General features: G+C 38.9%; 2 long non-coding RNA genes across 2 annotated transcripts; both read right to left on the bottom strand.

Moving 5' to 3' along the window:
• Positions 1–49,823: 49,823 nt before the first annotated feature.
• Positions 49,824–70,002, bottom strand: LOC113963350. The gene is made up of 3 exons (XR_003532772.1): positions 69,891–70,002; positions 53,621–53,626; positions 49,824–49,835 (listed from the first exon to the last, which is right to left on the bottom strand). It is a non-coding gene; the product is annotated as an uncharacterized LOC113963350 (long non-coding RNA).
• A 1,991-nt stretch (positions 70,003–71,993) lies between these two features.
• LOC113963754 lies at positions 71,994–77,082 on the bottom strand. Its single transcript, XR_003532931.1, has 3 exons — positions 76,959–77,082; positions 72,750–72,881; positions 71,994–72,050 (listed from the first exon to the last, which is right to left on the bottom strand). It is a non-coding gene; the product is annotated as an uncharacterized LOC113963754 (long non-coding RNA).
• Between the last annotated feature and the right edge of the window lie 67,097 nt (positions 77,083–144,179).

Below are 144,179 nucleotides of genomic sequence, written 5' to 3'. Positions count from 1 at the left end.
TACAGAGGAAGCCTCAAATGGAAAATAGAAGGTCAGAAGATCGAGAAAGGAAATGCCTCATATAAACATCCATCAATTTGGAGAATGATGTTGTTACTAGTCACTACATCTCTATCTATTAGATGAAGGATTTTGCTACTGTTTTTGTGTAACTCTATGTCTCTGATACTTGGCTAAACCCTGACAGTTATTTTCCAGAATCCCTATTTCTGGAAAATGGTCCTCCCCAGAGAAGGACTTAGAGTCTTTCTCTTGAGATTGTTTGCCTGAAAGTCAGGTGGCTTATTACTGATCCTTGTAGACAGATTCTCTCTGCTTCCACAGGTATAGGAGAGTTGTCCTTCTTGGCTATTCTCCATGTCTGCCTGCTTGACATTATAATGAATATTCACAACATCTCACTCTATGCCCTTAATATAAGTGTCTTAAATTAGTAGCATAGACTCATTTTTCCTTCTGTAGCCTTCTCTAGATGGCAAAACAGAATATAAGCCCAAATTAGATGTGAATGGTCCTCTGAAGCAGTGTCTCTCTCCCTCTCTGTTGTATACAAGTTGGCTCTAGAAAAGTCACACCCTAATTTATGTGCTGAGTTTTGGTGCCTCATGTTTGCAGGCCAGTGTGAGTAAATGTCCTCTACATGTTGTACGCTATCAACACCATCTCATCAGTGATCTGGTCTGTGAAAAGGTGTTGTTGGTAAAGCACTGTTTGGAGAAAAACAGCACTAAAACTCTTTGTCTTGAATAATTTATTTCATACAGTGCCTCTCTTCTGGTGTGTGAATTGTGTGTTAATAGCTTGCAGTTTTGTCACATTTGTTGGTTATTTGAAACTATTGTTGGAATAATTACTATGAATAATTCTTGATCTGTAGGTCTTTCACACTTATTTCACTGGGATTATTTGAAAACTGAAATTCATCTTTCAAACTGAGTTGGCTTTTATTGGTCTCATAGATCATAAAATATATTTCTTTTCACAAAATTGACTGTTGAAAAATAGCATGTATTGTCTTATGAAGAAAGACATTTGGGTCCATGATGAGCAAATCTCATCTGTTTGTAGGATCTATTTGGTTTGTTTAAACTATCATTCATAGAAACAACCACAGTATTAGACAAACTCACCAGTTCACCTAGCCCAGTTCCCTGCAACCTCAGGTAATCATATAGTAATTCAAACATTTGAGTCTTGATTCAAATACTTACGGTTTTTTAGCCTATAAATTAGCTAAGAAGTAACTTCCCTTATGCTTTTGATCAACTTGCAAGTCCTGAAAACATTAACCCTTTTCTTGTGGACATTTTATTTCTCCTATATCTCATTGACGTTGCACATAGAAAAGTCAGTGAGAAGGAGAAACACGGAATATAAGAAAGGTAAGATGTAAGATTGGAAAGAATCTCAGGTCCCTGCCATCACCAAGTCTAGGCAATATTTTAAAGAGGAAAAGTTAAATATTTATAAGCCTTAGAGAACAGTTTATTTTGGATTAGTTTTGCATATGAAAGTTTGGGTTGGTTTCTTTTTATCTCAGGAGGCTCTGTTGTGCCTGTTAGTCACTTCTCTGCAGGAGTACCTCAAGGAACTTCCTATTGCTTTTGTGAATAAACTGCAAACATTCATATTGGCTGTCTGTTTCTTGTCCAAAAGTGAGACCACGTGTGGAAGTCCATTTTAATATTTAAGGGATTTTTTTCATAACAGCAGTACCATGCTCTGCGGCATATTCTTCTCATTTGCACCGGAGAACTGTTTTGTTTTTATGTACATCCCACAGTGTAAAAGCAGACAGATGGAAACTAGGGAGTTAGTTCTTGAGATACTTCTCTGCTAAATTATCTTCTCAGTATCAGCCAAAAATAGTTGGAATAGTAATGGTGAGTGGCACAAATGGTAATGCTAGTGAATACCAATATGACAGAAAGCTTTTTATTCCCACCCCCCAAAATGCTTATCTTTTAGTAACAAGCAAAAACCAATTCAGTATCATCTACACCTCATCCAATTTAAATCCCATAAATCAGTTTCTGTGAATCCTTATTTAAACAACCAATTCAGACTCTCGTTTCTGTGTTAAAAGTAGCCAGGTCTCAAAGGTTCAGTGCCTGTCTTTCAAATGTTTTGAAACCTCCACCATGGTAACATGAATGCTTCCACTGTGTACCATGGTGTCATGGTTTGAGATTGGCCCCCCCTCGAGAAGAGGGGGACTCAGAGGTGATTGGGTGCCAGGGCAGTGTTCCCTGAAGAGCCAATCACCACTCATGTTGTTTGCTTCTGCTCAAAATCATATATACACAGCCCACTGGAAGCTGTTGGCAAGAGTTCTGTGTTGGCACTTGGGCTGTTGGTGTCTGCTGCGTGTAGGTGTGGAAGGCCGGGGGGTGGCTGGGCTCCCTCTCTCCCCTCTGGGGGGGGGGAGGGGAGCCCTGCGGCCCCCCCAGCTCTGCCTAGCCCACAGCAGAGTTAGAGGCAGCATTTTGAGTGTGTGCAGTGAGGGAAGAGACTCACAGCCACCTGAACCTGACTTGAGGTAAGAGAAGAGAGCCAGTCTTTTGCAGCCAAGCCTCTTCCCCCTCCTTTTCTACAGCTAAGCTGTGGAGGGGGGCTTTCCTTTCCCTCCACTGAAAAGTGGAGGAGAGGCTCAGCATTGAAGCTGAGCCAAGTGGACGGGCCGTGGAGGTAGGCCCGGCGCTCGGGAGAAAGAGTCCCAAGCGAAATTGGAGACGGACCCCGCCCAGAGAGAGGGAGAAGGGGCCCGGAGGATGTCTCTGCCACGCAGGACAACCGAAAACCTGAGGAGAAATCCACATGCCAGGACGTGGACACTTGATAAGCAGAACCACACTGCAGCAGCCTACGAACCAAGGTATGAGAGAGAGAGAGAGAGATCACATAGCGGCAGGAGAGCAAGGACTCAGAGCTATCTTCCTGGACTTCATGAGGAGGAGAGACTGCAACAAACAACTGGAACTTGGTGAGGGGGGAGCGTTCGGGCCCAGAACACTCCCACAGAGGGACTGATTACTTTCCAGCCTTGAAAAGGCTCTTTCCTGGACTAAACTTAAAGGAGGGGCTTGAAAGGACTGATTGATAGAGATGTAATATATATATATATAGTTGTCTTTAGTTTGTATAGTATTTATTTGTGTAAATAAATGTATATACTTCCCCTTCCCCTATAGAAGCCTCTGGCCTGAAAGTTTCTCTTCAGTGTCGGCATAAATTGTGGGAGGGGATGGAGAAGCCTGAAAATTGGATTTTTAGATTTCTAACGTGGCTCAAACTGCCACACATGGATATAACACTTCTGTGCACACTGTTTATCTTGTCTAGGTCCTTTGAAAAATATTTCCCCTAAATGCAATGTTACAGTACAACAAAAAGACTTTGGGATGTGAGTTTTAGTTGTCTTTGTATTCACTGAACCCCAGCAGATGGCTGGCTGCCCAGCACAGTCAGAAACAGGAGGTTATGGCAGTTCTGTTCCAGAAATATATTTGAGCAACAACATGGCATGTGGTTTGCTGAATTAGGTGAATAATACTGGGGGCATACATTACCTGCTGTAGGATGCCAGGAGATCATAGGGCTGAAAGGGATCTTGGGAACTTGTCTGGTCCAGGCTCCTTTCCCAGGGTGGGTCCCTGGTGTCTGTCGCACTGTGGCGAATGTTTATCTAGCTTGCAGTGATGCTAACTAACACCACAGCTTTGCCAAGCAGTCTGTTCTGGTGTTCCATGATCCCTGCTGTTAGAAAGTGTCTCCTAGATATAGGTTGAATCATTCCATCTATTATTTCAGGCCACAATTTTGCAAGTTACCAAACAGGTATGAGGAAGATATCCTCTTTTTGCAGGAGAACTTTTACAGACTTACTAAGAAGACTCTTACTAAGTTTCTTCTCATATTTATTACTTAAATACTTAAAGTTCCTTCAGTATTTCCTTCATTTCAGTTTGTGTCCTCTGGATACTCAGTTTTGTTCTTCTCTCAATTATACCTTTTTGCAGTGCCTGAATAATGGACTCTTGTGGGGACTTGATTAGGAATGTGAAAGGAACTGGAAAACTTCATATGTCTTTTGAACAGTGGTTTTTTTATATATACAGTCTGGTACATTGCTTACTTCCTTCAGAATGGCATGATATTGCTACCCTGATGCTAATTTAAGGATAATTCCTGATAATATTAATAATACACTTCTAAATTAAACCATTGCCAGTTTCTAGCTGAGTGTACTTGAGTAGCTTAGCTGATACATGGCCATTTCATTTTATCGTGCTGTACCTATCTTCTACAATACATTACCAAAAATTTCACAATTTCCTTTAACTGTGTGAGCACAGCTAGGCAGAATATTCAGTATAGGTAAGGATATGAGCTTAACTTGAACAAGTACAACATATATTTATTACCTGAAAAGAACCTAAAACAAATAGCTTTCCTCTGTCCCACAGTGAGGAAAAAGATGCTTTTCAATATTTTAGTTGTCAGTTTGCTTTCATCATGAGGTTCTCATAAGCTCTGTCCTGGTCATACATGAGGAAACCCCATACTGTATACAGTATGGGGTTTCCTCATGTAGTACCACAAGAGTGCTATAGTATTTCATGATAAGTGAGGCCCACACACAGTGTTTGCAAATGGAGGTTGTGAGCTGGAGGAATAGGGAGTGCTGTTTTGCTGTTTGTGGCCACAACTCCATCAGGGCTGGAACCAGACAAGGTGGTGGGGTGGACTAATCAGCTGTCTGTATTATGGCAAATATTTGAACACCTGCAGGGAACAGAGAAAGGGAGATTGTCTTTTTCAAGACTTTCTGTTCACATCCAACTTGCAGCTTTTCTAGGTGTTACACTAATCACAGACTAATAAAGAGTCAAACAGAACAAGAGGTTCCAGCACAAAGAACACTCAGTGCTGTGGGTGAGCTTCAGGAGGGAGGATGTTGAGGAGGTGTCAGGAGCTGTTGGGCCCTTACTTGCCTCTGCCACTGACCAATCTCCTGACCTGCATTCCTCTAACCATTGGATCCCCATTCAGTACCTCAGTAGTGCAAAGTCTCATCTCTGCCAGTAGAGGAGCACTTCAGTTTAGAGAGGTGACAGAAGCTCCTGTAGACAGACTCACATCAGCTTTTTCGCCACTTAGTGTATGCACCAATAACTGCAGAGGAGCAGGTAACTCAGAACCGGCTTTAACAACAATCACTTGTTATATATAAATAATGGGGTATATACTTCATGAGCTACCCAGCTTTGAACTTTTTGTTGTCACTGCCAGATGGCTGTCTTGCCACCTCATTTACCTGATTTAAAGATATGACTATGCCTTCTGTGAATGATGTGTGCACTGTCATCCATAAGCAGGTGGAGGTGAGCCTTCTCCCAGTTGCATCTACCCTGTGTGGGGAAGAGAGGGAAGTAGTGAAACCCCTGACAAATTGGATTCCTTGTGCCCTGCTGGTGCTGCTCAGTGCGAGATGACTTGGGCTCAGGCTGTTGCTGCAGCACAGAGGGAGGTTTAACCCTTTATTTTGTGCTGCTGAGGGCAAGAAACCTAATTATGGTTTTCTGTGACTCGAAGTTCTTGGTAGCTAAATGTGTGTTGGACCTCTATCCCTCTGCAGGGCAGACAGAGCCAAACTGTTTATTTCCTATATGGGAAGCAGGTGCATAGTGAAGAGCATAAATCCTGTAGAGCTAGGGGGAGAAAAAAAAAAGCATTCAGTAAAAGAGATGCTAGGGAAAAAAAAATACAAATCAGTAATTCTGCCACCAGGCACCTGCTGGCATTGTCAGCAAAATTTAGTAAGAGAGGTGTACTCAGCCACATGTTTTGCAAGTGCTTTTTTCGAAGCTTGTTATAGGTCTCTCTGCATGTTTATCTATTACTGTCATCACAGCACTTCATTCAGGCTTTTAAAATGATTCTGAAAGGCATGAGGTTTAACATCCACAGGTCTGATGTCATGCTTTAACCTCCAGGAGATGACTAGCAAGGTTAGCAGCTGGGTGACATTTCCCATACTGTTCCAGCACTGTGGCTCTGAGTCTGCCTGGAAAACTAAATGCTTGGGGTGACATGAAGAGGTCATCTGCACACTCACACCATCTGTCCTTGACCTTTCTGTTGACGATATCCACAAGATGTCCTTTCTGACAGCTGCAGTAACAGAGTAATTTTGTGATAGGGACACATGTTCAAGCTGAAATTATCCACTCATTTCACCTAAGCTGCAGAGCAGCCACCAGAATGTTAGCACCTTTTGGCTGCTCAAACAACTCTGGTTTTGAACTAGTGGCCTTTTGGTGACAGGCTCTGATATCCTATTACCAATTCCCAAGCCATCCAGCTCCTCTGAACACACGCACACTCAAAAAACAATTACATATAAATGTAAATGACTCTGAAGTGCCAAGTGATAGAGATGTGACCTTCACCTGGATCGCGTAGCTTATGTGAGACAGCATGAACTAAAGGTAAGCTGACACCTTCAGTGCTGTTGTCTTGGCAGTTTCAGAAACAGACTCTAGCCCTATGCCCTTGCTGCTCTTTGCTTCCTTTCACCTGCGCCCTCTTCATGGACAATAAAAATGAGATGCAATACATCACTTTTGTCATGGCTCTATTTTCAATTGAAATGAGAGACTGGGATCTTGCAACGACTTGTGAGATTTACATTCATCTGTTGTATCAGGTTGTTAGGAAGCTGTAGCTCCGGTCACTTCAAAGTACTTGTTATTTTGAAAATTGGCCAGAACTTCAGCTGTTGTACATCAACACAACTCTGTTGCTTCAGTAGAACTGATTTACTCCAGCTGAGGATGTGGCCTCATATCACATGGCTGTTTTTTAACTTAAAAGTATATATATAGTACTGTCAAGTACAGGACAGGCAGAGTTCAGTATGAGAGTAAAGGAGAATTCTTTGTAAGAGGATCTTGTTCCTGTCTAAAGACATTTATAATAAATGATTAAGAAATTATGTGTTCCTACACTTTCTAAGCATGCCACGTTTAGATATAATTGTGTTACTTTGAATATTATTACTTCCATTTACAAAGTGAAATTCCGGGCCTGCTCTTTGAAAATTTGTCCCTTCATACTTAGTAAATCATAATTATACTGTCACAGTCGTTACCAGTGGACCCCGAGGGTCAATGGACTGCTTCTAAGAGAATCAGAGAAGGTAACTAAGAAAATCAAACCTATTGCTAATAATGTTGAATTCATCATGCAAGGATGAGCAGCACCACTGAAAAATGTTTCAAGGATGGTAACTTGTAAACGGCTGGAGAACGTTTTTGATAAGGTTATGTTTCTTTCCACCTCTCTCATTGTTTTTCTTCATGTTCTGTTCCCATTTAATTTTCAGTCTCTTTCTAATGGTATGTTTATGTTTTCTTTCCTTTGACAAGAGAGGATCTTGAGTCTTTAAAATGTGTTTGCCTGACCTATATCAAGGCATTGGTGAACGTTAAGATACTGTCCTCATTCTCAGAGCTTCAGAAGTGGCCATCGGTGCCAGCACCTGAAGAAGGGTTTTAGGACAGAGCCATCTGTCTAGATGTGATATTCCCATCCTAACAAATCAAGTGCTTCGTGAGTTAGCTATGTTGTGCTTGGACTTCTTAGATCTTTGCCTTTCTTCTCTTCCTACCATAAAAGGTCATATTTCTAAGTCTTTCAGGTGAATATGGGCCTTATATGACAGTGGTGATCCTGGTGAAATCCCTGACAGAAACCCATGGCAAAGAGCTGAACAGATATTTACAGTAAAAAGGTAATTTCTTCATCGAACAACACACAGTGTAGACAAAGTGCCTTTAACAGCTCCCTGACAAAATGCTGATCTGTATAAATGGAAACTCTCTGTCCCTGAGCCCTTTCTTTGTGCTATGTTAAAATTCTGCCATCACCAAAGCATGCAGATCTTTGAAGGAGTTTGCTCGCTTGCTTTTTCATCCCATACTTCTCCCTGGATGCTGATGGCTTAGGCGGGACATAGGGAATGAATTTTCTTCAGACACCTCATCAAACAAGGACTTGAAAAAAAAAGCTCACTTCTTGCTGGTTATTTTGAAATTGGAGTCAGTTTAGAATTTCCAGGACAGAATCTCACAGAGGCTGACATATACACAGTTGAATTGAAAATCCATATAATGAACACCAGGATGGGAAGGATTAAAGGCACATATCATTGTAACTTATTCTAACATTGATTGTAAGGGACAAACTTTGCTGCTAGGTACTCTTCAGTCTGAAGCAAGAATTTGTGTGAGTATTGGGTAGAAGGCAAAGACAAGAAAATACATCTGAGGTTACATCCACAGCTTCTGTGAGTTACAGTTATTCACAGGGTAGTAACCCTCTAGGGGGTATGAAAGTGCTCTGCAACTAAGGTGTCAGGAATAACTGAAAAAATAGAGTCATTTTTTTCAATTACTTGTTTACCAAGACATAAGAATAGCTAAAATTTGCCAATTTTTAGCACGAAAATGGCAACATGATCATTAGAAGTAATATCCCACACAACCTTTTTTTTTCTAAAAAAGGGAGGTACTTTTTCTTTTCCATTCTCTCACCCCTGCTGTTAAAAGAGTAAAAAAAGACATAAAGGAGGAAGAAGGGAGTAACATGAAAAAAACATAAATGTCGAAAGGCAGAAATAGTAATATTAAAAAATAAGTGTTCCTGTTTTCACCCCAAGAGAAAAAAATTTTGAAGGAAATTAAAATATTCTTAATGTTTTTATCCAGAAACATTTTTTGATAGAAAACTATCTCCCTTACCAGACTCACTGTGGTATTTATCAACAAGGGGCTCAGCAACATCACATAATTAAAAAGGTGGAGTCTTACAAGTTAGATGTGAAATAGCAGTGGAAGAAACCTCTCTGAACATATTTAATTATCCACCTATAATTCTGTTTAAGGTCGTAACAGAGCAAGTTATTACAATACCATATAAAACCATTTCCAGTTTCCTTCCCAATAATGTATTCTTGTCTTCTCTACTTGGGGCTGGCCAGAGCAGTTGTGCTGTTGCATAGCAAGATTGACCGAGGAACTTATCTGGTTTAAAAATAAACCAGGAAAATAAAAAGAGATTTCCAGATTTTTCACCAAATTATTGGGAAGCCATCAGTGTGAGTCCTGGCACAAGAGAACAAGAGAACAATCAGATATTCTGCCTGGAAACACCTTGGCTTTGTGTGTAGGTCTTGTCCCATGTTTCAGTCAAGGTCTCTGGGGTGCTGACTTGCCCTGGGGAAATTTTGGAAATGGGATCTTCTGTACTGTACATGATGGGAGTTGACATGAGACTGACACAGGACCTTTTCATATGAAACAGGCAATGCAGTTTGTTAAGCCAGAGCTCTGCTTCTGCCCTGACTTTGAATGCTTTGACTTCACTAGAGCTACCTTTCATTCACATCACAGCAGTTGGGGAGATATTTAGTGTTGAGTCTCATAACACTTTAAAAAAGGAAAACTGAAAAAAAATACATTGGTCTTCAAATTCTGTAACTTCTTAATGTTTGCTTACAGGGATCTAAATGCATCATATGTATCAACACAGCACCTGCCTTCCAGGCACATATTAACAGTTCTGTTTCCTCCAAATAGGCCGAGAAACTGAAGTACTGAAAAATTAAACCCAAAACCACAGAGGAAATTTGTGCAACAGCTTGGACTAGAACTCAGGTCTCCTTCAGGAGTATTTAACAAAGTAAGCTATGCACATATATGTGTCCTTATAAGTAGTGTAGCAGGATCCACATGAGGACTGAGTAGACAGAAATGTTTGATACCTTTTAAAGTGGCGTAGGAACGCAAAGTAAGCATCATGCAGTAAGTGCCTTTTGATCTGATTTTTAACCATCTTACACTTCCATATGCTATTTGCCCAGGCTGGGGTGAACATCTGGCCTAAACAACTTGTCCCTGATATATACAGAAGAGTTTTTTGTTTACTTGAATTTGCTTTCCAATAATTTTTCACCATATCTCTCTGGACCTTTTTTAATGTATTCCTTCAGTACCATTAGTGAGGCAGTGCAATGTCATTTTTCTAAGGCCCTGAATGTTTGCTTCTCCAGGTAGGGTGATTATGGGCATGATGGAATGAAGTCTTTAGTCAAGTGTAGATCTTATCTTCCCATGTAACAAGGTAGCCTAATGAAATGAGTTTTATTCAAAGATCTTGTCTCATAACGCTTCAGGAAAACATGATAAATTGAATGATTCTTTTAGCAAATGCATCACACGAAGCACTGGCATATTGCTTATGAAGTTTAATTTTGTAATAGTTCATGGGATATAATGTACCTGTAGCTATTTCAGTGGAATGAATTTTACAGGCTCATTACAAAAGCAGAACTGTTGTCCCAAAATATTGCTGTTCTTGTTGAAGTGTTGCTCAGGTTCAGGGCAATTTGCATGTATAACCTCCAAGGAATTTCTGCATCTCACTTTTTAATTTTTTTATTTTATCGTTCTATTCATATGAACTGTGGCGAAACTCTTATTTAAGTAGTGAGAGCCTAGCTGTTACTAGCAGTGGTTTTACTGACTAAATGTGGCAGACCAAATCTAAATTCAAAAATAGACATTTTTTTTAAACTAAGAAAATTTAGATCATTTACCAGATGAAATGTAAAACTAGACAAAAATGAAAATATTATGATTTGGACATAATTTTTTTCTCTTGGATCTCAAATGTGGTGGTTTTTAACATTTCTTAAAACATGTATTACATTTAATGGGAAGATGACTGACCCAAATAATTTAGGAAAGGAGAAGTTGCTCTCCAAGTACAGCTGTTTCCAATAGCAATTCTGCATTCTCATTACTGTGGAATAGTGCATAATGTACTGAAACTTGAGAGGAACCTTGAGTGTACACTGCTTGTCCTTCATTGCCCATTCGGACCTTCCTGAGCTAGAGCTGTGGTGAGTCTGAAGGAAAGCACTTGTCACTCCTCTGCATGCAAGACTTTCCGGGATTTCCAAGTGTGCTCCCAGGAGCAGTGGGATGAATCTGAACAGTAACTTAGTGTCCCACCTCTTCCTTGCATGAGAATTACCCTCCTGCTTCAACAGAATTGCCACTTCTGTGCTGTTCAGCTGCTGAGGAAAATGTGGGGGTTGACAGTATAGTTTGCTTTAGTGGAAATGGGAGTGGGGATGACATAGCAATCTGCATAGGTATCAAAAAATAACAGGATATGCTGAGTTGGAAGGAACCCACAAGGATCATCGAATCCAACAATCCCTGCACAGGACCATCCATAAAAGTCATACCATGTGTGTGAGAGTATTGTCCAAACACTTCTTGAAGTCTGTAAGGCTTGGTGCTTGCTTCCCTGGAGAGCCTGTTCCAGTGCCCAACCACCCTCCAGATGAAGAACCTTTTTCTAATATCCAGCCTAAACCTCCCCTGACACAACTTCAGGCCATTCTCCCAGGTTCTGTCACTGGTCACCATAGAGAAGAGATCAGTGCCTGCCCCTCCTCTTCCCCTTACAAGAAAGTTGTAGACTGCAACGAGGTCTCCCCTCAGTCTCCTCTTCTCCAGGCTGAACAGACCAAATGACCTCAGACGCTCCTCATACGGCTTCCCCTCAAGGCCCTTCACCATCTCCATTGCCCTCCTTTGGACACCCTCTAACACCTTAATATCCCTCTTGTATTGTGGTGCCCAAACTGCACACAATATTCAAGGTGAGGCCGCACCAGAGCAGAGCAGACCAGGACAATCACCTCCCTTGACTAGCTGGTGATGCTTTGCCTGATGCCCCCCAGGACACGGTTGGCCCTCCTGACTGCCAGGGCACTGCTGACTCATATCCAACTTGCCATCGATCAGGACGTCCGGGTCCCTGTCTGTGGCACTGCTTTCCAGCATCTTGTTACCCAGTCTGTATGTACATCCAGGGTTGCCCCATCCCAGGTGCAGAATCCATCACTTTCCCATGTTGAACTTCATATGGTTGGTGATTGCCAATGACACAAAACTGTGAAGAGCTGTTGACTCCCTCAAAGGCAGGTAGGCCCTGCAGAGAGACCTTGAGGAATTAGAGGTCTGGGCAAACTTGCTTCATATCCCTTCCAGTCCTGCATCCCAGTCATTTATGAAGATGTTGAAGAGCACAGGGCCCAAGATGGAGCCTGTGGAACCCCACTAGTGACAGATTGCCAGTCTGGTGTCACCCCATTCACCATTACCCTCTGTGCTTGACCCATGAGCCAATTGCTCACCCACCACATGATGTGTTTATCCAGCTGTGTGCTGGACATTTTGTCCAGAAGGATCCTGTGAGAGACTGTATTGAAAGCTTTACTGAAATCCGAAAAGATGACATCACTGGTTTCCCTTGATCAACCCACTTTGATCAACTAGGTGGGTTACCTTGTCATAAAAGGGAATCAGGTTTGATAAGCAGGATTTTCCTCTAATGAAGCCGTGCTGGCTGTGACCAATGAGTGTGTTGTCTTTCAGGTGTTTTTCAAAGTGACTTAAGTTTTTGGCGAAGCATTCACTTGGTGTTTCCTGGTCCCTGAAGGCTGGTGCCATAGCCATTTCACCGTCTATAATTTGTTAAACAAGGGAGTGTATTTTTAAGTGCATGGTGCTGCTGTGCATGCAATGGTGGTTCCTGAAGGAGGCTAAACTCACCTTCCAGTGTGTGCTGTGGTTATAATCGATATGTATACCGACCACCTATTCCAACTTGAAAACAGTGTGAGAACAAGAGCTGATATAAATCCGGGTCTTGCCCATGTATTTTTTTGAGGTATAAGAGGCATGAGCTCTTAGACTAGGGATCTCTAAAGCAATCCCAGGCAGAACTCTTTTGACACAGGCTATAAAAACTCTGAGACTGTCAAAACAGATTGGGCTCCTTACTTTTCTCTAGTTTTTTCTCAGCTCCATTATTTCTCCCTGCCTTTTTCTTTCCTACAATATCCTTAGAATTAGAATGCTCAAAAGTAACAAGGATAAGTTTGCAGAAGCAGGATCAAAGAACAGAGCTGAAGTCCATTGAAATCAATGTGAATTTTTCAAAAGGTTAGAATACCACAGGCTTTTTTCATTCTGTCCTTCTACGTTGTTTGTGTTACAGTAATCTTCAGAGGAGCCTACTGAAACTGAAACCCCACTCTGTAGGCCATTGCCTACCAACTACTGGCTAGATCCCCAGCTTCCTTGGATTCACTGGAGTCATGCCAAACCTGAGTAGCGAGGCCCTGAATCCATCTCTACTGCAAACATCTCATTGGATAGGAAACACCTGGGCTTAGAAAGCTCAGATTTGGAGCCTTAACATGTTTCTAGCGTAGCAGAAACACTCATTACTGCCAACATTAACGCTGCAGCGGGGAAGTCGAGTGATTTGCCCTAAGTCATGCAGTAGGCTGTGGCAGGATTGGGTCTCCTGAGACGGACTCAGACTCTCAGTCCTTTTCTGTATGTCTGAGGATATGCTGTCTGAGCATTGTGCCACTCAGTGAACCAGTTTTAACAGCAGTTTCCATGTTTTTGGGGGTGAATGGGAGAAGTCCACGGGCACATTAACTAGGAAGAGCAAGTGTGGAGCCTTTGTTGGAGTCTAAACGCACACTTGAAATGTTCTGGCTTCTGAAGGGTAACAGACTGGAAAGCAGTGAGCTGTAATGTTATCTCAGTTCATGTTATTTGGTCTAGTTGTAATGAAATGCTCCTTTTATTGATTAATACAAACCTCTAATTTTTGTATCTTGTGTGAATAAAATGAACTTTCAGTAACTTGTCTTTGAACACTGCAAACTGTTGAATATATATTTAAATTAATGTTTTATATTAATCTACAAATCATATTCAGTTTGAGAACCTGGACTCTTGAGACTGTTGATTCTCTTTATTCATTGTTTATTTCATTTCAAAGCACTGAACGATGTTTCAGGGGCTGCATCTTGTACAGTTTGGAGTCTACTTTCCAAAGATCTTTCCAAAGATTATTGGTTAGGATGTTCATGCCATTTAGCTTACAACTCCTTATTAATGAAACTTTTAGAGCACTGAACATGGTAGAATCTATCATGGGATTAAAGATTTAAAAATCTCTATGGAATTGAGTTTGAAATCTATATAATGTGTGTACTGTATTGCACATATATACCAGTCAGTATCTTTAATCACATTTGGTGTTTCTGTCTGTCTGGATATACTTCACAATTTTTTCTTCTGTAGCTTCAATTAGTGTTTAATGAACTTAGCGAGAGTTAATTATTAAAAAGTGACTTCAGGGGTCAAGCCTGTTTTACTTAGATCCACGAAGACATAGCATGAATGTGGTTTTGCCGCTATGAAAATTGTAGCATAAAGACCATTATTGTTTCTAATCAAGGAATAAAAAGCTGACCAGTCTAAGTATTCCTTCCACAGCACATTCTCCAGTACACATTTAGAAAGAAGCAATCTGCCCTGCGTTCAGGTGTACCACTCTTACAAATCTAACAGCAAGTATCCATTTAAGTCTGACAGCATCATTCAGTTCTTTTTATGTTCCTCCTCCTTGCTGATTTAAAAATGTTATGAAATTGAAGGAGACTGCTGTAAGTACAGTGACAATATGTTATTTTCCCATTAAATACTATGGGATGTGGTGTTATGTGCCTTGCTTCAACGCTTGTGATAATTAAAGACTGGGGAGGGGTGCTGAATGCAATTCTTTTAAATGACACCAGAATCACAATGTTAATGCAGAGTCAACATGCCTACAACATTTTGGATTTAAATCTGTAATTTTTTACAGGAAACGTTTGTGTTTTGATTAATGTCTTGCTCTGTCTTTTTAGCATTTGAGCTGAATCTCAAGCTGGTGTAGGATATATCTATATTGCTCTTCCATCAGACCTTGCTAATATCTGAGCTGTCAGGCCTTGTGCTGGCCTCTCCCGACCAGATGGGGAGCAGTGGGTTCTCCGTTATGCTGCCTGTAGTAAGGACAGAGAGGCAGCAGAAAGCTCCTGTACACCTCAGAACCTCCTGTGCCCTACAAGTGCCAGTACAGGCAGGATTAAGGGCAGCCTTGTCAGGCTAACCCATGCTACATTTGTGCCTTTGAGTCACCCTTCTGGCTGGCTATTCCAGGGCATGGATAGATTTGACTTATATGTGGCTTTTCTGCGCAGCACTATGCCCAAGTCATAACCTAGCTTTCTCTAACTAATATTATTAGGCTGATTAATGTTGCATAGCTGGTAATAATGCTGAAGATATTCAGAATTACCCTACAGATCACTAATACTCTGTTCTAAATAATATCAGGAAAGCACTGCATGTTTATATTTGACAAGAGAGTCCAATGACAATTAACTCTTTGTGCCTTACATTCAGAGAGGTCAAGCTCTCATTAATCTTCTGCTGTCTTCAAGGATCATTGTTGATCGCTCCTTGGAAGATTCAGAATTGTCACTGCAGTGGCTGATGAAAGTCAAAGTCAATCTCCTTTGCACATAAGCATTTGGTAGTGCTCAGAACCAAGGTTCAATAATCTAACCTTTAGGTTTTCACCCTATCCTTATGCTACAGTCACGTAGGATACATCTCACCTGAAGTGCCAAGGCAATTTAGACAAAAATCACAGACAAAAACACATATGGTGTTTGTTATTGTCTTATCATCTGAGCTTGCACAGCTGATCTGAGGAGGGATGGTGCATGTTTTGTAATGATGGAGCCTCGGTAATTTGAGATGAATTATTAAGTGCTGACAATAAAGGAGCATCAATATGCAAAAAAATAAGTAATGACAAGGAAAGACGGGAGAGCGGGGTAAGAAAAATGGCAAGGTTTCCTGAGGATCGGACAAAGATGTTTCTCTGGGAGTGTTTTGATTGGTGTCAACTCTTCCTTTTATTTTGGAGCAATTTCTTTCAAAGCAATAAATATTTGAAAACTTCATATTTATTAAGTGTTAATTTTACCCCTAGGCCTTTTGAGCTAAAAGTTCAAAACATAACACTGGAAATACACACAGGCTCCATCTGTTCATCTCCTGCTGCATGCTTTGAAAAGTGTCACCCAAAGCCTTCATTAGTTTTAGTGATGCTATTTTTTTCAGGTTTTGTATCCTTGCTTTAACCTTCTGGATCTGTACCTACCTCCGTCTGTAAGTGATGTCGTCAGCAGCCGGTACAACGATGCCCAGTCATTCACTGCAGCTCAGAGAGGTCAGGCCATCATCAGAGGGTGGCCAATTTCCATTTCTAATTATGGTCTGTGGGCGGGGATCTGTATTCAGGACTTTGACCCACTTCCATTCAAAGAGGATTTCCTACCAGTGTCACCAGAAAATTACTTACCAAGATGAAACATAGCAAATGCCTTCTTACCGGAACCAAATAAAGAGACAATCACAATTATTTAGGCACCTTGTTTTGGAATTTAGCATGTGCTCACAATTTAGATTTGTGTTTCACTATTTATTGTCCGTGTTGCTCTCCTGTCCACCTCTCAACACTTTTCCTCGGTGTTTCACTTTCTCCAACAGTTCCCCAAACCTTCCCTGTCTCATAGGCTGAGATGATCAGAATTTGAATAATCAATGTTGACACTCCTGAGTGACATCATTAGGTGTTAGGCTTAATCCCTTGGGAGGAACAGGGCCCTGGGAACTTACATCTTTCAGGGCATTATCTTTAGTTTTCTGCATGTTCAGCACAAAAAGGTTTACAATTTGCTCAGTTTTTGAAGGTTCTTTCTATAATTTTGTGGGTCATTAAAGAGAACAACAGTTTAGGTTCTGCAGAACATCTATTGTGAAAACACTAAGCCAGTCAAATCCCATGAATAAGACACAGGCATGACCTCCTTTGAAAGGTTTTTAATTTTTCTTTTTTTTTTTCCTTGGGAATTAGGTTCCTGATTGTAGTAAACAGAAGCACTATAAGTCTGGTATTTCAATGCTTCTGTAATGCAGGCTATTTATTTATATGAAATATGGATTTAAATGCAACACTTAGAGCTCCAGATCTCTGTGTTTGTTCTTGCTGGGAGTAGGCAAGAATTCCTCCTCCTGTGTTATACTGAAGATTGCAGGTTCTTGCATTTTGGGTGATAGCTCTTTCCCAGTTTTAAAGAAGGCATCATTGAGGTTTAACTTCACTGCCATCCCTGAACTTCCTAAACATTATCAAAATGACTCTAGGAACCCTAGTCCACTGAGAGACCTGACCTACTAGTACTGTACTCCATAATGCATAAAAAAATGTTTGTCTTAGATAACAAAGAGACATATTAGTACTCAGTGCAAAGTCAGGGTATGAATTAAACTACATATAAAGGTAAAACCTCTTGGAGAATACAATCATCTTTTATAGGTGGACATAAAGGGAAGCTGCTCTTGACGAAAGATTTGAACAGACAAAGTGTTCTCCTAGGAGGTGAAATTATTCTCGTTAGCTGGCAAATAAAAAAGTCTGAAAGAGAATGTTCTGCTCTGGGTTTTTCTGACCAAGTAGCCATTCCCGACGACAACATAGTCTGCCCCAGTATCTGACTCCTCTCTGTCCCAGGTGCTCCTCTCCCCCAGAGCTATAAGAGCCTTAAACGGTTACTTACATTTGTAACCCCTTAAGAATGGGTTGCCTCTCACAAAGACCTTTCTCCTCCCCTTAAAGGGAATGGACATCTTTTTACCGTTGTTACTGTCTAGTTATAATGTATTTGCACTCAGGAATCTAAGTTTCTTTAACAGCTTTTTAAATTCCAGACATAGGGGTTCGGGTGGAAAGAGTTGGGAAAAGAACAAGAACTCTTTTAATCAAGTGTGTATATTCCACTTTATACCCTGAGCTGGTCATAAACCTGGGAACAGGATTCAACTGTTCAGATTCTAACTCCAGTTATTCAAATGTACAGAATATTCTTTTTGCCATTAGAAATATTAATAACAATGATTTATCATAATTTCACTTTCAGAGGGAACAGTGAAAAAAGACAGGTGAAAACGTTAATGCAAGGGAAAATTGATAGCTCCAGATTTGACTTAAAGATTAGTAAATGTGAACCAATTTTTCTTTCATGAGACAATGTGTCATTTTAACAGCATAATTCTAGTGGCATATACTTTTTCTTTGTGTTAGTGTTTCCTTTTGTCTCTTGTGTTTTTAGACGCGAGAAACCTGTTCTCAGTACACAGCCCTCAGTGTTAGGCATCGTATATCCAAGAGCCTGACTTCTTTCCGCACTTCCAGTTTATACCTCTGTGTGATATGGTAACATATTGAGGTATCCGTCAAGCTATTAGGCTGGCTGTAACTATTTTTAATAAAATACTACAAAATAATAGAAAAAATATTTGAAACATGAGGATTTGACCTCTTTACATGTGTTATAGATTCTGAACATGATGTGCAAATGGTAAATTCTGAAAAGTTATCTTCCATATAATGTCATTTCTGCAGAACTCTCTTGCCTCAGGGTTGTGAATTATTGTGCTGTGAACATTATAGGAGAGATTATTTACAATAAATCGTGTAAAACCCCAAATGTTTTGCAATCAGAATATGTCAAATGCTGAGGAATGAGGAATACACTTTGGTTTATAACTTCCTTCAAATATGAGCCCAAAACCTGTACAGTACTGTATCTAATGGAAAAATATCCAGGCCAATCTCTATAAATACTTATCACAGTCCCATAAACTAACCTATTAGAAGCACTTGGCATTTTCACTTATACCTGTAAAACTGTTAAAAAAAGGTCACATAGGCTGACCTCTCTAATGCTTTCTCCACAATTTTATGCACAAAATAACTATAAAAAATTGTTCATACCATCTTTTGGTGACCATCTGTTATCTAAAATATGGTTTATCTGAATAATATGAGTTACGCTTCCTCCAGTTCCCAATCTATGGTGCTAGAGTAATTATTTTTTATTTCTCTAGTGTAATTGGCATGCTGTAAAAATCTACTGGAATATTGTCAGGTAATAATATAATAGGAGCTTTAATAGTAGTTGTGAAATAATATAGGATCTTACATTTGTAAAATGTTAAAGGTTTTTACCACAAACTCAGGAAATTATTTCTGCCACATTACCCATCTGCAATATTTGATATATATTTAAGATTGCTTTTTATGCTGTGTATCAACATTTGAATTTAAAAAGAGAAACAGAAAACACTCTGCTGGAAAGGAAGTGGGCAGGTAGGTCAGCCCACAGATTCTCTTGGACTGCCCCGATTTGAGTATTTTGGGGCTAAAGAAAACTTCTGGGAGAGTTGTTGAGAGAGTCTTAATATGCTCAGGACTGAGTCATAAGTCTATTGAAAACAGAAATGGCAAGACAGGATTTTAGCATTAATGATAGGAAGTATATGCCAACATTTTTGAACTGTGCAATTATGAAAGCAAACAAAATATAAGATGTATAACAGATAATGGGATAGATTATTTTGCCCTTGAAACCATTTGAAGAAATGTTGTACCTGAATCCAGAGAGTAAGAAATACAAATGAGGTACAGAACGTAATGCTAAAACCATATGACAAAGTTTCTTGCACTGCTGGTACCACACGTCTCGTTACCACAAACTTGTGTCTCTCCTGCTTTACAAATAATTTACAACCTGTTTTGCTGAATGTGAGTGTGGAGATGCTTAAAGCATAAAATAAGGGCCATGAGAGGGACAATTCCTACACCTGACTATCATAGACCCAAACACTCAAACCAGCTCTCTGCTGCTCACTTCAAAGCAGTTTTTTTGTAAGGGAAGAAAGAATGCAAGGTACTCCAAGAAATTTATTTTTATCAATCACCTGTGTCTATTTGTCATGTAGATATAGCATTTCAGTGCAAAGTCTTGTAAACTAGTATTGACTATAATGCCTCATGGCTGCAGCACCACTTTGTTTCCAGAGAGTCGAGCCTGTGATTGCAGCCTGGCTCACTGCAGTTGCTATCAGAGAAGCCTGGTCGGTTGCATGCTTGATGCATGTCACCTTTTGCTCTTATTTCATACCAAAGACAGCTCTATGTACAGTGTACATGGCTGCATCTGCTGTACTGTCTCAGTGTCTTTTTGTTCGCAAAAACGGCAATGTTTTTAAGGTCAGGCTTTTAGGATTAAAAAGCCATGCGTTTCCGTATGGTCTCTTTTTACAGCTTGATTACAGTTCTGTGTTTTTCAGTGAAAGCTAGGAGCTCAAACTTTCAGCAAGTGTGCTTACATACTACCAATCAAGTTAAGAAATTGTCTTGGAAGCCCACCATATGTATTATTATGCTGCAGTATACAGTAGAGTGTGTACTTTAAAAGAAATGATGCAGAAACAAATATACAAATGTTATTTTAATTCTACATGCCCAATCTGACATTTAATGGTTAAGACTAGCTGCTAAATCCCCCACTTCCCTAAAATATCAGGTAAAATACCAATATGTAAAAGTAAGACTTACGATATCCATGTAGGCTAACAAGTACTAAAGTTTCATTTTTTTTAGTTTTGCAGGAAATTTGATGAAAAATGTAGCTTGTAAAATTTACAGTAGTATATTTTAGTTTGACATGAATAGAACAGAAGTGTATTTCTGGTCAGCTTGTAGAATACATTGTTGGCTAATAGCATTTTACTATCCAACTTACTTTTATGTTATTTGGGAACTCCTATACCAATTTTTTTTGCCAAAGCTGTTGAAATGCATTGACTAGAGAGTATTTTTTTTTTACCTTAACCAAAAATTGGTGTTCAGTGACAAGCAAACAAGCGGTTATGTGCAATTCTCTGGTATTTCAAGCAGAAATTTGTCTAGAAAGAAAGTCCAAGTTATCACACAGAAAAATGATCCTCAGTGCATAGGAAACCAGCAAAAGAATGGCAAGTTACAGGTTACCAGGAACAATGCAGTACTACATAAAATGCATAGCACATTATATGAGGTAAGCTAGATTAGCAGAAGACATATTCTGTATTTTGTAGTTGTTCTCCAGATAAGACATTTCTCTCTTTCTGTTGATGGTTGCCCTATGAGTTGTTTGGAAAATGTTGATTTTGGCTGGTGTATGGCCTGAGGGAAGCAGCAACTAACTTTCCCTGTCAAAGATATATAAAGACTGCGGTATTTACTCTGGTATTTCTTCTGACCTGGAGGGAATAGTATGCCAGTGCTACTGCCGAAGGTACAGGGATATCCGGATGCCGTTCATCGGCACTTATGTGACACTGGCAGTGATTTTCTGTGCTTTCTCAAGGACAGTTTCTTGCTTTGGTTGCCTCTACTTGCAAACTACTTATCTGGTGACTACTAGGACTGTCCTTACCGCAAGCACCCTCTGTGATGAGTGAAAGGCCTTCAAAGGGAATCCAAGTCCTTTCTCCTGCTAGGACTACTCTCTAATATGTTTTCAGCCCTTAAATCTTTTTTACACAGTTGAGAAAAGACAGAGCTGTGGTGTCAGAGTCATGTACGCTGTTCCCCCCTCTATATTCTATGTTCTCTTATTAAAAGGAAACAAAATGGTTTGGAAATTTATTCCAGACACAAGGTTTTTTTCCTTAATGTATATTTCTGATGCAGCCACATGCTGGGTTCTTTACATTAAACACATTTGGCGATTCAAGTTTACTTTTGGAAACAGCCTGCTTTGTTTTCTGGTCTTAGTTGTTCGGTGGTTTTTTTTTCCTTTCTTTTTTAAAACTATGAGTTTACTTTTTGTACTTCTTGTCCTTTTAAGGAATGCAGGCCTCTTCTTCCATCTCCTCTTGTTTATTTAGTGCTTCAAGGAAACACACTGATCTTCGTAGCCAGCAGCCCATTGTCAGCCTCCTTGGGTTGCTTCTGGCATTATGACTTTTAAAATTATGACTTCCATCCATTAAGATGGTTTGGTTTAATCTCATTCAGCTTTAACTGTCTGAAGTTAAAGCATCTATGCCAAGATAGTTATATGGGCTTCTTCTAAACTTAATGGGGGAAAAAGGGACCTCCAGGGGTTACTCACCTCACTGCTGTCACCCTGTGTGATTCTCTCCATTGGCAGAGTGCCTGGATGATGAGTTTTGTCTCTGAGTGGACCCTCCATGCTCATGTGTGTTTTGTATGTCCAGGTTGACCTTCACAAGGAAAGGGTGTTTTGTCATAATGTCCCCAACACACATAGTGCACTGTGTGGATGGTACTTCAACCTAAATTCTGTTTGTTTCAGTTTAGTTTAAATCTCTCCCCTTCCTGCCATCCACTAAACATAGAATTTCAACATTTTTGGGGGGTATAAAGTTGTTCATATGCACCTTTGCAGCTGGTTAATAAAAAGAATGATAAAAACTGGATTGTGTTGAGCTGATGCAACTCTAAATACAAACAGCTCTAATTGCTCCTCTGATTCTCCTGCATCTAATTTTCCTGTAAAAGGCTGCTCAGGGCCATAGATTTTGTATTGGCCAAAAGCTAAACACTTCTAATGCTGTTTTTCATTCTCAAGACCACAAGTACAGTATATTTCTTTTGCAGTTTCAGTCTTCCTGATTCCCTTTGTATTATTACAGATTCCCTCTCGGGATCAGCAAAATAATATGTGAAGAATATTAGTGATACAGAACCTTGCTTCAGGGTTATCTTTAGATATCTGAGTTGAACTCGACAAGTGAGGTACTAAATCTACCTTGAGATTATCAATATGTGAATGAGTGAAAATGTAGGCTTTAAAAATAGCTTGTACTCCTTTTGTTCTAGGATAGGAGAAACTGAACCAAGTGTTGCAGTTGTTGCCACGCATCTGGCTTCACTGAGCTCATAGTGATGTAAGTGCTAACAGAGCAAGGCTACATATGTCTTATTTAAAACCCTCAAATATCACAAGGTGTGCAGATAGTAGGGTAAGGCACAACAGGAGATGCAAATGACTGCCCATTTTGCATATGATCATCCTGAGTGATGATAATGATAGTCATGCTATTAGATTCTTTGACTGGAGTAGGTATAATGATTTTACAACAGCTTAAAGAAATGACAATATAGCAACATTGTATATGCAAGACTTACAGAAGTCAAACCTCTGATATTCATTATGTATTATATAATATCTTTTTCATGACTGGTGTTTCATCAATGGGTTAATAAAACTTCAGTTTTATAATTATGTCTCCCTACTGAGCTCCACAAGGAACCCAGTTGTTTTCAGGGAGTAAAGACAACCTTTGCAAGGATTTAGGTATTGCCCTCCTCTTAAGGCTGGCTGAGTCTAAAAGTTTTACAAGAGCTGGCTGAGATTTATACCAATAAAATTTGTGGTTTTTTCTCTTTTTTTCCTTTTTCTTTTAAATAGTAAAAATCCATACAGAAAACAACATTTAGCCTTTGAAAGTGTAAAGCTTATGTTATAGGGCCATCTGTAATTTTTTTTGAAAAGTTGAAGTATTGCATGTTTTTCAAGGAAACTTTATACTCTATTTCGGGATTTGTATATATGGAAATGTCTAATAATACCTTTTGTCTTCAAGGCCCTCCTACAACAAAAGTATTTTAAAAATTTCATTCTGTTTCAAAAATAAAATGCAAACAACCCTTTGGTGTAGTTTGTACACAAACGAATATGCTGGGGTTTTTTTGATATTTGTTCCTTCAATTGGCTATTCTTGCCCAATAAATTTTAGTGTTTTGTTACTAATAACTAATGAAGAACAGGTAACAAAAGCCACAACAACATCTTACACTCATTAAGAATTGGATTGATCTAGCTTGCACATCACATGAAGCATGCCATCACAGATAGAAAGCAAGAAGTGTCTGGGGCAGCATACACTATTAATTAGAGCTGAAGCTGGACTTCTGTTGTGGCAATCATGACTTTCATGTTCTATTACTTTCATGTTCTAAAAATATTATGCCTGACTTAATGTTTTATGATTTATGTATGTGGACATTAGACACATTTCACAAGGGCTGCAAGCTTAAATTCTCCTCACCAAAGGAAGGGAGGTGTTCAGCAAGGGCATGATAGCAACAAAAAGCCCTTCTGCTTGAGAGCGAGTGTCCATGGAGGGCAGCAGTCAGTTATGGGAACTTGAATTCAGTAGGATGAAGCTGGCATCTTCCATGCCCCAAATATCCAAAAATTCCTGGATACTTTTTAGCCTCTTTGTTTTGTGTTTCCCAAGAATAATGGCACCTCTGGTGTAGGAGGACCAACATCCCATGCCCATCCTCATATCCGTACTTTGGCTGGTACGGCAATCTATCCCTTTTAAGATTTTCTACCAGCTCCTGGTGTTCACAATGGAAATTCTCTTCAGCCATTTCATGCTTGCACTTTTTGAGAATGGTTGGAGTACAGTAATAAGATTGATCTGGTTTGGGGAACTAATTAACTCTGTCTTGTAGCTGTAATGAATTTAAGTATGATCAAGCTGATCTTGTTCTTTTGGAGTAGGGATAATGAGGTAGGTAACAAAGCTGTCATTACAATGCTTTCCAATGTTTGGATACTCCTGTTTAAAAGTGATTAAGAAAAGGTAAATGTGAGACTGCTATTTTCTCTTTTACCATGAATAGCTGCAGAAACTTGGCAATACACAGTTGGAGAAAAGGGTTAGAAGGTGCTCTTTTGACAGGAGCTCCAACAGAGATCAGTGGGTTAATAGGGTGCAATCAAAGGTCTTCTTTGAGTCATGTTTGAACAGCTAAAACACTCATGTGGGTTCTTCAAGCCAAATACTTGTATTTGTGCTGAAGCAGAAGGGGAACGCAAACATAGATAAATACTGCATTTTACACGGAGACCAGTTTCCAGGAGCTGAAGGGCATGAACTTCCTACATTGCTGGAGGATGATCCTGGTGATATCAGTTCTGTCTTGATGGCAAAGCTACTTGAGGTAGCTTCAAGTAAAGGTAATCACAAGCAAAGCTCCCTGGGCAGATTGCTTGAATCCTTTTTATTATCACAGAACGGGCACTGTAAAATTAATTTGTCATTTTGCTATAAAATCACACCAATGACGTAAGAAAGTTGGACACTTTTATTCTTGTAATTGAAACTATTATTTTCTGGAATGGGGTTGATTGGATATTTCTCCATGCAGCTCATTTTCTTTTTAGTCAGGGATGGACTCTTTTGTCCCAATGCAATGCAGTCATCTATAATCATCTGCTTTGCAAGTCAGAGAGATTTGGTTCAAATCAGAGAGACATGGTTCAATGACATCATCCTCATGTCATCAATGGGAGCAGAGGACACTTAGAATCTCTTAAAATGATAATGCTAGAGTCAGGCTTGAAATTTTTTGTATTAGTAAAATCAAGCAATTGGGAGATCAGACAAATTAATTATACATTCTAAGACCTTTCTTCCTCAAGTGAAACTATAACTGTTGTGAATGGACTTCAGCCACCTCAAGGCTTTAACAGAAATTCTTAATATATATAAACATGAAAAAAGACATTAACGAGCTTATAACACTTTGTGATATCTATCTTTTGGCCAACCAGTAAAAACTTCTAAAGTAGTTTTATTTTCTTGGTTGCTCTGAGGTCTCTATTTTCATTCCTGAAATCCTTGCTCTGCCAGTTTCTGAAATTACCAAAATTTTCCAGGGTTGTAATCTACTTTGACTAAAGAAAGCCTGAAGATGTCTAATGTTCCGGGGAACATGTGTTTTGAATTGAAGAACAATGATACAGTTTTGTTTGCACTCATTAATAATGAATCTATTTCTGACCACAAGTAAAGAGTGTCTAAATTAGTCTCCCGATTCAGTAATTGATCTGAAGCATATGCTGTGTCAGAGCTATCAATATAGTGATGACTGCATGCATCTCAGACAGCTACAGTAGTGTTTATGAAGGACATTATAAAAAATATAAAGGGGGTTAGAAATGAGCTTTGTGGATTATCTTCAGTTAATGGCATGGCAAATGTCATTTTATGGACCTAATTTACTGAACATTAATAATGCTACAGTTGAGGTAAATCATTTTAATGGTAAGATTTATGTGTATAATGCTGGCATTAATTTACCAATGGAATTTACAAAATCCATTTAGCTCTTCTAAAGAGGCACTAAATGGATGTTATGACTTGGTTTTAGACTGCCACTATCATGGGAGCAGGGCAACCCTGCTCTTTCTCCCTTGTGTTTGTGTGTAGTGAAAGCCAGAAGATGAATTCAGCACTTCAGTGAGTCAGAGAATAGTACTGAGTGATCAACCCACTTCTTTTGGCATGTCTTAAACCAAGAGCAACTGATTAAAGTTATGCCAAAGCAATATGGGGAAGAGATGCTTGGGGACTGTACCTCCTACACAATGTTCTTCTTGTATTAAACACCTTTACCTTCAGATAGCTAAGCTGCTGTGAAGTTTTGGATCTTTTAGGAGTTGCGGAATGCTACTGGGAGAGCAAGATGCAGGGGGTGAAGAAACCCCCATGCCCCTGCCACTTTTGCTTATGAAATTATTATCTGCTGTTATTAAATGTAGAGTAAGCTACGGTATCTATGGTGTGAAGATGTCTAGGATGACTGGAGGTCCTTTCTCTTCCCTAAGGAGATAATCAGGAGCTCTCATGGCAGACAAGCCATCATACTTTTAGTTTAGAGGGGAAGTTCCTGGGCAGCATGTCCTCAAGAGAAGGAGCAGTAGCACTTCAGAACCTTCTGTCTCCATCAAGAGGACAGAGGCAGTTTCTGCTTTTTCAAGAATGCAGAAATCAGATATTATTTAACCTTAGTTTTCAAATTTCACAGTCACTTACTGTAAAAAACTTGTTTGATCTCAAGGCAAAATGAGAATCCTATTGACTAACCTGTAAACTAATCAAGCTGGGAAAAGAAAGAAAGGAATAAAGAAATGAAGAAATACAATGTTGTTTCTGGCTTTAAATACATAGAAACTACTTAGACACTGTCATAATAAGGAACCACATAAATAGAAGATAGATAGATAGATAGATAGATAGATAGATAGATAGATAGATAAATAGATACATAGATAGATGGATAGATAGATAGATAGATAGATAGATAGATAGCCAGCCAACCAATGGAAGGAAAATGAGTAAACACTGCAGTGTTTGCTAATCAGGTCTAGTATGAACATACAAGCTGATCAAGTAGTGCATAATTATCTGCTTAAAAATTATTGCATATAGCATTTGATTATTCGTGGAAAGTTATGGGCTCAGCTGAGTGTGAGATTTTATTCATGCCTTCTGGAACTGGTTGTTTATGACGTGACATTCTTTAATGGTAAAATGAAAAACAGCACAGTTCTGTGCCAGGACACTAGAGGGTCATAGGGGGAATGAATATTTATGAAGCAAAATAAATATGAAGATGGAACTTCCTTCTCCTTTTCCCATCCCCCACTTCTAGTTTTTTTACTATACAAAGTCCATGACATGTAATATACATTGGCTTATATACACCCTGGGGTAGCTCATGTCTTTGCGTTTAGCTCTGATTATGGTATTATGTTGCAGGTACCATCTTTGAGAAGTGGGTGCTGTTGAAGGCGTAATTTGTCCTTTACTGCTTTTAGAAGATTCATGTACTCCTGAAATGCTGCAATAAGCCAGTTTTGCAGAGCTATAGTTCTATTTTATCCATCTATTTTAAAGAAACATGGATACCTCTTCTCATTCAAACCTCTTGCCGTAGGATTTCCCCGTATTCCATACTGTGATCTGTAATGTACTTTCAGGAAGACAGGCTTTTATACTCATTTTACAAGTGAGGACCAAAGAAGGAGATAACTAAGGTTTTCAGAACCAGACCGTGGTAGGGTAAGAAATCAAAGAGAGATGCCTTACATCCTTAGCCTGTGCATGAAGTACCAAAGTGGATTTTGTCTTTCTATTTTTCTTTAATGTCCATTCTTTGGTGCTCCTCACCCACCTGCCAGCATAGGTGGTATTTAGTACCTTCCCTCAGTTTGTCAGGCTGTAATTTGGGTAGGTTTTATGCCATCTGTAATTTTAGATGCATAACTGAAGTGCTTAAGATAGCTTGGTGCAGAGATCCCCTCCATAGAAAATGGAGAGAAAACCGTACTGCTGGAAAATGTTTCAGCCCTCCTAAGTTTTGATTTAACTGTGAAGATGACAATCTCCTTTTCAAAAGTGGGAGGTCTACAGTGAGGAGCTCCCAGGATAGGGAGACTTCCATTAGGTGACTGAAGTTGGATGGTGTGCATGCAAGTGAAGTTTCTTAACAGTGAGACAAAACCTTGATGTCCTGCAGAGCCTGAACGGATCATGATGCGTTATAGCAGTAATTATCAAAGAGAACTGCTCTAAGGAGAGCAGTGGGTAAAGTAAAAGCAGGGAGACTGCTAGCACTTATCTTTACTTATTCACTTGAGCAGGTATTGTACAGTTTTGTCAGAAACATCTCTTTCCAACAAGAAGTCTGTTTTTCAGTCCTGGGCACAGATAGTTGCCAACTTATCAAATAATGAGGTGATTTTTGTAGCGTGCACAAATGAAGATGCGAAAAGCATATTCCTTGTAAATACATTCTCAGAGGAAAAAGAAACCAGAGTTCTGGATGAGACATGACACATGAAAGCACTGTCTGACTCATATTACCACTAAGTCATCATCACCTTTCCCAATAAAACCAAGCTGCTTAAAAAATTGTGTCAAATATTTTTTTTCCCAGGGAGGAACAATATTTCAGGTGACAGAGACAGAACACAGTAGACAGCAAAGAATTCAATATAGATTAAAATACTGTAGTTTTGCTCTAGTTTTTTTCTTCACTGCAATTTGTTTTCTTCTGAATTCTTTATGGGCTGTGTTCTATAGGGGAAAAATGACCCAAGCGAAATAAGCTTTAAGAAGAAAAGTGAGTTTCAAAGACAACCTGAAATGAAGAATGAACATTCAAACAACTGGGAGGAAGCACATCCCTCCTTTGAACTCTGGGAGTTTGTATAAACTGGCAGTACTTTCTTTCAGACCGTTCCTCACAGTTATGCACAGAACTGATGAAAACTCAGAGGGGAGATCAACGATGTGACCTGGAAAAAGATTGAATCCATAATCGAGCAATCAAGAGCTAATGCTTTCTGAACATGGGACTTTCACAGGGATCAAAAGAATTGCTTCAACAGTCTGTTTATTTACTAGCAAAGGTACTTGTATTTATTGTACTACTGAGAACAAAGAACCAGTGCTGGTACCTGGTTTTTTTATTTCTACAACTCTGCTGTCATCATCAATAGCTGAGACAAGTTCCTCAACAGAAACAAAAAAATGGACTTGCTCGCTTGCCCACAGCTGGAGGAGTTGAAGCAAGAGTATTACGCTGTCACTTTTTCTTCTTGTCTCTGGCTCTCTCCCATGGAAGGAAGACAGGAGCCAGTCTGAACTGCTCTCTTCCTTCACTGGCCTAAATTCCTCAGAAAGAGCACCAGAAATCCTCCTTTGTGATGTTGCAGTACAGGATCTCAGTTTGTGTGATCTTGGTGGGGAAAATTATAGGTGAGAACTTTCAAAAGGTGAGGTAGTTTAGTTACATCACACAGATGACTTTTATTCTCAGGTGAAGGGATTCTAATGGAAATTTTTTTTCCCATTTTATATATTCTGCATTATTGTGTTTCTTGGGATTAAGCAGGGATAATACATACTTGGCTCAGTTTCCTTGTGCAATTCACAGAAAATCAATCATTTTCTGACATAAAACTGAGAGGACACAACTGTCCATCTAATTCTGTATCTGGATGCTTATGAGCAGTGGGTGTGGGGCACAGGGACACACAGGCTTAAATCTCTAATCCAAGAGGCCACTAAAGGACATTTTTTTAACATGTGGCAAATCTGTTGGAATTAAGAATTTGTAGTGGGTTTCTGTGGGTAGGTTTTGGTGGTGGGGGGGGCTACAGGGGTGGCTTCTGTTAGAAGCTCCTAGAAACTTCCCCTGTCCTGTGGAGCCAATGCCAGCCGGCTCCAGGACAGACTTCCTGCTGCTGGCCAAGGCCGAGTCAATCAAGAGTGATAGTAATGCCTCTGTGCTAACACATTTAAGAACAGAAGGTTGCTGCACAGTGAAGAATTCCAGTCGGGGAAGAGTGGAGTGAGAAGATGGAAATAACAAAGTAGACACCAAGGTCCTTGCAGAAGGAGGGGGAGGAGGTGCTCCAGGTGCCGGAGCTGAGGCCCCTGCAGCCCGTGGTGCAGACCATGGTGGAGCAGCTGTGCTCCTGCAGCCCATGGAGGACCACCGGGGTGCAGAGACCCACCTGCAGCCCATGAGGAGCCCATGCTGGAGCAGGTGGATGCATGAAGGAGACTGTGACCCCATGGGAGGCCCAAGATGGAGCAGGGTCCTACCGGGGACCTGCGTCCCATGGAGAAAAGAGCCCACGCTGGAGTAGCTTTTCCTGGGTAGGACTTGAAACCCCTGTAGGGGCCCCACGTTGGTACAGGTCATTCATGAAGGACTGCAGCCCGTGGAGAAGTGACCCACGGAACAGCAGTTTGGGAAGAACTGTTGCCTGTGGGATGGACTCACCCTAGAGAGGTCCATCAAGGACTGTCTTCTATGGGAGAGACCCCACAGGAGCAGGGGAAGGACTCCTCTCTCTGAGCAGCGGCAGAAACAACAACTAACCCCTTCCCCATTCCTCTGCACCGCTGGGAGGGAGGAGGGAGAACATGGAAGGAAAGGGGGGGGGAAGGTGTTTTTAAGATTATTTTACTTCTCACTCTTTTGCTCTGATCCTGTTTGTAATAAATTTAATTACTAGCCTCACTTTTTAATCTAGAAAGAATCTTGTTTTGCAGAATATACCACCTAAGGAGTCCTTCTGCTGTGCCTTTTGCAACCGGACTTGTCTATTTCGTATTGGCCTTTTTAGCCACCAGCGTGCTTGTAACAAGTGTGGGTAGAACCCTTCCCAAATATTCATTCGCGAAGCCTAGCCATGATCCCCACTTTGAGACTGTTTTGCCCTTGATAGTGATCAGTAAGTGACCTCTCCCAGCTCTTAACTCATGAATCCTTCACTGCTTTTTTTCTCTCCTCTGTCCAGTTGCAGAGGGCAGTGAGAGAGTGGCTTTAGTAGGTACCTGATATCCAGCCAGGGTCAACCCACTGCAGAGCTTTACTGGATGGGGTCAGAGCTCATCACCTTGTTTTGATCAACTGAGTGGGGGGGGCTTAGGGATGCATCCATTCACTGCAGCAGCATCAGGCAGCTAGAGTCTCCTGGTGAATTTCGTTCATTGTTTTACGTGCTATTTATATATTTCAAAGTGTAATGAATGGAAAGATCATAAAATCATGGTGAGTGCTCATAGAATTTAGGGAAAACAAAATAAACAGTCACAGGCCCTCAGTTAAAAGAATAATAAAAAAATTCCACAATTCTTGTCCAACAAGAGATGTATTCCCATGATGTACATTCTTAGTATAATTCATATCATATAAAATGAATAAACATGGGGAAATTCAATGTGAACATAAAAAGAAAAAAGAAGAAGAATGGCTCATTCTCTGGCAAAGAACAACCTTAAGAAAAATAGTATCTACAGGACCTGCCTGCAGAGCCTCTTCTACTGCTTAGATTCAATAAACAAAGATTTTATCTTTTAAAATAAAACAATTTTTTAATCATGAAAAATATCCAAAGACACCACCCATGACTTATTAGGGTTTTATCTAGATAGAAAAATTAATACTCGAGGTATGTGTCAAGGCTTAGGTTTCCCTTATGACTTACAGTTATCCTGCATTTCCATCTTTCCCAGTTTATTGACCTACTCACCTTACTCTAAGCAACTTTCTCAGCTCTGTATGTCCCCGGTATTTGAAATGATCTTCAGGATGCCGTCCAACATAGAAGCCAGTCTGACATAGCAGCTGAATGGCCATAAGCTTGCCCTGCTATATGTGGGATATTTTGTCACTTTTCTATCCATTCTAGGACATTCCACACAGCAACTTAGCACCTTTGTCTTACATCGGCTGGAATTATGAAGTTTATCTCACCTGTCATGGGGTCTTCTTTAATTGGGAAGGAGTAATATTTTATTTATTTTTCCACTGATTCTTTGAGTTTCCTTTTCAAGGACCTCTTGTCTCAGAGGGCCCTAATGAATCTTGGAGATCCCTGTGCTGGAAAGTTGCTATCAGGGTATTAGCCTTGTTCTTTAAGAGGCTTACCATGTTCCCTCTAGTGTGACTGAACAGCTTTTTTAGTCAGTTCCTGTTAGTAGTGACTGGCAAGGCCTTGGTGGTTTTTTTATTTTTTTCTCCTTTCTCACTCTAATTTTGGCAGCTTTTTTTTTTTTTTTGGGGTAAAATAGAAGACCCCATGTCCTCGTTCTTCCTGTAAGTATAGGTGTATGCTAGGGCATAGCCAGCTGAGAGCAGACCCTTCGGAGAGGTTCTTGGGGGTCTCTTTGACACCTCCCCATGCCCAGGAAATATGCGCCACTATATTTGTTTGCTTTCTGACAAGGTACAGTGGGACAAAATCTCCAGATCTCTAGTGATACTGTTGTGAGCAGTGATGGAAAACCCCTGCATAGCTTGGTGTTCACCACACAACCAGCCTTTTAGCAAATCAGTCAAGTAATAATGGACATAAGGAGTAACATTTCTTCCTAGAATCAATGGGAACAACCTACCCAGGCAAAGAAATTGCATTCAGGTGGAGGCGATAACTAATTTTGATCTCCCTCACTATAGTGTTTTTTTAAATATTTGGCTTTTTTTGTATATTTAACTTTCCTATTATGCTTTCTGTCATGTTCAGGAGTCTATGTGAGGAAAGTAAGGAATGTTTAGTAAGGACATTCCAAAGAAAGTGGGAATGAACTCTTTCCCAAGTGCTTCAAACATCCAAGAACATCCCTAATATATAACATGGAAGTCATTATTTTGGATACTTGCAGAGAGAGAGAGCATTTGTAATGTATCATATACACCTTTGGTCTCTGAGTAAACAAATAATGTGAAGAGCAAAACCACATGATATAATCACAGTTCCAGCCCTATTCTGTTTCCATATTTTTGTGGCTCCATGGGATACTTATGTTGCTGTCTTGAATGTTTTAAGTGTTATGCATGAAGTCATGTGACTTGAATTCTGGGGCAGACATAGATTAATTGATTTCTAATGAAAAAATGCATGCCTGATGCTATTCTCATCTCAACACATCCTTTCCTGTCTAGTGAGTAGTAATCTTTTACCTAACTGAAAGTTAAATCTGGAGCCTTATTTACTCCTGTTGATAAAAACTTTGCAAATATAATCCTTCCTTTTCACCTGCATCATAGGGTAATATTTCCAATCCCTTTGGTTTCAGTGCACAACTCCTAATTTTGAAAAACAGATTTGTGAAGAGCTGTCTCTGTGGCAGACATGCTCTGTGCTGCTTCTGTTGCATTTTTTACTAGGGTATGTACAGGTGCATACATCTAGCTAGTAAACAGAACAAGATCTTAGGTTTGTCAGGAATAGACTGACTAGAGTGCGTGTCTGCTTTGGGAGGTGATAGTGAGTGTGCCACATGGTCTGCCATCAGCTTACCCCACTGAGGCTGTGCATCTCCTGTCTCCCTCACAAGGTCAATTAGAAGTGGGCTAAGTCCACGTGAGGGCTTTTCTCAAGCCTTTCCCAGCACATTTAAGATGTTAATATCTGGCGTATTGCTATTCTTACCCTTCAGTGTATGGCTGGCTAGGCTGGACTGAGCTGCAGTGGGATAATGTTTTGATCTAGTATGACAGTGTTTCATTGACATGCCTTCATCATGATGTGGATTTGACAGATAAATGTCCTGACTTTGTCCTGCTGGATCACTTCTCACAGCTGTAACAAGCTGTATAACAAATAGACATATCTTCACTTTGCTTTTCAGTTTCATTTTGGTATTTTGCTACTTCTAGGTCTGTTCGGACAATCAGCTCTTCAATGCAGGAGGCTGCTGTTCTAACACATCTGTAGAATATAGTTTCTGTCAGTCAAAACAACAAATGAAAAGTGTGATACTTCTGATTGTATTCACAGAGTGTACCCTGGTCTGGTGTTAGACACAGTGCATCTGAGTCAATTGCACTGACATGTAGTACATGTAATTCTTGAGGTTTAGGCCATATCCCTCTGAAGTATGCTTGGGCAAAATATTGCTTCTTTGGCAGTGACTGAAAGAATGAGTGTTTTTGGCCTCTCTACTGCTGTCCTCAGGATGCAGATCTGCTTGTCAGCAAATAACCGTTTCTCCTCCATCTTTGGTGGTAAAAACACTAATAGTCAGACTTCATTTCCTGAGGATGCCTTGTGATTCTAGAGAAACTAAAATGGAATTTTATTTCTAAGAAAATTGGGACTTCATTTCTTTAAAAGATGTGGTCATGGCATGTAGCTGTGGAGAGAGGGTTTGAGAGAGATATGTTTGAGGAAGCAATCTGCTTTCAAAAATGTTTACCATATAGGAGGAAAAGGAAGTACATTGTAGGATGAAAAGGAAGTACCTTGTAGGATGAAAAGGAAGTACCTTCATGCCTGTCACTGCATCCTTTCCAACCTGGATTAGTTTGTTCCTATGTGAAAGGGTGCAAGTCCTGTAATGGTGTATGCCTCTTCTCCAGTTTTCATTACACTGGGCACAATCCCAGTCCTGACGATCCTACTTTTCTTGTGAAAGATGTTCCAACCTTTTTAATAGGTAGAGTTCAAAAGACACTTCTGCCCCTCTGACTTATCAGTAATTGCTCTACCCCATTTACAGAGGTGTCAAGCACAATCCAGAGGCAGACCTAAAGAAGTATTCTGCCAACACCATTCCTAGTAAATGCATGGATTTAATTTAACCTATCTTTAGAACACACGTTTTGTTTCCCAATAAAGTATTCTTTTTGTGACCTCCTAATTAATAAGATTAAGGGAATTTAGCCCAGGAAACTGACAAAAGGCAGCATTCTAGGACCCTCACTGAATATTAATATCCATCTTGTAGCAAAAGCAGAACACTTGTTTGTGTATATTGGAGCCCCACTGGTTTAGGTCTTTACTAGAAAAACAACAAAGAAGAGGAAAAAAAATAACAAATTACAGCTGAAACAAATCATCAGCATTGCTGTTTTCAAATTACTATATTTCTGGGGAATTTCAGTCAGTTACATGAAAAAGAAGACACCAGTTTCAATGGAGCTTTGATAGTCAGGTTATGTTAATAATGGGAACTCATGTAAAATGCATAAGGTATACCTTACAGATGAAGAAGATTGCTAATAATTATTCTGTATGCTAAGAGTGTAGCTCTTTCTGAACTGATACATAAAGACTCCTTTACATCCCAGTCTAATTACTTATAGACAGTTGAGCACAAAATTACTTTCATCTGTTTGAACATGTGGAAGGAAAGAGATTAGAGAAGTACCTTTCAAAACAGCTGGTTGGCATGTTAAAGAAGAAAACCTACTGGTTCTTCAGTTCTGACTGAAAAGTGCATTTCTTTATAATTAGACCTATTAAAGCAAATGTCATGCAGGGGGATTCTCAGAGGGGGTGACTGGGGTTCACAGCATGAAAAGTCAGTTGCTCTCTTATGGCTGCTCTAGAAACTGGTGGAGTTTTCAAAGCTGGGAAAAGATAGGACAAGGTGTTTTGACACCCTGTGTTTTTTCCTGGCCATTTTGGGATTTCTTTTGGTGCACTCGTTCCCATGAAATATGAGAGGAAGTTCCTGACATGACAAATGGCTGTAAGCAGCCACTACTCTGACCCTTCTTTTTGCCTTTCTCTTGCTGTCCTTAAGGAAGAAGTCAACGTGAGTCGTATAGAAAATAACCTCTCACACAGGAAAAATCATATGGAGTGTCGCAAAGGGGTTGTAGGCAGATGAGTGATTAATGTCAATTTTCTATTTGTTTGCTTTAGCTGACTTCAGGGCAAGTGTTGTAGAAAAGTAACATACATACAAGGGGCTTAATCCTGTACTGACTTCAGAGCATTGAAATGGAATGTGCATTTGTATCAACACCAACAAGAAAAATCTCTCTCCACCTCTAGATTCCTAATTTCATCCAAAGCATTTTAGCGTGTCCTGGGATAATAGCAGTAGCAGCAAGTTCTTAGGAGTGCTCTCATCCAGACTTCTCCAAGCATTTCCTGAAGCAGAGACATATTGCTGTACTCTGTGCTGAGAGTGGACTCAAGACTATATAAGACGAAGGTGCTGCCTCAGAGTTACACACAAGAACTCCAGGCTGAGTACGAACACACTAGACACCTCTCCTAATTTTTCAGGTATAGAATAGCCTCTGAAGCTCATTGGGGAGGGAACTACACAGTGCTCTCCAGATCACCAAAAAGAGAACCACATACCTTATGTAACTTTCTCTATGTCTGAGCCATGAGATAACTTGCTGTCTCCTGTTTGGTCTCTGCTCTCTGTGAGATCAGAACAGCTGGAATTGGATTAGTATGTATAGGTTGATGAGGAAACCAAGAATCTTCACTTTAAATCACTGTGGAGATTGTTCCACTTCACACAGCACTCATTAGACCACATCTAGATATTGTGTCCAGTTTTGGTCTCCCAATACAGGAAAGCCAGGGACAAAGTGGAGTCTTGGAACACTGAGAACAGGCTGTGAGAGCTAGTCTGAGTCATCCTAGAGAATGGAAGGTCTTGGGGACACCTAACAGCCCCCCCATTGCCTAAAAAGGGTCACTGAGGAGATGGAGAAGGGCTTTTCAGAGCAGTGCATGGTGGGAGGACAAGAGATAATGGGCAGAAGTTGAAATAAGAGAGGTTCAGATTAGGTATAAGGAGAATTTTTTTTCCCAATGAGGGCAGCCAGAAGAGATTTAATGATTCTGCTGCTTTTTACTGCATCTTCTACGAGTACAAATACTGCCTCTAGAGCAACTAATGAGTGGTCAGCATGTGACTTTTTGAACCTGATTGGGAAGTTTTGTCAGACATAACTAGTCTAGGAGACCTTGGCTGAATGTGGATCTGCCTTTGAGAAAAGCTGAAAATCAATACTGAATGGTCAACCCTAAGCACAACACCTTCTTCCAGCACCTGCTCTGATGATGGCTTGGGCTAAGCTTTTTGTTTCAGAAATCCAAATAATGGTTGACTGGTCATGAACTTCAGCATATAAAACCCTCCTGTGTCCATGTAGGATGGAATCATAGTATCATAGAATCATCAAGGTTGGAAGAGATCTTCAAGATAATTCAGTCCAATTGTCCACCTAGCACTACACTATGAGGAAAGTTTGTGTTGAAGCCTGTTTTCTAGCACTGAAATGGCACTCTATCATCTTTCATGACTGAAGTTCTTCAGGCAAAAATGCTCTGGACATCAGAATCACAGAGTAATTTTTGTACTTCTGGTCCAGATCTCCAACAGGTTGTTCAGGTCCTTGTCCTGTCAAGTTTTGAAAATCTCTAAGAATATCTTAGAACAAAGTTTCAAGAACAAGGGAACAGATAAAATAACCACCAGTTTGATCTGGTATCCTGTAACCACCAGTTTGATCTGGTATCCTGTATCCTAACACTGACAGTCACAAGTGGGTAGTATTTAGGAGATGATTAATGAGAAAGTCTGAAGTAATCCTTCCTGTTGCATATCTCAAATCAGTGAGTTTTGGGTTTATTTCATGCTTATCTGGGTTCTGTGTAATTTGTTTTTTGGACCATAAGAATTAACAGTTTATGGTAGATATGACAAAAAGGGTACATAGGCAGATATGCTGTTCAGTTCAGGCTCTTTTGCATTTCTTCCCGAGATTAATTTTCCCCTACATAAAGACAGAAAATTATAGATAACACTTTACAAAAGATTGCATAAATAAACAAGATGTCCAGGGCCTTAATATGTACTATTGCCCTTTTTCATTAGACCAGGTCCTGTTTATGTCAGGAAGGATGCCTACTCTTTGCGTCCATCTGGGTATGCTGATAATCAGACACTGCATGCCTGTGAGGCATGGTCCCACACCTGACACTACTTGAGGCAGTCCTAATGAAGCTTCCTTGTATGGTGGCTCACAAATCCCAGCTCTTTCTGATTCCACCTTGCTTTTCACAAAGGTCTTGGTGAAGTTATTTTGCTGCTGTTTGAGGAAGGATATCCAGTGCTCTCCTGAGCTTGTATCAAGAGGCTTAACCTCTTCTTTGAGAAAGCAAAAGGCAGTATGGTACCTTGCTCCAAAGATGACTGACCCTTTCATTAGTGAAATTAGTGAAGAGGACATGGTGGAGTAGGGAGCTTGCTGAATGCTTCCTGCTAAATCTCTAGGGCAGCACAGGAGAATGACTGCCCCACAGAGCCCTGACCCTACTCAGGGTCCTGTCCCACAGAGTGGCCGCTTAGTGCTTGCAGAGAAATGAAGATAACTGTTACAGCACCAGTCATGTTAATTCATGAATGAGTTGGCCTTTGTCTTTATTTCTAACTTGGTTTGAGCTTGCACCAACTTTGAATTCTTTATGGATAGAAGATACTCTTGATTAAAAGATACATCTTGATTTAAAGGACAGCTAGAGCGTTGTACACATAATACATGGCTACCAGGAGCACTACTGATTGCTGATAATTTAATTCCTATAACAGACTAGAGAAAGCTTATTACCTGGCAGCCAGTATTCAATCACTATTTTCTGAAATAAATAGCCTATCAGACAGCTAACAATAAAAAAGCAAACGTGATGTCCTTAACTTTGTGTATTTTTAAATGTAATATACTGTACTAACACAGACATCCTAAAAGCTGTCTCCCTGCTAATCCTTCTCAATGGCTTTTCCCTGTATTTGTGGTATGGTATTTCTACATTAATTTAAAAATCTGATGTATGGGCTAAAAAGATAAGTATAATAGAGTATGAAATGCACTAAAATACTGTCTTCTGTGTTATGCTCATGAGGCTTATAGTTACCTTTTATTATGCTGTAGAAAAAGAAGCATTTTAAAATAAGTAAGTACAACCGATTGTGTATTTTCTTTCATTGTCATTGTTCCTGGAACCATAGAAACAGCTAGAGGAGCAAAGACTATAGAAACACTCAGGGATCTTGGCTGCAGAGAACCAAATACTGTAAAATAAAATAATTCTCCCCACTTCCCCAACAACCCCAAACCACATATTCCTCCACAGAAATCTTGATGTTGTAATATGATAAAATGTAATAAATGGGTTAGCAGTGAGATGGATGGAATTAAGAGGGAAGAATCTCATTCATTTTAATTAATTAATAAACCAAACTATAGCAGATCTGCAGAAAAGACATCAGTCCTTTCAGTTATGTATCCTTTACTGGTATAGATTGAAGTCTGATATGACATTGGTTATAGATTAAGTATAGAGCTGGCTGTGAATTTTCAGTGTGATGTTTTGAAGAAACTTTTTTTATAAAATCAAAACACAATTTTTAGTAAAAGTCTGGAATTGTTCAGTACGCTATAAGTAAAAATTGATGTAATAATTAGGTGAGGAATTAGAATAGCTCAAATGAAAACATTTTATTTGCTTAAGAGATTCAAGGCACTGCATTTGAGATGAGTTGAACATAAACCTGCGTCTGCCTAAGAGAGCCCAGAGAAGCAGAGGAGCTGCTCTTTGGTGTAGCTCACATTCCTATATGCTTCTAGTTGGGATTTTTGGCTGGTTCTACAATATATCATTGCTCTTTCTCATTACCTAAGAAATATGTTCAGTTGAAACATAAGTTAATCCATAGATCAGTCCAAGATTTCTTATTTAATATTTAGAGGAAGCAGCCTTTCCAAAGAAAAATAGAATGAATGTACTAAATTCAATCTAGATGTTCTAACTTTGATAATATATGATATACATTTATTCTACTGCAATATATGTACATTGCAAATAGGTAACATTTTCTCTATTATATTTGAAATTATTGTAGTTGAAAATGAGGACTGAAATCAACTTCTTGCACATTTATAACCACTTTAAAAAATACAATGAGAGAAAAGAGAGAAAAAAATAGTGCAAATGGACTCAGAGATGGGAATATATTGTTGGACAAAACTTGTATGCAGAGATAATAATGGCAAGATAGTGGAGTGTTTTCTTATAGATATTCTAAGGTGGTGGAGATTAAGGAATCTGTCCCTTTTACCTTCACCTTCCTTTAAAAAATCTACTTTGGCTATAACATAATGTACTAATAAACACTAAAGGCATTTTAAAATAAATCAAGTCATAGCTTCTGCTTCCTTTTGAGCATCCATCTGAAATAATTAGTTGCAGAAAAGTATCTACATAAATTTATATATATATATATATATAACACTTTTGGAAGAAATGGCACAGCTGCTGCCAGCTATGCCCTCTGGCACTCCGAGAGGCAGAAGCTTCTCCTGGGTTTTACAGCATGCTCTGAAGTGGAGTTGTGTTTTAATTGCTCCATCCATCCCTATTAATGGACAGGCAGAAAAGGAAAAAAATATAATGAGAAAACAGATATTGTATACACATTGCTGTAAATACCTGTGGTTAAAAGAATATTAAGGTTGTTAAATGAAGCACTGAAAAACCAGGAAATATATGGCTTCTGGTGCAACATTAATTTAGCTTCTGCAGCCAATACCATTATGCTACGATTCCAGGAGTCCTAGCATCCCCAATGAATGACTGACTGGTCCTTCATGACTGTTCTACTCTTCACAGGTAATATGGAGTTCCAAGCTTTATTTAACATATAAAATACAAACCCTGTTCTAAGTACAAGGTTATTAATTTCCTCACAATTTTTCATTAAGCCCTTCTACTACATTCTGTTAATGATACACATAGTACTCATGATTTTAATATTTAAAGTGTTCAAGAACATTTAATGCATTTCTACAAATTCCTGGGAGGTGGTGGGTGATTGCTGTTTTTTGTTATATGTGTTGTTACACTCACATTATTGTGCATGAACAAAGAGGAAACACACTTTATATACAAAGCCAAGAATTTATTGTTGTCATAACTAAAATCTTTACAGTATGATTCAAGAATCATTTGTCCAAATTTAATTACTTCAGAAAAGAATATTTTAATACAGAAAGTCTCCTTAATAATGTAGTTAAAATTGTTATGCACACAGTTTCCTCCCCTTTTTCTGTTATTATGCTCAACATTTTCCTGCTCCTCTGGGTCCCAAGGCTGGTGGTTTCATTTTGCTGTTAAGGATGTTGGGGGTGCAATGGAGACTTGTCAGCATCTAGAGCTGTTCACTGGAGAAATATGATGTTCATCTTGATGGTTTCTTCTTCCTCATTGAAGGTTTTTCTATATGCTCACTAACTTATAGTTACATATTTGCTCTTTCCTCATGGGTCTGTAGCTTTAAATTATGTCCAAATTTACTATATATGTGCCCTTTTTGTAGGCTAGATATTACGTTTTTATTCTCAGTTCTACCTAAACCCAGTTTTGTCCAGTCCCAGGTGTGCATTTCTTTAACAGTTGCTTATAGCTGTGGGTCTTGACTGCCAAGCATGTGACATATTTCTTATCATCCCACAGAGGTATTCCTTTACACGGCATCCTGTCTCTCCTCTTTTCTGCTGTCAAACCAGGTCTGCATTTCTATAAACTACATCATTATATGTTAGACCTGTAAAATCACGGAGGTGCCATATAAAGATACACAAAAATAAAACAAATTAGCCAGAGGTATCTACTAAATTAGAAAAATTGTTGTTAATGATAAATCAAGAAAAGCAAAGTTCCCAGCTAGTCAAGAAAAGCCCAGACAGGGCAAGCCTGACAAGTTTCAAGTCTGGGAAACTCAGCGTGAAGCTGATAGTTTGCTGTTAGCAAGAGCTATGCCATATTACAGGGACTGAAATTACAGTGTGCATCCTGAGAAATAGATTAATTAGAAAGAAAATGCTGCTTTTCTTTACAGAATGATTACTTGAACCCATTGAAAGCCTGTTTTTTAAAACTTCAAGAAGTGTTAATTGACTGAAAGTACTTTTAGTTCCTAATTAGATCATTACAATCATGCTGTAAACAAAGGCGATGATGAACACACACATGCTGAGTTAGGATGTTATGTCTAGTAGAAATGGACACATTAGAGGATTTTGGAGTTAGGTTGCAGCTCAAAGCCCAGAAATTCAGAGTTCCACTGGTATTGGCTGTTTTGAGCTGCTCTGGGAATGCAAAGCAGCCATAAACTTGACTTAAATGGCCAGTAAAGTGGGGTTTACTGCTGCTTTGTGTCACCAAATTGCTCCAAAGCAGCTGGAATATCCCATGAATCTGGCCCCAGATGTTTATGTGGAGTTTATTCAAACTATTCTAACCTCTTTGACATGAAATCTGCTGGAAACCTCATGAGAATAATCTCTCTCTCCTTCTCCTGGTCTCAAACAGGAATGCCAAATGAACAGTCAGCTTTCAGTTTCATCACACTATTGATCTGGGAAATACTGCAAATGGAAAACAAACCCACCAAAACTTACTCGAGTGTTTCAGAATTCCTCCTCAAACATAAGTTAATTTTAATTCTAAGAGATCCAATGTGTTTTGGTGGTAGTGACATCACATCACCTATACCTAAATTCTAGTTAGTATGTTATCTACTGCTGTATTCCAACAGGTGATCTTGTGCGGGATTGATTTCACAGGAGCTCAGACATCTGCAGGTGAATTTAGTAACCTTTCATTCTCCTTATAGCTGATGGTGCAAGAGGCGCTACCACATCATCTCACTCATCTGGACACCTAATCTATGAGTTCAAATCAATGTTAGAATTGTTTTATAACAATTTTGAATGGAAATGTCATGCAAAAGTGCTTTCACTTTTAGTGAAATTTACAGTACCTTCATTCACACTAAATACAGACTCATATTAAGCTGGCCCACTCAAGTCAAAGAACACCCCTGCAGAGTAAGGTACTTCTCTGTATAAGATTCTCACAGTCTGTCCCATTCTGGTGCCAGCTCCAATATCGGTCTGTACTTCTCTTATAATCAAGTTAAGTAGCAAGAAGGAGCTAGCTGACCCATAATCTGCATAAGGTCACAGACTGCTGTGATGTTCAGGATAGTCTTTATCATGACACCTATGTCATCTTCAGGACTTTTCTCCTTGCCAGAGGCAAGTCCAACTTTTCATAAGATATAAATATTGTAAAATTATATAAAAATATTTCTGGCTTGAATCACTTGAAGCACAGCCAAGCAAATCACTAGGGACTGCATTGGAAGGAATGTCTTTTATTTTTTGGCAGCACAGATGAGTTAGCTGACCTAATAGAAAATATCTGTAATATATTTTATTAAAATTCCACAACTTTTGGCAAATATTCATAAAAATACTGAACTTTAAGTTTACACTTTACAACATACTTGAAGAAACATCCTGCAAACATGACTTTTCTCTAAATTAGAGATGCACTAACAGATAGAAAAAGGACTGCCTTTTGTGGCCAAGGTGAAGGCTAAAGTATATATTGATGAGAGAGAAGGTTTTATACACCAGTACGCAAAAGAAGTTAAACAGGCATTTTTTTCAATGGGAATATTCAATCTAATTCTCTTTTTATGCTGTGATTAGTTGCTATATTTTATTTGATTTGCAATAATAAGGTCTTTGTATAGGTTGCATAGTAATGCTTTAAAATATCTACTTGAAAAGCATGACCTTAAAAAGGAGACAGGAGGGATAGAATAGTCGAATTGTTAACAAATGAATAATTGGTTTTGAGAAATGTCAACAGAGCCTGCTTGTCTACACTACAGCCATTCCAGAAGAGGTAAATAGAGGTAGTCTTTTTGCTGAAATTATACTTGCAACATTCAGAGGAATTCTTCTAACGACTCACATGCCTGAGATTACTTGGTCTACAGTGGGTTGGAGCCAAATATGAATCCACTAGCACACTGCATGGTGGCATGGTGACCAGGTTATTAGTCAAGGAATATGTTTATTTAAAATAAAAACAGCTCCAAATTAGGTGACAGTTATTTTCTCAGTCTGTGTGTTGGACCAGTAGATAAGACCATCAAATGAAGGGAAGAATGTTCACATAGAGTTTTATGACTATTTAGCACCCAGCTGATAATAAAAAGTTTAAGGGTATTCATAATTTGAAAATTTCAGGTTGAAGGACCTTGTTATGTGGAAGTTGAAAAGACCCAGCGTCCCTGTACTACAGATTTCACTGTGTAAGCAGTCAGGGTGGATGGAGAGTGGGAGAAGATATAGAGTGGTGTGTATAGTCAAACAGTAGAAGGAATGTTAGGACTCTCAGTGTCCTTCATGCAGTCATTGCCTGATCCTGCAGTTCACTCTGCTCTCTCTCAGATTGAATAACTCAGCTCTTCTGCTCTGCAAAGTCCCTCTATGTAATAGACTTTTTACATATACTAGAAGCAATAATTCAGTGGGTCAGGCATCAATCTATCAGTATTCCACTGATTACTGTTTTATTGAGAAGCTGGACATAACTAGTAGAAATTCTGGCCTATTTCATTACTTGAAGATTAACCTAATCTTCAAATGTAACCTAAAATGAATCACTCAGTTATGCTGCAAACTGTGGAGATTGTCTTATCTAGTTGAAGTACCTGTCACATGCTTTTTAGATGACAGGCTTTATTTCAAAACAGGCACTAGGAGAAATTGTTTGACACGTGGTTTAAAAGGCTTCCAGTGCTCCTTGCTAATTTCCCCAAAGTGTCACTAGTATCTGAGTTCAGACAAAAGAGTCTAGGGTTGCAGACTCATATGCTGTATTGTGCCTTTGTCTACCAAATATCCTCACAGAGCACACCAGCCTGCTGTGCTCTGTGCTTATGTTTTCTCTATTTCCTGTTATCACCCAGTTCAACTGCCCACCAGCAACCTCAGACCCCTGCAGTATCCCACTTATCCCTGTTGTACATTTGCATTAGGCAAAGCAGAGATACTTCAAAAATGTCTTTTGACTATCAAATTAGGCCTTGACTCTCATAAGGACTCAAATTTCAAGATTACACTTGTTCAATATATGGTCCCACATGTAGAATTAAACAGCAGACGTCAAACAGCACTGTGTGAGAGATTTTCCTCACCCAGGACACATGGGCCATATGTCAGGACCATGACCCACATTTGTACTTTTGTTACACACCTTTGTCCCATGAAAGTGGGCACATATGCCTAGTAACAACTGTGTCTGTATACAGCAACTACTGCCTGTACAGGAATTTATGTGTATGCCACTATTCTTACATAGTATTCAATATGGGATCTTTCCATCTCTTCTATACCTCTGTACCTCTGTTAGGAATTATCAACTGGTATACACAAGCAAGACTGACAGTTTTTGTTGCAATCATTGAGATTTTACAAGCTGTGCAACCAATGCACCTTTTGCCTTTTCACCAAAATATTTTTGTCTGAGAGCGCTATGGGATGAGTATTGTAACTGATGTGAAATGTGTGTTTTGCTTTTTAATTTCTAATTGATCACAGTCTAATTATGGTAGGTACTTTATGTTGGGTTTCATTGGTGCAGTATAAGACTCCAGTTAGAGAAAACGGAGTTATAAAAAGAATCCTATCAATTCAGTCCTAGAGATAAAATGCCACCTATTTTTACACTTTTGAGTCTGCTTGCCACTTTCTTCAATTAATTAATTGATGCTTCTTCCTGATTCATGCCCCAAGATCCTCTATTACTTTTGCATAAAGACTAGGCACATAATGTTTTTCCTGGTATATTTCCTTTTTGCTTCTGAAAGACATCTCTTTGCTTGATATTGGCAGTGTGAACTGTTTGATGGGGTAGCATTTATAAACGTTATCATTTAGAACTTGCACATCTGGCTGAAACCAATAGTTCACGCTTTCTCATAGAAGTTTTTCCAAGGCTAAAAAACTTCTATGGCATTTCTAGTTTTCTGTTTCCTAGGAAAATAATAATAAAAAAGAAAATCCTAGATATTACTGAAACAGCTTGTATTCTACTTTTCCTCTTTCATCAGTATTTATTATTTGTCATTATCTTCACAAAATTAGGCCAACATGTTGCCATATTTGGACACATCTTTAAAGTAGCACTGAATGTTAAAAAGAGAATAATTATAAAAGAAACCACATCTGAAAGTATGTCCTTTTGGTTTCTGGATTTGAAAAAGTGTCAAGAAAAATAAAGGTGGACTGAATAACTTTGGAAATAAATTGAAGATTCTGGATTATTAGGTTGTCTTAGGTAAACAGACATTTTAATGTTCAGCTGTGGTTTTTTAAAGGAAAGAAATGCAATCACATAAAAATATGTAGAAGACATTTTAGGGTAGCTGCATAACCTAATGCTGGTAGATAGGCTGATTGTGAGGTGGACAAAGTTACACAAGTGTGTAGGGATATTTCTTAGTATAGTGGGAGTCTCTCTGAGTCATCCTGACACCACACTGAAGTCAAACTGAGGTGTGCACCAGATCTTCCCCACACATCTTCATCAGCCTATTTTGATAAAAAAAGAAATGGGGTGTTCAACCAAGAGATTGTTCATTTAAAGAAAACCAAATCCAAAGCCAGAAACATAGATAATGTGTGTTTTCTATATAGCAAGACTGAACACTTACTGGCTCTTGATAATTTGATATTAGCCAGGTTATTCTCCGCAGAGTGCTATGAGAATCATTTGAGTATAGACGTGTTTTAACCCTGAGCTAAAGTCTTGAACAACAAACAGAACTCAAGGGCTCTCAAGTTTTCCTTGGTTATTATCATGACCATTCATTCAGAGGGTTATGGAAATTTGAGCTGCACTATCTTTTGGTGTTTCCATGAAGCACAGTCGTACTTCATACAGTTGGTTAAAGGATTCTGTGTGAATTACAGTGAGCCTCAAAAGTTGCTACAGATAATTGACTGGTCATCCCGCAGGGAATCTGGAAATACCATTAGGGAACTGTCCAGTTAAAGTTTCTCCCGCGAAGAGTGTTTCAGTATGGTGTCCCTCTCACAGCTGTTACCTGGTGCAGACAGAAAGTGCAGGCTGAGAACTGGCCATAGGTGTGCTGAGGGAGAGAGTGTAACTGACTGCTCTGGGTTATGCCTTTCTCTCTCTGCCTAATCCCGCAAGAAACATTTCTTTTTTAGGTCAGGCAACTGAGGTACATTCAGCTCCTAAAGAAGACTAAGAAGGGAATGGATACATGAGGAAAACCAAGCCTTGTTTTCATTTAATTGACTAATGGAACCCACTGCCTGCCTAAAAAGCACAAACCCTGGGTGTTGATGCATGCTGGACTGAACATTAGAAAGATGGGAAGGCCACTGGAGATAGGAAAGATGGGAAGGCTATAAGTTTGGCACTTAGCTCAAGTATTCAGTCTCCCTCTGTCTATGAATTCTTCTGGTCTTCCTTGGTCAGAGATATCTCTTTTCAAAAACCTTTCATAAGTTTCAGGTGAATGTTGATGTGAAAGAGGTCTACCTGTGTGTCAACCAAAACATGAAAATTTTGAAGGAAGATTTCAATGTTGTTCAGTCTTAATATGAAGAGTTCTTTGCACACTTTTGGACATTTTGCCACAAACACATATATTCTCCTTTCTTATAGGGATGTGTATGTAGTGGAAACTGTCTTTTTATCTGAGTTTTCCTTCGATAATACATTTACTATGCCATTTTTTGCCATTTTACTTCTACCCCTTTTTGACTCTCTCTATGTTCCCCTGCTTAATAATATGCTCAATGTTTCTGTCTACTGCATCGTTTACAATGAGACCTTTCATTAATATCCTATTAGACACCTTGCATGAATGTCTAGAGATGAGCAACAGAGGTAGCTGAAAGAGCACACAGGCAATTCCAAGGCAGAAGTGATGTATGACAAAGTGTCTCCACTCTGCTTATGTAATTGTCTGAATCTTGATTTAAGTTTCCATTGCTGCCAGAAATGAATTATGCCATAAAATCTGTGCTCTTCGCATTTGAACTCTGGATTGCCATTAGTGATGATTTGTGCCAGATATCATTAAAATTATGCATAAAAAATATAAACTATCTGCAAAGCATTCACAAGCTTACAGTTCCAGACCATTTTTTGGTCACCCCAAGCTCTCTGTGTTTTTCATGTATAGAAAAAAAATCCTTGTCTTGGCTCCTTGAAGCTACTTCGAGGATTTTTTTTTCCAATTTATTTACCTTTTCTTCAAAAATGGGCAAGTTACTTAGGGGCTCATGTCTTATTTAAAAACCAAATGAATTTGGTGCCCAGGCTCTCTAGTAAATCTGGGCCTGAGAGTAACTGAGTTAAGTGCGCTTGAAATATGTGACTATTACTAGAAGTGGGAATAACCAGTACTTCAGAACACTGTGAACCTGAACTGCTTGTCAATAAGTTTTATTTCTATGATGTATTTAATTCAGTAGAAATGTGACTGCTAGCCTTGATTTTAACCAGGTATCTTGTAGGCAGATATTATACAAATTTCTCTACACAAGATCTACTGATGCATCTTAGTTTGAATTTGTAAATCTGCCAAGTTTCGCTCATTTGGAGAAAGGCTTCCTCATTTGGGATTAATTTTAAGACTCTCTTAAAAAGTGTCTCAACTTGTGATGAAACATTTTGCTGTGTGTGAATGAGATGTATAAAATCTCATTCTAAAGGCCAAATTCGTCTCTGGTGTACCTTCTGGGGAAATCCCACGATGCTTTGAAATCTTCCTCATTCAGATGATCACAGCTCAAGGAGTCTGAACACTCCTTCAGTTTGATCCCTGTGCATTTTGCACAGAGTGCCAGTCATGCAGTAGTTTTCTGAAATGTTCATATGGAGTGAGAGATGAGGTAGTCACAGATCATTTTCATTTTAGCCTAAGCCAGGATGAAAACTCTACTGATGAAGTGAATTTGACATACAGTTTAGCTATTCATACATAAGAATAATACACATTTTACAACATATATAAACACATAAAAATAGTAAAACTTCCCATTTTTCTTTGTTCCTTTCTCCAAAATAAACATATTAAGAAAGTAGCTAGTGAAAGGAGCTGCTGCTGGTGTAAAGCCTTTATATATATCATAACTAAGACATCCACCTGCCTTTTCGAACGCAATAAATGACCAGCAACAAAACCAAACAGAAAACAAAAATCAAAAAACAAGCCCCAAACAGATCATGTTTGCTGATAATATTATTCAAGACTAAAGATTCCTTTTGTCTTCTGTGTGATACTAAAACACTCTCAGGCTGATAAAATCAACAAGGACAGGGCAATTGCCATTGCTCATTTTATGACCTGGGGCATTGCTCCAGTACCTCAGACTGCCTTGGCACCATTAGTCCCTAGACTGCTTCTGCTGATCTTAAAGAGGCTTTTGTTGGTAATCAGTACAGACTCTGGAATCCCAGGACACCACTGCTAGTTATGCTGAGCTAAAATCATAAGGAGTGCAAGCAATAACAAGCACCAAGGCCTGTGCTGACCCTTAGCAGCTGTTTATATCCAATCATAACTGAGCAAATGACTTTCCAAACGAAAAGGCATGTTTTTGGAACTGATAATAAATCAATCTTTAAAGAATGAGAAATACTTATTAGTTTTATTCTCTGCTAGGTTGTAAAAAAACCAAATAAGAACCCCTGCTTTAGAGCCAGACGGCTTTCACATATATAGAGAGATTTAAAGGGGTTGCACATCAAAAGGGGGCATTTTTAATAGTGCTCACATGACAGGCAAACATTACTGCATTTCTGAAAGTGATACACTCCAGCTTAATGAAAGGTAACTTTCAGAAAACCAACTAAATTGCCACCAAATCTCTGGCAATTAGTAAAAATAAAACTTCTAAGTTCTTAATGGGGCAAAGGAATAATAAATAACATAATTCTGATAGTGTGAATTTCAGTGTCAGGGACAACGTGGTAAAGCTGTTCTTACTTCAAAAAGTTTGAAGATAATTAATAACAGAAGAGATTTTCATAGCTGCAGGCAAGAGAAGGTAACAGTGCTCTGCATGAAGGGAGAGAAGACGTGCTGCTTCAGTGCCAAAAACCCTGTGTTGTCCTGCTCCTGGCTCCTCCTGGAAGCCTTGGTGGGAAGTTGGTGCCCGCGCCTGGCCCAGCAGCATGGCTTCTAACAGGCTCCAATGCCTCCTTTCCCAGCTGATGCTACAAGGGTGATTCTAGTGGGTGAGGAAGTGGATGGACAGTCACCTGTGACCCCTTGATGGCAGTAACCCTTTCCCACCAAGACTCTATATTAAGTATTTGCAGAAGTAGCTACTTTTCTTCTCTTTCTCTTCCTTTGCACCAGCTTTGTAAATTAATGGAGCTTATGAGGAACATAAGAGTGGAAGAAGGATTCATCTGTTTGAGTTAGTTGTTTATGTCTGTGCTGGCCAGTTTTTCTGGGAACAATTTGTCTCATCCTGAAGAAGACGATCTGTTCAAATGAGCTACAAAATGGAAGTACAGTCCCTTTGCTGACCTTGAAGGGAACTGGTGGCGCCTATTCTGGGCATAGAGGTCTGTATGGCAGACATTTTGAGCTTAGGTGAAACAAAACCCCTCTAAGAGCCATCCTCATGTTTTCCTTTTGTAGGTTATGAGTCCTGGGTCAAGAAAAGGTTGAGAATATTAGACCAAGATGGGCAATATCAAGTTTGTAGCCATGGTGTTGTTTTGAACTTTTGCAGACAACTACCACACCCCTCTGATGTTTTCTTCATAACATACCAACTGCTGAGAGATTGGCACAACAGAGTAATATTAATAGAAGAAATCTGGTTTGAATTCCCTTAAAGTCAATGTTCTTGTAAATCTAATAAGTACTTGGATATTGATGTGCTAGTCCCCATCTGCAGAATTTAAAAATCTGAAATTCATTTAAGTCTTATAATTAATAAACAAAAGTCCTCAGACTAAAAATGTGAAAGACATCATTAGTTACACTATATTTTTATGGTGCTATTCCTAAAAGGATATTAAAGTGCTTCAAAAGTGGCCAGATCCCTTATTATAATGTTGTAAGAGGAATGTTTTTTATCACCATTCTACAGAGAAACCAAAGAAATTAGTGATACAGGCCAAACCTTGAAATGCTTCGATATTTGCTGTTTTCCCATGCTGATTGTAGGACATGAAAAGATGAGAGATACACCACAGCAGTGGTGCAGGTAGAGAAACCTAGTCTGTGGATCCAGTGCCAGGAAGAAGCACGCATGGCCTGTGCTTGTAGCTGAAGTCCGAGTGTGCAAAAGCTGCTTCAGGAATGCATTAGCAGGCGCTTTCAGGGAGTCATTTAGCAAAGCAGTCCTGAAATGTATGCTTGCCTTAATAGGCTGGTGGAAGAGGTGAGGCAGGGAGCACCACTGGAGACTCCAGTCATCAAGGAGAGTGGGCACAGTTCCTTTCTTCCTGGCAAAATTTGCTGCAGACACTGTCAGGTGCCCAGTAATAATTAGGATATGCTAATTGGCAAATGAAGTATGCTACTGATCAGATGAAGCTGATGATAATAAGATTGGCAGGGGTACAGGTACCCTGACAGTTTGGTAGCAAAAAACAGTAGGAAGGAGAGGGTATGTGGAGGTGTCCAGCTGACCTCTCAGAAACCCTTTGTTCCCAAAAGCAAGATTGTAATTTAGAGGTACGTGTGTAGAAGGTGTTGTGCTCCTCTATGGTAACCTGAATCCCTCCCATCTGGAGTCTGTCTGCAGAATAAATGCATTGTCTCTAATGGGCATGAACTGCCCTCATCTGCCCAGTGTGACTGGCTGGGAAAAGTCAGACGTGGTAGCCATAGGAATATTTGGTATTTCAATTAAACCATTCAGGAAACACAAGGGGTCACGTGGTTTATTCTACTCATTGATGCTGTTACACATGTGCAATGGAGGGACTGATCTCTCCCAAGATAAAAAAAAGTATTAATGGTCACAAATGGGTATTTTCTAAGAATGTTCCAAAATGTATTGACAGACTGGAGGTCCTTGTGGGTGGCCAAAGAAAGATTTGAGAGATACAAATAGGTAAGGTAAGTGGGAGGTACTGTGGTATTGTCATTTAACTTTGATATTACCTATTGATATTTTCTACCTTAAAAAGCCCCAACCCACCAGAAGAGCCTGTGAGCCCCAACAGTTTATACACCTTTGGGTGTATTAAAACAAATAAATAAACCAACCAACCAAAACCAAACAAAATAACCCCAAAACCCCCGCCCAAAACCCACAACATTTTTCTACTTGGATATTTTTCTACATTTTGTGGAATTAGCTGCAAATTACACGTTTACTGTTGGACCTCTGGAGTGAGGCCATTTCTTAGGATCATTGAGGACTTGGGAGGCTGCTGTTGAGGTTCTTGTTCTAAAGCTCTCTTTCCTCTTATGAAAGCATCTGCATATTATGCTCTATGGAATTTCTGTTCACACCTTCTGATTTCACCTCCAGAAATTTCTATGGTCTCAGTAAAGAGTGTAATGCTTGGTTAGATCATTCAGGCCTAACCTAAGAATTTTTCAAAAGTCCATTCAGGTACTCCTGTCTAATTCCACAACCAGCCAGAACCTCTACGAACTTCCCTGTTTGACTGGAGGGGTCCCCAGAGCACAGAATCATGCTTTTCTATGTGTTCAGACCTGGTTTGATCTTGTCAGGCTCATCAGCTACTACCATACTTTGGCTTCACCCTAACCAGCTGCCAGAAAGTGGCATTTCCCCATCTCAGTTCCTCTGAGCACTCGAGCTGTTTTATAGCTACCTTACAACTCTCTTGAAGAGAGCTTTTAACACAGGGAGGTGGTAGCTACTGCTTTCTTTTCAAAACCAGCTGGAAGAGGAAATGGTAGGGATCTGATTTTGAAATAGCATTTACCTGAGAACCAACAAAATTTGACAATCCTCTTCTTTTGCCTACAGGAACATCTACTTAGAAAAATAGCCCAATCACCAAATTATACAGTTTGGGAAATCAATCTTCATTCCACCTCTTGAACAAAATCATGCTGAAAGGGAAAAAGAAAATTATAAAAGTGAGAGGGAATAAATCTGCACTGAAGTGGTAAAGAAATTCTATGCCTTGAAAGATACTCCAGCACGTTTCAACACCCCTACATGGACTTTTCAGCAGGCACCCTCTAGCAGCTGTAGATATGCTTGTGCATTCTTCATCCCATCATTTTAGTCAGTGCCCAAAAAATAAACACTATGATACCAAAAAGGGTCATTACTGATTTTTAATCTCAAATATTTTAGGAATGCAAGAGCTGTTGCAAGTTATTGGCCCAGAATTTTCCTTAGCTGTTTTTGAATCCCACCTTTTGGGATGGCCTAACATGTATCTTGCTTGCATGCTTCCCGCTGGGATTTGTTTTAGGTTTTAAGCTATCCCTGGTGAGGACCATGGATTGCTAATTGTCTGTGAAGTTCTTACTGTGTGAAGTTTCTGCCAGAATTGTTTCTATCTAAATAAGATTATCCAAGGATGGGTGCTGAATTCAGTTACTAAATCCTGAAGGAGGAGCTACTAACATGTTACCTCCTTCCAGCTGAGAAGATATAGAGACTCTTGCAAGATATATAGGATTGCTAATGGTCCAGGGGACAGTGACAACTTCAGTGGGATAAGCAGGTTTTAAATTGGTGAAGTAGCAGTGGGATTGCGAAACACGTCTTTCTACTTCCGTTTTTCAATGTGATTTTGGTTCACCTACCAATGTTTCTCCTTTTGTTTTCCCTCTCTTTCACTTGTGGAAATTGAGCAGTTGGAAAACTACTTTCTGTGTGCTTCCAGTGGATAACCAAAAGTGAGGTTCTAGGTGAAGTAAATATAAAAATTCAGTGGCTTAGTTTTAATGAGAATATTAAAAATTAAAATATGCATCCATATCAGTAGGACCTTGATCTTGAATAGGGTGTGTTTTTGGGGGGAGTTGAGTTATACTGAATAGTTTAAGTAGCAGTGGATGTTACTGATGTGTTGCAACAATGCATTTGGCTGGCACTTGTTGGGTATGGGCTCACATCGGTGTGTGACAATGCTGAACGGTGTGATGAGGTGGCTTTGGAGGGGAAAAGAAGGGGCTGAGCACTCCACGGTAATGCTCTCATCCCAGGACCAAGCCCAGGCTGCCCACCCAGGGATGATGTCACTGTCTTTTGTGACAAAACTGGCACCAGAAACAGTACTGTAAGCTGCAACTTTCTTTCTTCAGACACTGAGCCTCCTTGTTACCTTTGGTGCAGTAGGGCTTACAAATATGGACATGGAGGTGGACAAAAGCAGGCTAAACAACTTTCAGGAAGTCAACGGCAAGGTGAAAAAGAGTATAATTTACACAGGCTTCTTTATATTATGTTGGGAGTCTTTATTCCTATCCCCCTTATATCTAGGTATTAAACACTGTTCTCTGCTGCATTCAGCTATGATCTTTTTCTTGTAAAGAAATAAGCTATATGAACGAGCTTGAAGACAAATTTTAAAATATTAAACGCTGTCCTTCTTCTCAAATCTAAATCTCATGTTAGTTGTTTACATACATAATTTAATAACTTGCATATATTTTTTATATATTATTCTGACAGTAGCAAGTGAAATCGGATTCAGGAAAAATATTCTGGTACATGGAATCTCAAAATACACATTTGCATTGATAAGGTACTAGTGTATATTTTGTAGGGCTTATATTGCTACTCATTGTGGTTAGTGGTTAGTATGACTATCATGTTTTTGGAGTATTACGTATCCAAGAAAATGTAATTTTTTTCTATTCCTTTTAAAATCAAATTACAATGTGACATTCAATAAAATATCTTTTGTGCAGCTAATAAAAATGAGATCCCATCTCACTGCTTTGACAAATAAACCACACAAGTCAAAATACTGCCTCTGATACAGTTTATAGCTTAAGCTTTCATGTCAGCCTTTCCTATAAAAAAGACCCATTATTTATTAATAGCCTTCTATGTCTTAAAAGTTTCTTTTTCTTGTGTGGAGAAAAAATCATTTGCCTTTTAATGGGGTGTCAGATTTGTTTTCCAAACCTTCTAAAAGGTTATCGTTGTTACATATGGACAAGTGCTTTTTTCAGAATCAATGTAAACTCTGTTACCAGGGTAATTTACTGCAGTCCCCTGGTAGCTGTACGGAAAACTTAATTTCACCGTTTTGCAAAGTGGAGGGGTGGGACTCTTTCCTTGTGGTTAACTATTTTCACATGGAGTGAAAAGAAAATGCATGCTTCTAGCACATACTAAATAACTGATGGGCTCTTACCCCCTGTTTGAGTTCAGGGCACACTAGCAGTCTGGTAGGATTCGTGGCATAGAAGAATGACTGACCGAATTAGATATACCATAAAACCTTTTAGCAATTAACCCCCAACTAACCAAAAGATTTAGGCTAATACTAACAGTGGATAATAAAAGCTAGTTAAATTTCCATCCATTACCCACACACATACACACACAAATATCTGAGCCACATTTTTTATGACAGAAAAGTCTGTACAGAGGGAAGAATATTCTATGAAAGATCCAGAGGTGTCAGGTTTGAGTCTGTCTTGCAGTTTGAGTTCAGAAATGACATGAGACACAAGCAAATATCAAATTCAGGCTTGTGCATTTAATTAGAGCTTGCATTAGCAGCTGCAGTACTTTATTTTGAAAAAGGCAATAATAGCAGTATTTTTTCTCTAATAAACACTACTTAAAAAAAACTCCCAAACCAGAAGCCACTAGGAACTACTTATGACCTAAACAACATTTTTAGATTAAATTAATTACTTTTTACCTGTAATTTCTATTAACTTGTTTAATCGCCTAAAATATTTGGGGATGCTACCTACATCTGCACAGAGAAGAGTGGGTTTCACAACAGACATCAGCTCTTTAAATGTGATATTTCATAATTTTTCCATCCACATTGGTGGCTATTCAACAGGCTGAAGACAGTTCACCCCATCTGTGCTGTGCTTAAGAGGTGATCTCTGCTGGTGATCTCTACTACTGGACTGAGGCACAGATGGCTCTCTACTTACTGAATTTTGAAGCTTGCACTTGTTCTGCACAGAGGAGGAACATGCAGTGCGAAGCTCCTTCTGGATCTCAGCAAGAAAGATCTGTCAACAATTGGCATAATAAAAGAGCTGGTTTTATAAGGTAGAATAAAAAAGGGAATACAGATAATGGATAAATCTTATGTCACTTCAGATGCTGGGAACTCCATATTGATGCAGTGTTGACAGACCCCATATGGATTTTCCCATGGCATGTTGCACAGATGCCGTCCATGGACTAGCATGATCATTCAAAGACTTCTATCCATCAATTAAATTTTGGAACAGCCTTCTAATAGGTTGAGTAGGGAAAAAATCCTAAACTTGAACTATGAGCTTTGATTAAGAGTATGACAGACCTTGGTAAATTCGTGGATGAGATTATGTAGTATCCATTGCCTGAATTCAGTGACCCACTATGGCAGGTATTTTATGAAGAGTTCAACCATAGGAAGTTTTTAGTAAGGTGTCATTTTTATACTAAAGAAAGGTTTTGTCAGACTGTCCTGGATCATTTTCAAATACTGAGACTGGGATCCAACACTGTCAATACTTGTCTGGCTTTGCTCTCAGGAGGAATACCACCCACACAGGTGCTAAGAGCTACTGAGAAACCTGCTGAGTTCACTTTTCAGCAGGTTCAGTCTGCTTCTCTTCTCCCTCTGAAAATCCTAAATGTAAGGTGAATTTATGTGTATAATGACTTTGGAGCTTTGATTTCCAAGACCAGGAACATGTTTCTGGGATTATATTTGCCCTACCATCTTCAAACCCATGCTTTTAGGAGACACTATTACAGATTATTTATTAGTACCATTGACAGGAGAAGGGAAGGACATGCCATGTGTCAGTCATCGAGCTCCTCTCTGGAAGCTTGAATTCTGGTCACTGTTTCTTTCATGATATATGAGTCTATATGGCATACTGCATAGAAGAGGTATTCAGTGCAGTTAAAACTAATCTTGGTATTAGTGAATCAGTGTAGACATGGTAGGGCAAAGCTTGAGCCATGTACATTCACAGATAAACTTCTACTTCATCTAGCTCATGTAGAGACCACTTGGATGTTTGTACCTTGCATTATAAGCTGAGTTTGTAGTCAGAAAAACCTGACTGTGCTGATAAAGCACTAGGTCTTAGAGTATGAAGCTGTATTATAGTCAAGAAGAAGAATTTTGTCATATGGAGGCTGTATGACTCTGTTTGGATCGATGTTGAAGTAGCAAGGTAACGATGCAGCAGTGTGTCTTTCAGTCATTGGACAAAAGCCCCAGAATCAGTACAGACCTTGGGACTTCCTTGTGGTAGGTATCCAAAGTGCATAAGACCTTGGCATAAAATAAAACCAGACCAAATCTGTTTTCATATGCTATCATTGCACCATCCAGCTAAACATGAACATGTTCATAGTTTCATTCCCAGAATAATTTTATAAGTTATTTGTTGTTGGAGTCTGTACTTATTGCTCTTCCTCCCCTTAATGTGAGCTAATATGTGACTGTAGCAAGCCCAGAAAATAAAAAATATTTGAACATTCACTGGTTTCTTCTTCTTCTCATGATTCAGGTACTACTGAAAAACTAAAGGCCACCATTGGACAGAGGTACTGAAGGGTAAGTCTTTCTCTGGACCAGAGCTATCACATAGGCACTCCTGTCCTGCACAGAAGCTGTGAGGTGTTGAACTATGCTCAGATCACACACAGACCCTGTGTGTTGGCTCAGCTAGTGAGGACTAGTGATACAGTAGGACATCCTGTATGTTGACGGCAATTTTTAGATAACTTAGCCTCTGAATTGAAATTATTTTCCAGTAAATATTAGCAAACAGATTTTTTACAAAACTGAATAGTTTGTTCAAAAAGTGTAGGTTTTCTGATGGTGGCAAAAGATTAGTTCCCAGCTGAGATGGCACTTCCTGAAAAATATCATATTACTCTGCCAAAGCAGAGGGCTTGTCTGTGATACTGTTGTCATAACTAACACAGTGAAATCCATTTTTTTTCTTTAGAAAATCTTCATCTTTAGAAATTATCCTTAAAATTCTAAATATTATTACTACTTCTTTTGTCACACTGTGGCAGTCATACAACATGAAACATTTTTGCTCAGACTATTAGAATTTGGCAAAGTTACAACATATGAAAGTGAGGTCTTATAATGGGAAGTATTAAATAACTATAAATCACTAAGCAGCTCTACCTACATAAGCTCAAAAATATAGTTGTAAAAGCAGAAAAGCTCTCCTCAAATGCAGCACTAGGTTTCCATGTGATTGTACTTTTTATCTGAGCTTACACTGGGGCAATGAAGTAATTGGAAGGTCAAGTGACACACCCAAGATCACTGACTGGTAGTCAGTGACCGAGACGCTATCACAGCCTGTGGAAGTTCCGGGCTCTGAGAGAAGTACAAGGTAAGTGACACTAAGGTACATCTTTTCTCAGTTTCCATTATGTTTCTAATCTCTCTTCACTACAGTAATGAATGATAATGAGTTGCAATCTTTTCTCTGGGTTGCTCTTGCCACAGCATTGGTGACACTTACTGTTACAATAAAGATATAAGTGGAGAAAAAAATTGTGCTAGATGATATCAGGAATAAGCAAACCTAAATAACTTAGAACAGTGTTTGCAATAACTTGTTTGAAAGGACAGTCTTACTCAATGTGTCCGTGTCAGGCAGGTCACCCTCTCCTTCATCCAGAATTGAAAATACTGTGAAAAAAATTGACATGATTCAGTAACTTCTACTTTATGTAAGCAAGTCTTATTAATGAAAGGATAGAGATGAGTACATAGTCGACCTGATGATAGTTACTACTCAAAATCACAAACTTGGTTAACCCAGCACTGAGGATGAAGCTCCTGTTATGCAGTTGCACTTAGGTGCTGGGGAATATTAAGCATTTCGGACTCACAGAAAACCAATTTTCAAGGTTGCTCAGTGGTCATAGGTCAGTTTTTTTTGAAAGAGCTCAGAACTCAGCAAAACTTCTTCAAAAGGCAATAGACTTTCAACCCTGCTACACACTCAGTGGCTCCCACTGGTCAGACTGTGCTCTTGGAGGCCGTTGCGTGCTGCAACCTTTATCAAAGTCTGATTGTGCACACTGTACACTTTGCCTGAGAATAAAGGGAGTGAGGAGGAAGCAGGAAAGAACATTCAGCTGCCTTGTTCTTTTTCTTCCTCTCCATCCTTCTCTTAGCCTCTATCTCTTTTTCTGCTGATACAGTACTTGCATCTCCAGCGCAGTTCCAACCAGAAAGAAATAGCAGCTCTGAGCCAGAGCTGGAAAATACCGTGGCAGAAGAGTGTGGGCAAGGGACAGTTTTGGGGAGACATGGACAAAAACTCTGCAGTCAGCAATGTTGAGCCCCCTTGGTGCTAGTCTGGAACCATGTCCCATCCATATGTTTTCATAACAGTATTAGCCATGGTGGTAGCTGGTGAAAATTCAATAGCAATGGAATCCTTTGTGTATTTTAGCATGAGAATATTCCATATGTTTGATGCCATCCCTTTAATCATCTTATGCAATGTTCATGATCTTGCTTTTTCTTGGTCTGCTGAAATACAATGTCTTGTTTTTCTTCAGCCAGTTGTGTGTGTTTGTGTGTGTGTGTTTGTGTGTGTGTGCGTGCAGTTCACTATAATTAGTTATAATTAGTTATAATTAGTTATAATTATTAGAATATTTTTTTTCCATCTCCAAGTTATGATTTCCATTGTCATAATTCCTTTAATATCTTATTTTGGTAATTCATCTACCGGTTTCCTTTCTATGTAAAATTAGCATTAGATTCCTACAAGGCCACAAATGCAAAACCACTCAGAAGCCTAACAAGCCCTATAAGGACTCACGAGTCTGATTGCTTAGAAGTCCTGGGTGTAAAGGAAAAGGATATCTAAAAAATCGTATGGTAGGGGAACCTGCACTGTCTGTAAACCTTGGAAACCCCATAGTATATGATGTGTGTGATGGGGTAAGGTGCAACTTGAGTTGCTCATGTTTATGTGACTCCTCCCACCTATATTGTCACTAAATCCATCTTCTTCCTAAAAAAACCAACTAACTTGCAGCTCTAGCAAACATTTTACCATGACTTTGGTTCAACTGTTGTGATGATTCCTTCTGTGAATTGCCTTTTCTGCTGGATAAGGGGAGATATTATACTAAAATAATATTTTTTATATTTAGCAACTCATTTCCCAGGTCTCATTTGAGAACATCAGTCAGAAAGTCTATTATCTGTTTAAAAGACCCATTTATTACAGTCACTATTTTTCTCCTACCCTATGGGTTAATAAAAAAAGTTTGAAATATATCTAAGATTTTAAACCTTTAGTTTGATAAAGTCTGTGTTATGAAGTAGGATTTTTCAGTGGCTCATTAAAGTAATTAAAGTTAACACTTCTAGTTTAAAGCATGCTAAAAGCTTTGAAATACCCATTCTCTCTCTGTCCATTCACATGTTATATAAAGCTTTACCTCTTATGAAATACCTTAAAAAATCTCTGTTGATGATTTTGGTGGTTCCCATCATATCAGGGAGAGTCCCACCAAAGTGGCCATGCTGGTGAATCATTACCCTTAAAAGAGAGCCATAGTGAGGGTGGGATTGCTATTTTCCACACTTGAAATGCTTACTGCGTCTGTTCTGCGGTGGTATACCAAGTGTTTAAAACCTAAGAGAAAGGGATTGTGAAGGTTCTTCTTTCTTGAAGGACAGTTTCTGCTCTTACCATAGTAAGCAGCAAGCAGAACTGTCTAAATAATTCATTGGCTGAATTTTTATTGTTTCTCTGAATAATCTGTATAGCAACTTTTGGTTTTCTTGAAGATGTTTGTTATTCTAAGTAGTTTAATGCTACCCTATTTCTGGTCCTACAGATTTGTTTTGAGTATTTGATGCATACAAGTGGACCTTTGCTGGTTAATTTATCAGCTGCATCACATAATATTGTCCCTGTTTCTGTATGGAATGAGCATAATTCTTCAAATTGTGTATCTGCTGGGAATACAGTGTTTCTGAATTCACAATTTGTATTCTCTGAGTATACTGTAGTACTCATTTAACATTAATTTTCCATGAATGTTTCATGTACCTTGTACTGGTTAATAACATGAAGACACATTATGTATCCAAAACTCTTTTGTGGTGTATTGAGGGAATTTGTAAAGCTGTTTTGACTATACTTCACTAGTAGTTTGCAAACAGAATTTTTCAAGTTGCTTCCAAACTCTTCTCTCTCGAAACCTGTTCTACATCCTTCATAGGCCACCATAATATTGCTCTCAAATAACATATTTAAAATGTAATGTCTTCTGAAAGTTGATGCAAAAAAGGGCAAAAAACTCATATTCTTCTCTATTTTGGGAGGCATTGGCCCAGATAGGGTCAACAATTACTTGCTTACTCTAAGAAAAATTTATGAGAAAATTAAACCATAAGCTTTTATGCAAATGCTGCTTCTGGCCCTTTCCAGGGATGATTTCTACTGCTTTTCTTCTAACATGCTGGGTATGTTCATTTAGCTTCTATATACAAATATTAGGAGCTATAAAACAAGCAAATTCCTCTGTCTATGTGTCTGAATTTAAGATCCATTCACTTATTTTCTCTCTTTCCCCCTCTCCCTTACAGGGGTTTTCCCTTTCCTATAATCATACTGGTACAAAGGGCTTGAGAACAGCTTCCCTCTCTGATTAAATTTAAGCAACAAGAGCTGCTGGATCTTGGGCTGTCCATCACCCTCGCTCTCCATAAGCCTTTGGTAGCTGGCAAGTGCCCTGAGATACTGCACACCTGTGGAGAAGGGGCAGGTTGAACCACCACCCTATATGTATATCTATATCTAGATATAGATATATATACAGCAAACCCCCAACAGTGGTTTTCAACTATATTCTGAACGATAGAGGCCTTTCAGGACTACCACTTTCCAGAAACATATCTTGGATGGGGCTGTCATCAGCCATCTGAGACAGCCCTTCTGGGAATGCCATCAGAGCGTGGCAGTTAAGCAGGTGTGTACAGAGTCATTGAAGTACCTGTGGAAGCTCAGTATGGGGAGCTGGATAATCGCAAGGCTCACAACACTTCCACCTTTTAGTTGCTTGTAAAGATAATTTCAATAGGGCTGCACATTATTCATTTATAGGGAAGTCTGGTGGCTGCAGAAATCCTAAATCACAGCACTGGCTTCCTGCTTGATGCTAATTTGGGTCAGTTCCAGCCAATGGAGTTCCTTTTCCATTGTGTCATTTAATTACACATTTACCCACACTTCTCAGCTAGTAAGAGCCTTAATATATGGCCTCTTAATCTAATACTGTTCTATTAAAAACTACACTCAGTATTTTAAAGTGTTAGACAACAGATGGAATTGACAGTTTTAATAGGTAGCAACTAACATCATCTCCCAATCTACACCTCTGTATTGGATTTCAAGCAACTGATATCACTGTGGACATGTGCAGATATGGAGCTTGCATTTAAAGGCAGAAATTCAATCAATAACCTGTCTCTCAACAAAGCTTACTAGATTATATCAGTTAGAAGTGACCATCTGGCCTAATCTTGGGAGTTCTGAGATATCATGTAGATCTTTTTCGCTAATGTCATTTTTATTTGGTTAACATTAATAAACCATAGCAAACATTGCAAATCTTGCAATCTGAAGCTGTAACTCAATTTTTGCCTTTAACATGAGACAAGTCAAACATCTGCTTCTCTAGAGGGAACGTGTGCGAGAGCCAGCAAAAGAAAGATGCAATCGCTCTGAAGATTTTACTGCCTTTCTAGGTGTTGTGAAATGATGGAAAGTGGCAGTCTTTTTTATTTACTAAAAGAAAAGTGTATCACTAAAAGATATCCAACAACTAATGTGATTATTTCTGTGAATACAAAATATGAAGGGAAATATGTAGATAGCATTCTGGGGGTTAAAGTTTCAGAGTATTCTATGGCTGCTATAAAAGAAGAATGTACACTACATATTCATCTACTAGATTTATGCTACAAATAAAGTCTAACTTTTAATCTGGTACAGTCAATATATATCACATATCTGTGATCAGTCGTTTAACGCTGTCACAGCCAGAATGCATAAACTCCGAAAAGCCTTTTTTAATACCAGAGTTAAGAACATTCTCTTCCGTTTCTTTGCTACATTAAATTTAATTTCAAATTCTATTTTGTATTTGGCTGAGTACCAGCACCATTAGAAGTTCAGAAATGTTCTGTTCACAAAAAAGAAAAATAAACATCAGTGTCCCAGGTCTAATTATAACTTTGTACTTGTAAGTGGCACAATAGTGATTCAATTATGTAAATTATTGTAATTGGATTTTGATCTTGCAAAATAAAAATCAGGACTGATTCCTAAATGGATCTGATGAAATCAACCCCCTTGAAATTCTGGAGATTCTTCTTTTTGGCTTTGTTCTATGGCTGATAAATTGAAATTTTTAAGATTTCAAACAGTGGAGTGCATCATGAATGCCCATAGGTAGGGAGGGGGAGAAGCAAAACAGGTGACATTGCTAAAAAGAAACCATGTCAGAAGAAACTGAAAAAAAAAAGAATATTTCAGAACTTCATTAAAGTAGTACCTCTTATTAGTACCTCTAATGGGGTCTTGTTTTAGGGTGCTTGGGACCCAGAAATCAAAGACATGGATCCTTCTCTTGACATTGGTACTCAGAACTGTAAAAAGCTGGGCAAGCCATTTCAGCCTAGTGTGCCCTCATTTCTCCATCCAAAAATTATGAGAATGATTGTTACCTGCCTTTATTTTTGGAAACTAAGTTTTATCATTTAATGCCTTCTAAAGATCCAGGCTGTTTTGCTGTTACGAAGTATTTAACTTACAAAATGGAACTAGCTGACTCTGAGAACAAAAAAAATTGTACCCTGCCCCTTTTAAAACAAAATCTGGAACACAGGCAAACCCCTTGAATTCCTAAAATAATAGAAAAGGGTAGAATTTCAGTGGTGTTCCGTAAAAAGATTTCAAAACTAGAGTGAAAATAGAATCTGGAAAAACTGCAAAATCAGGGAATAGTACCTCTGACAAGTTAAATAATTTTTTTTGGAAAAACAAAATTTCGGTAAAGATTGTCCTTGAAATACCTTGGATGTGATTTTTTGGGGGAAAATAATATTTTATTTTTGTGGTTTACTTTCCTCTTTTTTGGTGAAAGCTGAGAATCTGTAGTGGATTTAAGTTCCTGAATTTTTTTTTTTTTGGTCAGCCTTCTTATTCAAAGTATGTAAAAAATATTGTTTCTTTCAAAATACATCACAGGCGATGCTAACATTTTCAGCCAGATCTAACAAGGGAATGGAATTTTGTATAGCAAAGAGAGTCTTAAGATGTCTTCTTTTTCTTTTATTGCTACCTGTGAATCCAGCAGAATCCTGAAATTGACACTGGTCAGCTGTGCTCTTAAGTGAAGATGAAATTTTTGCAGTGTTTGTTTACAAGAAAACAACTGAAAACTGAATACTTTTGCAGGAAGAAACCCCTACATTTATCCATTGCTAGTAGTTTATTGACCAGCAGTAGAACACAGCCAATGGCTTCTTCCACACTAGCAGGCTATGCACATATAGTCCTTTTTTAAACTCTCTGTTTCTCACTGTAGTTAACAAATAAGGATGCGAATGAGAGATTCATAGTTAATTTTCAGTAGCTAGCACAGCATGTCTCAGCCTATAAAGTTCTGGAAGTCTCAGTCTGTGAATTCCTTGATACTGACAAGCCAAACAGCTTAGAAATTATAATTATAAGTTACAAGTGTCTTAAGGGTTGTTCTTCTGACATAAAACTAATTTCATGTTTTTATTCATAATGTGAAATAGATGAGAGGATGGGACCTTATTTAGATTGAGCTCCCAGAGATATCACAGGCTCTGTGTCCTGATTATAATGGGAAAAGATCACTTACTTCATTCCTTGTAGCTAGTTGATTCTTTCTTTGTGCCTTTTTTTTTTTTTTTTTTACAATCAGGCTAACAAAAAAGTGAGATTTCTTCCACTTTTCATCCCAGCTTTTTTCATAGGCAGATATCTACTGGTGACTGTTGTTTTTTTCCTTAATGGTAGTCATATTAGAGCATATCAGGTTCTCTCCTTGTGAACTGGTTCCAGCTTGACACCTCCTTTTGCATGAATGATGTACACCTGTACTATTTTCTTTGGCCAAGTAACTTCATGAATAGAGAAGTGAGAAGGTGAGATCTGGAAGGAACCATGGAAAATGCAGCCTCAGAGGGTGAGGACAGTCCCTGTCACCACTTCCCTGAAAGAAAGCACGGTATTCCGAAGACAACAACTCACTGCCCAAAACTACTCCAGGTCTTCAAAGGCTGGGGGTGTCTGAGAGGCATCCTGCAGGTGTTCTGGCACCCCCAATCTCATTAAAGCTGTGTCACCAAAGCCAACAGCAGTCCCATTTTGGCATACATGCTGGGATTGGCAGTTGCTGGGAGGCCTGGGGTGAACGAAAGTACAAACATGGGGACAAAGTTGATTCCTTCCACAAACCTCTATATAATCAATGTAGATGGAGGAAGGCAGGCCAAGGTCTATAAGATAGTAGTGAGAGAGAGAATGAGTTTCCATTTGCTGACTGAGGTCTGCCAAAGTCTTCCCTCCCTCCTTCAGGAAACAGATTTGGCTCATGTTCACTGCTGGTGATTGGGAATTACTCTGCTGCAGTAGTTGAGTTGTTCTAGCCTTCAAGTGCTTAAATGAGCTGCAGTAGTTTCAATCTTAATTTTGTATGTGTAATTGAGGATTTGTATTACTTAAAAATCCAATAATTCCCACATGGACATGTGATGTCAGCATCAACAAATTCAGGTATGGAACAGGTAGTATAATTTTAGCTAGGACAAGTGAAGTTCCTTACATCCATCTTATAAAACTCCATGGTTTTATATCTACTGGACTCAGTCAGATCCTTCTTCAGAGAGGTTTGAAGTGGAAGCTATCTCAGAAGGATGTTGTGAGGTTATGCAGAGAGAAAATTAGAAGGGCCAAAAGCCAACCAGAACTTAATCTGGCTACTGCTGCAAAAGACAAAAAAAATATTTTTTACAAATAATCAGTAACAAAAGGATGGCTAAGGAAACTTTCCATCTTTTATTGGGTCCAGGGGAAAACATAGAAACAAAGGACAAGGAAAAGACTGAGGTACTTAATGCCTTCTCTGCCCCAGTTTTTTATAGTTGTCCAAGTTGTCCTCTAGGTATCCAGCTCCCTGAGCTGGAAAATAGGGACAGGGAGCAGAATGAAGACCCCATATTTCAAGGTAAAATGGTCAGCAACCTGCTGTGCCACTCAGACACACATAAGTCTGTGCGGCTGGATGAGATCCACCCGAGGGTACTGAAAGAGCTGACGGAAATGCTCACTGAGATACTTTCTATCATCTACCCACAGTCCTGTCTTACTGGGGAAGTCACAGTTATCTGGAAGTCAGCAAATGCCCATCTACAGGAAGGGCTGTAAGAAGGATTTGGGGAACTACAGGACTGTCAATCTGACCTCACTGCTGGGGAAGGTTATGGAGCAGACCACCTTAAGTGCCATCATATGGCACGTGCAGGACAACCAAGGAATTAGGTCCAGCCAGCATGGGTTTATGAAAGGCAGGTCCAGCTTGACCAACCTGATCAGATTCTGTGATAGGTAGACTCTCTTAGTGCATGAGGGAAAGGCTGTGAATGTGGTTTACCTGGACTTTAATAAAACCTTTGACACCATTTCCCACAGCATTCTCCTGGGGAAACTGGCTGCTCATGGCTTGGATGAGTGCATAGTTCCCTGGGTAAAAAACTGGCTGGATGGCTGGGCCCAGAGTGTGGTGGTGGAGTTACATCCAGCTGGTGGCCAGTCACAAGCGGTGTTCCTCAGGGCTCAGTATTGGGGCCAGCCCTGTTTGATATTTTTCTTGATGATCTGGGCCAGGTGAATGAGTTCACCCTCAATCAGTTTGCAAATGGCCCCATGTCGAGTGTTGGTTTGCTGGAGGGTAGGAAATCTCTGCAGAGGCATCTAGACAGGCTGGATTGATGGACTGCAGCCAATGGTATGAGGTTCATTAAAGTGAAGTGCCATGTCCTGCACTTCAGTCATGACAACCCCATGCGACTCTACATGAGCCAGCAGTGTGCCCAGGTGGCCAAGAAGGCCAATGGCATCCTGGTCTGTATCCAAACTAGTGTGGCCAGCAGGATCAGGGGAGCAATTGTCCCTCTGTACTCAGCACTGGTGAGGCCACACTTTGAATCCTGTGTTCAGTTTTGGACCCCTCACTACAAGAAAGACATTGAGGTGCTGGAGTGTGTCCAGAGAAGGGCAACAGAGGTGGTGAAGGGGTCGGAAGCACAAGTCTAATGAGGAGTGGCTGAGGGAGCTGGGGTTGTTTAGCCTGAAGAACTTGGGGAGAACTTGTTCTCTACAACTACTTGAAAGAAAATTGTAGTGAAGTGGGGTTTGGTCTTTTCTCCCAAGTAGCAAGCAATAGAACAAGAGGAAATGGCTTCAGGTTGCACCAGAGCAGGTTTTGGTTGGATATCAGGAAAAAAGTTTTTCGCCAAGATGTTTGTCAAGGGAAGCGGTAGAATCACCATCCCTGGAGGTATTCAAAAGATACGTAGATGTGGCACTTTGGGACACAGTTTATTGGTGGACTCAACAGTGCTGTATCAATGGTTGGAACTGATGACTTTAGACACCTTTTCCAGCCTTGAAAATTCTACGACTCTATGACTCTAGTTTTAACTACCTAAAAGTGAGGTGCCAAGTCTAATCAGGTTGCAAGCTGGAATGATTTTGATGTGACTTGGTCTTTCTGTAGAAAAAGCATTAAATCTCTTATTCTATTCTGAAAGAACCATAAATTAAGTGAAAAATAATGTGTTTTGACAATTTTTTTTAGGTTTTAAGAAACAGTTCTTTACTAAAATAGCTCTAACAAAAATCTGCTTTCTGGGTATAAGGAAGGAGACTAACATAATTGCCAAAGTCTTCTTTTGTCAGCAAAGGTCTAAGAACTGAAAGATCATGGAGAACATATTTTCTTTTCTTCCACTCTTCCACAAATGTAGTTTCACAAAGTCAGGATTGCAACATATGAGCAGCAAAGAAGAGATTCAATATATGCATTGGCTTTCTCATGCTGTGAGAGGCTAGTGGGAAATTTTTCATAGTCAGTTGTCACATTTCTGCAGCCTTAATTTGCTTGAAAAATAGGAATCCTTTCTTTTTTTGTCTTTCAGCATGGAATAAGGAGTTTAAAGAACCTAATCATGGTTTCTGCGTTCATCCAAGATTAATTTAAAGAGGGCTTCTGGACATGGACTTTTCTGACATAAGGCCTCCACCACAGAAAGATACAGAATTGTACAAAGTTATTTGCAATATTTACTTGCATGTGATACCGAACCAAGGCATGGCTGAACTGGATGCTACTTTCTATTTCTGTTACTGACTTCCTGTGCAGGCTTGAGCAATTTGCTTCAGCTCTTTGGCTACAGTTGTGGAGTAGACCACAGGACTCCATCCTTAACTCAGCTTACACTTCCCATGCGAATGCAGACCCGTGTAGAGGTCTATGCTAGATCTCAATCCAAATCCGTAATATGACTGTAAGAAAGAAAGTGAAACTTAAGGTTCACTGTTTTGGAGACGGGGTGGGACACTGGGTGGCCTGAGCTTTGCTAGGCCACCTTCTGCAGGTGTCCTGAAGTTAGCAACAGACATGCACAGAGGTGGGCCAGGGTTTCAGTTTCTTTTGAGTCAGTGCAGTGTTAATGTAAAGTTTAACTTCCTGATACCTTGTCTACATTCATCTCTTTGGACAAGAGATATTTGGGAAGCAGGTGCCTCTTTCGACGTCCTTTTATATTGTCTATTATTATTATTATTATTATTACTACTATTATTATTACCATTATTACATCACAATAAATTATTATCAGTAATAATAAATTTGCCTTACCACACCATTAAAAGTTGTTCATTATCTTGGGTAGTCTTTTTCTGAGTTATCTTTCACTTTCTTTTTCATTTTGGTCAGGTTTTTATTGTCCTTGTGAGACTTGCTTGGATTAGACTGTGATGCATGGCTTGCTGGGCTAAGGCAGATTGTGGATGATAAATAGCAAAGAAAAACAACCTACAGCTGATGGAAAATGCACTACAACCTCTGTGTTTGCAAAGACAAAATATTAGAAGGTCAACTGATAGAAAGGCTTTCAAGATATTCAGAAGATAGATTTCTGTAAGGGAAATGCAAAGCAACGACAGGATATGTTTGAAAGGTGAGATTTGGTGCAGAATCCAGCACTTGCCATTCGTAAACATCGTAGAGTTGGTGATTGTCCATCTCTCTAATTTGTCAAGGTCTCTCTGCAGGGCCTCCCTGCCCTTGAGGGAGTTGAGAGCTCCTCCCAATTTAATGTCATCAGCAAACTTATTTAATAGTTCTTCTAGTCCTGCATCCAAGTCATTAATGAAGATGTTGAAGAGCACAGGGCCTAAGATGTTCCCTGTGGAACCCCACTATTGACAGGTCGCCAGTCTGATGTTACCCCATTCACTATAACTCTTTGTGCCTGACCTGTGGGCCAGGTGCTCACCCATCAAGTAACATGGTTACCCAGCTGTGTGCTGGACATTTTGTTCAGAAGGATACTGTGAGAGACAGTATCAAAAGCTTTGGTGAAGTTCAAAAAGATTACATCTGCTGGTTTTCCTAAATCAACCAGGTGGGTTACCCTGTTGTAAAAGGAAATGAGATTTGTCAAGTAGGACTTCCCCCCTCACAAAGCTGTGCTGGCAGTGACAGATGACTGAGTTGTCCACCAGGTGTTTTTCAACACTTCTCAGAATAACCTTCTCCATAACTTTACCAGGCACTGAAGTGAGACTGACAGGCCTGTAGTTTCCAGGGTCCTGCTTCTTGCCCTTCTTGAAAACTGGGACAACGTTTTCCAGCTTCCAGTCAGCTGGGACCTCTCTGGATTCCCAAGACTGCTCAAAAATCATTGAGAGAAGTTTTGCGATTACATCAGCCAGGTCCTTGAGGATTCTTGGATGAATCCCATCAGGCTCCATAGATTTGTTTGGATCCAGCTGGAGGAGCAGATACCATACAATTTCAGCGTTGACTGGGTGTTGATCATTCTCACAGTCATGGTCCTCCAGCTCAGGGCACTGATATCCCCTTGGTCTGTCATCCGTGCAGAAGACAGAGGCAAAGAAAGTGTTAAATACCTCTGCCTTGTCTCTGTCCCTGTTTGTGAGATGACCATCCTCATCCTTAATGGGCTGATGATATTTCCATACTGCCTATTGCCATTAATATATTTGAAAAAACTCTTTTTATTGCGCCTCACATTTCTGGCCAGCTTCATCTCCAACTGTGCTTTGGCTGCACAAATTTTCTCCCTACAGTGGCAAGCAGCATGCCTGTATTCTTCTCATGTCACTCGACCTTGCTTCCACTGGACATACACCTTTTTTTCCATCTTATTTCCAAGAGAAGATCCCTGTTCAGCCAAGCTAGCCTTCTATCTCACCTACTTGACTTCTGACATTTGGGAATTGCTGCTCCTGTGCCCTTAAGAGGTGATTGAAAAGTGACCAGTACTGATGGACCCCAGGACCTGCAAAAACATTTTCCCAGGGGATCTTACTTACTAACTCCCTGAGCAGCTTGGAGTCTGCTCTCCTCATGTCAAGAGTTGAGGTTTTTATGTAATGTTCATTACATAGAGAGACGGGTTGGAAGAGAGTTCTCCTTCACCTGGATGAGTTTTTACTCACATAAGCTTGCTTTCATATCCTGGACGGTTGGTCCTTGCTGGGCCTATTTTCACTAATATATCTGCAACTTCATCTTAATAATAACAACATGTGAAGAAACTCTGGGAATCTTATACTTACCTCCAACTCCTTGAAAAATATATTTTTAAATATAAAATAATTGTTCTTATTATTTGCATTCTGTGAAAGAAAAGTGAAATTTGTTCAAAAGAAAATGTTTCAAGTTGATGTACAATATTAATTTAATTTAATTATATTCATGGTTTGCATGATTTTGCACTAACATGGTTTTGAAAAGAAAAGTGAAAAAGGAAAGGAAAGGGAAGGGAGGGGAAGGGAGTAGGAAAAAGGGAAAGGGAAAAGAGAAAAGGGAAAAGGGAAAAAAAAAGAAAAAAGGAAAGAGAGAGAAGGAAAATGCAAAAAGGAGAAAGGAATTTTAAGTGTTCCTTAAAGGAAAATACCTCAAAAGTGGAATAAATACAATGATAGTTCTTGGGTCTAGATCCTTCAGTCTGAAGTAGTGAGGCTAGAAAAAAATGGGTGCAAGCTGGGAACACAGGTCACCGTGTTGTGTGGAGGGGGCAACTGGGAAGAGAAAATGTTACACAGAGGGAGATGGAAGCAGAAAAACAGAGAAGACGACAAGAAGGAGCTGCAATAAGAAGATGAAGAAGAGACGGAAACAAAGGACGAGAAGTGCTTGATGAGAGACTGCAGTTCTGAAAACCTTATAATTAAGAAACTTACCAATGAATTCAGGTGCCACGGGAAAGGTTGATCTTCACCTTTGTTCAGACCACCCTGGACATCTCTAGGATGTCCCACTGTAGATACGGAGGTGTGCTTAAGTCCCTAGGTTGTATTCAGCCCAATTTGATCATAAGTAAAGTGAAATTTAACATTCCTCACAATATCATGCCTGACAGTCCAACTTGATATATATGAACAAAACAAGATCACTATCTCCACTACTAATAAATGTTCAAAGTGTAGGATTTTTGGTGGAGGTTAAGGAGAAATATACACTGTATAGCATTAATTGCATATCTCTTAAGCATGAAACCTTGATATATTATGACTTTTAAAAAATATATGACAATAATATATTGCACACATTTCAGAAGAAAATTATGTCTTTGCCTTGAAAATCTACTTTGTCTGACGAGCTGATGTAATCATTTTAGTGAAGGAGGAGGGCTGCAGAGAGGAAACCTGCAAAGATTCGAAGGTTAGAGATGATGAACAAAAGGCTGAGGGTTTACTTTGCATGCAAATAAGTAATTCATCACAAATCCATAAACCAATTAGTAATGAACTAATGATATTGCTTAACAACTGTATTTTTGATTAACATATAAATAATTTAGGTGAGTATTTCTTTGGTCATGCCAGTTTCTGCTATTATTTACTAGCCTTGTCATGACCGCTCTCAGATCACATGCCCCTTATGAAACATGTCCCAATCTATTGCAAGGACCAGTTTGTTTTAATGCGCTCAGTTAACACCGCTAGAGCTATTAACAAGCTTATTAGCATAATCCATTGTGATATATCATTGTATAAAAGTTCAGCTCCTCAACTGAATGGGACTAGGAAATGGCTTTGAAGATTTTATGATACAATAACTATCCATTTGATAAGCAATTAAAAAGATACTCTGAGACATTAAGAGTGAAGACAATGGCAACATGAGGAAAAGAGGAGGGGGTTGAGAACAGAAGCTGATGCCTGGTGTGAGAACCATGTAAGCTGTGTTGCTCCTGCTCCTTAGCCACAAATTGCATGCTGCTGCTGGGCTCTAAAGCTCCAGTAACAAGTTGGGCCTGTCTTTGTCTTTTTAAGCTAGGCAAAAAAAGAACAAAGCAGTTTAAGGCTCAGTATCTTCTGCAAGCTCACCCATGATCAATTTCTCAGACGCTCTAAAGAACGTTTTAATACACAGCTGAAACTCTGATTTTATGTTGACTTTTGCTTCTTTTAAATTTTAAGTTCCTTTTCTTATCTGTCTGCATTATCTTTAGTGAACTTCTGCAGAAAGAAACAGAATAAAGGTTACTGAACACATTACTGCACATTATTGTTCAAAACTTGTTTTGTATAATGTGGCTGTATTGTGCTTTTAAAATGAACATGCAATGAAAATAGTAGCATCTCTATTGCGAAAAAAGTAGCTTTTCAAGTGTTGCTTTCTCTGATATGCAATAGCTCTGATATGCTAATATTTTGTTCAGCTCAGTCCTGATTCTCCAGGGATTATTTGACAAAAATGTCCATTGTCTATATAATAAGAAATATTCATGATATCATGCATTCACACAGAATTTTTCTACTGGCTTACTTCGATGTCTTACATACATCAATTAATTCTTCCTCCTGATAAGGAATGGAATAGAAAGCTGACTTCTGAAGGCAGCATGATCTAGTGTTTTGCACAGAAAATGGAAATTTGGTTTCCAGTCATACTGATATTGCCAATTTCCTAAACCAATTTTCTAAGACTCAGTTTGCCTGTTTTAAAAACTGGTATCAAAACATACAGGTTTTCAGAGTCCTGTGGCATTTGTGCATGAAAAACATTTACATCCTAATTGAGAGGTGTTACATGGAATGTGATAGCTAAGGCAATAAGTTTTAAATAATTTATCCTATGTCCCAAATCAAGTTGCATTAAGAGGGAGACATTTTATTCTTAACTGTTTCATATTTGATATCTTTTTGAACAGTCTTAAGAATTGTACAGCAACTGAAAGCATACCCAGGCTGAACCATTTCCTGATATACAATTCTCCCTGTAGACAGATTTTTTGAAGATAAATTCATGAGAAGGAATCCAGTATCTTTGTGAAAGCCAGATGGATGCTCCTGCCCACTGCAGAGGCATATGTGTGTGTCACTTTTGTGACCAACCACATTTATCAGCTACCTCAGAATAGGAAGGATTAGGAGTTTTTTGGCATTTTCTTTGAATTCATTTTACTAGGACACACTTTTAAAGCTATTTTAATGGTTGAAAATCTAAATTTTGGGGAATGAAATGTTAGACCAAAAACTGGCAGTTTCTTAGTAAAATGTGGCTATATCTCTGTTGTCTAAAGAACGAGCACTGTAAGAAAGTGTTCTTGCTGTCCAACTGTAATAATCAAGCAAATGTCCTCATAAAGGCAAAACTAACTGTGGTAGATGGAATAGTTGTTTGAATTTACTGAATATGGAGAACACACACATTAAAAAGTCCAACAGGTAACGTAACATACTCTATTTAAGGTGAAGAATTAGTCCAGAAAATGTATTGCTTCTGAGCACTCAGTTATATAAATTTAATATCACCGTAGAAACCATGCTATACTAACTAGAGGTGTGAACTAGTGCATTTTAAGAAATTATTTATCTGAGCGGAAGTTGCGTACCAAGGTCAGCACAGCCACTCTTATCTATGGATGCATGCATCTGAAAATTCTCCAGCCATCAGGAGAAATTTGGGGTAGCTTTGAGTAGGCAGAGAGGCTCCACAACCCTTCCCCTCTTGATGAGTGTGATCAGAGCTAATGAAGTAAAGGAAAATTAGCTGAATCTTCCCCAGATCCTGGTTATTGATAGGTCCTGGGAAAGCTCCTTAGAGTTGCTCAGAGTTAGTTGAGGAAGAGCTGGCCTGAGAATGCCCCACTTGCATTGTGTCCTGCACACTTCTGTACCATCTGAGAATTAGAGAAGCACAACGGCAGAGTAAAATCACTTTTGTCTCCCAGTCTGAAGTCCAGCATCCTCTGAGCCTCTCTGAAACCTGAGGACTCTGGCTTTATATACCTATTTGTTTGCCAAGAGATTGGATGATATATAGGGTGTCATCATTTTAAAGCTGGTTCAGACTCAAAACTCTGGGTTTCATTTGAGTGTTATGTGAAGTATCATATACCTCTGGCCAAGGAACTGCAGCTCATTTAGTAGATAAATTGAGATGAGAAAAATGGCACAATTTAAATATCAGCGATCAACAGGAAAAGGGGAGGGGAAGAGAGAGAGAGAGAAGGAGCCCATCTTCTTTTATTACAGCCATCTTAGTGCTTCAACAACAGGTAGTAGTATTACATATTCCCTTTCCACTTTAAAGCTCTGGTAATTTCCTTCCTCGTGTCTGGGCAATTTTATTCATTGTTTCCTTGCAGCAGTGATTGATGTTCTGAGCTGCTAATCTCTCTGAGTGATAACTATTTTCATGTAAGTCCATGAGTCTATGACACAGGCTGCTCGGCCAGGGCTACTGCTGACTACTTATTTTGTGCCTCATTTACATTTCAATCTTGGCCTCATGAATGTAAAACCTAGGCTGCAAATTAATAACAGGAAGAATATTAGACCGCTCCAGAGTGGGGGAACAATGCAAATCCACCAGAGCACAAGGCTTTACCATTGTGTTCCAGGAGGGACTCATTTATTGGCCGGCAGTGAATGACATTACAGAGAATGGCATATCCAGAGTGACACAAATTTATTTCTGTCCCCAGCGCTCCAGTATATTTTCATAGAATCAGGGGGCTATTTGTCTAGGGACAATTTAGTTTCCATGAAAAATTTAAATGGTTTCTGTGGAGATAGTGGAGTGAAATTTAATTTGTTTCTCATTTACTACAGCAGGTATGAAAAGGAGAAAAATTGGATGTCTGATGGGCTGAAATTGGTGCTGTCCCTCCCCACTATCCCCAAAAGGCCTGTGGGCCTATATCATAGAGATTGAGCAAGACTACCTCATCCCTCCCCTTAGAGAATGGTAACCTTAAACCAACTTACAGAAAACCTTTGGGGAGGCTGCCAATCACCCTGAAAACAACATTTCCATCGATCCCCTGTCTGTGTGATTTATGGCTTCATTTTACGGTAATTGAGAATTAGTGAGAAGATTAGCAAGGCTCAACACTTCACCTTGATATGCACACTAAGCACCGTAATTTGTCACAAAGGGATGTCGGACACTTTTTTAGTTACACGGGGTTCCCATCTAATTGAATTTGGAGATAACATGGAAATTAATTTGACACAGGAAAATTTTGAATACAGCCATTTCCTCTATTGTAATGCACAATACTGGGCTGAATTCAGGGGCAGCTATATTGATCCTGATCACTTTCAATTGTGGCCAGCTGAAGGATGGAATACACTAAATCTTATTTAAGCTCATATGAAAGCAGTTCATCTGCAGCAATCTGTGGCAGATAAAGAATATTACCTTTCATTTTGTCTGACTGCATCAAGATGAAGTTTTGAAAATTTACTTCTTGCAGCAAATATACCAAATGTCTAAAGTCAACAGTTACAATTCAATTACAGACCAGCTCTTGTGGGCTGTTTACAGGGTAATTTGCTACTTAGGCAGCAAATGAAAATACTAACTATACTCTCCATGCATAGAGAAGTTACAGAACACAGAGAAGCCCCAGGAAAGACAAAGAAAAAAGATTCCAAACTTCTTGGCAATTTAAAGCACTGCACATTGGATTAGTCTCATTATAGCTTGAGTGGTTTCATACACAATCATTTTTTGTTTGTTACTGAGCCATTTTGTGGGAAGTTTATTTTATCTTGGAGGCTCAGCATCAGAGTCACAAAGAGGTTACATGGTACAGACTCTTCATATTTGAGAGACGCTCTACCACAAGACTTTCCTGCATTTACATTTCTATTTTATTCCAACTTTATTCCTTATAACTCCCCTTTATGCTGTACTTTATCTTTTAAATAAGGACTTCGGTTTCAAATAAGGACTTCGGTTTCAACAAATTGCTGAGGAAGATTATTTCCTGAGAAAGGTGCTCCCTGCTGTGAATAGTGGAAGCAGATCTTGGCACTTTATGCCAGAGGGTGCGTGGCTGGGATATTTATAGACATTCTTTAACAGACCATCTGGCTTGCTTTGTTCATATCTGTTTTAGTGATAATTGGCCTGAGATGAGCTGTAATCAAGATATATTATTCATTACCTATTATTATTACATGATGGATGTTAATCCGATCATCATTACATCGCTGTTTGGAAAGACTTTTGAAAGGTTTAATCATAATAGTTTAAAGCTGTTATTTATGCAGCCCCGTTCTGTAGCCATGGGTACATACCTGCTTCTCTGAACATTGAGGACATTCCCCAGTGTACAGGCATCAAGAGGTGGAATTTAATGGTCAGAGATACGTAGATGTGGTCAATAGGTTTAACCTGGATCTCTCAAGATGTGGTCATACAACTTGGAAGTAACGTTATGCTGAAAGCTGTCCTCATCCAAATGCCAAATTCCTTGGAATTACTGATGGCAAATGACAATTGTTGTCAGCACTTTTATATCCCTTCAGTACTTCAGTCTCCTGTAGGCGTATTATCTGGTCTCAGGAGTTTACCTGCAGGTAGTCTTTTGCAGGAGATGATGAGTGGCATTACTCAGACAGGTCAACCTGTTAGAAATGACCTTGTGATTTTTACTCATTTTATAGCTGGAAAAGTTGTTTCTCAAACTAGTAATTTGATGAATATTATTAACTATGTGCATATGCATATGTAATTCTCATATCACATTTTCATTGGTTTTTAGTAATGTAACATACAAAGGTGCTAACATGACAAAAAATATCACTGTTATAATAAGCTTAAGGAATTTGGATCATTTTAGCCAGCATTTGCTTTCATATTTGGATGTCTTTTGGATTATGCTAGAGACATAGATTTCTCCAATACATTGAGGAACATATTAACATAATAAAAAACTTACTAATACAACAAAATATCCATATTTGATTTATATGCCATGTTATAGTATCTAAAAAAACCCAACCTTTTCTTCCTTTCTGAATAGCAAGCAGTAAGGTATGATGTCATAGTTGTCTGTCTTTTTATATCTTCATAAAATATTTTTGTATTTACTCCAGAGTTTCTTTCCACTGCCTGCAAATGTATTCATTTAAAGATCTGTCCATTCCAAGACAAATTAGAGAATTTGTGTTATAGGGTGATAGTCCCACAGACGTTTGTATCTTTCCTGAGCTGGGCTGAAAAGCTGTAGTCACGATTTTTTCTCTACCACCACAGCAGAGCAGAGCAGAGAGAGAAAAGAAAAAGAAGGAAAGGTGAAAAGAGAAAGAAATAAAGAGAAAATAATAAAAAGAGAAAGAAATAGCTAAAGCATGGAGGATTGAAAGAGTGATTGGAGGAAAGAAAATAAGGATGAAAGAAAGAAAAGAAAGAGGATACAAAACCATGGGGATAACCATAGTTTTGCCTAGAGTAAAAAATGTACTAGTGTCTGAAGTCAAATCACCTTAGGCTTTGATCTTATTAATTTTCAGAAATTGGGGGTTATGTACAAAGGTATTCAAATGAATTGTGGGTATTTTCTTTCAAAATAACTGTCCTCAACAACCTTCACTCTGTTGTTGCTCTAAGACTGTAAGTGCTTCTATATCAGACACACTGTGGTCTTTGAACATGAATTTCCCTGGGTCTTGAGGGTTATAATTCTGTGTGTGGATCTCAACATCACTGAGCATTTTGGTTCCAAGCATCACCAAAGCAGAAGGGACATTCTTTGTCATTTAACTCCTTTCATGGGTTTGATACAAGATTCACTCTTAAAATGTGATGTAGTTCACACTTTGTTTTGAAATATAGCTTTTCAAAGCAATTGCTTAGTGGTTAGAACCTTTCCAGGAAGTGAAATTTCTGGTCCAATTTCTGCCTTTGCCTGAAGAAGTTAAATTCCACCCCAAGTCACTCATGTTATCACAAGAACACTGGATGTTCTATGCATGTGTACCTAGACATATGGAATGAATTTTCCAGTCAAGAGGGAGCAAACTTGAGTGTTTTTACCAGCTGGACTGGAAATGGATCCATGGGTAAGGAGAAACACTTGTGAAGTGTTTCTGTTTTCTACACTAGGTTCATTAGTTCTCCAATTTTTACAGTAATGAAATAAAATTTTACATATATTTCTCCAGCTCTACTATAGAACTTTTAGTATTTGCAGGGTAGCATAAGTCAACATGGCTATCATGTATTCTGTGTCAACATCTTCTTCCCTAAAGGAGATCAGTCTTTGGGAGATATATTCAAAGACTTTAAAATGTGTATGCACACAAGTGTTCTGTTTATGTTAGTAAAGATGGTGCTATAAAAACATGCCTTGTCCTTGGAGTGGAAGGTGATGAGTATGCTATGGTTATTAGTTCCCAAAAGATATCCCTCATACTTGGGATAGCTGCTAAGAATGTTCCAACAAGTGGTAGTGAGTGGTGTGGACAACTCCCTTATCTGACAACTTAAAGCTATATTTTAATCTTCTTGGCCAGTGTCACCAAGAGACTTACAGCAGGGCCAGGAGTTGGACTCAGTGATCCTTGTGGACCCTTCCAGCTCGGTATATTCTGTGATTCTGTGAGATACAGACAAATTCTTTGAAGATAATAATTTAATTAAGCCTCCTGGAACAAGCAGAGCACAGGGACATAGCAGCTAATGCTGTCAGTCTTGCTGATAAGATGTGGACAAGGGAGAAAGATTTTAAAATAAAAGATTTAGATTAGATATCAGGAAAAAATTCTTTACCCAGAGGGAAGTGAGGCACGGGAACAGGTTGCCCAGAGAAGCTGTGGATGTCTCATTCCTGGAGGTTTTCAAGGCCAGACTGGATGGCACCCTGACCAGCCTAATTTAGTGAATGTCATCCTTGCCCCACGGTAGGGGTATTGGAACTAGATAATCTTTAAAGTCCTTTCCAATCCAAACCTTTCTACAATTCTATGATTCTTTCTATGTGGTGCAGTGTTCACTGTCAGCCAGTGTTTCCTAACTACTGTGTGACAAGTTACAGCATTTTGCTGTAGCCTGGTTGAGGAGTGCCATGACTCTCACGTCTCAAAAACTCTCATCAGTTTTTGAGATGATGTGAAGTTTAGATAAATACATATGAGTGCTCTGATTTGAAAGTCTGCTATTAAGAAAGAGTCTTAATGTGATCCTATGCTGGTGGACTTATTCAAATAAAAAAAAATTCCACAAGAGAAGAGTAAATTGTGCTGGAGACTTTTGAAAATTATTTCTTTTATCTTTCGTATCTTTATTTTCTCAACATCACCTGATGGCTTCTAGAGTATGAGCTGAGCCAAGCTGAGCTCTCTTTTTTAGGCACTGGACCATCCAGGTGACTATTTTGTGTTTATTTATGATGAAGGAAAGGTAGATCTGGATACCACATATAATGATTTATAATGCTGTAAGATGTTTTAAGGCTCACCTGAAACTTTGAGTGTAACATTTAAGTACAGACATTGTACTATTTTGGGACTCAATTCAATCTACACATAACTAAGCAAAATTCTTTTTATTTCTATCAACATATAATTGCTGAAGGGCCCACAATTTTTTCAAGAGTCTTTTTTGCTTGTCAGTGTTTCATGTCTGCCATGGATGAACAGTTAAAAGGGATTAAAATGAACTAAGGAACCACAACCTTGTCTGACACTATTCCAATTCTAAAATAAAGTTGCCCAAGCTTCTTTGCTGTTCTTACTTCCTTTAGGGTTTTGATTACTCAGCTTAAAATAGAAGAGGTCAGATATGTGTCGTGATGAAAAATGCTGAAGATGTTCGTGGAACTGGAAATTTAATAGCCATATTGGTCTTCCAATGACAAGTTCAACTGAAAGCAATAAAGCAGTTTTCTCCACTCCCCATATTCCCTAATGGTCCTCCCTAATAGCTGTGTGTTCTGAGAACATCTTCAGCTTTGCAAATGTTCTCTTCCGCACTAACTATCACGATTGTCTCCAGTTTGGGCACTGCATTTCAACATTCCTGAATATCCTTGTTTTTTGGGTGACATTCAGTTCCAAGAGAATATAGGAGAGCAGAAACACCTGGGCCATGAATGCAAATTGTTGAGAATACAGGAACTGCAGTGAGTTGCACTCTCCCTCTGCATGTGAAGAAATCACAAAATTGCTCTGCAACACTAGATGAAAGAGATGTCAGTCAGACATTCTGACTCTGACATTCAGACAGAGTCATTCTGACTCTGTGGTTAGAATGAAAGAACAAAAGGTATAGAAGCAGTAGGAAGCAGGAAGAACAAAACTAACTTAGGAAGCCTCAGAGCTACAGTGGAGTTAATGCAAAAAACCAACCAAACAATATGAATGCTTTAAAAGAAATTCACATAAGATGTTCCTTAAATGTAGTTATGGAATGGGATATAGTTTATCATCATGACTAGGGGCTTTGCCTATCTGCGCTAAAATGTGTGTAAGGGCTGTACTTCTGTAATTACTACTGCACCTGCCCAGGAGAAAGCACTCAAAGGAGAGACATTGGTTTGAAAGTAGAAATGATCTATAATACTTGAAAGGATTTGGTCTTCATCAGTTTCACTCTGTTTCACTAAATTGGACTTCCATGCCTGTCCCAAATTCCGACATTGCAAAGACAAAAGTCAGACCTGGGTTCCCACACATACCCTGTTTCCCATGGGGCATGAAGGGAAGAGTCTCAGCTGCACTGGGTAGCAGGAAAGCTGTGATTCTTCCAGCAACCTGCTCTAAAGTGGCTGCTGTCCTTCCCTCCCATGGCTGTGGTGTCACTTGCTGCGTAACATGGATATTCCACTGATTGGAAGAGAAGGGAGAAGTAGGAAGGAAACATTCTGGGTAGTCTCTGTCTGCCTTTCCTGCTCTCCCACTTTCTGCTGTGGATATTTTGGGTCAGCTCTGCCTGAGAGCAAAAGCTAAAAAGCTAACTGTGCTGGTTCCGAGCATTTATTACATGAGTGAGGTGCTTCAAGCAAGAGCTCAATTAATTGTGTTTCCAACATTTTGGATGAAGATAGGAATTATCTTGAAGTGCTATTATTAACAAATCTTTTTTGTAGGTGTCCAGATAATGCAAACTTGTACAGTGATGCAAGTCTATAAACCACCAAAATTTTATCCCTCGCAAGATGACTTCCAATGCTCCTCAGGTTCACAGCAGATGCTGATGCTTTGTTTCCCTGTGCTTTGCACCTGGAGTTTCTCAGGGACTGTGAAGCAACCCTGTGTTTGATGGGAGCAGTCAGAGGGGGATGGTGTTGAGCATCAGGAGAAAGCGTAACTGAGAGACTGATAGAGACATCCTGACAGCTAGAATGGGTCATCAATAGATCCATCATGCCAGTAATTTGCAACAAATTTAACATACATCACTTTAGTCAGGCCATGCTGTATCTGTCTTGTCACAGCATCAGAGTGAATAACACTTAAATCGGGTGTCACCGTTGACCTCTCTGACCCTTGAATTGACACTGCTGTTTGAGCTTGGCCTAGCTGGCAGCAGATGTAGGGAAGATTAGTACAAAAAGTGGGGGTGTACTGAAGGAGGACAGAGCATAACAATACAGCTTAACCAGGCAAAAAAATGGTATCTCTGGATTTTCTCCCAGTCTTGTTTTGCTTGACAAAGTGTTGGCATTTGTTTGGACCTATTTCCAGCATTCTTTAGTCACATTAACTGTGTATATTTTTCATTCTGATTGATTTTGCATGTATGCATGAATATACATATGCAATAAAATTTGTAGACTTCAAGGTGACCACAATGAAAACTAAAGTCCTACAGAAGATGTAGAACACAAACTCTAGTAAAGCTAAATTATTGTCTTCTATGTTTGAAACATGGCACCCAACCTGAGACATGAATGGATGCTTTGACTGTGTTACCATTTTCAACATGTCAGTGCAGACCTAGTCCTGTAGGAAATGACCAAGCTTCACAAAAAAGTGTGTCTTGGAAAAAGAGCAGGAGAGACCAAGACCCTCATCAAACCCCAAAATCCTGTGCTGACTTGGGACATGTTAAAAAACCTCCTAGATTATCCTATGGAGCACGAAGGGCCTTCCAGCAAGCGCAGCCACTCTGGAGCTTGGGGGAATATTCTTCTGACATCAAATCTGAAGACTGAATTAGCTTAGAACCTGTGAGCAAGGCTCACCAACCATATGACATATTTAGCAAGGCTAAATGACATATTTTCATTCATCCAAGAGAAGCTGTTTCCCCCATTTTCAATCTTAATGAATACCTTCCATAGACTTCTATAGTTGTTTCTACAGACTAGCATGGAAATGACTACAAACCTGTTAATTCTCCCTGGTGCTAGAAACTAGACACCCTCCAGAGCCAGACAGAGCCCACTGAGTCTGCCAGCATTTATTTTTGAATCAGCACTTGATAGAATTACACGATTTGTTTGCTCACCCAAAAGGCACTTTAGAGCCATTCATGGTATGTGTGCGACTGGATGCTGGGTGGGCTTTTCCACTTCAGTCATTCATCCTTCTAAACAAATGTGTGGCTATGGGCTGAAATTGGATTTTTTTTCTTCAGGCATTGTTCTTAAATGGGTGACTTTTAATTAATGGACTTTGAATGGCAATAAAGGGAGAAACTGTCTGAACAGGTAATTGGAAGTTACAAAATTAAAATGTATATGACTTGTATAACAGCTTGTTCTTTTTTTCTGACAATCTGCTTGATGTTTGATATCTTGGTTAAACTGATTTATCACATCACTAAATATCCCTCAACTGGAAGAATAAGAAGCTCTTTGATTATTGTGTGTGTCCTATAATGTTCACATTTAATGAATATTTGAAGGTGGAAACATATCAAAAGTGACAGAAATAACAAGAAAATTATAAAAGGTTAGAGAAATTAATGCTTTATGCAAAGAAAGACAATTTATTTCTTTTGCATTATTGCTGCTTTTAGGAAAGACTGGTAGTAAAGTGAAATGTATTTGTTAGTTAGTTGTCCAGAATATTAATCAGATTCTACTTTATTGCTTTCTGAGTATGAAGCTGACACCCTAGACACCCACTGAGCATCACCATGAGCATTTCTCCTGTCTTTCTCAGGAGAAGGACTATCTTCAAAGGGTCTGAGTTAGGCAGTCTTATTTACAGCAAGGGCTACTCAGGACAGATTATAATATGTGTAGTATCTTTAGAATGAATTGTATTAAAATTATTTATGTTTGTAATTTTTTTTTTATAATTAGCAACTGAATTGACGTATGCTGTGTTTGAATTTCTGTGTTGCTTGGGCAGTGAGAGGCAAAAAAGTGGAGACAAATCAGTACCTGGCAAGCCATGTTTCACTCAGGATTTCTGGGATTTGAGAGCTGAATGGAACTGAAATTGCACCAGGAAGGTGAAGACCTCCGTCCCATTGCCCAATTGTCCTATAGAGCACTGCGAAGATAGGTATCAGAGGAGCTGGAGGTCATACAAAGGCAAGCATGGGACACATGTCAGTTCACATACAGCTCATAACCATGTATGAACTGGGGTTAGCCACAATGGGGAGTCCTGGTTCTTGGAATAATGTAGCCCTTTACATTGTGCATAGGTATGTTCTCCCCTTCTTTCTACTTGATCTTTAAAAAAATTTTTTATAGTGCATTTTACTTAAACCTGTTTCTTCCCTCATTAATTTTGATGTGAAAGGAGGAAGGAAAAGAATGTGTCTGACAAAGGACTTTTCATGTGTACGTGCAGTGGGTTTGGGGTTTGCTGGTGGACCCAGCGAGGAGTCATAGTATGCATCTGAAGGCAAGTTTGAGACTTTCTCTGGATTTTTCCTATACGCAGCCCTTGGGAGTACGTAACAGCTGTTCAGGATAGGAGGTAAGAGACAGCCAGAAAGGATGTTAACTGCGTGGTCCCCTCGGTGCAATCAACTGCAGTAACTGGCCTAACTTACCTGTGTGAGCTTGGGGGCTCTTTGTTGAATACTTTCTGGCCACCATTGTATTTCTATTACTGAGGGAAGGTATTCATTAAGTTAGCTGTGAACACTCCTACTTTTGGAATATATGAGCACATAGATTTCTTTTCCTCAAAGGAATGTCAATCTTAGGTCTAAACATTTAAAATTCCAGTATAGGAATAGAGCCAGAGTACCTCATGAAAATTGGGATTTGTTTGCTTTATGGCCCCATTTTTATCTTTGGTCCAGCCTCCTTCACTGGATAAAATGTCCTATTACAGATTATGAGTTTGCCTCAAATACGAACCCTTTCACCACCAGGTTTTCTGCTATTGTGGACGGGGGTACGCAATTCGCCAGGGTGACACCTCCAAATAAAAGTGATGGTATGAAGCATTTACATTCCAATTCCTGTAATGTATTCATTTGACACTACCTCAAGGAAGCTATTCAATTTTGGGAGAGGATGTGCATGGCAATGTTTTTTTTCAAATGTGTTATTAAGTAGAAAGTTGGTAAATAAATGATCCAATTCTTGTAGTAGCTCTACTCTTCTGGCCTAATGTGGGTAGAGGAGAGTGCTAAGGTATTAGTCGAATCATACCTTCCACTAGACCAGGTTGCTCAAAGCCCTATACAGTCTGGCCTTGAACACTTCCAGGGATGGGACATCTACAGCTACTCTGGGCAACCTCTTCCAGTGCCTCAACACCCTCACAGTAAAGAATTTTTTCCTTATATCTAATCTAAACCTACCCTCTTTTAGTCTGAAGCCATTCCCCCTTGTTGTATCACTACATGCTATTTTAAAACTCCATCTGCAGCTTTCATGTAGGCCCCTGTTAGGTATTGGAAAGCTGCTATAAGGTGTCCCCAGAGACATCTCTCCTCCAGGCTGAACAACCCCAACTCTCTCAGCCTGTCTTCGTAGGAGAGGTGCTCCAGCCCTGTGATCATTTTTGCAGCACTCCTCTGGAGCCACTCCAATAGGTCTGCCACCGTGTTTGTTCTGGTAGGTGTTAATACCCACATTCTTTACTGTTTTCACAGGAAATTAAGCTGAAAAGTTACAAAGGGGAATGATAGAGAAACTTTGCGTGGAGAGCCATGCAACTGTGGCTGCACCTAATTCCACTCTCTAAATAGATTACAGATCATTTTTTGGCTCTGAATTCACTCCTGTGAGGTAATTGCATTCTTTATTTTCACACTTTACAAATAAAAGTCTGGGACTCTATCCCAGTCTCTTCCTCTCTCTTCTCCTATACCAAAACAGAGCCTTTGTAGCCACAGTCCTCTTCTGCTTAGAAGCCTGAGATGTTTAGAAGCAGTACTTGACAGAAAAGGGAGACAACTTCACTTTCTCAAATGCAGTTTGTGGTAATGCTCTTGGTAAAGCCGTGTGCATACCTGTAAGGGAGACAGCTCATGTGGGGAAGCACTTTCCCTCTGAAGCCTAGCACCTCAGCATCTCTCCTCTCCTCCAGGCAAAAAAATGGAAGCTTGTGGTTGGTCCTGGCCTCCTTGCAACAGCCCTTCAGCCTCTTGTTGCTGCTGGCAGGACAGGCACTCATGCCATCCATGCATGTGCCTACCAGCCTGAGAGGCTGTGAAGAATGGCTAGAGGGAGCACAGCAGTGCAGGTCTCCCGTGGGACTGAGCAGGACTATTGCTATACTCATGGGGGAATTATGGTCCAGCCAAGGAAGGGAGACAGTGTGCACTCATTCTTTATCCTGCTCCTGAGGGAGTGTTAATCCTACTCCTTGTGAGTGCTGCCAGCAGGCGTGATGTGGGCACTGAGGTGCTGACACCAGTGATATTCCCACTCACAGCCACCAAAGGCATTGGCACATCCTACTCAACCCTCGGGAGGGAAGGATCACTGTACAATCTCATGCATTTCTTAAATTCTCATGCTAAAGGTCTCAAGCTAGGCTGTTCCCACTGACTTGACCTTCTTAAATAAATGTATCCCTTCTCTTGTTTTCTTATTAATTGTTCAGTGATTCACCTGGTCTTTTTCAATTTTTTTATTTCAAAATTTTTGCAATGTATTGTTTAAAATCAGAGGCATGGAAAGAACTCCTAAGTGTAAGTCTCACAGTGGTTTGTTCTCTGCAGCCCTTCTTTGCTCTTTTCTGCCATGGGAACAAATAAGGCAATGATAAAATAATCATTTGGTCCAGCTTTATATGCCTATTTAATTCTAAAATTAAAAGATTCATAAATAACTGTCTCTTGTCAAAGTCATATTTTATGCTTCAGTTTTCAAGAGTTTTAGATTTGAATTGAACACTGCTGTTTAGTCTCTGATTTACACTGAAGTGATTAAACCTCTGATTTATACTGAATACTTCCATATTAAAAAATAATAAAGGTGTGCTAAAACCTTTTCCCAATAATCAGTTTTATTAGGTACATCAGGTGCTACTGTAGCATAGATATACAGTAGTTTAGGTACATTGCAAAGAGCATCTTATAGTATCAGACAAAGAGAACCTTTTACAAACCCCATGTCTCTAATTTCATTTTAGAAAATTAGATACTCAGAATTTTGCATAAGATAACTGTATTACTGGGATGCAATTTGGCCCAGGTTTCCAGCTTTAGTGCATGTGGCTCCCTAATAAAAAGTGTCAGTTAAAATGAAAATACAGCTTGGGTAATTAAATTTAATTGGATCTTGTCACTTTAAATCCTCTTCGTTTTTGAGTGTTTCTACAGAATTGCAGCTTCTGGTTTGCTAATTTCTTTATTGCAAGCTGTGCTCTGAACCTGACTGTCCTATAATAAAGTGGGACCTTGTTTTTGTAGAGGGCTTTGAACCATGACTGTAATAACAAACAAAAGGAGGGTGGGAGCTAATTTATTGCCAAAAGAAAACCTTTCCTTTATTTCCTACATGTTCAGTTAGTGAAAAATAATGGGTCTGAATTTATTAACTCTTTAATTTTCCTGCCAGTTGAGCACCATTTTGCATAAGCTCTCATGAATACTATGGTATGATGCTATGCCTGTGACAGGCAGCAGCAGCAATTATCATACTTTTTTATACTGGAGTTTTTTGGGCAAGCAGTAGGGATTAGGTGAATTGCAGTATTCATATGTAGGTCAAGCAGGGTACAGGCAGCCACAATGCAAATGATGTGTACTGCCTGCCAATAGCCACCGTGCTGATTCGCAGGGATCACCTTCTCCAGGGGTGAGAGGTAATTCTGTTTCTTTATTACACATTGCACATGCACAGCATCCAAAGGCAAGGAAGATTTAAGTGCAGGTGATGAAGAGATAAAATATTGGCCATACCAAGAGACACATCATAAAAATGATCAGTCTGTCAAATTGCACAACTGCTAATGCCCATATTTCAAATTAAAGACAGTTGAATGAATTTGTACACTCGGATTTTATGCGTGAAATGCAGTATCATTGCATCCTTGATTACAAGACAGGTCACTTAACACCGATATCTCAGAACGACTAAAGATGTAAGACTGTCCTTCACAGCACAGTAGTGGTCCCCTGATTCTCTGCTAAAGCAGATGGATATGATGTAATTACATTTTGCAAAGTGCTGGCAATACAAGTACCTCAAACAGGATCACTATGCCAGTGCAGTCACACTGTTTATAACCTCTTCTGTTCCAGAGGTGTGCCTCACATTTTACTGATAGGCCTGGGAGGAAATCTTTTCAACCAGACGCAGAAGGCTCTGTTTAGTTGCACATGGGTGTTGACCAAATCTCGAGCTGGCTTCCTGCCAAGTCTCCAAATCTTAGCGAAAGTCTTTTCCCTCCCCTCCCCTTTTGGGCAAAGGAAAGAAAAACTGTAGAAACTGAAAGAAACCAAAACCAAGCAAATTATACCAAAATATATATATATATTACATATATCACAGCTATATACAGTGAGAATACTTTGCACAACCCCCCCCCCCCAAAAAAAAGTAAAGGGAAAAGGGAAAACGGGAAAAGGGACAAAAACGGACAAAACCAAAACAGATATGCACAATCAAAACCCAGGAACTAACAAAATAAAGAACTAGCAAAATGAAATCTCACCACTTTCCTCAAGGAAAGCAGGGTCGCCAGACATGACCAAATCTCTCCACCTCTCAAATGGTAGGCAACAGCAGTCACTGCAGACCTCAGCTTCCAGATCAGTGAGACCAATGCGGTGACTTACTATTCCTGAACCTCATCAGAAGAGAAGAGAGAGAAGGCTTCATTTCCTTTCTCATTTATACCTCTGGTTACGTAAAGGATAGCACAGAATACTGGGAGCATAGGGTACTTCCCTGGTTACACGCTGGTCTCCAGGAGGGCCTAGACTGAAACTATCACAGGTGTCCAGGCTTAATTGAGGTGCCTGAGGTTATATGAGGTATCTGCACAGAGCTGAAAGACACTGGACCCTTAAATTAAGATTCAGAGTGCAGATGAAAATGTATCTTCATACATTGGTATCTATATGGGAAATATATTCCTAAGCGTGTATTTTAACTAATGAAGCTCTAGCCTTTTGTTCAGATGCCCCTAAACAAGTGGCAGCTGGGATGTCCTAGCTTACCCCACCTGACCCCTGCTGGTCCAGAAGAGCATAACCATTACATGTTCCTATTTTATAGGAGAGTTCATCCAGCACTAATTACCTACCTATGTTTAGGAAACTAAATCTAGGCCTAGAGATCCCTTTGGGCACCTAAATTTAAGGATCTGTAACCTAAAGCTGTACAACTGCTATTTTTGCAGACCAGCTCATCATAGGAACACGTGGAGCATGAACACATGCCTCTTCCCATGCTTAGGTCTTCCTCTCTGCTGTGCATTGACCACCTTGTTCCCCTGAGCAGCACCTGGCTGGGGCTGGTGTTCCATCATTTCCTTCTCATTCATCTTTTTCCCAAGGCAAGTGCATCATGACTTCCCAAGGAGGTAACACTCTCCTAAGCTGCATGCATGGCCAAATTAGGAGAGCTGAAGGAGGCCCCTGGAGGCAGCAACAACTCCTCCTTTCTGAAATAGGTGGCAATCACCATCTTTGGAAGATCTGCTTTTTCCATTCATTATAGCTGGAACCTGGATGACTACTTTGTAGTATTCACCGAAATTGTAGATTCCTAAATAAATGAATCTAAGATGAGATGAATCTCATATTGTCTGTGTTTCTATATCTTATTGATGGAGTCACAGAATTTCTATCTGCTTAAAATAGTACAGTCAGATCAAGGGCCCTGGATGCATGCGCGGCAGCGCGGCCTGGCCCTGGGCTTGGAAAGGAGCGAGAGAGGGGAGCTTCGCCTGTCAGTGCCATCATGGGAGATGAGAGGGGGAGCCCCGGAACACACAGAAGAGAGGGACAACTCTAAACCCGGGCAGATGGAGCTCGTTCAGCCCTGTAAGGCCATCCATCTATGAGAAGGTCACTCTAAATAAACCTACGTCCTGAGGACCTTGCTGACACCGTCCAAGCTCGCTCGGCCCCGGCAGATGAACCTTAGGATTAAAGGGTGGGCTCAGTTCAGCGCATACTGTGTCTCACCTAAAAAATCCATTGCGCAGGCTCAAAGGCCTTACCCGCATTTGCAAAGCCCTGTATCACCAGTGCGCTTGTAGCAAACGTGGGTAGAGACCTTTCCCAAATCTTTGTTCATGAAGACTGGCCATGATGATGAATTAATTACAGGGATCAGTCTCACTATAAGAAAATGTCCTGGCTTGCTGTTGCTGAAAATAGTGGTCAAACATCCCATCACTTTCAAAGAAGTCAGAAAAAATTATTTCACAGTGCTTTCTGGATTTTTACAATGTTTTATAATTTTATTAGGGGAACACATAAGTAAAGACAGTCTTATTTTCATACCTGCCTTTTTGTCATTGCTTGTTTTAGAGCCTCTGGAAAGCAATAGACTATAAAGATCTATTTAAAGAGATTACATGCTTTATTTATACATGGAACAGATGAATGGATAGATAAAAGTAATATATGATTTCTTACAGCTACCACTTAACCAGCATGACTCATCAGACCGTAGTAAGTCTGCTAGTAAGTCTGTCTAATTTTTTTTTTTTTTTCACATTTGGGCCTTGGGATCCAGATTGAGATTGCATTTCATTTTGCAGATGAACTACCATATCTTAATTTATGAGAATGATAGATGGAAACAATGGTTCTCATGTTTAGTGTATTACATTAGACACATAGAACGGACTACACAAATATGTCTTGTAGTATTGCATAATTTTCACTTTTTTTTTCCTTTTTTCCCTGATTTTCAAAGCATTGAATCTCATTCACAATGGGATAGCATTTTAAAAATATTCAAATTTATGATGTCAATGTTGGTAAGGTATTAATTTGTCCAATTTTAGTTTTCCTTCTGTCAAAAAAAGACAGACACATGAATTCCAGTTAACTCTCACGAGATTCTAAGTTCCAAGTTTATTTGATACTGCTTGGAAAAGTCTATCCTGTAATTTTAAATACTTTAATGGAAGACGTTTCAGCTAGGTCCACTTTCTTTTCTGTTGCAAGAAATTTTATCAGACTTCCCTGACACTTGGCTGGGACCTGATCCACCTTGTTTATGGTTTAATATGTAGTCTTCATTAAAACCAGTACTAGTAAATTGGCCTCTAAAAAAAGGGAAAAAATACTGTACCTCATAACCAGAAGCATGGCTATAGAGATTAAAGTGCATTAGCAACTACAGTACTAGAATTAATGCTGTCTGATTAATTTGCCCCTTTTAGTGAGCAATGTCTATTTCTCTGTAGTGCTAAATGGCTCTTTAAGGATTTACGATTACAAATTTACAGACTGTTTTTGAGGCCTTCTCTCTACCTCTTTGATCTTTAAGGGTTTACAGCAATCTGCTACTAAATTTTTGCAATATAGCGAGAGTAATTATTTTAAATTTATGGATGATTTCCTATTTGATCACTTTTGTCCTAGATTAGAAACCACCTGAATGACAGTTTAAAAATCATGATAACAAATCTTACGTGACCTCTTCATCATCATAATTTAATACAGACTCTTAAATGAACATTTTTAGTAGCTGATTGTTCAGCACTTGCATGCATTATCATGAGACATTCAATTTCAGGAAAAACCTCTGTTGGGAATAGGGGGAGCTCAATGCATATATGCAAGAGATTATACAATTCACTGTCTGAGATCTCAGGGGACACTCGATGACCCAGGTGTTTCCTTCTGGCCTTATGTTTTCGTTTGGGCAAGCATCCTCTTTTGGGTCCAGCAATGCTGGGTGTTGCTTTTTGTATAGCTCTTGCAACTGCTTTTCTGTAGAACAGCTCCTGGCTTCTGCCAAGGAGGAATTCAGGTGAATATCCACCTTTTGCTGCACATTGTGTTTGCTTGAACAGACAGTTGTACCATTTAAGCTAGTCACAATCACCTTGCCTATGGTGAATGAGGGAAAGCAAGCAGTTTCCTGGAAGCGCTAACCATCTTGAGGATGGACCAAAATGAGCGGCCACCAGCACACTTCACTCCGGAGTAGTACTTTGTAAACTTTTGAATTAAAATAATTGATTCTCATTCATGTAATTAGTGCTGATGACTTTTGTGGGACTATTACCACCTGTGAGAGTACCACTTAAAACAGTTTTCCTTCCAGATGTTTCACAAGTTTGAAAGACACTAGATAAGTTACTAGTTACCTCCTGATCTCCCTTATAGTTCTCAGGCAGAGGAAGGAAGTGTCTCCCTGCAGATTCCCACTACTCTATTGCAGTACAAACTAGATTTGCTGCACTGCTCCCACTGACTCACCTGTTTTCACAGCTTGAACGTCAGCATAGCTAGCAGCCTTGATGCCAGCACAACTCTGCTTCTGGTTGTGTAATATCATCTAGACTGAGAATTGTACTTTAATAGCTCATGATCTGCATGTTGCTCAAGTGCTTTGTGAGCCAACAAGAAAGCAAACTGTAGACCTGCTTTTCTCAGATCACCTAAAGGCAAAAGTCACGATGTCCCACCAGCCATTCCCTGAGTCAGGCTGTCTGTTATTCTTTGTCAAGGATGAATCCAGTGGCAGCTGCCAAATGTAATTGGCAGGATGCACTTACTGCATGCCAAAAGGACTAAGTGCCCTGCTATGTTACATTGATATTGCTGGTGAAGGCGTGGAACCCAGCTGGTTCTGTGCCTCATATAAGTATGTCTGAAAAGGGTAATTTTGCATGACAAACATATTCCTTGAATGTTACTCTCTATCCACTGGGACAGAAAACCATCTCTCCATTCTGGGCCATGATTATGATCTTTGGTTTTCTTCATGCAGCAGTTTATGCAATTACTGTGTTCATGCCCCTCTCTCTTTAATAACTTTGGAGACTCCTTAATAACTTTGGAAGCCAATTTCAGCCATAGCTGGCAGGGGGGAAAAGATCTGAGAGATATTAATTTCCTCAAAGTTTGAATAAAATAGTTATATACAGAACCTTTCTAGAGAGTCCACTGAGACAAAAACTCAATCCTTTTTAGAGACCAGACTCTGAGCAAGAGGGAAATATAGTGAACATCCCAGCTGTAGGGAAAACTTCAGTCAGCCTTTGCCCTTTATAGCTGACTAATAGATCAGTTGTATCACAAATGTGCAGGAATCCAGACTCTGTCAGCTGTGTTGTTCACCAAATTATATCTGCATTAACTATCCAGCACAAGAAACTCGTGAGTCAGTCACAGGTGATGAGCATATGTACCTATTTTTTCTAAAAAATCTCCACCCTTATTGGATGTATTTTTGCACGTTGGATCCCTCTTTGGTAGTCCTTTTCTCCTTCTAACCACCTAAAAGACTTTGGTTGGTTTAATAACCTGGTGGTCAGCCACCTGGAGTAATTTCACAGGTCTGTGCTGCTTCCCTGGCCCAACAGTTCTATGTCAGGTAGTATTACAAATGAAGTGCACAGAGAGATAGATCGGTGCAACTCTCAAGTAACCAAGCAAACCCAACAACAAAGGCCAGTGTTCATTCTTTCACCCTGTGATAGTTTCAGCCTAGGCCTTCCTAGAGACCAGCTTGTAACCAGGACGGAACTAGGGAAGTGACCAAGGAAGTATTTCATGCTATTCCTTTATGTAACCTGAGGTATAAATAAAGCTGAACAGAGAGACCTTGCTCTGCTCTTCCAGCAAGGTTTGGGAACAGTAGGTCCCTTGCGTTGGTCTTGCTTATCTAGAGTTGAGGCCTGCAGCGACTGCTGTTGTCTACTACGTGTGAGGGGAGAGTGCTGCTCCGCGTCCGGCTGTCCTGCTTTTCTCAAGGAAAGTGGTGAGATTTTGCTAGTTCTTTATTTTGTTAGTTATCGGGTTTTTTTCCGATTGTGCATACCTGTTTTGGTTTTGTCCATTTTTGTCCCTTTTTGTCCTTTTCCCCCTTTTCCCTTCCCCTCCTTTTGGGAGCAATTTGGGGTTCCTGTGTTTATATGTACATAGCATTCTCACTGTATATATCTGTTTTATACGTAAAATACATATTTTTGCTATAGCTTTGGCTGTTCGGGTTTTTTTCCTTCTCTCTCTTCTGAGAGCTTTTCTTCTGTAGTCTGTGGGGTTTGGTGGGAAGCCAACTACAACCGGCTACACATCCCTAAACTCAAAGACTGGTAACAAAGAAAATTGATTCCAATGTGTGAATTGGGGGTGTAAGGAGGAAATCCTGAAAAAAACAAGGAAGTTTAATGTTACATACAGTTGCCAATATTTTCAAAACAGGTGCAGAATGTGGTACACAGTTGGAGTGGCCTTAGTCTGATCTACCTGGGTGGACCTGCACAGCCCTGCCCAGCAGTTTAACCTATGCTGACACAGACCCCAAGGCAAGCTTGCACTTCCTTGGCCGTGGATCTGAGTAAGGGGCCATGTAAAGGCTTGGTCCCTCCTGGGGGAGCTCCAGAGAAAGAGACAATTCATTGAGCTGTCCCACAGGAGCAGTCACGGTGTAGATGTCTCCTGTGCTCGCCGAGTTCACCTGCATCTTCTCTGAGCTTTCTGCTGAGATATACCAGTGTTGGGGCTGTTCTTATGTTTCTGTACCATTCAGAGGGCTTTTCTCAAGGAGGCATTCATCAGCCCCCTTTAAAATAAGCTCAACATACAGCAGCACTAAAGATTTTGTCTTCTAAGTGACTTGCACCCCTTGATAAGATAATGTACTGAAAACGTATGTCACTGTGATATTTCTGAATGGATAAATAATGTATGATTCTGGCAAATGAAAGTTTTGAACTCAAGAGGAATCACTGGCATTTTTTAAATAATTTAGGAAGTGCTCATAAAAGAGAAAAATGAGGAAAAGGCCTTTAATAAATGTCACTTATTTGGCATCATAACCTCTTTAGAATGACTGGTATTTTTTATGAACTTCATGTGGATAAAAATTTATTTGAATGTGGAAGTATCTGCTTTCTTCGTAAAACTCGAAACCATTTCTTACAAGAGAAGGAATTCTCATTGAGGTTTAAAAGGGAGATATTCAGTGGCTACTGGAAAATTAATGGCCAATACTGACAATTATTATTTGCTTATTCAGAACTACAAGTGTTAGCTAGTTTACTGAGCAGTTAATAGAATACATGACTGAACTAAGTGACTTTTCAGTTTTATGCTTTTTTTTCTGTTCTTTCATTCATACCATACCTGTTTCCATGCCAAAAAGTGACCATGCTGACTAATGTTTTTTAGAAAAAATCAATATCCTTTGATATATCTACGAAAAACTCTTCACGTGGGTTAACTCAGATGGGTAAAGAGACTGGAATACTTACATAAAACCCCCATGAAGTTTCTCATTCCTGAGATAAATCACCTAAATATGGTTTTATAGAAGTTGTTTATCTCTTACTTTGGAAAGGTTCCTCTTGGGTGCCTATGCTTAGTGACTTCTTCCTCACCCAACACTTTTGTATGCAAATGACATTGCAATTGAAAGTTTAAGGGTCAATGATGGAAGTTACACAAGGAAATCTAATAGGTCTTCCACAGAGATTCTAGTTTAGTTTAGTTTCATTTAATTTTGTTTTGTTTTGGGGAGTTTATAGTTCCTTTTATTATCTAATCATAGTACTATTTTTGGCCTCTACAATATCATACACAAAATCCAATAGCAGTTCTCTACACCGTCTGATTCAGATTAGTTTAAATTATATTTCCTCCCCTTTTCTGTGAATTTCTGTTTATACTGTATTTAGAAATCCATGTGCTTGGTTCATGTAGATTCTGTCAATGCAGGATGGGAAAGGTGATAGTACATGGACTTTTTTTCTACAGTAATTTTATTCCTTTAATGCTCGGTGAGATCTTATATTATTTTTTCCAGAACATCTTTTTAAGAGTAATGTCACTGAAGTAGGTGAAATATGTACGAGAACTGATTTTGTTGTTGATGGCAGTAGCTGATGCCTCTCTTTTTTTTCAAGAAATCATTTTTTGATTGTGCGTGATTGTTCCACAGTCTTCTTTTTGTTAAGGTTATTGAAAGGGTGTGATGTGTCTCATTTCATCTCTTTGACCTTGGTTGGAAAACGTGGATGAAGTTTGGGAATTAAGGAAATTTTCTCCAAATGATGGCTGAGGAACTTCTGTGTCTGCCTGGGGTGTTAGTGATCACAACAGATTAGTGATTTATCTGAGATCTAGGATTGAATTTGAGTCATCACACATGAAGGTACCAAGGAGTATTCCCCAGAAATGCTATTGTAGACTCACGTTCAGTCTTGTCTCCCTGTTCAATGCATGTGTGTATTGACGTAGAAGGTAGATGCCTTGATTGTGGGGTTTACAGTATGCTAAAGACATCTTACTACAAATCTGCATTTGAATTGAAGATGCCAGTTCTGTCAAATGTGTTAAGCAGTGCCTGGATGAAACTGGAGCATGGGACAAGAGTTACCTGGCATAATTTTGTCATAACGTATCACTTGTCTCAAGAATAACCCCAAACATTATGAATGCGATTAATGGCTTGACATTTTTATTGATGCTTTTTGTAATGTAAATTTAGATATATTGATTAAAGAACTCAGCTTTGATCCAACATCTTTTGAATTCAACAGAAATATTCCCAGTGGTTTAAAAGACTTCCCACTAGTTTAAATAACTACCAAATCCTGTTTAAAAACTGATCCTATTGATTTCAGTTGCTGCTGTACAGTATCTCCTATATAATTCAAAATTATGTTTGAATGAAGAGTTCCTGTATTGGAAGTTTTTTTTCAGAATGGAAATGTAATAATTTTCTGATTTGTTTAAGAAAGGAGTCAAGGGGCATTGTAAATTTTGTGGACATAAAGGTAATGACTTAAGAAGAGGAAATATTTTAATTTTATACATTATTGATTTAATTTACAGGACTTGGATCATTAGATTTTCTATGACCGATGTCTGAAAAGTGTTGCATACACTTTCACATATATAAATATTTAGGCATGTACATTTATGTATGTGTGTGCAAATGAAACTTCTAACAATATCAACCATTTAAGTGCATTTCCTCGTAAAGCAAACTTACATATAAACAATGTTTTGATGCATGACATTTTATTTATCCCTTTTTTCATTTTATTCAGTATTATTCATGTGTATTGGTGTAAATGCTGTTGAAGTCAGTAGCATTTTTCTTAATGTATATTAGAACAGGTATTGTCAGGTTGTGGTCTGCTCACTTGTATTTAGCCTTGTTTCCTCTAACATAACCTACCCAGCACTAAATATTCCATATCTTCCACTTTCCTAAACAGAAAAGTTCCTTACAAAAGCAAATAATGAGCAGTTCATGAACACTTTGACTTTAAAATCTCATTAAACACCCCATAGCCAAATAATAGAAAAAATGTTACTACTCTAATCTAAATGCATAAATCATCTCTGCAAAATTATTTCTCATGAAACATATTTGTCTTTATTTTTTTCCCATTTTTTTCTTTAAACCTACATACATATACACACATCTATTACTGATGCAGTAAGCTACAACTCTTTTTGAATGTGAAATTGAACTAGCAGCCTTTGATCTGAACTACAGGCTGATCTGAATTCAAGAAAAGGCTGCTGCTAAGCCACATTCCCATTCAATCCATTAAACCATTCACTTCCATGCTCCTCATCACACTGACTCTTAATTTGACAATGACAAAGAGCTCCACGGTGATTTTAAATTTCATAATTTTAATCTGTCAAGTCTGACATTTAATTAGTGCCCTTCTAACCTGTGCCCGCTCACTTGAAGGTTACTGTTGGTTTTCCTTTAGAAATTTTTCCTCTGGAAGAGTGGATTAATAAATATGTACATAACTGGCAGGGATAAAGACAATACACACACAATGGTCTATTAGTTCCAAATCTAGACAGATGAGGTTAATAATATTTTAAAGTGCTGCTTTATTGTATTAAGAGTGATTAAGCCCTTGGCTCAACCCTGTATGAGTTGTTCATTCAAAACATAAAATATAAGGTCTATTAAGCAAAGTCTAGCGAGAATGGTTACCCAAACTACAGTAGTAGTGTGTTCATAAAGCATACTACAGGAATGCAGAATTTCTGAGATATAATTTTTTGACTTAGCAAACACAATGGAACATGCTAGGCTCACTAAACAGACTAATTAGATTTTGATCACTAGTCAGTCTATGAGAACCTGCCTTACAGTCTAAAATCTAGTGCAATTTAATGCTCTGGTATTTTCTGGAGGATTGAATTCAAATGTAAGTTAGGTCACTTGTTAAAAATGAGTTTGCTGTTCTTAGATCAGCCCTATGAGGACATAAATCCCAATCACAAAAATATGCCACCATTCGTTAGCACTAGCAGAGTGGTCAATCAGAGTCCTCAGGGAACAAACCTCAGCCAAGCTTTCCAGCACTATACGTGGCTGCAGTCAGTAATGTATGATGTTCATTATATTGTCACTAAATATTGAACATCTAGAAGTGAAGATAGGAATAAAAGAATATCCCTTCTTAAAGCAGGCATTAGACAAAAAATATCTGAGAGAGTACATGGATACCATGAGCCTCTAGTTCTCAGTTAGGCATGCCCCTTTTCTTCACTCTGCCACAGACTTATGTTTCAGAAAATAATGAGTCTATATGAATACTGTTATTTTATTTACTAAAGAAGATACCACCATGATATAGCAGCTTATCTGGCAAGTCAGACTCCTTCTAATACAATTTAATTTTAGTGAGGCTTCTCCAGAATTTTTTTTAGAAGACCCAGAAGAAAGAAATAACACAAAGTTTTCTTTAAACACTAGTGGTGTCAAAACCAAATTGGATACAGATTTATACCCTATTACTTTCACCCAAATTCCTCTCTCAAATTAGTTATGGTTAACTGTTGCTGGAGTCAAATAAGAGCTGGCAAATGTGACTACGAGTAACCTTTAAAAAAAATCAAAATGACACAAAAAATGATTCACCTTTACCTTTATATAATGTATTGATTTAGGTGTACACAGTATATATGCCAGTATCTCAGGATTAACCTCTTCCTCTGGATACTGTTCTTCCAGTGGAGGAAGAACAGGAAACAACATTTCTAAAAAGTTTCTGTACATTTCCTGAATTTCCATTATTTAGTTAAACAGAAATGTACAATAAAAGTCAGTATATTATGCTAAAATATTCTCAAGGAAATGCTGGGGGAGATCAATGTTGGATTTGAAACTAAAGGTAACTGCTGAGCACGGTGGAACAAACATGTATGACACAAATCTAGAATTTACTGCCATTCATTTCTCATTCTTTTCATTCTCGACTGTCCTACAAGCTAAATACTGGAAGGAGATTAAAAAATGTTAGTGAAAATAGACTACAATGTCCTTACTAATAACTGCAGATTCCCTTTTCCTATTAGTCTTAGTAACTTTTTAACATCTTTATGAGACTTTCCTGAAGAATAAGATGGCTAAGGTGTATAACATAGTGTGTTCCTCTTTGTTAATGCTGTCATCTTCATCAGGATAAGCCACTGAGACTTTTACATGTTTTTTTGCATCTCAGCAGTAAATGGTGTTTTTCTTCTGTCCTCAGAGATTCAGGCTCAGCTTGAACAAGGCCATTTTTATTTAGGAAGTGCTGAGCAACACAGTCAAATTTTTGAATGAATGTATAACTATTTCAGGTAAACTTTTGTCAGGAAATATTCCTTAGCTTCTGAAACTTGAGAAAGTTAGGCACTTCCTCACAAGAACTTTTAAGCTACCTTACCTCCCATATGCAAGAATCAAATTCAAATCTCCCTGAATCATCATCTTGTAACTGTTATTGACATTTCATTTCTTGATTTGTTTGGGTACAAATTTTAAAATGTTTCTGTTTTCTGTCCTTTTGTGGAAAATGAGAATTTTTAAAATCCTTAAAAGTTTCACTGGGTAGGTATTTTACAGAGTTCTTGCAGGACTTCTTTCTAAAAATTTCTTTTTCTGAATTTCAAGTTTTCTAAATTGGGGCAGTACTTTAAGAAAACCATTCATCTTTGCTTATTGTTTCCAGATGTGACAGCTTATAAGAACAAATATATGATTTGGGTGTCCAAGTTAGGAGTTAACCATTTTGTCTGCAACCAAAATATATCTTTAAGTCAGCTAAGGCTCCTTTCTATCTCCATTTCTACTGTTACAACTGTAGTAACTTATTACGTGAACTGGTATGACTAATTATATAACATTATTAGTGGAACACTGTTTAATGTAATATGGCATAGGCATGGATTTGTTCCCAAAAATTGTGGCACATAGGCTATTAAAAAGATCTTAATGTGTCCTTTACAGTTAGGGCTGAGAGAACACATATGCATCTACTAAATTATTTGTGACAAATGGCTGTCACGAACTAGTGATAGCAATGACTAAAAATGGAGACCAATGCATTTAAATAAATTCACTTGGTATAAGTACATTTTTTGTATATGAGACAGCACACTGAAACTACAGCTATTTTCACACTATTGGGCAGACCTCAGTTTATTTCAGTGCTTGAGAATAATAGAACAGCAGCAGCTATTTGCTTGAGTGACTTTCATGTGAACAGAGATATTCCTGCTCAACTCACAAGTCCTGACTAGTCCTCATTTCCATGCAGTATTATAATAAATTCAAGGATGCCTATCCAAGGTGCTCACCAGATGTTCTGAAAGGCATAGTCCTCACCAGATTCATGTTTTAAAATAGAATATAATAGAATCATTAAGGTTGGAAAAGATGCCTAAGATCATTGAGTCCAACCTTTGACCAAACACCACCATGTCAACTAAACAATGGCACTAAGTGCCATGTTCAGTCATTTCTTGAACACTTCCATGGATGGTGATTTCACCACCTCTCTGGGCTGTCCATTCTGAAGTTTAAAAGCCCTTTCAGTGAAGAAGTTCTTCCTGATGTTCAACCTGAACATTCCCTCGTGCAGCTTGAGGCTATGTCCTCTTGTCCTGTTGCTAGTTGCCTGGGAGAAAAGGTCAACCCCTACCTTTCTACAACCTCCTCTCAGGTAGTTGTAGAGAGTGATAAAGTCTCCCCTGAGGCTCCATTTCTCCATAATAAACAACCCCAGCTCCTTCAGCCACTGCTCATATGACTAACTCTCTAGACTCTTCACAGCTCCATTGTCATTCTCTGGACTCAGTCCAGCACCTCAATGTTTTTCTTGTAGTGAGGGGCCCAAAACTGGACACAGCACTTGAGGTGTGGCCTCACCAGTGCCAAGCACAGCAGGACAATCACAGCCCTGGTCCTGCTGGCCACACTATTTTTGATACAGATCAGGGTGCCACTGGCCTTCTTGGCCACCTGGGCACACTGCTGGATCATGTTCAGTGGCTGTCGACCAGCAGCCCCAGGTCCTTTAGTGCTGTGCTTCTTTCCAGCCACTCTTCCCCAAGTCTGTAGCACTGCATGCAGTTGTTGTGACCCAACTGCAGGACTTGACACTTCTCCTTAATGAACCTCATAACATTGGCTGCAGGCCATCAATCCAGCCTATCCAGATCCCTCTGCAGGGCCTTAAAGAACCAGAGACTTTTAGGAGTGAAATGGATGTGGTTTAGACTCTGAGAGCAGACAAACCTGTCACAGATCTAGCCAGGTTTTGAGATGGTGGGATTCCAGTTAAACAAATGGAAGTGGGGTAGACAGTTCAGGCCGTTCTACTAGCCCTCTGCAACACGATTTTGACCCAACTGCCGGTCACCCATTTCTACGAGCAGAGCGGTGTGAGCTTTGGGGAGAATATCCCAGAATCTTTTGTCTAGGTAGGGTTTTTTTAGAAGCTAAACCATGAATGAATTAAGGGAAGTCATGAATGCATGAAATTGCTTAGCCAAGAAGGCAGTTAAAGCTGTCTCCCACAAAAGCAGTTTCTAGCTCATTTGAGAAAAAAAAGAAAAATGGTCTTTCTGCTGTCTGAGAATAATAGCAGGTGCTTTTTCTTGCTAAGGATCCTGGGGTTGAGATTTTAATGGAGAAAGCTTTTCTCTAATTTCTGGTTTAGAATCATAGTTCTAAAGAGGGGTAGAAATACAGGTACTTCCTCCTTTAATGTTTCCTATTGACTGGTTCTAGCTCTAGCCCTCCTTTAGTGTCAGGAGTTACCCAGTCATCAAGCACTGTGCTCTGCTTAGAGCTGAATTTTGGCTATCTTTCCTGGTGTACGACAAGCAGGTGCAGGTGCATGGGCATTAATAACAAGCAACACCAGAGACCATTTCGGTCATCCAGGATACATTGATTTATTGGCAGGTTAAATGAAATGTAGTAGTGAAACAATACAGGATTACATAGGGGAAAAGTGAAGTCTTGAGTCATGAGTCTCATGACTTCTCTGGTCCAGCTTTCATCTGCAAGGGGTATTTCCCTGCTTTGCTCAGAGATATTTGCCTTCTCACTTCTGCTCAACCTCTTAGTCTGCTCGTTTTTTGCTTTCTAATTACAGTAGTCTTAATATCCAGTTAGCTGTATTTATATGTCCTTGCCATGAGAGAATCCGAGACACTACTTTACCATTAGCTTCTAAGTTATTTTTCCTGAGAAGTTGTGTATCTGTCTCTTGTTTGTCTGAGCATTATCTGGGTCTTTGTTTTATTTTGTCTTACTTCTGTTCGTGTCTCATCCATGATAATTAGGGATTTGACTGAATTTACATCCCTTTGTATTGATATTGGAGATGTAAGAAAGGAAGATAAGGACACAATACGTAACATGCTCACTAAAATAAAATAGATCTGCACATGCAAAAATTATGGTAACTATAGTCATATAGCAGTCTCTGGGTGTCTCTGTAGAGAACTTTTATTAGCGATAGCTAAACCAATTACAGCTAGGCAAAATAATGTCATTGATGACTGAGTACAGTCTATGTAGTATAACAGACTGCTTACTGATTTTTGCATAATTTTTAACTTTTTTTTTCTTTTCTCTACAGACTACACTTTTATGTAAAGGTAAGCTTTAAACAAAACTCACTTGGAAATCTGGACATTGTTTAGTTTTGTTTCCAAATCTATGGTGCACAGACTATGTCTATGACATGTCAGCACAAAGTTCACAAAATACATCTGAAAACTCATTTTAGAACCATAGATATAAATTCCCACATGCAATCAAGGCTACTAACAAAAGGAAAGCAGATTAAAGTAATAAAGAAACTCAAAATTTAGCATAATTTTTATTTGTTTGTAGAAGAGAAGCAGGATGGAGACATAGCCTGTGGACTTGCAGCATGATCATGTTGGCTTTTGTTCTTCTAAGTCTCTTTGCATGGAAAGCTATCTACACCTATTTCCTCTGGAACAGAAAGAAAAGAGATTGTTTAAATCAGGCACTCAAATTAGATCAGTTCAGATTTATTTTGAGATTGACATTAACATATATGTAACAATCTAAAATCCAAATGAAATCTCACTGTGTCCCTATTACCAAACTTCAGTCTGTACTGTGACCTAATTAACATACTATATAAGCAAACACTGTAAAAATTTTTAAATTTCAGTATCACTGTGGTCCACTAAAGCCGTCAAAGAAAAATAAATACATTATATTTCTATTAAAATTCACAACTTAATTTTCCTGAAAGCTTTTCAGTGCCATCATCACATCACAGAACACCGCTGAAATAACAGTTAATCCTCCTCTTGTTCCCATTTTTCCTTCTAAGTTGTCCAGTGGTTGCTTATCAGAAAAATAAATAGATGGAGTGTCGTTCAGCAGAGGCTTAGAAAGCATTACTTTTGCAATTAAGAGGATTTCCTTCAGTTAGTCTTTATGATTTCACAGAAAGAGGAATGTATACTTCCCTCAGGCTTGTCTGGATTTGATAATTATATGTTCTTCCTCATGCTTTCTCTGGCTCACCACTTTCCTGAGTTTGTCTCATGTTCTGAACATGCAGAATGTCAAGCACATATACAGTGTACTCCAACTGCCTTTTTCATGTAGATGGAAAACCTTAGAAATATTTTTAAAGGTAGTTTTGCCTCTTTCTATTAGCTGTTTTAACCAGACTGTTTCTTGTTACATCATTTTAGTTTGAGAGTTTAATAAGAATTGGAATTCTGGTTTAAATGTCTAAACAGATTTGTTCTATATGAGTTAGCTAGGTTAAAAATATTATTTTCAGCTTAATTAAGCTCAAAGAGTCACTGGAGGAACTGAAAAATCATTGAAGATTTCTTTTTCTTAGTTTTTTTTGAAAATGATTTTATGTTTCTGCACTACATAAGACTAAAAATGGCTGCATAAATATTTCTACACTATTATGAATATTTCTACAATTATTATGAAGTCCTTTTCCTCAAAAGACTTGTTAAGAATCAGCTGCAGCACTCTACAGGACTTTTTTATACTGCACCTAAGACATATCATCACTGAAATTATAAGGGTATTATACACACTCTGCCAGAACTGTACAAAGAATATACAAGATTTGCAACTACAAGTTTCAAAGACAAGCTGCTAATACCCAGTTTTTAAGATACAGCCACAATTTGCATTCTTTCCTGCAAACATCAGTTAGACCAAAGTAACTAATGTCTTTTGCAGAATATTTTCCAGTCTTTGTTTTTTACTTGAAATCTTAAGCATACAAATGCAAAAAGTATTTTCCAGCATTAATTTCAAAAATGCTGAAACTGAGGGTTTTCTGAGGAATGAATGAAAGAAAGTCATCTCATATGACATGGTTTATGGCTCTGATAACTTATCCATGCTTACCTCTTCTCTTCCAAAGAAAACATCCTTTCATTCTTTCAAAATCAGACCTTTCATCTTTTGAAAATCAGACCTCAGCAAACTAGGAATATCTTGGAAGGTTCCTTTGCTGAAAAAAAGATAATAATTATATCCCGTTGGTTTTTTTTTTATGAGGGAATAAAGTCTTTTTGTCTGTCTATGTCTCAAGTGTGTAGTTCCCTGTTCTACAACAAACTGTGTGAAGGATATTTACAACTTGCAACTCCTACTTAATGCTGTGGAAAATCAACATAAACAATGATTAATACATAGATGCATTTTCTAAAATTAAATAGAAATTCAAAGTAGAATACAAATGTTAAAAGCAGCTTTTTAGGTTCTTTAAAAGTGTGTCTGTTTTGTGGTTAGGGGTGCTATCTTCCTTGGGTGAATGATCTTCTGGGTAACAGAAAGCAGAGACATCCACATTTTCTTTAATTAACAAAAATATTTAATTTATTAAAACAAGGAATAAACTTCTTCCCTCTGTTAGACCAAAAACCCAAGAGCAACAAATGCAGATGTTATCACTCTGTCCTCTTCATCATGTGTAATTACAAAGGAACAATTATTTGTCTTTCAGGATTCAGCAAAGATGTAGCCTAATTTGTAAAGATTTGACAGTACAAATGATAAGGGCTCTAGTACAACTATTCTCATATCAATAATTAAGCATTCTCTCAATAAATTTTTCTTATCTGCAAAGGTATTAATGTTTTTAAAGAAAAAGATAAAGAATGCATGCCATGTAGTTTTGTTCCCTAGTGAGATTTCAGGTAAGCAAATCAAATGTTAAGAGATGCCTGGATCCTTTGGAAGGCTATACTCATACAGCCCAACCCTAGTTGATACTTTACATGATTGTAATTAGACTGTGAATGGAATAAACATACTGCACAGTTGAAAACAATGTAAACAACTCTTATGTATTTCTTGAAATTTTACAGCTTTTTATTTTCTTTTAAATTTATTTGAGAATGCAGACAAATATGAAAAGCCAACAAACCTACAATTCTACTTTACTCAGGGTATCTCCATCTTTCTTTACATGTTCCCTGAGAGAATAATGAGCCCTGGTGATTTGCTGAGGCACCACTTCTGTCTATTCATGTTAGGTCATCCAATTGGGGAAAAGAAACAATATCTTCTAATTATCATTGTGGCATCCGAGTGCATAAGTAGGTGAATGATTACAAACATCAAAACATGATTTGTGAGTAATGAATTCCCTAAATGAGCATTTGCAGCAAACTGCTTGCAAAAAAATGAGCTGAAATTTGTTTGCGCAAGTGTGTCAAACAACTCTGAACTGCAAACACACTCATAAGAATCTTTCAGCTTTCTGACAATTTTTCAGGAAAATTAGAATAGAATAGAATAGAGTAGAATAGAACAGAGCAGAAGGTATCAGTTGGAAGGGACCTACAATGAACAACCAGTCCAATTCCCTGACTACTTCAGGGCTGACAAAAAGTTAATAAGGGCATTATCTAAATGCATCTTAAACACTGACGTGCTTGGGGCACTGATCACTTCTCTAGGAAGCCTGTTCCAGTGTTTGTTTATGTTTACATTTATGTTTGTGTTACAGCATTCTCAGTAATGAAATGCTTCTTAATGTCCAATCTAACCTGCCCTGGTGCAGTTTTGAACCATTCCCACATGTCCTGTTATTGCATCCCAAGGAGTAGAGACCAGCACCTCACTCTCCACTTCTCCTTCTTAGGAAACTGTAGAGAAGCTGAGGTTGCCCCTCAGCCTCCTCTTCTCCAAACTGAAAAAAGCTACAGTCCTCAGCCGCTGCTCTCAGGACATGCCTTCCAGACCTTTCATCAGCTTTGTTCTCCTCCTCTGGACACATTTAGGGATCTCCACATCCTTCTTAAACTGCACACAGAACTCCAGGTGAGGCTGCACCAACACTAAATACAGTGAAACAATTACCTCCTTTGACTGGTTGGTGATGCTGTGTTTGATGCACCCCAGGACAGAGTTTGTCCTCGTGGTTGTCAGGGCTCCCTTTGACTCCTGTAGATCCTGCTGCTGACTAGCACTCCCAGATCCCTTTCTACAGGGCTAGTCTCCAGCCACTCCTCTCCCAGTTTATATTTCTGCCTGGAAATACCCATCCTACATGCAGAATCTGGAATTTGGACTTAAATTTCATCCCACTGGTGATGGCCCAGTGCTTCAATCTATCTAGACCCTCTCTGCAGAACCTCCTGTCTCTCCAGAGAGTTAACAGCACCTCCCAGTTTGGTAGCATCAGCAAAAATGACAATGGTACATTCAACTCCTGTATCCAGGTTGTTGATAAAAATATTGAACAGAACTGGCCCTAGAGCTGAACCAGCTGAACCAGCTGAATATTACTGCTGACTTGTCATCATCCAGCTATAGCTCACTCACTACAACACTTTAGACTCTGCCCTTCATCCAGTTCTTCACCCAGTGCGCTGTGAACCTGCTCATACCACAGCTGGACAGCTTGTCCAGAAGGATCCTGTGAGGGACAGTATCAAAAGCCTTACTAGAATCCAGAAAAACTACATTCATTACCTTCCCTTCATCCATGAGGAGGATGAGTTTATCATAGAAAGATATCAAAGTAGTTTAACAAGACTTCCCTTTGTGAGCCCATGTTGATTGTGCCTGGTGATTGCAGCATTTTTTTAAATGCCTTTCAATAATGCTTGGTGTAATCTTCTCCGTATTTTTTTCCAAGATCAGACAATAGACTAACAGGTCTGTAGTTCCCTGGGTCTTCCTTTATGCTCATTTTGTAGACTGGAATAATACTGGCAAGCTGCCAGTCAGCAGGGACCTACCCAGATTCCCAAGACCTTTGGCAGATGATTGAGAGAGATCCTGCCGTAACATCCATTAGCTCCTTCAGTACTCTGGGATGAATCTCATCAAGCCCCATGGACTTGGGAACATTCAGCTGATACAGCTGGTGCCTTACAATTTCAGTGTCCACAAACCGAAAATCACAGACTCATGGGCCTCTGAGTCAGGGGATTCAGCAGCCCAATATCTGTCAGTATTATTAAAGACTGAGGCAAAAAATGGATTTCAATGCCTCTGCTATTTCGTCATTCCTATTAGCCAGATGACCATCTTCAACGACTATTGGTCCAATGTTTGTTTTCTTTAGACCTCAGAGTTCATAGTTTTTGCCCATCTCCAGACTGCTTCTGGGAGAAGCAGTGTATGAAAAAGAGAAAAACTCCAACACTAAGCAAGCACTGCTCCACAATAGTATGTTAACAACACTGCTTTAGTCACAAACATAAAATACAGCATCTGCAGACTGCTATGAAGAAAAGTAACTCCATTGCAGCCAGACCCACTGCACCTATTTAGAAGCATCATACGAAATATTTTTTTGGAGGGGATATTAGGTGATGGTGGCTGATATACCGTCTCTCCTTTTACTGAGAAAATTCCACATAGGATTTTTGGGTTTAAGTTATTTATTTTATTTTTAATGGAGGAATTTGGCCTTTCATGCCAGGATGAAATAGCTCACCTTTGGAATTCAATCAGATGTGGGTTTGGTGTTTCTCTTGCCTCTTGGATTGATAGCTAATAAAACTAGATTGGCAGCATCCATGAAACCTCCATGAAAATACTTAATAACTGTGCTATGGGGCAGGTCTTGACACAGAGGGAGAGTCCCAGGGACATCTTGCAGGTGTTCTGAGTGTGCATCTCTACAGCCTTTCTTAAAACGTTTCACAAAGAAAGTCTGAAAATTAGGTAATTGCCTGACAAAATTGTAGTATAAAGGAAAAGGTAAGCTAAGCAAGGATGTAATACCCTTCTCTCCTCCTCCCTGTAAGGAGTCTGGCATCTTTGCTCTCCCTTAGGGAGCCATTGGCAATCAGTTCCAATAATGAAGAAAACATTGGCAATCAGTTCCAATAATGACTCCATTATTAATGGGTATGTTTTCTTCCTACGATATGTTTCTTCCTTGATTCTGTCTGTAGGAGTCTTATTCTCCTTACCCCTTTGGCTAGCATTAATTTGTTCAGCTTTTTATTCCTCCTGCCCTTTCTTTTCCCTGCAAACCTCAATTAATTCTGTATATTCTAGTTTAATAATACTTACCTACCTCAGAGGGACATTTTGAAGCTTAATTAATTATTGTACAGGTATTTTTTTCAGTTGCATCTTTGAGCAATCCTTCTTTGCAGCTATCCTGGCAACTTTTTGTTCTTTCCGTTTTTCTTTTATAGGCCTTGGAAACTCATGTGCTTCAGTGAAGATAACTACAATTTCTCTTATCATCTTCTACATCGAGTAACCCTTCCATGCAGTAAAGTCTGCTTGCTCTGGATTGGATTCAAAAGGATCCTACATTACTCCTCCTGTTTGATTTCCAACATACTGAGTTTCAGAGCCATGGTCCCTGTCCTAAGCTGCTGAAGAAATGCAGTCCCAAACTGGAATGAGGCTCCTCAAGGCTCAGCTGCCCTGGGAGATGGTATCTAAGCTGTGAAGAAACACACAAATCAGAGGGAAATGGAGGCATTGTTGTTAATTTCTTCAGCACTTGGGAAGTGGTGATTTTAACCAGATGAAACACACCAAAGGTGCTGCCCATTGTAGTGGGTTTCTGTGGCTGAGTTTTGCGGGGGGGGCTACAGGGGTGGCTTCTGTTAGAAGCTGCTAGAAGCTTACCCTGTCCTGTGGAGCCCATGCCAGCCGGCTCCAGGACAGGCTTCCTGATGCTGGCCAAGGCCAAGCCAATCAAGAGTGATAGTATCACCTCCCTGATAACATATTTAAGAACAGAAAGTTGCTGCACAGAAAGAATTCCAGCCAGGGAAGAGCAGAGTGAGAACATGGGAGTAACAAAGTAGACACCAAGGTCAGTGCAGAAGGAGGGGCAGGAGGTGCTCCAGGTGCCGGAGCTGAGGCCCCTGCAGCCCGTGGTGCAGACCATGGTGGAGCAGCTGTGCCCCTGCAGCCCATGGAGGACCATCGGGGTGCAGAGACCCACTTGCAGCCCACAGAGGAACCTATGCTGGAGCAGGTGGATGCATGAAGGAGGCTGTGGACCCTGTAGGAGGCCCAGGATCTTGCCGGAGACCTGCAGCCCGTGGAGAGGGAAGCCCACACTGGAGCAGGTTTTTCCCGGGTAGGACTTTTGGCCCCTGTGGGGGACCCACACCGATACAGCTCATTCATGAAGGACTGCACCCCATGAAGAAGTGACCCATGGGACAGCAGTTTGGGAAGAACTGTTGTCTGTGGGATGGACTCACCCTGGAGAGGCCTGGAGAGCAGGGGAAGGAAGGACTCCTCTCTCTGAGCAGTGGCAGAAACAACAACTGACCGTAACCCCCATTCCCTGTCCCCCTGTGCTGCTGGCGAGGAGGAGGGAGAACATGGAAGGAAGGTGGGGTGGGGGGAAGGTGTTTTTAAGACTGTTTTATTTCTCACTCTTTTACTCATATCCTGTTAGTAATAAATTTAAGTACTATTCCCACTTTGAGTCTGTTTTGCCCATGAAGGTAATCAGTAATTGACCTCTCCCAGCTCTTGTCTTTCCTTATGAATGCTTAACTGTTTTTTTTCTCTCTCCTCTGTCCAATTGCAGAGGGAGACTGAGAGCAGCTTTAGTGGTACCTGGTATCTGGCCAGGGGAAACCCACTACACCCGTCCATTCTCATGGACAGTTGAGCGTTGTGCAGCACCCTTGACCTTCCCCTCCACACCCTTCTCTACCCCTCAGCAGCCACTGAAACCACTTTGCTCACCATCCTGTAAGACTTTCAGATTCCTCTACGTATTCATGCCACATTTTTGCCTACATAGAGATTAGTTTGTCACATCTACATACACCCCCACCCTCAAGATGAACCTGTATGCAGTTTTATAGCAGAGCAAAATTTGTTTTGCCACTGTAGAAAAAGTAGATGGTTGAAACATTTACCAGTGTTTCCAACCACCCTCCTCCAATTGTTCAATTGCCTTAGCAGGAGCTTAACAACAAGAGTGTTGGAGATCTGAGATAAATAGGAAAAGGGGGGACTGTGACACAAAAAGGAAAAGACCACTGATCTAAGATTTTTTGACAAGTTCTAAGTGGAACAACTTCTTACAGTGATTTAAAAGTTTTACTGACAGTTATTTTTAAAATATTAACTAATTCTACACCTCCAGTTTTCCTTGATCTAAAACATCAAACTTGCACGAAACCACCCCAGCAAAAGGGGACATATCCACTAGCTGATAATATTCATGGAAAAGAGAAAGGAGGAGGAAACCTTGTCTAAAAGCTCTGAGTGACTTCACTAAGAGCAGAATTTTTTGTTTCTTGGGGGTTTTTTTGGTTTGTTTTTTTTAGGCATCATTGCCTTTCTTTTTTTTTTTGTTTTAGATTGCATTTTGAAAGCCAGCACTCCCTGCTTGTTCACCACTGCAACAGCTACACTACCTTGGGTTTACTGCTTGATACATGTCAGGTGGTCTAAGGACAGAGACTCAGACAAGAATTGGAAGTAAACTACATTTATGACTTGAAAAAAATCCTGGGTTTTGCATTAGCCTGGTGATTGTGCCAAGTTTGGAATATGCAGCATGAGCCACATTTCTGAAATCATGATGTATTGTAAAAGCAATAAATTTTAACTTATGTTTTAAGCCAAATACTTTTTTTTTCTTGTGGGTATCCACTCCCCTTTATCAAGCCCAAAGATGGGGGCAGTAAGGGAAGGTACAAAAGTACTTTTGTGGTGTCTTTGAAGCTGATGGCCAAACACCCTCTGATTTGAGCTCGCACATTAATGGATATGTAAATTCTCTATCACAACAGAGTCAATTTGATTTGCAACAGCTCTTCTGTGAAGTTACTAAATGTTCATAGCTACAAATCAATATAGTAAGAAAGAAGGGACACGTTCATGTGCGTTAAAATATGCTTTGCCAGGCATACTGCTACTTGGAAGACATCTACTGAAACAACAATTAAATTATACTACTAGTTGACATGCTTAAAATGTCCTGAGAGTTGTTACAGTGTTCTCGCAACTCTGAAGTGGCCATCAAGGAATATTTTTATTATAGTCACCATCCATGCAGCATGAACTTCAAAACAGCATTTTGTTTTTTCAGTGCTATTCTGAAACATTCCCGATACCTTCTTCAACTTGTACCCAGAGCTTGACTAAACCTCTGTCATCAATCCAACGCTCACCACTATGGTTCAATAAATGCACTACTAGGGATAACTTGAAGATAAAAAAAAAGGTATTGACAGAAAATAATTTACCTTCTACAGGCAGCATATTTCAATCACAAATTTACTGCTAATCAACCTACTTCCTTCGCCTGCATTGGAGACTTGTATAATTTTTCATCATAATTTTTCTTCAGTTCTCCATGCATCCTGCTTTATTAAGAAGAAAAAAATCAATGACCTTAATGCAATGCTACCTAAAAAATTTTCAGTGTTACTGTTCAGCTTCTTTCACATGTAAAATGATTTTTAAAATTGATAAAAGTAGTGACTTTTCCCTGCTTCATTTAGAATGTAGCAAAATTACATAAAAAGATGAAACCATGTGGATGACTTATTAAACCCCCCCATATTTGTGTAATTTAGACATTATATAATGTATGAAGGAGCACATCTCATATATACGTATTTCAACAATAAACATTAATAACATGTTAATATATTTATTTCTATGCTCTTCCTTTAATCTACCAAAGGAAGCTGGAAGCAAAGTTCATATCACAGTTATTTTCATTAAAGCTACCCTATTTTAAGAAGGGCCTAAGCTTTCTTCAGTGGGTTATGAATATTTTACCTTTCAGCATACACATAAATATACAAATATATGAATTTCATATACCTGCTACTTAACAAATGTTCTCCATCTGTACAAGAAGATATTTCGAGGACATTTGGGCTCATTATGATGAATGGAGCCATTACCAGAAGATCAGGTACAGGGTCATGGAAAACAATGGACAAAGTTGGTAAGAGACTGATTTGAATTCTGCAGAGATGGATATAATAGCTGCTTTCTCAGTTACATTTGTATTTATTGCTTATGCATTCTATATTTCTACAGTTATTATTGCAGCTATAGTCTATATTTTATAGTGTAAAACCATGCTGAGACTACTGATAATAGAATTTGATGTTTATTTTGCAATGAAACCTAGAGACTATTCCACTTTGCCCTTGCATAAGCACCAGGCAAGTGCAAAAATGTCTATGGACAAGAATTTGGAGATAAATGTGATGTACTTAGCTTTGTGTTTTCCTGAATGTAAAATTTAATTAAAAAAAAAAAAGAGTCCACAACACATGAGACAGGGGTAAGGAGAACAGAGAATTTGTAGTTCTGGTGCCAGGGAATGGGGCTGGGCTGCCCAGTTTGTGACCTGCATGAGAATCCCACATCTGCTGACTGAACTAGTACAGCTGGCAGAGCTTTATTCCCAACTGAGAAAAAATGATAATTAGGGAAGGAACAATGCCTGTTCTGGTATACTTAGAAGAACATGGAGTCCTTTTATACAGGGGTGCAAAGACAGTGTGAAAGTACAAGCTCTGCCCCAACACCTCCAGTGTAATCAGTGAGCAGGTGGGGAAAGAAGCTGGTCAGTTATTGGTATACCGGGACACAGGCTAAGGCAACATCTACCACTCGATATTTTTGAGAACAGGCTAGCAAAGGATCTGTTAAATGTGTTTTACATATTAGTGATCCTATTTTGGAGTAGACCAATAGACTATGTTTTTCTAACCCTATTATGAGACTACTTCTTTGACAGTGTATTTAAAGGGTCACTTATAGTCTTTGGGCCTAGTTGTATATGCATGGCAAGATCATACTGATAAAGATTGAATAGTTTAAATAACAGAAAATACACAACCAGCACCTGCAGCAACTCAGGCATGAGATTGAGCTGTTATTTTGGGACTGATAAACCAGTGGTGGGTGGGGTCTTTGGATTCATGGCTGGGCAATGGAACATGTCCTGTTTAAATTAACCACTTGGTTTAATTAACCAACTGTGGACAGGACTTGCCTATGGAGGCTGGTATCTCTCCACTGACTTTGGGGGAGATCCTTTTCAACCTCATGTATTCTATGAAGTTATGCCTCCTCTGTTTTAGGAGGGCAGTGCACTGAGCGGCAGTGCTAGTGTTGGCACAGGCTGGATTTCAGGTACTGACATTGGGCTGAAAGACACCTGCAAAGAGCTCTTTCACTGCTGCCATCCTCAGCAGATCAACTGGCCACTGAAGCTGGGAAACCATGAATGACCTCAGTCAGCTGTTCTGAACCAGTGATGCCAGTCTGCCTTTCCAAGGGGAGAGAGTTGTCAGCTGTGCCACAGAAGGATGCATGTCTCCCTGCTGCTGTCATCCATCCCAGGCCCAATGATTCCTGAAGCACAGTGTTCTGGGCCCAGGCAAGAGGTCCTTCAGTGTTCACTGCAGTGATACTCTCTGACATCGTATAACTAAGTGCAACAGAGAAGGAACTAATATAAGAGGCAGTTTTAGAACTCACATAGTTTATTGTGCAATACCAGCTGGGAGTAGTGGAGAGCTAGGTACTGGGAAAAGCCTCAGACTGCCTGCAGAATTGCAGTATCTGGGTATGCATGTCAATCTGAGCAATTCTCATACTTTCGTGGATATGTGTCTGGAAAACACCCGCCATTAGAAACAGTAGTAACAACCAAATAATGACACGACACACAATTAAAATCTGTGTCTGTGCTATCAGAAAACCAGCTCGCTTGGGGAACAGATTGTACCAGCTGGCAGACAGCAACAATCGCTTTCCTTGTGACAGTGTTAGAAGTAAATGCTGTATAAAAAGGCAATAAGTATTTGAAAGAAATCATCAAGATTTACTCACATGACTGAAAGTATCCTAGATCTACAGAGAGAGGAAAGAACATATACCAGTTTATTTATCATAAGGAATGGATTAATGAACATGAGAATCTCTATGAAGATCAATCAAAAATTCCAGAAATCAACAGTTTTCTAATCAGTCAATCATTATGGATAGCAGCAGCATCTGACTCAAACCACATCTAAATCTGTACTGTGATATTCCTTAGCAGTTGCATCATAACAAAATCATCAAGGTTAAGTATGAAACCACAACAATTAAGTGAATTCAGTCCGATAAGACTCAGTCATTCTAAACGTTGTTATAACTCAAAGACTGGGAATAAAGGAGAATGCTGTTTACAAATTAAAGGTCATATTCACATGGTTGTTTCTCCCAGATGGACCTGTATTAATATGGCAACCAGACCAGAGCTTGGTAAATATGCTAAATATGGCTAAACCTACAATTTGGTTAATTAATGCAAAAAAGGAATTTAACTTTATTTTGCCAGATAGAGTCTCACTGATATATCTGACTGTGGGTTTTTGCATTCAGAAGCTTAACCTTAGATGTTCTAGTTACTTTTTCTGAATTATGCACTTGTTAAAATGTTTGCATAAAAATTACGCTTACATTAAAATAGTTGATTTAAACAAAATATTTGAAAATAATTAGAAAAGCACCACATAATGCAGTAGAGGTTTTGAAGTAAAATAGACATATCAGCATGAATCATGAAACCACACAAAAAAGTTAAGGCTTGGGGCAAAGCACTCATAAAGCACTCAGCACAGAAAATAAGAGAAAATTGAGAATCTGGGGTGTAAACATATTTTCTAGAATTTGTAGAAGTCTGCTCACAGCTCTATCTTAAGCTCATAATTTTTTAGGATAGTCATGGGCAGCAGGCACTGAGAAACTTCCTCGTGAGAGTCCTCTTATTCTTTAAGGGACCTTCAACTCCTCCACTAATCATAAGATACACAAAACCAGACGAACACATCGTTCAGAGATGCTAATAGTACATTTATTTGTCAAATTTAAATTGAGGGGAAGCTTTCCGAAGTTGGACCTTTATTTCAGTTTTTTAAATTTTGAACTATCAAAGATTTTGTAAGTCAGAACTCCTTAATACTATGCACCAAACTGGATTTAATCTCAGATTCTGCAATAAGCAAGCCCCACTGTTACCTAGCTGTTATGCTTTTGAGGATAGCACAGGGGAATGAAGGGCAGCTGTCAGACAGAAAGTGTCCAGGCTGCACTGAGGCAGCTCAGAAACTGCTTGAGATACTTGGCAATATCATTTAAAATCTTGAAGTTCTGTTGAGTGCTTATTGTGTTTGACCATCAGAGAAGTACCTGTTTCCAGGAACATATCTCCCCATTTCCTCTCACAGAGGCCTTCAACCTTTCATTTCACATAAGTGTATGAGCATCTGTCATCTCTTGCCTGTATGACCCAGTTGTACCACTGATTTGAAAGTAAAACTGAAGCAAAAAGACACAGCTGATGAATCCTATCTCATTTCTTCATGCCTCCTGCTCTGGTAAGCCTCTGTTTAAATCTTTATACTAGCCAGTCATCTTTTGATGCCAGCTTTTGGTTCTAATCTTAGAACTTAATTTTCACAAGAATTTATGGCTCGCTAGCTGCAGCTAAAGTAAAATCTAATTCCTGGGCTGGATCACAAAACTGAGGGTGGAACATTTGAAGAACAGGAATGGCATGTTCCCCAATTCCAGGCTGTCATAAGAGATGAGCCCAGGTGGGTCCACAACCCATCTGCCTTAAGAGATGCTGTGAAGTTTCCCTATTTAAATGAGACTTTTCTGCAAAAGGCAGTTGGAGAGCTCCAATATTGTTTCCCATCAGCATTGCCTGATCAGTCAACACTCTTTACACTGAACTTGGTTTCAAGAATAGAAGTCCATGAGGAAAGAGTCTCGAGGCTTCTTTCTTGATTTTATGTTAAAGCCATATATATTCCAGTCATAAGTGACAAGGCAAATCACAAGACAGCAAGAATAGGCAAAGAAATCCTGCCATTTGAAATAACACTTGACTGTTATTTGTTTGGAATGCACCATAGACTGTGAGTCATTGTCAAAAGTAGATGAAATGTAGAATTTTTTAATGAATGTAGACCCTCTTTATATTTCCATGAAGCAGTCTTGTAGTATTTAGAGTTTTGGAGAAAGCTAAAAATTTTTCTGCTAGAATGAGAAGCAGCTTAATCTTACCCAGGTCCAAAGCCTGAAGGTTATGTAAGCTAATATTGATAGCATAAACATTACTAGGGCATTAGAATCAAAGCCTCAGGAAATTCAGACCTGCATAGTTGATGTTGAAATTTAATATATGGATTCCATATTTACCCAGTGTCAACAACAGCTACTCACATGTTTTCAATGCTTTCGGTTTATGCATGGGGTGAGTGCATAAAAGATAGGAACCGTGTGGCAAACCATATACTAGCAATCTGTGCTGTATAATGGACAGAAAAAAAGTACTATATGCCCCTGATTATTCTATGATTGCACATAAAGATCTTACATATAAGACAACATCAAATCATCATATTTAGTCATGACCACCGGGTCTTTTGAGGCATATTGCCTTTGGTACAAATAACAGTCTCAATCTCTGTTTCATAAAAGCAGTGAAATGTGATCATCTTAATTCAAACAAATGTCTGCCACTACAGTTAGGTAGGAAGATAGATAGTTATTAAGATATGTCCATGCTATATATGGATAGATGCATATAAAATATATATGCATAAGCAGGTTTGCATGTATAGATATATACATTAAATATATATCTATGCAGAGAAAGAAAGAGAGAAAGGGAGAATGAAGAAGAACACAAATGTAGGAGACAACTCAAATCTTAATATTTTTCAATGCAGTCAAAAATTACTCACCTTCTTGAAAGAAGAAGGAAAGATTTGTTCATGGACATATTCACGGGGAGTACTCAAGACAGTGACATTACTGTCTCATTTAAATTTTTGAATTTTAAAAGGAAATTCAGGGGCAAAATTAAACTTGAAACTGAAATTTGCATGAACTCTCAACTTTAGTTCTCTCAAAATTGTATTTCCCTTTGTTGGTTGCTCTTATCAATGAAGGATGTGGATTTTTTTTGCTCTGAACCTGTATTCCGTCCTCTTTACTGGAGAAATGCTCAGATTTTCTACCTCCTGCTTCCACTTCTGTTTGCCCTGCATTTTACTTAACAGATGTTTTGCTCCTTTTCATGTAATGATGGATTAATTGTGTAGTGATATCAAAGCTAACTGTCAAAACATTAGAATGTATTAGTTTTGAAGCTTAAGAGTAACCGGACTTTTAGACTTTTTCTGTATGACAACGTGTCAGACAGTGATAGGACTGAAATTAATGATTAAGTAGTTAATATCCTGAATGGCAGAGATATAACAAGACTAGAAATACCTTACAGACACACTTCCATTACTACAATGTGAAATGTACCTAGAGGTCAAACATTTTAAAAATTAATACTTCAAAGAACCTCATCTCTGTTTTGGTACCTAAGGACATTGAATAATTTTCAAAGCTCTCATGAAACGATGGCTTGCTGAAACATGCTGAAAATCTGAGAAAAAAGTAATTTCTAACATCATTAGGAAATGAAGACTTGGACCTATTCTTTTTATACCTTGGACATAGTGTCCTATCTAAGTTTACAACATAACAAGATCATTATGGGCTGAACAGTGAGTGTAGGAAAATGGTAGTTTCCCATGGTACTTTGCCCACTTGGCCACAGGAGATTTTTCTGTACCTCAGAGCCGCATTGTATAGACAGAAGTAGTTGAACTGTGGAAATAATGATTCACAGATGTGTGAGAATTTGTTTCAGACACCGAGGAAGATACATACATAAAATTTGCATTGTGTGAGCTCTACTATCCTTTTCCCTAATGACATGAGTTAAACTTATGAATAGCCAGGATTTTACCTAGCAATGCTCTTAGTATACGTTTCACACTACCATATTCTACCTTTTTCCATCTGGCACATGTGGTAAGAACACAAAGACCCCTTTGTTGCTAAGGTTAAATTTCCTCTCTATTACTATAGTGCCTACAAACTGGGAGAAATTAGAGGTAATTTTGAAGTCATATATGTGCGGCCTGATTTTTCAGACCACAATACATGAGTGGAAAAGTCACCCCAGGAGTGTGGTCTTTGCTGGCATTCTCCAACATCCACTACGCTAGTCATCAAACTGGTTATCCATTACTTAAATGTGCTAAAGATCAGTGGGACACTTCTTTCTCCTGAACTGCATTTTGTTCTGGTGGTCCCCAAGGCTCCATCTGCACCTCAATCTTTTGGCTTGACCAACCTGCTTCAGGTTCGGTTCATTGCTGCTGATTTTCAATTTAGTATTGCCACTGGTGAGATTACACTGCAGTAATTCCATTAGTCCAGCTGGTATTAAGCAGATTTTTAATCTAGTAATGTGAGTGTTGACATAGTCATTGTTTGTGGTATTGAAATGTAAATACATTCCTCTCCTAGTCTTGCTTTCAGGTCAGAAAACAACAGCAGTCTCTTTTTCTGCCTGAGTCCCCAGATCAGCACCTCTCCAGTGCCTCAATTTTTCTGCAGTCACAAAACTCATCAAATGCCTTTGAGAGCTGATTATTGCCTAGGACATTCTCCTGGCAGTACCCTTTTCTAGACCTTCCTCTCCCCTCCCTTCCCTGCCCTGAGATGATAAAAAAGCTTTAGATTTCTCATTTTTATCTCACCATGGTCAGTTCTCTATGCATGTCCTGTCCTTCCTTTCACTACTTCCATATTGCATAACAGTTGTGGGTTTTTTTGTCCAGCTTCCTTGTAGCTAATGGTACCTAGGAGGCTTTCCCTCTGCTGCTGTCTAGCTGCTGGTTTGTTTTCCTGTTAATCACATTCTTCCTCTAGAAGAATGGACTGACCATTGTCACCATAATTTACATAGTACCTACTAGGAAAAATCAGGAGAACTCTGTACTCTGAAAGTAGATTGCCACTTTACTATTCAGAGAGGTGCTTTCTGCTACCTCCACCAAGACTCTTCCCACGTAAGATAGAAAATGGGGGAGCATGTATGTCCAGGTTGTAGTTTATTTCATCCAAACACAACTATAAAAAACAGACCAGCTGACTGGCAATCTATAAGCAGCTCTTTCTCTCTGCTGACTAAAAATGGGGTTAGGCAATTAGGTCACATGAAGATGTTTACCCTGTCTAAAGTGAGGTGAGATAAATCCCATCAGTGTTACTTGGGGTGGATGGTTTTTACTTCACAGCTGCCATTAAATAACATCTAAAGCTATTTAAAAGAACCTTAATAAAAGGTGTTGTGAAGCAAAAAACAACTGCTCTTAACATGTTGTAATTGCAGACTTCAGTGTGTCTGGCAGATAAGGCATCTATTGTTCCTTTAATGCACATGAGACACATAGCACATTTAATTACCCCGTATGTCAAAATTAATACAGATCCCAAAGCAGGCAGTGTCAATACATTTAGTTATATAGCAATTATAGTGCAGCCAGAGCTACTTAATGTACAGAATTGAAAACAGAAACTAAACAAACATGAAAAAAGGGGGGAAAAGCATGGATCAGTGCTTCAAAGAATAACCTTATAACCTTAGGAAAGCAGGAGTTGTTCATTAGTACTAGGCTTCAAGTCCAAATAAATACGTAACCTCTCAAAAGTGTTCAGACCAACCCCAGAGCCTGTTAGGCCTTGTTGTTTTAGAGACCTCAGAAAGGTGAAGGTGAGCTCTTGACACAATGCTTTTCATTTGAATTCGCTTCCTGCTCTCTCGTTTACTGGAGGTAACTTCCCTTGGTACCTCATCTGGCTTTCTTCATACAGAATGATTCTCTATTTGCATTTTGGTCCTAATACTGAATTCGCCTAACATGATTCAATCTTATTTTCCCAGTGGTACCATTAATATTTTAATTTAATCAGAATTTCAGGAACTTGTTTGCCATCCAGAGCAACTTGGTTACCTGTCAGCCTCCATCAGCTTGTCATATTAGAGGTGATTGTTCCTTGAATCTAATCTACTTTAAATGATTTCATTGGGTAGAGGTCTATAAATCATTTCAGAATGGGTCTGACAGATGAAGGCTTAGGTAAGTAAACAAATCAGGCTTGCTTTACTTTAGGCAGCAATGAACTTGGCTTTATCAACTTCTCATTGATTTCTGTACTGCAAAAGGTCAAAAAAATCTCTTTAACATAAGAACATTATTAATATAAGTACAGTATTACAACCAACCATAATTAAGATAAGTTCCAACATTCAGTGATGAGGCTGACTTAAGAACATTGCAGACTGCATTTCAATAAAGCCTGTTATGTAGTTTGAATTGATGAATTCATTTCCAAAAGGTTTACTTTTGTCTTTCCAATCAAAACAGAAATTAACTAATTAAGTAGTCCAGAGTCCTGCTGAATTTTGAGCCAAGTTTGTAAAGGATAATATGATAAGTCTGCAGCTGGAGTCTAATGTATATCATATTATTTGAATCTTCCAGTATGTTCACATTTACTTACCTAAAATTGTAGTTAAAAGCAAAAATCTGGTCTCTGTGAAATGTTGCTAAGGAATCAGAGATCACATCAGGATTCACTTCAGATGTGCTGGGACTGAGTTAATCAGTGATTGTCAGCATGAAGCTGGCAATGACAAGGTGATACAGAGAACAAGGTATGTTACATAAGAGCACATTTTGTTGTAATCTCTGGATTTCAAACAATACTGGCACGTGTGACTTGGAAGAACTATGTCTCCTTCAGAATGGATAAGGAGGAAAGATCTGTTTTTCTGTGGATGATCTCCAAATGTGATAGATAGATCAAAAAAGTAAAAAAATGGGGGTAAATAATGAAAACCCCTCACCTCATTTATTTCATTAATTGTATACACAGTTGACAAAAACACTAATAGGAAATGTACAAGAAGAAATCCTGCAGCAATTTTAGATCCCTTTAAAACAAAGGGTAAATCCACATCCAGAAACTATGGCCACATAACTCCCTCCTCCCCCAGATCTGTTCTGGAATGAATGTCTATTTCTGTTTCTAATTAGCTTACAAAACTGCATTCAGATAAAATATACATTTAGTAATAAATTTAAGGAATGTTTTCCTTGGAAAAGCAGATTTGGCTGCACTGACACCTCCTGTCACATCACTGATCAAGGGAAGTTAGACAGTTATGCAGACAAACATGCCCATGGCGGTATGTAGTTACAAGGTTTGAACTCACCAAAAAGGGACCAACTCTCCTCAAATTTGCATGTCCCAAGGAGATGTGAGGGAGGTAAAAGGTCCAATAATAATTAATAATTAATATGATTCTAGACATGTTGAAGTAAAATCCCTTCATGCTGATCTCTAAAACACTTCAGAGAAATTAGCTTCACATTGGGCTGACCCTTTCTTTTTTTGTAGATCCACATGCAAAGCTGTTTGAAAATTCTTACTAGGATTACAAAGTCCATGGATCATAATAGGCTATGTAGAATACGAGATTAATGAGAGTTAGTGTCTGTAGCCAAAGAATTGATGAAGCTGGTGTCACACCCACTTGCTGTGGCACCTCAGCACAAGTCATGAAGAAACTATTTACAGCTGAGATTACTGGGCAAATTTGCAGGAGCTCATGACATGGTTTAAATGCACAGCTCTAGTTTGTGGCAATTGTCTTAAATGCTCTGCTCCAACAGTCTTAAAGCTAGGAAGCTAGGAAGCATTGTTGCCTGGGAATGCTTCTTTTTGTCTCAGGCAGCAGTATTGCATTACTATTTATAATTACATAATTTTGTGTTGTTACAGGTCACTTTCCTTTGCAGTAACAAACTGTTGTTGCATAGGTAGTGAATTGGGTTGCAGCTGGTGATAACACTTTGTCCTGCATTGGAGAATGTTAGTGAGTAAGGTTATCATGTAGAAAGAGAACATGAATATTGGCCTGAACGGACACATCTGTCTCAGCTGTCTAAAGTCTGATGTCTGATAGAGAAGGCACCTGTAGGTCATGATTTATGCCAGTTGCCTCTGATGGGATGTGTCCTAGAAATGCCCAGTTCCCCTTCCAGCTATAAAGAGAGTCTGGACCATGTCTACTCACAAAAGACTTAGCCTGGATGGCTAGAACTGTTGAGCAAAAAATCCCCCTTGAAAATGCTGACTATCTCAAGCCCGCAAACTGTACTTAGGATAAGGGACCATGTCATCTGTTGGTAGAATGGACACTATGGTCTGAGCAGAGTCCATGCTCTGCCTCCACAGTGTTTCATGGGCTTATATGTGGGATCCCAATAATTAATTTTTTTTCCATTCTAGTGTTTTGTGTGGTCTTTTGGGTTTTTTTTGCTAACATGGTTATCACCAAAGGAACTCTGCAGAACTACAAGGCAGAATTTATTGAGTTTCTTTGGGAATAAACTCTCTTACCTTGAGTGGCTTCCCAGCAACACAAGAAAAAAAAGAGAATCCTTGCATGTAGAGGATACAGCAACATTCAGGCTACACTGCACATACATAAAAATGTCATTTTGTTTTGGATCAGCTTTTAATTGCCCCAAAATTATCTTCAGGACTAACATTGTCAGTTTCTACTATAGATCTATTTATTTATAGCCTTGATTATATTCGTTTTCAGGAAAGCCATATTTTAGCTACTTAAATGCTTCCACACGAGCTAGATATGCTTTAAATATTCAGTTACAATTTTAAGAGTTATCACTGGTAAAACACATGTAATATAAAGTCTATCAACAGCTGTATCAACATCAGAAACAATATTTTATTTAAATGAGATTTATAGAGTGGAGTGAATTACAGTGCTTCTTTCCACTTTTAGTTCTTTTGCCCCATTTGATGATGGCCATGATTTGAGAATAGTTCAAATCTTACATAATAATATTGAGAGCTACCATGAGAGCTGTGGTATTATATATGAGAAGGAAGAAAATATGACCCTTGGAGAGTTATGTTGCTGATGGACTCAGCTTAAGCTGGTGGTGAGTCCATTTGCAGCTGGCTGAAAATGGCCCTGTCTCACATGCGGGACAGCTTCTGGTGTCTTCTCACAGAAGCCACCCCTGCAGCGTCCCCATTACCAAAACCTTGCCATGTAAACTAAACACAACCAGGTGTGCTGGCTTTCACTGAGGTAGAGTTAATTTCTTCATAGTAGCTAGTATGGGGCTATGGTGTGGACTTGTGCTGGAAACAGCATTTATAACTGTTTACCTATGGGGAAGGTATTTTGAAGACATTGCAGTGTTTGGCAACTGTCTCCATTCTTCTCTGTCAGCTTTTGAAATTAATAGTGCTGCCTGTCACACCTACTGCTGTTGACTGAGGGCTAGGTCGTACAGCTGAACTGTCTGCCTTCATTCCTGGCACTGCAATAAGACTGCAGCAATGAGCAGAAGGAGCTCATTCATGCATTAGATTGTGACTTGATATGAGAGGGAAAGGTTAGGAATGAGGAATATATTTGACTGAATGTCCAGCCAAAGGTGTCATTGGAAAAAGAACACTTGTAGTCAGAGGCCTAGACGGACACACCAGTCCTTCATGTTCCTCTGTCAGCAGCTCAGAACTTCAGGCACTGACATGCCACTGTGTGGTATACTGCTCCAAACCCCATCAACACCACAAAAAAATCCCCATTAAGGGACTAACTCTAAGACATTCCAAAAGGTATGTCAACAGAATGAAATTACCCATGTATTAAGATGATAAGCAACATTATAATTATTGCCACACCTATTGAGTGGGCAAAAATAATTTCACTTAATCGATTTCACTTTGATTTCAAGACATGCGATTATGAACCTCTTTCACAGTGTTTAATTATGAGAACAAAAACACATGCAAACTGTGAAACTCTCCTGTTGGATCTCTCCTCACCTGTCGTGTTAGAGAGCATTTAGCATGTTCTGTTTTCAGAAGAATGGAGTGTGGGTACTAACATGGCATAGTCTTTGGCAAAGGTTTTGATTTACCTGACTGAATAGATCTATAATTTTTATAGAAATCTTCAAAGTTGGACTGAAAAGTATAATTTTTAGTGAAACCCTGTTAGCACCGGACCTTCATTGATATGGACAACACAACTTCATATGCAGACAGTGTTGAATATACTCTGCGAGAGACATTCAGCAAACTTTGTCACAGATTGCTCCTGTTTACAGAAGTAAGATTGTATCCTTTCTGTACAAATTTTTTTTTTTTTAGAAAAATTTACAAACATTATTTCAATTGTTTACTGTAAAACCCTTTGGTAGTAACTTCATTATTTCCTAATCACACATATCTCATCTGAAAACAGAAAACATTCTGACTTGCTTTACTTTTGTTAGCTATTGCCATTCAGAAACATTTGGTGGGAAAGAAACCTGTGTGAACTGAAGCTCCAACATCTGGTTGTCTTAAGACAAAGTTAAACTGGAGGTGTAAATTTGTATTTAGGTGTTTTGCAATTTTTTTAGTATGAGATCAGTGGAGAGTGTCTAGTAAGGGACATTTATCACTGTTTTCTATTAAAGCCTGTCTGGAAACTTCAGGAAAGTATTATCAGTGAACGCACATGAATATACTAAAATAAATGGGTACATGCTTTATATTATAACTATAATTTTGCTTTCATATATTTTCAATACCTTAATCAAAGATATGCCTTGGAATTATATTAAACATATCTAATATATGTACAATGAATACTTTACGTTCCATCTCTACTAAACTTAAAATACAAATCAAGAGACATACTGTAAATTGCTCAGACCTGGGTTCTCCTCAGTCTCTTCATTCCAGTGGGAATTTTTCTATTAAATTCACAGGGCTTTGGATGATGGTCCTTATTGTCTTTTTAGCTTTTGCCAGCAAGGAATGAGTTTCTTATTCAATGGTAAGCAAAAATTATATGGGCTAAGCAAGGTGCTCTTCAGGTGTGAAACCTGCCTCTCGATGGTCCAGAAGCCACATGATTCTGATGAAATACCAAGGTAATTTTCAGATTTCATACTGAGTTTTTATCACAGTGCAAGACCCTGCCAGTTCCACAGTTTACCAGCAGGGAAACTTGTAATTGATGAGTTTGTTTTGTTCAGCTGCGGCATCTGCATGTGTTTTGCACAGAATATACAATAATAATTTTTGTGATACTATTAGCAAAAGACAGAAGTTTTTGTACAATCCAGACATTTCTTAATTTAACTAATATTCAAGAATTAATTAATTTAGCTATTCTAGAACTTTATTCACTCCCATTGGTGTAAATATGAGTCTTCTTTACAAACAAAAGGTCTGTATATTTTTTGCCTTGTGAGACTAAACATTTTGAGGAGACTAAGCCACAATTATGGTTCACTGGTGCTACAATGAAATGGGGTTATGATCTCTTAAAAATTTGAGACAGGCAATAAAATCAATATTCCACATGGCAAATAAAAATATTCAAGATTTTAAAATGTAAAGATGTTGTGGTTTGGCTCTTTTTTTTTGTTCATAGAATTTGATATTGCATGATTGAAATGTATGTGGAAATAAATTGTTTTCAGCAGTTCCAGTCTCCATTTGAATAACAAAGAAGAAATACTAGTGTTCTTGATTTGAAGCAATTTTCTTTTCTGAATTTGCCAGGGAAAGGGAAGGAGTGGAACAAAAACAATTCCACAACACTACGATCTTGTTACTATTTTCCTGATGGCACATATATGAATTAAACTGAACCTAGGGAAACATTAGAATATTTTGATTCTTATGTTCTCTAAACCTAATGTTTCTATTTTATTATTTGAAAGTTTAATGCTTCTTTCCTCTTGGTGCCAAAAATAGGACTGTACTTCCCTGACTGACATCATTGCAAATTCACTAAGATCAGCTTTTGTGTTAGAAATGAATAGTGAAAGGATGGAAAACTCAGTTGATACACAGCTCCTGCAGATCTTTTTTAGGTCAGCTAGTTGTAGTTCTCTTTTCATTTAGTTTCAGATCAGCGGGATTTTGTTTGTTTATTTTGGTGATGTGTAGTAAGAAAATAAAAACTTTGTGCCCTATTCTGCCAATATTATGTGTAGAGAACACCCAGAGGCTGTCTACAGTACTTTCCCAAGATGAGATGATAGATACGGAGATTGGCAGGACGAACTAGAAGATCTAATGTGTTTTTCTTTTTTTCTGTCTGAGGTCTATGACATAAATTTAAAGAAGAAAGATCCTGACGCATTTGTCCCTTTGGCCAAAGGTTTGAAAATGTTGGAGTGACTATAAATAGCCCTTGTTTAACTGAGATAATTTTAATTCAGATTTCAGCTTGGATTTTGCAGCAATTTTGCTGCAATGAAAAGGGAAATCATAGGTACAGAAAAGTGTAGATTTCACTGCATGATATATTTCATTTAAATTTTCCCTTCCCAAAAACTGTAGGAAATTGTATATAAGACATCCGAAAAATGTGTGTTGCAGTATGGTTGGTCATGATAAGACCAGGCTGTGAATATATTTCAGTCCTTGCTGACTAAAATATTCTGTTATTTATGATTGAAAAGGATGTGAAAGGTTAATATTTAAAGCATTAAAATATCAGAAATTGCAATAATAAGAATAATGTTTGTAAAATGTGTACTTTCATCTTACATTTAATATGGAGAACTGGTGTTGGCACATTCTTTCTTAAAAGATTTTGTATACATATTTAACTCCTAGGAGGAATTAAATAAGTGACAATCAGAGCAGGGATTCCTTACTACATAGTAGTGTTGTAATCTTTGATGAAATTACTCGATACCTCATGATACAATACTTTGAAAAAACACCTTTTTTCAATGTATGAGCTTGTAGTTTTTGCTTGGTAGATAAGTCCTGGACATTTCAAATACTCTAAAATAACACATTCTTCTCTCCTGGTGACTGTGTCAAGCACATGATTGCTGCAAGTTACATCCATGAGTAGATGGTCAGCACAGCAGGCAAATGTTAGGACTATAAGACAAATGGTAGGTATAAATTATTTGCAAGCTCAAGTAACAGCAATTTGACTTTTTTTGAGCCTGTAACAATGCCCCCAGAGACAAAAGTGTGAATTTCTGTAGATCATTGCATTTTCATGGCCTTGGCATTAAGTAAAGGTTGCAGCTCTAGGTTTTGAATTTCCCTACTCATAAATAAGAGCCGTTTTGGTTTTTATGTCTGATTTTTGCATGAAATATGTATATTCTAATCCTTGCTGAGAAGTCTTTAAGGAATAATAGTGGAGGCTTTTTGGTATAAAATTTCATCTCACATGCTTGCAGAAACATATATCTTTGGTGTTGAAGTCGCAGCACCTATATCAAGGGCTTGTGTATCAAAGCCATACTCTTCTGTATTCTAATGTTTAACAATTTGCTGATCATGACTGACAGTTTTACACAGCTAACAAGTTCTGGAGTTGTGAGTGGTTTATTCCAGAATAACTCAGGCAATTCAGAGCATTTAGCTTCCACAGTCTTCGTTCTCATCACAGAAGAGAAATGTCTATTAGGACTGATTGCATTCTCTTTAAAGTATCTTCATTAGAAGGGACTTTGCCCTACATTGTGTTCAAGTAACAGTAATGGAGGCACCCAAATTCTCATTGAAGAAACAGAGAAAGGTCTTTTAGTCATTCTTCATTGGCCTTTGTAGATTTAGTTATTGTTATTTGCATTGGCCAAGCTTTTTTTCTTTTCTTTTCTTGAAATGACCATTCTTTGCCTATGTTCTCATACAGAGAACAAATTCTGTACACAGAGCTCATGAGACAAACAAATGCCTGGCAAAGTGGAAACAATTTTTACAAAAAGATACCTTATTTGACTTGTATGCCATAGTAAAGGTGAGATCACAGACCTGAAGTGGACGTAAGTTCTATGTTTTTCTCAGTAATTTTCTTAACATGGCACCAAAGCCAGTCTCCCTTATCTCCACCATAGAATGCCATGATGTAGTTTTACAAGAGCAAAGTTATGCAGAAGAGCCAACTGCAGACACTCAGTTGAAATCTAATCTGATCACATTTTTGTTTGGATTCTTCAGTGGAAATTAACTTTCCCATTGTGGTGGTTACGACTGGGGTAGAGTTAATTTTCTTCACAGTAGCTGGTGTAGGGCAGTGTTTTGTATTTGTGTTTGGAAGAGAGTAGGGAGTCAATAACTAAGCGATTCCAGGTATGGGGTAGAATCTGGAATACTTTATTGAAGACGCAAAAACAATTTAAGGGCCTTGGGGGTTGGACATGTTAATGAGGAGGATGAGCTATGTTAACTAGGGAATTATACAAGTTTTTACTACAGTTACCCAATGGGCTAATATTTCCCTCAACCAGGATTACATGGGGGAAAAAGGATTAAGGGGTTTAAACATGGTCTGATACAATCATCTCAAAGTCCTTTCTTATTTTGCTGCAGGAGCCACGTTAATCCATAAGGTCGAACTTTAACAGGTCTTATGAGGAGGGTCCAGTCCTTCAGGTCATGAGATTCCTCTCAGCCCCTGTTTTCCAAGTTTTACTGCATTGACCCATTAAGCTCCTTTCTGCAGATATTATATTTTGGGATCCAACAGAAGAGTGTAGATAGAATCATGGAATCATAGAATGGCCTGGGTTGTATGGGACCTTAAAGATCATCTAATTCAAACCTCCCTGCCATGGGCAGGGACACCTTTCACTAGACCAGATTGCTCAGAGTTCCATCCAACCTGGCATTATACATTTCTAGGGATGGAGATAGCACGGGGATGTTTTCTTTTTTGTCTTTAGTCAAGTCCTTTTCTGCCTCTCACCCCACTACCGAGAAGGCTGGGGGGTGAAGAATGTGTTGAGAGGGGACACAGCCAGGACAGCTGACCTGAGCTGATCAAAGGGATATCCCAGACCATATGGCATCATGCTTGGCACATAAAATGGGGGAACAAGAAGGAAAGGGGGGATGTTTGGAGTGATGGTGTTTGTCTTCCCAAGTCACCATTCTGTCTGATGGAACCCTGCTTTCCTGGAGACAACTGAACGACTGCCTGCCCATGGGAAACTGTGAATAAATTCCTTGCTTTGCTTTGCTTGTATGCGCAGCTTTTGCTTTATTTATTAAACTATCTTTATCTCAACTAATGAGTTTTCTAGCTTTTCCAATTCCCTTCCCATCTCACTGTGGGGTGAGTGAGCGAGCAGCTGAGTGAGGCTTAGCTGCTAGCTGGGGTTAAACCAGAACACATATTGTTTACATTATCGCTTGACTGGAGGCCCTAGGAAATGTACACTTCTGAAGTGCAAGATTCTGTATGGAATATAATAGTAGACCAACAGCTGAAGACATGATGAAACAGGTGGGTAAAATAACGAACAAGCAAATGTGGCACAAAAATGGGTGTCGATCTTGCAACTAGAAATGTACGTGCACTGACTTTTCAATATGATAGAATAAACTGGTCTCACTCAGAAGCCTCCAGGTCATAGATTTGGTTATGGACAGTCTTTATTTACGATCTTGTTTAACCCATTCGGAAACATATGCATTTCTATAAAATTGTCCCATGAGTGATTTGCCTGATTTTGAGCTCATGGGTGACCCACTTAGAGGATGAGGGAAAGGATGTGGATGTTGTTTACCTGTTTACCTGTATCTACAGCTTTATCATATGAACTGATTACTCTGTCTCTCAGTAGTCATTTATTAGCAACTGTGTACAAGGAGGCACAGAATTTCAGAACAGTACTTTCTCCTGGAAATAATACCTGAATGTAAGGTGTTAATGACACGGACATTATATGTGGATTTTCTTACATATGCATCCTTCTAGTTTATGCTGCCAAGGAAGTAACAACATGAATACGTGACCCAGGAACTTCAAACAAGCATCTGCTTTTATTTAGAGGCTTCTAAAAAAGCTTCTCATTCAAGTGAATACCTTTTCTGAGCAGGAAGGGGAAAATAGTATCTACGTGAATACCTAGTTTCAGTTCTAGGCTAACTGAAGAAAAGTGTTATTTTCTTTTCTCATATTTAAAGGTAGGTTTGCTGTGAGGAAATGAGACCCACATTTGACCAACTGCAAGGAACAGCTGAAAAGATGATTGGATGAGTATGCCCCAACAGGCATTGGGAGCAAGCAGAGAGCTTAAGAGGGCTCCCAAAGCATTACTCCTGAAGAAGGCTGTGACTGAAAGGCCAGATTGTTATTGGGTGGGATGATTCTGGCCAAATACATATATGTACAATGTATGTTTATATCTGGGTTAGTCACACTATACTCTTTTCACAGTAAGGGAGAAACAAGCATTTTTTTCAGTTATACATCTCGTTTACTCACGTAAAAGTCTGGGAGAGATCAGAAGAATCACATCATAAAAACACTAATTTAGGATAACTAGTTCAGATGTATTAAATGACACTGTAGACATCTCAATTAGATTGAGATGAATCATGGTGAAAGAGATTAAATAAAAACGATCAGATAAAGCAAAGCTAGAAAAAGGAACAGTAAAGGGAAAAGAAAAAAACCTTTAGTAATCACAGAATCTTAGGATGGCTTGGGTTGGAAGGGACCTTAAAGATCATCTAGTTCCAACCCCCCTGCCATGGGCAGGGACATCTTTCAGGAGACCAGGTTGCTCAAAGCCCCATCCAATCCAGCCTTGAATACTTTCAAGAATGGGACATCCACAACTGCTATAGGCAACCTGTTCCAGTGCCTCACTATTTGTGAGAGAATGAAATGTTATGGTTAATGGCTTAAACATAGTTAAAATCACCAAAGGACTTTTGTCCATGGCAGCAAACTGTGTGAAGAAGCAACTGCTGATTTGCGACCACAGAGAGACCACTCCCCACCCTAATATGCTTCCTGACTGCAATTTGGACTGTGAATTATGGCAACTTGAGATAGAAGTAATACTGTTGTCCAGTTATCTCAGGTCTAAGGAGAAGAATGTATCCACAAAGAAAGCCAAACGCAGCAGCTGTGTTGAAATTCAGCTCTGGATGGGTTTGATGGGCGGAGAAGCCTACAGATTGATTTGCTGAGACCAGGTTTGCACACCCTCCCCCTCCCGTGAGAGACTGGACTCTTAATGGTTAATGACTCAAAACACTCTCCGATTTCTGAAGGCCAGGGTGCTTTGCTGAGGCCAGGTTTGCACCTATCCTCCACGAACCCCTCCCCGCCCTCCCCGGTGGGGAGGCTACAAGCCAGATAAGAAGTAGACCCTGCAGAGACTGGGCGGTGCTTTTTATCATAATCACTGCCCTCCATTACACAACTTGAAAACTCCTCCTCCAAGGAAGGTCTGATGGGGCAGAACTGGCTCAACTGCGCTATGTGAGAGGCAGCTGTCATGTCTAAGAAGGGGTCATAAACCATCAAAGACCCCCAAATCTGGAGTTTGTTGCAAGAGACAGTGTAAAACTACTCCTCCCCCCTCCCCCTTCCTCCTAGAGGGAGGTACCTCGGTGTTCCCACCTAGCCTGAACCTATATTAATCCATTGAACTCTGAGTTTCGTGGGACTCCCACCACTGAGAAGACCAGAAGAAAAGGACCAATGGGACACTGTCAGCATCCACGAGTGGTGTTTTTCTACTTAATCTGTCTCTCTGCCACTCTCTTTCTCTCCCTGCTCCCCCCCCCTTTTCCTGTTTCTTTCTCTCTCTCTCTCTACCTCACATTTAGTGTGAAATAAAATCCATACTATTGACTTCAGGCATATGGTCTTGCTTGCACCTTAATTCGGGCAGAGGAATCTCTAATAATTTTAGTAACTGGATCTTAACACCTTCCTCAGAGTAAAGAATTTCTTCTTAATATCTAGTCTAAATCTACTCTCTTTCAGTTTGGAGCCATTCCCCCTTGTCCTGTCACTACATGTCCTTGTAAAAAGTTCATCTTTCTTGTAGGGTCCCTTCAGGAGGACCTACTGGAGGACCACAATTAGGTAGCCTCCGCTTTTCCAGGCTGAACAGTTCCAATTCTCTTAGCTTTTCCTCACAGGAGAGGTGCTCCAATCCTTTAATTATCTTGGTGGCCCACCTGTTGGACTTGTCTTTCCTGTGCTGAGGATCCCAGAGCTGGATGCAGTGCTCCAGGTGGGGTCTCACCAGAGCAGAGCAGAGAGGCATAATCACCTCCCTGGTCCTGCTGGCCATGCTGCTTTTGATGCAGCCCAGGACACAACTGGCTTTCTGGACTGCAAGATCACATTGCCAGCTCACGTCCAGCCTCTCATCCACCTATGTATATGTAGACATTCATTTGTATATATATGAGTTTATATGAGGGCATTTATAAGAGGACAGAGATGATGTAAGTTAGGTCATTTGAATAATTGTTTCAGCCAAAGAAAGAGGAACAGAGTAACCAAATTTGGCAAAAGCAAAACTGTGGGAAAATAGGACAGCTATCCTAAAGTATATCCAAACAGTAATGACAAGAGAGAAGAGCTATTTATGCTGAAGGGAAAAGTAGGAAACAGAACATTTATTTAGAGAAAGCCCACAGAGAAATTAGAGAAAGGTTTCTAATTATTACACGAATTAAACTAAGAAAGACTCTTTGCAATTATAAACCTATCTAGTTTAAAGTTTAAAGTACCTGACAGATTTATTAAGATCTGTGGATGATGTGGGTTTCCCTATCGTTTAAAAACATTGAAGCTGATCCAGTCTTAAACCTTGGTTTGTTTTATTTTTTATTTTAGGAGATTTCTGGCTGAAGGCTGTTTTAAAAAAATTATGGCCACTTTCAAATTCTCCACAAACTCCATTATTTTTATAGCACTTCTACTGTTTTATTTTTGTTTTCTTAAGTCTTTGAGAGCAAGCTACCCAAGAGAAGGAAGCTGTTTCTCCCTTGCCTATTCCACTTATCCCTGTGCACTAATACAAAGGCCAGCTATAATAAAGGCCTTAGGAGATTTATAACTGCTTTGACCACAATGGTTGAAGAGCTTTTTGAAAATTCGTGGTTTCATCTCTAATTACCCCTTCTGCAACATACCCTCTCTCTATTGAGTGAAACCTTAGAGTTTGTTGATTAAAAAAACAATTTGGTTAGATCTATTTATGTTAGAGGATCCTCTTTAAATAGAATTTGGATTTGCAAAAGCATTGAGCATTTCTAGTAGAGCTTTTTAGACTGTGCATGGTAACTGAACACAATTTAAATTTAGAGGACAGATACGAAAACATGAATAGGATTATAGCATATCTATTCTACCTTCAACATTTGTAGTTTGGTGTCTCTTCTAATATTTGAGATTGCAGATAGGCCTTAGATTTTACCCCTGATTTCTTCTTAGGGAATTAAATTGTTTTCCAAATTTTAAAACAGATCTCTAGCCAGTTCAGACAGGCCTTCAGGAAGGAAAAGATGAAACATTTGATCATGGTATAATTCTGTTCTCAGTTCATCACCAATTCCATTGTCAGGCACATTCCAAGTCTTTCTTAGGACTTGCAAAAGGTTCATTTTGAAGAGAGTTCAGATCTCTTTTCTTACATGTCCAAATACTCATATTTCTTGATCCAAACAAAAGCTGTTTGGGTATCAATTTAAATATATTGACAAACATTTAAGCTTTTCTTTATAGCTTGATAGCAAGAATCTTGAATTTTAAAAAAATTCAACCAGCTTTGCGTTACAGTGTCTCCCCTAACTATTTGAAGCAGCAGACAGCAGCTGAGGACACTCATGAAGATGATGTGCCAAGAATTGTGATGCTCCACAACTCCTACTTGTCACATTCCCTCAGGACCCTTCTGTCCCGTAGTGGCACCCCAGGATGGCTGAACTGGAGGGGTGGATTTTACTCTTGCTTTTGCTTAGCAGCTTCTGCTTGTTGGTGGCCTTACAAATGTTAGTAAAGAACAGACAAAGTAGCTTTGTCCACTGCAGAAAAATAACTAGGGCTCAGCCCTTCATTTTGGTCTCCCCTCAGACCTTTCCAACATTCTGATGGGGCCTGTTCATGGGGAATGGATAAGAGCTATTAAATGACATGTTTCTGGGGGCGCAGTAGTTGAAAAGTAGTTGAAAAGACTCCTGTTGTTGTGAAATGCCTTCCGTCTGGATGCAGGTGAAACATCATCTCGAATTCAGAATTCACAGTGAATTTTGTTGAGGATCAGCTGATCATCCTGGATTTTCAATCAGCACCATGAATTTTTAAAGCTGTTGAGGGTGTGAGGACTAACAAATCTGCCAGCTCTTCCTCAGGCATCTCCATCCGAATCTTTGGTCCTAATCCAGAAAACTGTATAAGCATACGATTATATATGAGTGGAAGAGCAGCATTGCTGGAGCTACATACCAGTCCAACATTGAGTATAAGTTTAAATTCTTTTCTGAACTGGAAGTTTGTGATGAAGCAACTCCCTAGTTCATTCATAGCCTGATTTAGCAGGATAGAGCAGCTGTACTGTGTATGTCCATCGTGCACACACGTAAGGCTCAGAGCACAAAGATCCTGTAGCACAGCTGGTGGGAAAGCAATGTTTCTTCCACATTTTTTTGCAGGATTTTTGGAATAAGAACATGCTAAAAAGTGGGGAGATTATATTCTTTTTGACAGAGTGTATTTAAAAAAACCAGATTTAAGCTGTTAGTGAATAATAATGATAAACATCTGCAAGTTCATGTAGCAAGTACATTTGTAACTTCTTTAATTCATTAAAGAGAAAATAATTCTTTTCCTTTAATTTACTTCTGTAGTGGTATAGCCTTTGCAGGCACATCATTCCTGTGCTATCTACCTTTCAGTGGTGTTTAACATTCTGCACATTTTCCTTCTTGCTGTTATTAGCTGAGACGTAAAAGGTTAATACCTCTAATTGTACCACATGTATATATATACATATATTTATATCTATGTATGCCATGTCTCACTTTGCTACTGGTGCCAAGGAAAATGTTGGATTCTATTCAGTTTTCTTCATATTCATTTTCCTGCCCACTTAACAAAATTACATTCAATGAGCTGTGGGAGAAATTCACATCAACGGGCATGTAATGCAATTTCTGGTATATATGCAGGAAGAAAAAATCCTACATTTTCTTTCATTTCTGTCAAAATCAATCAAATTGTACTGAACTGAACATAATCTCTTAAAAAAAAATCACCCAGGCATTTCCAGTGAAATAAGCCTCTCTTATATGGTAACATGCACATATTTAAGAGGTCTCTGTTTTATTTTTTTTTAATCATGCCTAATTAGTTTTTTTTAATCACCCACACAACTAAGGCTCTTGCCTGCATAATTTATGACATAGAGGGGCCGGTGTCAGAAATCAAATGTTGTAAATTAAAAATAACAAGTTTGAGACTAGTGATTCAATTAAAACCCTAGAAAACATTGGATTATGCATAATTGAGAGCTTGTATGCAGAGATGCATGTCATGCTTGTCAGCTTGGATGGGAGGATTGGATTGGAGCTGTCAAGAGCATTTAAATCAACTCAGTAAAAAAATTAGAAAACAAAGATGATATTTATTATTAACTTCCAGTGTTCAAAAATAACTGAGAGGTATTTAAATTGAATGCTTAGATGACAAGGCTTTATTTATAGCAGAAGTTATAAAACTCAGTAATAACCCTAGCTGGCACAGATGTAATGATACTACTGTGCAGCTGAGCTGCAGCCTACAGTGTGAGGATTCAGCAGTTGGCTCTGAATCAGGTTCAGCTAATAGAAAGTTGTGTTGGAAGAGAAGAAATCCAGATTCTTGAAGGGAGCTGTGAATGACCAAATCCTTATTTTTCTTCTCCTTTTGTTCCCTTTCTTTTCTTCCTCCCAGAGACTGATGGTGCCCCATGAAACACTTTATGACCTCTGAGAATTTGCAGGACATCCTAGGGAAAGACTGACTTGTCCTGGTGACCCAGTTCTGCAGGACTACATTTTAAAAGCCAGTAATGCATAACTGGTCTACTCTGGCCTCCAATCGGGAGGCCTGGAGACACACCATCTATAACGCAGCTGTCTCCTTTGAGAACGCACGCAGGATCACTCTCGAGGAGAAAAGACAACGAAGAAAGAATCGTGTCTTGCAGAATATACCACCTAAGGAGTCTTTCTGTTGTGCCTTTTGCAATCGGACATGTCTATCTCGTATTTGCCTCATTAGCCACCAGCGTGCTTGTAACAAATGTGGATAGAACCTTTCCCAAATCTTCGTTCGCGAAGCCTAGCCATGAATGCTACTTGGTAGGAATAGCTGAGGTCTGAAGATGAGCATCTTACCACTTCAGCCGCACATCCTAGAGTGAGCTCCAAATTTTCTTTGAAATTGTTGAAAAAGCAATAAATTGCACTGTTGAGAGTGAACTTAAAAGCTTGCCAGGAGACTTTTGAAAATAAAGAACATTTTCATTTCTAGATTGAGAAAAAAGACTCCAACAAAACAAAATTGTGACTAACAGGACTGGAATATATTTGTCTCTAAAACACCAATGGTCTCACCAGGGCACATCCTAGCCCTCAAAAATACACCAAAGAAATGATCATTTAGTCCCTAGCCTACATCAGACACACAAAATTAGCCTGTATTTTTAAAAAACAGCCTCGTCCCTAATGACATGGCCCTTTGGATGACTTGAGATCTTATAGCAAGGTACCCTGAAATGAAGAATGTAAATATATTTTTTCCCTTTAAACAGACGCTTTTCCTTGATTTATTTTTAGCAAATCTCAAGACATGAGATGAACTTTCTGTAAATCTAAGTTTGCCAGCGTACCCTGTTCCCTATCATGGTATCTTACAAATGAAAACAGGAATGCAAAGGGAACACCATCAGCTTTAGAAAGTTTTTTATCAGCTCAGTGAGGCAATACCAAGAGCGGCAATGTCAGCCTTTTTAATGTTTTATGACATTTGAATTTAAATATAAGTCTAGGGGAAAAACTATTGCCTCAGGAAAGGCAAAAAGGACCTTCAGAAAGTGGAGAAAACTATATAAAGAGTTAAATTCTTCTCCTTTGGTAAACCACTAACTGCTGACATCTGAGAGTGGAATTTGGCCATAAGTGAGGTGGAAAAATGATTGATGACTGCCTAATAGTGGAGGACTTGGATCAGTGCAATCACACAGCAGAGCTGGAAGTTACTTGGTTTACCCTCAGCAGATTTCTGCTGATTTTCCCTGTGAGCTTAGGGGCAGATGGAGAATCTCCAGAAACACAGAAGCTCTTAGTACTCGGCTACCTTGGCTGAACATGAGCCGCATACAGTGCCATTGGAGACAGCTTTTTGGGGATCCATCAGTGGAAGGAACACTCCACATAGGCAGGTCTGGAACACCTTTGGCAGAACGTATGCAGGGAAGCGCACACTAGCCCTAAATTTAGGAAGTGAAGCAGAGGTGTATTTAGGCAACTTCCAAGGATTCTAGAGGGAAATACATAGTTAAAGCTCCTTAGTGTATCTAGAGGTAGGATTTTAGTGGTTCATTTTTTTAAATCTCAATTGGCAATTCCAAATCTTTGCTATACTAAATTCCTCTTATAACCTACAATCACTTGGTAGCATTTACATATACTATCTTTGTATCTCTTTCATCATCTTTCTTTGATGTTTTATTAGTTACAAGGTTTAGCCTAGAAAAGCCTGTGCATTTCTCTTTACTTAAAAAAAATTAAAATGTGAAAGATTTTAATTTAAGCCATTCTGAGAATTCTCCAAATTATAACAAGACTATAAATATGAGGAGTCTTATGTAAGCAGAAGAGATGAAGCAGTGGTGTATGATTTTTACTGTATTGGAAACTGGAGCTTTATTTCTTAAAGTTTAGAATATTAAAATAATTTTCAATTTTTATAAGCAAAATCAACTAAATGAGAATGTTGTGTAAGTAATAAGAGATCTGCAAGTGCCTTCAACACTGTCCTAGCTTTGCTTTTATTAACCTCTCTAACTGTTTTCTTATAAGCTTCAATGGGGCTAGAGTTCAGCCAGAGTCCCTCCATTTATTAACTCTGGCATCTTGGAAAAGGATCAAACTTTTACCATTTTTTGGAGGAACTGCTGGTGTCAGTGAGTTAATGTGTAATACTAAAAAAAATTAAATTCCATTTCTGTTAGAGCATAATCAGCAATCAGAGTACCCCACTAAAAGATAAGCAAGACATTTTTTCCTACACCAAAAATAAAATGAAAGTGTTTAATTTAAACTGACTTTCTAGACTTAAAGGAGTGAAAATTAGAGACAATTTTTGCAGACGAGAACATTAATCATTAATACTGTTCATTGTCATGGGACTCTTCTCTTTGCTGTGTTCTACACTCTCACTTCCCACAGAAATGAAGAGCTTTTGTGTTTTCCTCATGGACTAAATCAAATGGAGGAGTACTTTAAAAACTATTTTGGCAATTTAAGTCTGAGTAGATGTACCCCACAAAAATTCCTGGAAAAGAAAGGTTGAGCACAGATTTCTAGAATGAGAAGCTGACATGGTGAAGGCTGGATATCAATGAGGAAGGTCTATGAAAATGGGAATTAAATTCTGGGTCTTTCCAGGGGGTTTCTACATTTTATTCTCTGAGATTATGACTTCATCCTTTGCATTTGACATCTCTTCTCTACCTTTCACCACTTCCATTGCTTCTGCAGATCATCTGCAGATCCATGCAAAGGAAATAAAAGTCAAACCCACATGAATTCTGCCTATCTTAGAGACTCATTAAAGTTTTTCAGATTGTCCCTGACTTGATTTTTATTCTTAGTAGAAACTGAGCAGAGTTTCATGGGATGAGAGAATACAGAACTTTTGTTTTGTCAAATGGCAAATCAAATATAGTTACATGGACCTCCACCTAACGCTCTGTGACTCTTCTCTTTCATGGGATCCCCAGGTCTGAGTTAGATTCCCTAACTCTGTATGCAGTGTGAGATGAGATAGGATTCCAAAATGTTTTCTGTGAAATCCAGTGTGCTGCATAGGCAGCCCCATAAGATACCATTGCAAGCATTTTGCCTCAGCTTCCAACTCTCTCCTTGATCTAGTGCGGCATTGCCTACAGTGCAGGCTGACTCCAGAACCATGTGCTGGTGGAAAGGTACTAGGAGTGGTCCAAAGCAGAGCCCAGGAATCATACTAACAATACTGTGTGGACTATGCACAGAGTCATTGCTTCTACCTCTTAGCTAGCAGTGAAGACGTATCCTCAGAAAAGCAAATTTATGGATGCTGATTATACATAAGCATTAGCTAAGACAAAGATCGAAACTGAGTCACATCAGGGCACTTGCAGAGACAGAAGTTTTATGTTTCCTGCAGAAACTTTCAGGGAGTGTGATCAGTGCCTGCCAGGTCAGGTGGTATCTTAATGGAGCTTTTCAGGGTTACAGTTTGGCATTCAGACAAATGATTTTTTTCCTAATTCCTGCTAGAGACACCTATCTGTCTTTCTGGATGTGGTCTTACATATCCAGAGAACATTATTAGCAGAAACTTAAGTGCCATGGGAAGACAACCATCTTCCCTGGGGTGAGGCGGCAGCTCACCTGAGGCTTTGAAGATCTACATTTTGGACTTAAATGTTTACAATGGCTGTTAGGCTCCTAATTCTTTTAGTGGATCTAGGCCATAGCATATAGGCAAAGCTTGGTAGAGTCAGCTGAATTTTTTCTTAGAAGTTTTAGGTTTCTTTGAAGCTGAAACTCACAATGGAACTAATTATAATTTAACTGTAGTTGACTGCCTAATGCCTTATAATATCCCTGTTTGAGATATTATGTACAATTATTTTTGTACTTTTAAAAATGTGGTATCGCATTTTCTCCAAGTGCAAAAAATTAAGAGTGTTTGTGGTGAATGTGAATTCTGGTATTGGATGGTAGGTGTAGAATTTTATCATGAAACCAGAAGTAAGATTTTTTTTTTCTGTTTAAAAACTTGAATTTCTGCTGACCATTAAAGAAAACAAAAAAAGGAAGAAACAAAGCCGCCAACGACATTGCGATTAACTCGTGTTGGTCATAATGAATTAGTGAAACACATTACTTAATAGGCATAAATTGTAATGCAAAAGTCTGTGTCATAGCCATACATCTTAATAACATCTTAGTAATACGCTAAACTCAAAGGTTTCTATTCAAGGCATTCAAAACCTGGGATTTTTGATTGAATCATTCACAGTGTTGAAGGTCAGTAGGAACTGATTTAATCATGCAGTCTGACCTTAAGTACTCATATGCTTATCTGGCAGAGAGTCAGAGAGAAATTCCTGTTTTGTGCCTCTATTCACTGAGAATATGAAAAGTATGCATCCAAGAGATTGTAGGAAAACTACTTCATTGGAGGAACCAACTTAAATGTTAGCAGACTGCTAGCCTGCCTTTAATGATTAGCCTGAAAGCACTGTATTGCATTAACTGCATTCCTCTTAACAAGCTAACAATATAAGGCTAATGTGATATAGGTAACTAAATATTAACCTTTGTACTAATACATTTTTTCAAAAGACAATGAAAAATGAATCTACTTGTGTAATGTTGAGGAATTAATTGGGGCTGCCCCATTTCATAAGATTCGATTAAAAAGAAAAAGGAATTACATGATGAGAAGCAATGAAGTTAGAAAAGAGGAGGCCTCAGTAATAAGAAAATGAAACAAGGGCTTGAAAATGCAGGTTCCAAAATCTCAAATCATCCAAAAAAAAGTAGTAAGTGAAATCCCCAAAATACAGGATCAAAAAAACATCAAAGCAAGCACGTATACACTGCCAACAATTAGAACAGTATTAATTAGCAACAATGTTCTTTAATCTATAAATAATAAAGTGATCAAACGGTCCCACAGAGAGGTGTATAACAATACATAGAATTTTACAGTCGTAGGTCAAAAAGTCTATTTAAAATCCCTGTGGCTAATTCATACACTCAGATTTAAAGCCCTGTTTATCATTTAGTTGAGAGATCACTGAAGTGGAAGAGATGTCAAAATCAGACCCAGTGCCTTAGACAAAATACATAGCATACAATAAAGAAACTTCAATCTCTAATTCTTTGTAATGAAGGAAAAAGGTGCAGCAAGTAAAAAACTACAGTAAGAAAGAACCTATGTTTTAGAAGAAACTTAACCACTAAGACAAGGAGTCTACACAGCGTATCAGGAGTGAGTTGCACCAGGAAACAGAGTTATGATAGTTGTAACTATATTTAACATAGATATATTTACATCTATATATTGCATTATATAATAGGTCAGAATACTTAGAAAGATTCTTGATCAAGTAGTGTTGAAAGATTTACATAATTAAACCACATGATATTCTGATGAGCTAATTTAATATTGCTATCTCCATTTAACTATTGAGTTAACTGAAATAGACAGGTTAAATGAGTGACAGAATGTTATTTTTTATCTCATTCTTCCATCTGGGAGACTGCTATAGAATCTGATCATTTAAGTAGTAAGTTTCTTAACACTCACACAAATAAGAGTTTATTTCTAAAATTTGATTTTTTGTCATTTTATAATACGCTAAAATCACAGATCATTCTCCATCTACTATTTGATTAATTCCATACAGGATGTAAGTCTGCAGTTTTCTTTACTGAATCATGTGTTGATTTCTCTTCCTGAACAGTTTATCAATCTTAAAATTTAACTGTGACCTCCAACATGTTGCATTCCTATCCAACTATCTTAATCTGAAGACTCGATGAATACATTTTCTATTCTTTTATTGAAGTCATTAATAAAAAAAGGACCAGTACCTGACTTTAGACAAACTCCTTCAGAGACTCAGATTTGACAGTAGGCAGTTTATAATGACTCTTGCAGTAAAGTTCCCCATCTAATAACTGTTTCACCCCTGATATTTCCCTAGTTTGTTCACAAAATCACCTGTAAGCAACAGAGTCAAAGTACCACTGAAGTCAAGATAGATTGAGTCTACTTTTCCTATAAGGTCAAAATCTGTTGATTTGTCATAAAAAGAAAAAAAAAATTAGTTTTTCTTGATCGGAGTTGGTTATTACTCCTTTCCTTGTTATCGGCTTAAAACCTGCTTGCTCTGATACTTTTCCAGGAATCTATAATTCCTTAAAAAAATAATATATACGTACATACACACACACACATATATATACATACATGCACACACACATATATACATATACAGATATAGATATAGATATATATATGGAGAGATATATATATATATATATATATATAGGCATTATACTTGTCATTTTTTGGTCTTCTAGACAGTCCTGTGAGCTCTCAAAGAAGTGGTCCTGGCCTGCTCTACTCACTTCTCTGAGCTCTGCTTTGCCATAGTGAACATGTGTATCTTTCTCAATCAGTACCAGCCAACTGAGAAAGAGACAAATTTGTGATCAGCAGGTGTCAAAAGGACTAGAGTGGAAGATAATGTCTAATAACCCTAATCTACTGATTGCAGAAGCTGGGATAGTGTAAGGGAAATGGTATACCATCGAGGGGCAGGCTTATGTGTTTCATTTCTGATAGCTGTTTCTGCAGACAGAGGACAAGGCTGGACTGACCATCTGTCCTACCCAGTCAGGCATCTATTCTCTTATGTTCATTTTAGGGAAATGGGGTGATCAAGAACTGAGTATCTTGTCATGTCTGAATCTGGGTTCTCTCCAGCTGTCTGTCTATCTGAACAAGAAAAATTTTTAATACTACAGTGCTCCTGGAGTTTTGCATTACAGAATGGTTTGAAGGCATAGAGGAAACAGACAGAAATATGTCTCATTGAAACCCTATTGGCACGCCTGTGTCTGTCTCCTTCCCTCTTATTTGAAACTGATTAGCCCTTAGCAGAAATTCTTGCTATTAGTCCTGAAGTACATGAACTTATACTACTTATTTTATTCTGAATATAAAATACTTCAACAGAAAACATGTATTTAATACACAACACAAAATAATTAAACACACATATGTGTAGTTGTTATGTTATATGGACTTATATATATTAATATTATGTGAAGTTACTATAATTCATGAATCCGGATGAATTTTTACACAGAATTGAATTCTGTCTTGAAGATGGAATACAATTTTTTGGTGAACTAATGAACTGTTTTTTAAAAATTTAATTTTAATTTGCCTTCCTTGTGTTTGTTTCTCTATTCACATAATTTCCATAATTTTCATGATTTTCCCAAACTTTATAGTCTTTGCTAGATTTAACAAGCTAACTTTTTTCAGAGACCTGGATGACCATCACCTTTCAGCATAGTGTTTAATTCACATTTAACCACTGCAATGAAGGCTAACATGCAATGACTTTATATTGTTGCAATATTGTGGCAGATCGTTATCATCAATATATTTTTTTAACTTTAATGTTGTTTTATTACTGACTAC

Source organism: Neopelma chrysocephalum, unplaced genomic scaffold, assembly GCF_003984885.1.
Source record: "Neopelma chrysocephalum unplaced genomic scaffold, ASM398488v2 Primary Assembly neopelma1_25, whole genome shotgun sequence".
Taxonomy (NCBI): Eukaryota; Metazoa; Chordata; class Aves; order Passeriformes; family Pipridae; genus Neopelma; species Neopelma chrysocephalum.
Note: the sequence above shows the minus strand (reverse complement) of the source record. Positions and strands in the feature narration are given on the sequence as shown.